The sequence below is a fragment of the Cervus canadensis genome, chromosome 23, assembly GCF_019320065.1.
Source record: "Cervus canadensis isolate Bull #8, Minnesota chromosome 23, ASM1932006v1, whole genome shotgun sequence".
Lineage (NCBI taxonomy): Eukaryota > Metazoa > Chordata > Mammalia > Artiodactyla > Cervidae > Cervus > Cervus canadensis.
The window spans coordinates 40,560,661-40,704,839 of NC_057408.1; the positions used below are offsets into that span (position 1 = coordinate 40,560,661).

The 144,179-nt window shown below is 42.6% G+C and overlaps 2 protein-coding genes across 2 annotated transcripts; one reads left to right on the plus strand and one right to left on the minus strand.

Annotated features, from left to right (window-relative positions):
* Positions 1 to 33,607: 33,607 nt before the first annotated feature.
* On the plus strand, positions 33,608 to 103,706 carry B4GALT6 (beta-1,4-galactosyltransferase 6). The gene is made up of 9 exons (XM_043444344.1): positions 33,608 to 34,028; positions 55,265 to 55,381; positions 63,588 to 63,701; positions 81,545 to 81,669; positions 87,130 to 87,246; positions 95,759 to 95,946; positions 98,657 to 98,779; positions 99,061 to 99,162; positions 100,023 to 103,706. Exons 1-9 carry the CDS (start codon positions 33,914 to 33,916, stop codon positions 100,168 to 100,170), a joined length of 1,149 nt encoding a protein of 382 aa, XP_043300279.1. The 5' UTR covers positions 33,608 to 33,913; the 3' UTR covers positions 100,171 to 103,706.
* A 13,426-nt stretch (positions 103,707 to 117,132) lies between these two features.
* TTR (transthyretin) lies at positions 117,133 to 125,901 on the minus strand. Its single transcript, XM_043444373.1, has 4 exons — positions 125,659 to 125,901; positions 124,225 to 124,355; positions 120,817 to 120,952; positions 117,133 to 117,383 (listed from the first exon to the last, which is right to left on the minus strand). Exons 1-4 carry the CDS (start codon positions 125,725 to 125,727, stop codon positions 117,276 to 117,278), a joined length of 444 nt encoding a protein of 147 aa, XP_043300308.1. The 5' UTR covers positions 125,728 to 125,901; the 3' UTR covers positions 117,133 to 117,275.
* Between the last annotated feature and the right edge of the window lie 18,278 nt (positions 125,902 to 144,179).

Consider the following 144,179-nt stretch of genomic DNA (forward strand, 5'->3'; position numbering starts at 1 on the left):
AGTGGTTGTTTTGCTTTTGATTTATTTTACATCCCACCTGCTTTCCTCATTTATTTTATCTGCCTGGCTGCCATGGGCATTGATTTGGGGATCCCTGTTTGAGAAGCAGTATTTTGGTTTCACCTTTATGAAGACAAATGAATTAAAGACTAACTTTGAGGTGCTTTATACAAATATCAATTAGAAGCTGCCTGTCTCACACTGACTAAGAAAGGGGGCCCGGGTACAGGAAAGGAGTAGCTTCAGGCTCTGTCAGAGCAGGATAGCAAGCTGGATGACTCATGTCCCATGAGGACAACTTTGGAACAATCCTTTGACCTCTCAGAAACTCTGTTTTTCCACCTACAACATGAAGCCAATAATGGTAGCTACCTCTTGGTGTTATTACGAGGTTGTTCTACAGTGAAGTATATAAAGAACTTTATATCCATGCTCAATAATAAGCTTAAAATTTAGAAAGTAACATTTTCATTTAAGTCATTGTTTTTATATTTAGATAACATCAATTTTGAAAGAAACTGGTGAGAACTAAGTGCCTGGGAAAAACTTTCTTCATTAATAAAGGAAGAAATAAAGTGCTGCAACCACATGGAGGGTTTCTTTCTGTATGTTTCCTGGATTAAACTAACTGTCATAATCTAATATATCCCAGAAAAAATAACTGCATTTTGAGCCTGTCAAGATGAAATTAGCTCATGAACACACTTTTCCTTGCTTAGTGGCATTGCTAATTTTGGGATTTGAAAGAAACCAAAAGTAGAAAAAGAAATAAAATTCAGATGGAATTCAATATCACCAAAAGCCCTTAAACATGGGGCAATAAATATAAATGTGAGCACAACAAAGCAATTATAAAGGAAGAAATAAAAACAGTCTTCCTAAAAGATACTATGTGAGGAAAGCAAAATGAAAGACTATGTTTCAATAGAGGAGCAAAAAACAGTGGCAACCACAAACTGTTGCAGAAACCCAATGGTAAATAAGAAAAGGACTTTATGTTATAGACTGTCTACATCACCAGAAGGGATGACAGGCAAAACTTGTCAAGCTTGAAAAATGGCAAGAGTCTAAACTTGAGTGACTATAATCCTTTTAGGATATTTGGTAATTAAAGAATGTTTAGGAAACAAACAAACATTTGAGCATAAACTAAATGCAGGGAAATGGGAGCAACCAGTCAAGGCTCTGCTCTCAAAGAATTATCATCAAGCTGAGAGAGGTAGGGGTGAATAGAGGATAATATGTAAAAGATAGATGATGACTGGTGAATTCAGATAGGCATTGCATAATCTTCACTTTTTAATCATCCCATTTCTTTCATTTATAAATGGAGTTTGAAAGATGAATAAGTAAGTAAGAATTTACCAGGTGGACAAGGGGAGAAAGTGATTCCAAGCATAGGCCAGCATGTTCAAAGGCTCAGAGATGTAAAATAGTGAATACAAGATGGAGAATATTTTATCCTCCAGAGTATGGTACACAGAGAAGATTGGTGGGATGGCTTATAGTAGGAGCAGAAATGTGTGTAAGAATTTGGGGATTTTGGGAAGGAAAGGGTAACATGAGGGGAAAATTGAGCACAATGTTGAAATTGTACGGTATGTGATATATTTTTCCTCTATGCTACCCTCCCCCCAACTGGGTAATTCTGGTAGTCTCAAGAGATGCTTGATGTTTGGTAATTATTTGTGGGTACCAGTCTTGGGAAAGAGCCAAGATCATGAGACCAGGGGCAAGAGGACAGACGTAAAGAACCACCAAGACCACAGCTGACGTTATGTCATTTTTGTACAAATGTTACAAAGAAACCTCTTTGGGACTGGGTGGTGGTTTTGTGCCAAAAAGAGGCATCTGCAGCCCCACAGCAGGGGCACAGCTTTGAGGGCAAAGTGCTAATTTATTGCAGCTCCCACTTACCCCCATGGCCGCACACTCTTCTGCAGCGCACAGTCCGAGCAACCCGATGTGGCAAACCCTCAGTGGTGAGGAAGTATGCACGGAGGAGGGTTTGTGACTGTGCGAGGTCATGGAAGTGACGTTTAGGCCAGCATCACTTACCCCTAAAGGATTCAGAGATTATATCTCATGAGCCTGTGTGCAGTGTGTTCAGGGAACTCTGAGCAGATCAGTGTCTTTGGAAACTATATTTCTAAAGGAGTGTGTTTGTTTCCTAGGGCTGCTGTGACATATCACCACAGCCTGGATGGTTTAAAAGAACAAAAATGAATTCTGTCGCTGTTATGGAGGCCAGAAATCCAGAAGTCTGAAACCAAGGTTATCAGCAGGGTTGGTTCCTCCTGTGGCTCTAGACAGGGTTTTCATCCTGCGTCTCTCTCCTGGCTCTGGTGGCTGTGGGCAATCCTTGGCTTATAGACACCATCGAATCTCTGCCTCTGTCTTTCCATCATCTCTTCCTCTTTTATGAGCACACTTATCACTGGATTTAGGGTGGCTCAGTGGTAAAGAATCTGCCTGCATTGCAGGAGATATGGGGTCCATCCCTGGGTTTGGTAAGATCCCCTGGAGAAGGAAATGGCAACCCACTCCAGTATTCTCACCTGGAAAGTCCCATGGACAGAGGAGCCTGGTGGGCTACACTCCATGGGGTCGCAAAGAGTTGGACACGACTGAATGACTGAGCACATATTACATTTGGAAAGACCTTGTAGCAAATTGGGTCACAACCACAAGTCCTGGGTGGACGTATCTTTTGGGGGCCACCATTCAGTCCACTACAAGAGGAGTCATGGTATCCACTGGGCCAGCAAGCAAGCAGGAACCTCCCATCTGATACTGTGCGATCAACATATGGTATTGGCTTCTGGTTCACTGATGCTGAACTATTTGTCACTTACTTGGTGTTTATGTCAGCCTAAGCAGTCTTTCTTCATTTTATACTGTGTGGTTTGGTCTTATCTTAACAAGGCAATTGCTTTAATCAGAAAAACGCAGTTTTGGGCTTTCCTAGCAGCTCAGTGGTAAAGAATCCATTTGCCAATGAAGGAGAAATGGGTTTGATCCCTGATCCAGAAAGATCCCGCATGCTATGGAGCAACCACGCCCATGTGCCACAACTGTTGAGCCTGTGCTCTGGAGCCCAGGAGCTGCAACTGCTGGGTCCATGGGCCACAGCTCCTCAAGTCTGAACACCAGAGAGCCCGTGCTCTGCCACAAGTGAAGCCACCCCAGGGGGAAGCCCTCACCCCACAACCTGAGAGTAGCCCCAGCTTGCTGCAACTAGGGAGAAGCCCATGGCAGCAATGAAGACCCAGCACAGCCAAAAATAAATACATAAAATTAGTATTTTAAGAAAGAAAAGCACAGTTTTCATTGACGCATTTCTTATCGCTGAAAGATGAGAAGTCCCTGAGTTGTCACTTGGTAATCTTCGAGTTTGAGCCTAAATTTTCCATTTGCCTAGAATTTGTTTACAATTGTTCCTATCCTAGAGACATCATTTCCCCAGTTGTAACTCATTGATTGATTTCCATTGAACCATTAAAACCTTCCCCCAGTCGAGGAGCTCTCTTTGGGCCTCTGGGTTGCAGAATAACATATGGTATCCCATGCACCTTGAATGAGAAAGGTTACAGAAGGATGGACATTGATAGCTGCAGAATGTTCATAGTCACATACCCCAAGTCCCATGGGTTTTAAAATTAGAAAAAAGAAAAGGAAAAGGCTCTTTTTCTTTCTTTTCTTAACCGGAGGAAAAGTGCTTTACAATGTATTGGTTTCTGCCTGTACAACAAGGCAAATCTGTCATAATTATACATATCTCACCTCCCTCTTGAGTCTCCCTCCCCTCCCTTCATCCCATCTCCATCTCCTCTAGGTCATCACAGAGGACCAGGCTGGCCTCCTGTGCTATACATTAACTTCTCACCTGCTACCTGTTGTACACACGGGAGTGTATATATGTCAGGGCTGCTTTCTTCCTTCATCCCACTGTGTCAAGTCTGTTCTCTATATCTGCATCTCTATTAAGAAAAGGTTATTTTTTCTGAAACAGGGTTAATTGCAAAATAAAATAAATTGCTGTCTCATAGAATTAAAGAATATTGGTGGCAAATGATGCTTTTAGATTAACTTAGCTCACAAATTTGACAGAGAAACTGATGCAAGAGAGATGAGCTTGCTGAACATTACACAGCTAGCAAGTGAAAGAGAACTCATTTGCTTTTACTGCTTACATTTGCAACAGTTGTGAAAATTAAATGCATGAGGTAGATATACTGATGAAATGAAAACTGGCTGAAAGATGCATTTCTATATCACAAAGATACATCTAAAATAACCCACCTGCCCTCATGTTTCTTCAGTCACTTAATTCCAAAACCTGAAGATAGCCTCTCTCACACATTACATCACCATTTTGCATCTTTCTAATTAAATGCATCAGTTAAATTAATGAATGCTTTGCTTTTTGACTGTATTTTCTTCCCTTCTGCCAGTATCTCCCACTATTATCTGTTGAACTCCTTTTTTGGTCCAAGCTTCCTTCAGCACTTTGTTTTCTCCTAAATCTATCTAATCGTTTACTATGGAAAAAATGGGAAAATCAGAGACAAGGAGTAGGGCAGAAACAAGGAAAGCTGGAAAGGAATAAAGGGAGGGAGAGAGAAACTAGATTCTTCTTAACTTTCTACTTCACAGCGTGTTAAAAAGCAGAGACATTACTTTGCCAACAAAGGTCCGTCTAGTCAAAGCTGTGGCTTTTCCAGTAGTCATGTATGAATATCAGAGTTGGACTGTAAAGAAGGCTGAGCACCAAAAAACTGATGCTTTAGAATTGTGGTATTGGAGAAGACTCCTGAGAGTCCCTTGGACTGCAAGGAGATCAAACCAGTCAATCCTAAAGGAAATCAATCCTGAATATTCATTGGAAGGACTGATGCTGAAACTGAAGCTCCAATATTTTGGCTACCTTGATGCAAAGAGCTAACTCATTGGAAAAGACCCTGATGCTGGGAAAGATTGAGGGAAGGAGAAGGGGGCAACAGAGGATGAGATGGTTGGATGGCATCATTGACTCAATAGACATGCGTTTGAGCAAGCTCTGGGATACGGTAAAGGACAGGGAAGCCTGGTGTGCTGCAATGCATGGGGTTACAAAGAGTTGGACACGATTGAGCGATTGAACAACAATTTTCTGCTTCTGTTTTCAGATGTCAATATTCTTACAGTATTATAAATAAAAAAATAGAAATTAAATATCCACCAACTTTCTGGTTGGTGGATATAACAACTTTCTTTCTTGTTAACTAAGTTGTTGACTAAGTGGTTCACAAATTTTGGCCTGTATTAGGATCTCTTCTGAACACTCTTAAAAATATGGATATTTGAGCCAAACACTAGACCTTCTGAATCTAAATATGTATAAGTTTGGACACGGGAAGCAGGACAGTCACCAAACCTCATAGGTGATCCTAATGTAAATTGCAATTTGTTAATTAATACATTGAATTACTTCATGATACAGCCATACAAATGAATATTATGCAGCCACCAAAAAGGGCACTGTAGGTCCATATGAATTGACACTAATAAATGTCTATAATGTGTGAGTGAAAAGGTCAGATTAAAGAACAATAGATTTAAATTATTTAATTTATTTTTATAATATATATCATAGGTATAATCAGTTCAGTTCAGTTAAGTTCAGTCGCTCAGTCATGTCCGACTCTTTGTGACCCCATGAATTGCAGCACACCAGGCCTCCCTGTCTATCACCAACTCCTGGAGCTTACTCAAACCCATGTCCATCGAGTCGGTGATGCTATCCAACCATCTCATCCTCTGTCATCCCCTTCTCCTCCTGCCCCCAATCCCTCCCAGCATCAGCGTCTTTTCAAATGAGTCAGCTCTTCGCATGAGGTGGCCAAAGTACTGGAGTTTCAGCTTCAGCGTCAGTCCTTCCAATGAACACCCAGGACTGATCTCCTTTAGGATGGACTAGTTGGATCTCCTTGCAGTCCAAGGGACTCTCAAGAGTCTTCTCCAACACCACAGTTCAAAGCATCAATTCTTCGGCACTCAGCTTTCTTCATAGTTCACCTCTCACATCCATACATGACCACTGGAAAAACCATAGCCTTGACTAGATGGACCTTTGTTGGCAAAGTAATGTCTCTGCTTTACAATATGCTGTCTAGGTTGGTCATAACTTTTCCTTCCAAGGAGTAAGCGTCTTTTAATTTCATGGCTGCAGTCACCATCTGCAGTGATTTTGGAGCCCCAAAAAATAAAGTCTGGCACTGTTTCCACTGTCTTCCCATCTATTTCCCGTGAAGTGATGGGACCAGATGCCATGATCTTAGTTTTCTGAATGTTGAGCTTTAAGCCAACTTTTTCACTCTCCTCTTTCATTTTCATCAGGAGTCTCTTTAGTTCTTCACTTTCTGCCATAAGTGTGGTGTCATCTGCATATCTGAGGTTATTGATATTTCTCCCGGCAATCTTGATTCCAGCTTGTGCTTCTTCCAGCCCAGCGTTTCTCAGGATGTACTCTGCATATAAGTTAAATAAGCAGGGTGACAATATACAGCCTTGATGTACTCCTTTTCCTATTTGGAACCAGTCTGTTGTTCCATGTCCAGTTCTAATTATTGCTTCCTGACCCACACACAGGTTTCTCAAGAGGCAGGTCAGGTGGTCTGGTATTGCCATCTCTTTCAGAATTTTCCACAGTTATTGTGATCCACACAGTCGAAGGCTTTGGCGTAGTCAATAAAGCAGAAATAGATGTTTTTCTGGAACTCTCTTGCTTTTTCAGTGATCCAGTGGATGTTGGCAATTTGATCTCTGGTTCCTCTGCCTTTTCTAAAACCAGCTTGAACATCTGGAAGCTCACAGTTCATGTATTGCTGAAGCCTGGCTTGGAGAATTTTTAGCATTACTTTAATACATGCAATATATAGTATATTAGATGATACTGTGGTGGTTCATTGGTAAAGAATCTGCCTGCAGTGCAGGAGATGCGGGTTCAATCCCTGGGCTGGGAAGATCCCTTGGCGAAGGCAATGGCAACCCACTCCAGTATTCTTGCCTGGGAAATCGCATGGACAGAGAGCCTGGCAGGCTACTAGTCCAGGGGGTCACAAAAGAGTCAGTCACGACTTAGTGATTAAAACAACAACAAGAAGCATAATATTAAAAAAAAAAATACAGATGGTGTTCTACAGTGGTATTAAGAGACTTTTGCTCTTTGTTCAATATATCTCTGTTTTCATGTTTTTATAATGAATCTATTATGAACCATGTATAACTGGGGGAAAGTATTAAAATAATAACTCTCTAGAAGCCCTTGTCCTTAAACGACAATGCCAGGGAAGGTACTTCAGAGGATTAAGTTAGTTAATACATTTAAATAATTTACTACTGTGAAAAATGTTTTATTCATCTCTTTTCTGAGCTTACTCTTTACAAATGTTCTCAATTACAGATAACACATGTTTAACTTGTCCTATAAATTAACCTTTTCAACTAGAACAGGGAAGAATACAAAATTTCCCTCTCACCTTATTCATTGTAGTGAAAGTGAAAACTCTTAATGACGTCAGTTGATCAGCTTCTATGAGTGAAGAAGCAATAAAATGATCATCTTTCAAGGCAGACACATTGGGTCACAGGCACTACTGAAATATTTTACCATGTACTAAGTCCATGGGGTTGCAAAGAGTCAGACAGGACTGAGCGACTGAACTGACCTGAACACTATAGTATCTTGGAATATAAGTGACTATTTAAAAAAATTTTTTTTTAATTGGAGGATAATTGTTTTACAAGATTGGGTTGGTTTCTGCCAGGTGACTGTTTTATTGATGGGGGAGAAACAGATTCTGTTTTCCTCTTGTTGAGTTGTTTAATCACCAAGCTATGTCTGACTCTTTGCTACTCCAGGGACCCCCTCCAGGCTCCCCTGTCCACGGAATCTCCCAGGCAAGAATACCGCAGTGGGTTGCCATTTCCTTCTCCAGGGGATCTTCGTGACCCAGGAATGGAACCCATGTTTCCTGACTTGCAGGCGGATTCTTTACCTCTGAGCCACTAGGGAAGCTCCTCTGTTTTCCTAGGTGAAATTAAATGTCTAAAAAACTTAAAAAAATAAATCAATTGTTTCTCATAGTTAGAGGTATAGTTAACCATTTTGGGTCCCTCCCTGAGTAAAAAGTTTTAGGACAAGTCTTCCTTCATATTTTTATTTGCAAGGCATTGTGTTGGCCGAAATGTTCATTCTGTCATAAGATGCTATGGGGACCCAAATGAACTTTTTGGCCAACCCAAAAATAGTTTCTCAGACACTCTGTAGTCACTTTTACCAAGAGAGAAGTACAGACAATACTGCTTATTTATCTTTTTCTGTGCTGTTTCTTCCTGCCTTTTATCTACCTCCCCTACACATACCTTGGCCACATGAGTAAGTGTCTGTTCAAGATGGATGTTCATAAATGAGTGACTCTTGTGATTTAGGCATGTCACGTGGTTAGTATTTCTCAAGAAGTCTGTAAGTGCCTCATATTGAATTAGTACAGTTCTGAGAGTTAACTTTATGGTACTGCTATTCTTTCTGCTTTGATCTGTTTAAGTACTTTCAGCTTAGAGATATAATGCCAAAATCAGACTTGAGTGTATCGGTATTGGTTATTAATATTAATATTTTCTGTAAAATATTGAAGTCAATTATATGAATATGGAAATATGGAGGTTTCCTAAAAGTTATCTAAGATTCCTGTAGTAAATGTTTTATGTATATGATACCTATAACAGTATAATAGATATAGTATATATGTACATATACATATTAAACAGATTTATACACCATATGTATATATATTTATTCCCTCTGTGAATAGTGTTACATCTTTTATAGAGCATGAAACTTAATAAAATCTAATACTGATTGAACATTTACTATGTTCTAGGTATGTTATCTTATTTAACCATCATAACTACCTGTCTAAATAAAAGTTTTAAGAAACTAAAAACATGATTATCATTTCAAAATAGTATGAACACATGCTAAAGTGTTTATTAACTCATTAGTGAGAGAATCAGCAGGATAAAAAAGCTGTTCAAGAAGTAGGTTTTTATAGGCATTTAAGAGGACATGCCTTAGTGACTAAATATCAATAAGAGAGAAATGTTAATATAAGATTGATCAGCAGGGCAATTAAAAAAATTACTTTTGCGGCTATCTTTTCTACCCAACAGAAATTACTTGTGGTTCCACTGTAGCTACCTTCAAGTTAGCACTTATCTCCAAAGAGTCTAAAATCTTAATTCATGTACTCATACCAAAATTTCTGTACAAATGTCAAACAAAGGAAAGTTATACTAGATAATAACATAATCCATGAGTGGGCTGATTAAACAGTGTACCCATATGACACTGAAAACACATGCTGGGACTTCTGCAGTGGCAACACGGGAGACATGGGTTCGATCCCTGGTCTGGGAACTAAGATCCCACATGCTGAGGGACAACTAAACCCATGTTCCTTTGTCACCTTATAGTCAAGTTTTAGATCACGTCTTTTAACACACCCTGTCGTGTAAGTGGGGGCCTCCCTGGTGTGACCCAGTGGTAAAGAATCCACCTGCTAATGCAGAAGATGTGGGTTCAATCCCTGAGTCAGGAAGACCTGGAGAAGGAAATGGCAGCCTACTCCAGTATTCTTGGAAAGGACATCCCAGGGACAGAGGAATCTGGCTGGCTATAGTCCATGGGGTTGCAAAAGAGCTGGACATGACTTAGCAACTAAATCAACAACAAAAGTGTGTAAGTAATTTTATTATTCTCATTAATTTGGTAGAGATAAATCAGATTCAAATAAGCAAAATCACATATATTTTATAAGGCAATGAAACGATCTGAGTAGGAGCAGATCTATTCTACTCTATATTCCCATCTATAAATAGAAAATAGCTATTATTACCATCTATAAATAGAGAATAACCAAATCCACAGAGTTTCATATTTATTACCTAGCTTTCATCTTATTTGACTGATTTGGCATTGTTGTAACTGTGATTTTTAAATGACAGGCTATGCCATATTCTTTTGATGGATAAACAGAATATTAATATAGAGTTTTATCTATAAAGATTTAACTTTGTATGCCTATTGTAAATTAATTACTAATCACATGACTCTTTCCTCTTTGCCAAAACCCTGAGCCACTTAGCCCAATTGATTATTGTATGTATTGTCTACAAATGAGGTCAATATGGGTTGCTTGACTCTAATATAAAAAACTCTTCAATAACCATTGTCTGCATTCATAAACTAATTGGTTAATTCACAAATATGTATAAGTGGTGAGGAGAGAGCAAAAACCTACATATTATGTCTTCTAAAGATGCAATCCATCATCACTCTTAGAAAATTAAGTCCAAATACTTGATTTTATCCAATTTTATATATTTGGGAAAAGGCATGTAAAAAACTTCAGTAAGGAAGGATGCAGGCCTTTTTTGATATGAAAAAGCTCTTTTATGCCCCTTTATAAGATATCTTGATTTTGCTCACCCAGTTCTATTTTTTCTATGTATCTTAAAGTCCTCTTAAGTTCTACAGATTATTAATTAATTATAAAATTATTATTAATGTTTTGTATTTGTATTTGATGTTCTGATTTATCATTTACTGCAAAACTTGTAGGGCTAGTTTTTCACATTCAGTTTTTGTTGTTGTCATTAACATCATCATTTTGGTGGAAAATAGAGATAACAGAGGATTAAAGTCCTAGGGCCTGGGTACATGATTTATTATGACAGAAAAGTTTTGGTAGTTAGTTATCTTGAGTCATGAGGCACTGACTCTCAACTCCCAGAATAATATTTAAACCTCTTAACCCCACTGCTACGCAAAAAAAAAAAAGTGTGTTAGTCACTCGGTTGTGTCTGACTCTTTGTGACCCCATGGACTGTAGCCCAGCAGGCTCCACTGTCTGTGGAATTCTCTAGGCAAGAATACTGGAGTGGGGTGGCCATTCCCTTCTCCAGGGGACTCTTCCCAACCCAGGGATCAAACTCAGGTCTCCTGCATTGCAAGTGGATTCTTTACAGTCTGAGCCACCAGGGAAGCCCGATATGAAAAAGAGCCAGTGCAAATTAGCTGCTCAGAGCTTTACATATTTCTCCATATGGATTCTTAGACATTTACGGAATATACCCGAGTCAGGTCTGTCCTTGAATACACTTATTTGGCTCTCATCTGATTCTATTTATATCATACAGCTTCCCCAGGTGTTCTCAGAGCTCCAGCTATGGCTCCCTCTTTTCTCAATACTGGTGTGATCTCTGACCTTAAATGTGATACTGATGAAAACTTTATAGGGGCTTATGCTTTTCAAAGTCTCGCCCTATATCTGGTTTAGGATGAAATTTGTTTTTAATGTCTGGCCATCTGTAACTCTTTTTCACTCTTATCCTAAAGCAGCTGGAACAACAAACAGAATTACCATTCCTTTACCCTCCCATCTACCCTATCCACATAGCATAAACACAAGGTTTTTCTGAAGGATTGGGGTAACACAAAATGGCGTGTACAGATCCCGTTCTTCAATTCTGGTTCATCCTGGTCTTCCTTCTCCTCGGGCTCAGCCACCCAGCATTTTCTGGACCCCTGTATTTCTCCTCGATTTTTTCACTTCTCCCTATTGTCTACCTATTCTTGGATTCCCTTGCCCTCTCCAAATGATTCTTATTTTGTTATGCAAATAATTTTTCTTTTATTTTTAGTTCTTTGTCTTTCTTTTTTGCTTTCCTGATACCCTTTTCTTCAACCAGGATAACCTACACATTTATATTATCAAGGGTGAAACAGATCACCATACATGTACACATGTATGTGTATATATACACATATGTATATATGTGTATACACATGTGTACATTTACGTATACATGTATACATGTTCTCTAGTTGTGGAGCGAGGATTTCTCATTGCAGTGGCTTCTCTTGTTTCGGAGAACAGGTTCTAGGATGTGCAGGCTTAGTTGCTCCTTGGCATGTGGGATCTTCCCTGACCAGGGATCAAACCTGTTCTCCTGCATTGGCAGGTGCATTCTTAACCACTGGACCTCCAAGGAAGTCCAAAGACTCTTATTTTTACATGATTCTCTTTCTCAAAGGCCCCTCATGCCAGATTTTTGGGTGCTTAAGTATGTGTATAACTCTGCTTTCCATAAAACAGAGCTCTGTGTATCTCCCATTTCCCCCTCCAGATCTACTCTGTACTTTTCATGCCCTCATTAGAGCTCCGTGATGGATTCATCCTCAGACTTCCTCACCTCTGGCTTCAGGCTGAAAGATCTAAGTGGGAGAAGAGAGAGATGGGGCTTTGGCCTGGCTTCCTAAGGTCCCCTGGTGGCTCTCTCCAACCACTCTCTCCTTCCAGTTCCCATAACTGGGTCTTTCCTTCCCTCTTCAGGCCTATTTTGTGGTTATACTGTGCCTTGTAGTACTATCTCTAGGGATTTCTAGAGAAACCCCCATCCAGAATGTATAAGCAGTTTCCTTTGAAAACTCCTTAGATATTGAGTGTTGCCTGCTAGAATCCTAAAGTTGTAAATGGGAGCGCCAAATGCATGAGTTTTAGGAGCTTTGATGTCAGGCTGTACTGACTCATACAAAATTGATCTTAGGCCTTTACAAGGATGATTTTCAATTGCATTGATATAATTTGTCCACCCTATCTGTTATTGATGGCAGTTAGGTTATTTCCAGTCTTCCTGTGCTTATAACATAGCTGCAAACATATATTCTTTGCACGTAGGTACAAGTAGGATTGGAGAATACTTTTTAAAATTAATAGTTGCTGTACCAAAAACTATATGCATTTCAGACATTAATATAATGCTGACATTTGCCCCTGCAGAGGTTCGTACTAGTTTATACTGCCACTTGCTAATACGGTTGATTCTTTCTCAAACCAGTAAGTGGAATATGATATCTCATTGCCATTTTAATTTGCATTTTTAAAATTTTGAGTAGAAGACAACAACTTTCTGGTTATTTAAAACTTTTTTTTCCCGTGAGAACTTCCTTTCCTTATATCTCTTATTGATATGTAAGTGATTTTTTTAACATACTAATTAATACTTTGTCTCTTTTATGTGTTTCAAATATTTATTTTCAGATTGTCCTTGATTTTTAAAAATTCTTTATTTCATTTATTTCTTTTTGGCTGTGCCAGGTCTTCGTTATTACTGTGAGCAAGGGCTACTCTCTAGTTGCGGTGTGCGGGCTTCTCCTTGCAGGGGCTTCTCTTGTTGCAGAGCACAGGCTCTGGGGCTCGTGGGCTTCAATAGTTGCGGCACATGAGCTCAGTCATTGCAGCTCCAGGGCTCCACAGCACACAGGCTCAATAGTTGTGGTACACAGGCTCAGTTGCTCTGAGGCATGTGGGATCTTCTCAGATTGGGGATCAAACCCATGTCTCCTGAATTGGCAGGTGAGTTCTTTACCACTGAGCCACCAGGAAAGCCCTGTCCTTGATTTTTATCTTTGCTTAAGGGACATTTGAAATTTTGTTGAGTAACATTTCTTAATCATTTCTTTTAATGTCTTAGAAAGACCTTGCTCATTCTATAACAAAAGATTCACCTTTCTTTCTTCCAGTATTTTTTACCATTTCACTTTTTATATTTTTGTGTTTAAAACTTTAAACTCTCTGGGTATAAAATTAGTGCATGGTATTTTCTTTCCCTGGTGACTTCTGAAAATTATTGAAGAAGTCAGTGTCCCTGTGGAGAAGCCTGGAGTCATTCTTTGAGCCCTTATATCTTTCTCTATTTATATTCCAGATGTGTGTATGAACATGCTTTTTAATTTAAAAAAAATCTATACTGATCTCATTCATCGTATAATCTTTGATGATATAATCTTTCACACTCCTGTTTTTTTTTCCCCTCCTGTTTTTCTTGTGTTTTCTGCTGGCCACTTCTTGATCAATCCTCTTTTGTCTGGAGTTACTCCCAGTCTGCGGAAAGCATGGCAACGCATTCTAGTAGTCTTTCCTGGAGAGTCCCATGGACAGAGGAGCCTGGTGGGTTACAGTCCATAGGGCTGCAGAGAGCAGGACATGACTGAAGTGACTTAACAGGCACACACGCACTCCCAGCCTAGTGGGGGTGAGGGTCAAGGAGTGCACTTGATGAGGATCTACGTGACCAGGTGTTCCCTACAAAAACTTTCATGAGGCATTTTGCCCTATGGCATGATTATAACCCAGATTAGGAGATGTTGCACTGCTTTTTCATGAATTTCCATATAATCTAAGTTCCCAGTATGCTAATGTGTGGCTTAGCTTTCACCACTCTTCAGATTGCCTTTGACTTTGACTGTGTGGATCACAAAAAACTGTGGAAAATTCTTCAAGAAATGAGAATACCAGACCACCTTACCTGCCTCCTGAGAAATCTGTATGCAGGTCAAGAAGCAACAGATAGAACTGGATATGGAACAACAGACTGGTTCCAAATCGGGAAAGGAGTATGTCAAGGTTGTATATTGTCACTCTGCTTATTTAACTTACATGTAGACTGTATCATGTGAAATGCTGGGCTGGATGAAGCACAAGCTGGAATCAAGATTGCCAGGAGAAATATCAATAACCTCAGATATGCAGATGACACCACCCTAATGGCAGAAAGTGAAGAAGAACTAAAGAGCCTCTTGATGAAAGTGAAAGAGGAGAGTGAAAAAGTTGGCTTAAAACTCAGCATTCAGAAAATGAAGATCATGGCATCTGGTCCCATCACTTCATGGCAAATAGATGGGGAAACAATGGAAACAGTGACAGATTTTATTTTTTTGGGCTCCAAAATCACTGCAGATGGTGACTGCAGCCATGAAATTAAAAGAGGCTTGCGCCTTGGAAGAAAAGCTATGACCAACCTAGACAGCATATTAAAAAGCAGAGACATTACTTTGCCAACAAATGTCCATCTAGTCAAAGCTATGGTTTTTCCAGTAGTCATGTATGGATGTAAGAGTTGAGCTATAAAGAAAGCTGAACGCCGAAGAATTGATGCTTTTGAACTGTGGTGTTGGAGAAGACTCTTGAGAGTCCCGTGGACTGCAAGGTGATCAAACCAGTGAATCCTAAAGGAAATCAGTCCTGAATATTCATTGGAAGGACTGATGCTGAAGCTGAAGCTCCAATACTTTGGCCACCTGATGTGAAGAACTGACTCATTAGAAAAGACCCTGATGCTGGGAAAGATTGAAGGCAGGAAGAGAAGGGAATGACAGAGGATGAGATGGTTGGATGGTATCACCGATTTGATGGACATGAGTTTGAGTAGGCTCTGGGAGTTGGTGATGGACAGGGAAGCCTGGCGTGCTGCAGTCCATGGGGTCACAAAGAGTCGGACACGACTGAGCGACTGAACTGAACTGAACTCTTCAGGTTATAAAATATTGGCAGCTTAGGACGACGAGTCATCCAAGGTTTTGTCTCGGCAAAACATACCGACAGCCTGCTTCTTAGAGAAATGGTGTGGCTGTACTTTGCTGTTGAATGCTTCCCCTGCCATGTTGTAAGAGGAGGTCAGAGAGGCTGTCTCTGCATCCTGGCACCACTTTGCCCTCCACGGACGCAGTGTTGGTTTTGCCTCTCAGGGCTCCAAGCCTCAGAGAACTTGGAGCTCTGACACCTCTATCTCAAATGTTCCGAGCAGGAAGCCTTTGCCAGCATTCTCTCTGATGGGGGATCGTCTTCCCAGACTTTCTTCCTATAGGCTTGTTCAGAGTTTTAGGTGTTTTCCAGCATCATTGAAGATTTTTCTTGTACTCCTTGTTATTTTTGGTTGATTTCAGGCAGGAGAGGTGGCAGACTGTTTTCATTTTATTGGTTTACACTGGAAACTTCTTTCTGCCAGCCTGGCCTTTAATAACAAGCTTTCTTTCGGCTACATGTATAATATTTTTATTGCTTCAGCCCCTTTTCTCTGTGGCAGTGGAGGAGAGTTGACCAGAATTTTTTCTTAAAGATAGGAAAAAAGTCAAGGCCATCTCATTTTAATGAAATTTAAATTTCATGGTATTACTATTCCCCCTCCATATATTGCACGGTTCTTGAGACTTGCCATACATGATAAAGGCTCCTAGGGGATTTTAATGTTATTTTAAATAGGATTGAGTCAGGAATTCAATGAGAGTGTTTAAATTAAATGTCTATTTATTAGCGGCCATGAAATTCATATTGATAAAATTCTTCTACCATTTACAATTTAAAGATACATGAGGTGTGGGGATGCCTGGGTGTGAAATGTGGACAGGTACATTTCAGTTGTTTCATGTCATACTATCAGTTTCACAGTTCTGCATATTATTGTGGTAATGTGGGATTTGGGGTTAAGCCAAAAGAGGGAGTTTTTCTTTCCACTGAAATAAGTTATTCTAAAAAAAAGTTGTATCAGGACCAGAACCTAAATCAACAATAACTCAGTAATAATGGCCGGTTGTTGTGAATATCCATGTGAACAAAAACCCTACAGATGGTGACTTCCCTGGCAGTCCAACGGTTAAGACTTTGCCTTCCAATGCAGGGGGTGCAGGTTTGATCCCTGGTCAGGGAACTAAGATCCCACATGCCTCATGGCTGAAAAAACAAAACATAAAACAGAAGCTACATGGCAACAAATTCAATAAAGACTTTAAAAATGGGTCCACATCAAAAATATCTTAAAAAAAAAAACAAACAAAAAACCAACCCTATGGATGCTTATCACTTGACTAGGGAAGATCTTACAGTAAAGAACTCTGAACTCACTTAGGTTCACTCCTTGGTACTTTGTCTCTTTTAACCCACTGGAAATGAGAAATCATTCTCTATCCTCTAGCCTCCTGAAGAGGTCGATGTGTTTTAAAGATGTCTAGTCTTACTGGGGATGTATCTGTGCTCTGGGTAATGAGCAAAGGGGTATTATGTTTAGTGTAAGCAATAATGCTTCCACCTAGGAAGGCAAAGTGTTTACAAGTGCTGACCTTCTCCATCTCAGACACCTAAGTTGATTAACTGGGAAGTGCTTCCTCTTCACCTTACATCTTCCTGAAGGAGTGACTCCACTTATTTAGAGATATATCAATTATCTTTCTCACCCTCACAATAACCATATCTTTCCTGTCTTGTCAGATGAACAATACAAGAAACATAATTGGTAGTGATTATGAATATTGTTGGGCTTCCCGGGTGGCGCTAGTGGTAAAAAACCCACCTACCAATGTAGGAGACAGAAGAGATGTGGGTTCAATCCCTGGGTCAGGAAGATCCCATGGAGGAGGGCATAGCAACCCACTCCAGTATTCTTGCCTGAAGAATCCTATGGACAGAGGATTCTGGTGGGCTGCAGTCCATGGGATTGCAAATAGTCGGACATGACTGAAGCAGTTTAGCACACACGCATGCATGCATGAATACTGTTACATTACATCTTGAGAGTTGTCTCTTGATTTGGAGGCCTGCTTATTTCTGTGTGTCCTGTTTTAAAGCATCTATTTTGGGAGAAGTGACTGTAACTCTCTAACCTGGTCATTCTCTAACATTCATCATTGCATTTAAGGAGAATCCATATCTTTATCATATTGAATTTCCCACCCTTTCCTTTTTCAAGCCTTCTATTTGATCTTCATTTGGGGGTAAGTGGCAACCCACTCCAGTATTCTTGCCTGGAAAATCCCATGGACAGAGGAGTCCGGTAGACTACAGTCCATGGGGTCGCAAAGAGTTGGACACGACTGAGTGACTTCACTTCAAATTAACTTTTAAAAAAACCTGATTTTCAACATGAATTAAATTTATTTTTACTTCTTTGGCTGTGTCGCTTTTTAGCTGTAGCACGTGGGATCTTTGACCTTCGTTGCAGCATGTGGGATCTAGTTCCCTGATCAGGGATCCCCTACATTAGAAGTTCAAAGTCTCAGCCACGGGACCACCAGGGAAGTCCCTAAACTGATTTTTAAATTGGTCCTTTATTTTAAGAGATTGGCTTTTTAAAAATTGTTTTTTAAGTGCAGATTCAGGATTGCAGACAAATTGAGAGGAAGATACAGAGATTTCTCCATGTACTCTCAGCTTTCACTTATTCATATCCCCCAAACCCCTCCCATCATCAACATCCTTCACCAGAAGTGGTGCATTTGCTACAATCAATGAACCTCTAATGACACATCATTATCACCCAAAGTCCATCGTTTATATTAGGGTTTACTCTTGGTGTTGTATAGTCTACTGGTTTGAACAAATGTATAATGACATGTGGGCTTCCCAGATGGCGCTAGTAGTAAAGAACCCACTTGCCAATGCAGCAGACATAAAGAGACCTGGGTTCAATTCCTGGGTTGGGAAGATCCCCTGGAGAAGGGCATGGCAACCCACTCCAGTATCTTGCCTGAAGAATCCCATGGATGGAGGAGACTGGTGGGCTACAGTCCTTAGGGTTGCAAAGAGTGGGACACGACTGAAGTAACTTAGCATGCACGTGTAGTAACATGTAATCATAGTTACTGGAGAAGGAAATGGCAACCCAGTCCAGTATTCTTGTCTGGGAAATCCCATGGACAGAGGATTTGAGTGGGCTGCAGTCCACAGGGTTCCAAGGAGTTGGGCATGACTGAGCGAGCATGCGCACACACATGCATCACTGCAGTATAATAGAGTATTTTTCACTGCCCTAAAAACCGTCAGTGCTCTGCCTATTCATTCTTTCATCTCTCTTCAACCCTGGCAAGCACTGGGCTTTTCACTGTCTTCACAGTTTTGGAATTATACAGTATGTAGCTTTTTCAGATTGACTTCTTTCATCTAGTAATATGCACTTAAGCTTCTACCATGCCTTTTCATGGTCTGATAACTCACTTCCTTTTAGCCTAGAATAATATTCTATTTTCTGGATGGATCACAGCTTATGTATCCATTCACCTACCGAAGGATATCTTGGTTGCCTCTAAGTTTTGACAGTTACAAATATAAAGCTGCTGTAAATAGCTGTGTGCTCATTTTTGTGTTGACATAAGTTTTCAGCTTTGGGTAAATATTGAGGAGTATGATTGCTAGGTCATATGGTTAAAGTGTGTTTAGTTTTGCAAGAAACTGCCCAACTGTCTTCCAAAGTGGCTGTACCATTTTGCATTCTCGCCAACAGTGAATTTGAGTTCTGGTTGCTCCATATCTTCATCAGCTTTTGGCATTGTCAGTGTTTGGAAATTCTTATAGGTTTGTAGTAGTATCTCGTTACTTTTTTTTTTTCAATTTGCATTTCCTAATGATACATGACGTGAAGCATCTTTGCATATCCTTATTTACTATCTATAATCTTTGGAAAGATGTCCATTAAGTTCTTTGCCCTATTTTTAATTGAGTTGTTTGTTTTCTTAATATTGAGTTTTAAGAGGCCCTTGTATATTCTGTTTTGTTTTCTTGGCTGCACTGTGTCTTTGTTGCCCTGAGGCATGTGGGATCTTAGTTCCCTGACTAGGGATCAAACCTGTGTCCTCTGCATTGGAAATTGGATTCTCAGTCAATGGACCACCAGGTAAGCGCCAAGTGTTCCTTGCATATTTTGTATAACAGTCATTATACATCTGATAGATGTATTTTTGCCAAATATTTCCTCACAGACTGTGGCTTGTTTCCTCATCTTCTTAACATTATCTTTTGCAGAGAAGATTTTTTTTTTAAGTCTAGCTTATTATATCTCTTATGGATCATACTTTTGTTGTTGTATCTAAAAAGTCATCACCAAATTCAAGGGATTCTAGTTTTTCTCATATGTTATCTTCTATGAGTTTCATAGTTTTGCATATTACATTTAGGTCTCTGGTCCATTTTGAGTTAATTTTTGTGAAGAGTATAAGCTTAATTTTTTTTTTCATGTGGATGTCTAGTTATCCCAGAATCATTTGTTGAAAAGACTATCTTTGCTTTATTTTATTGCTTTGCTCCTTTGTCAAATATCAGTTGATTAACTTTATGTGAGCCTACTTGTCTGTTCTTTGGCAATTTCAAACTAGCTTGATTATGACAGCTTTATAATAAGTCTTGAAGTTGGGAAGTATCAGTTCTCCAACTTTGTTCTTCTCCTTCCATATTGTGTTGGCGATTCTGGGTCTTTTGCCTTTTCATTGAAGTCAGTTTGTTGATATCTACAAAAAAACTTGCTGGGATTTTAGTTGGTGTTACATTGAGTCTGTATGTCAATTTGGGAATAGCTGACATCTTAACGATATTGAGTTTTCCAATCCATGAAGAAGAAATATCACTCCATTTAGCTTTTATATTTCATTCATCAGTGTTTTGTAGTTTTCCTCATATAGACCTTGTACATTGTTTGTTAAATTTTATACCTAAATATTTAAATTTTTGAGATTCTAATGTAAATGGTATTAGGTATGTAATTGCAAATCGCACTTGTTCATTGTTGATAAACAGGAAAGTAATTGATTTTTAAAAAGAATTTATTTTTATTTTTGGTTGTGTGAGTCTGTTGCTGTGCATGGACTTTCTCTAGTTGCGGTGAGTGAGGGTTATTCTTCGCTGTGGTGCATGGGCTTTTCATTGTGGTGGCTTCTCTTGTAGCAGAGCACAGGCCCTTGGCACACGGGCTCAGTAGTTGTGGCTCACAGGTTTTAGTTGCTCCATGGCAAGTGGAATCTTCCTGGAGCAGGGATCTAACCTGTGTCCTTCATTGGCAGGCAGATTTACCACCAGGGAAGTCCAGTAATTGGCTTTTTTATATGAACCCTGTATCCCACAAACGTGTTATAATTACTGATTAGTTTCAAATTTTTGTTTTGTTTGCTTTTTGTAGATTCATTTGGAATTTTTTCCATTGATCATGTCATCTGTAAAAGACTGTTGTATTTCTTCCTTCCCAATCTGTATACCATTTAAATCCCACCCCCCCTTTTTTTTTGCCTTGTTGCATTAGTTAGAACTTCCAGGATGATGTTGAAAATGGGTGGTAAGAGGGAACACCTTTGCCTTGTTCCTGATCTTAGTGGGAAAGCTTTGAGTTTCTCACCATTAAATGTGATGATGAATGTAGGGTTTTTTGGGTTTTTTTTTTTTTCATAGCTAGCCTTTATCAAGTTGAGGAAGTTTTCCTCTATTCTTAGTTTACTGAGAAGTTTTTCTTTTTTTTTTTATAATTTTTATCATTAGTGGGTTTTAGTGTTGGATTTTGTCAAATGTTTTTCTGTATCTATTGGTATAATCTGTAATTTTTATTTTTTAGCCTGTTGATGTGATGGATTACATTAGTTTTAAATATTGAACTAGTTTTGCATACCTGGGATAAATCCATCTTGGTCATAGCACATGTTTCTTTTTAGACATTGTTAGATTTGATTTGGTAATACTTTGTTGAGGATTTTTGCATCTATGGACATGAAAGATATTGGTCTGTAATATTCTTGTCTTGTAATGTCTTTGGTTTTTGTGTTAGTAAAATGCTGGCCACATTGTATGGATTAAGAAGTATTTCCTCTGCTTCTACCTCTTGGAAGAAAATGTATAAAATTGGAGCAATTTCTCCCTTGAAAGTTTGGTATAATTCACCAGTGAACCTATCTGGGCCTCATACTTTTTGTTTTGGAAGGTTATTAATTATTGATTTAATTAGATATAAGCTTATTCAGATGCTCTATTTCTTCTTGTGTGCATTTTGGTAGCTAGTATCTTTCCAGAAATACATCACTCCGCTCTCTTCTTGATTTCTGAGCAGAAATCAAACATGATTCTTATCTTTGTTCATCTATAGGTAAGGTATTTTTTCCCTCTGGCTTTTTAAAGAATTTTTTTCTTTGATTTTCTGCAGTTTGAAAATGATATCTCTAGGTGTAGTTTCCTTTGGCGTTTATCTTGCTTGGTGTTCTCGGAGCTTCCTGGATCTGTGGTTTGATGTCTGGCATTAATTTGGGAGAAATTCTCAGGCATTATTGTTTCAAATATTTCTTCTTCTTTTCCTGGTTTTCTCCTTATGTGTATGCTGCCCCACAGTCCTTGGATATTCTGTTTTTGTTTTGTTTTTTTCTCAGTCTTAGTTTTCTTCACTTTTCAGTTTGGGGGGAAGGGTTTCTATTGATATATTTTCAAGACTATAGATTCTTTCCTCAGCTGTGTCCATTGTAGCAAAAAGCCCATGAGAGACTTTCTTCATTTTTCTCAAAGTATTTTTTGTCACTAGCATTTCCTTTTGCTTACTTCTTAGGATTTGCATTTCCTGTTTGTTCATGCATGTTGTCTACTTTATTAATTAGAGCCCTTAGCATATTAATTATAGTTATTTTAAATTCCCTCTCTGATTATTCCAATATCCTGCCATGTCTGGTTGTGATGCTTGTTCTCTCTCTTCAAGTTACATTTTTTACCTTTTAATATGCCTAGTGATTTTTTCTTGATAGTTAGACATGATATATTACATAAAAGGAACTACGATAAACAGGTCTGTAATAATGCAGTGGTGTGGGGGAAGGGAAAGTGTTCTGTAGCCCTATGGTTAGGTCTCCGTCTTTTAGGGAGTCTACGCCTCTGGGCTGTGAACTTCACAAGTGTTTCTCAGCGTTTTTCCTCCCCCTTAGGTGGGACCAGATGACTAGAGCTGATTGGAGTTGGACAGTTCCCTTCCCCAGGACAGTTAGGCTCTGATAATGCCTCAATCAGTCAGACTCTGGTTAGCTAGTTTCTCCTAGGGGCATACTTTGTTAAGAACATAATGCTCTCCTGGAATCGTGAGGAGATTTTTTTGCCGATATCTATTATGGGAACATGTTTGAGCCCCTGGAGACAACAGTCACAAAAGTGTGGGGTCCTCCATGACTGGGTCCCCTAGAGGTTTTAACCCTCAGGTTTGTTCACACTGAGCCTGTGTTTCTGTGTGTGTGTGAGCTAGTTGCTCAGTCCTGTCTGACTCTTTGCGACCCCATGGATTGTAGCCCATTGTCAGGCTCCTCTGTCCATGGAATTCTCCAGGCAAGAATCCTGGAGTTAGTAGCCTTTCCCTTCTCCAGAGGATCTTCCTGACCCAGGGATTGAACCCAGGTCTCCTGCATTGCAGGCAGATTCTTTACCATCTGAGCCACCAGGCAAGCCCACAGAGCTGCTTGCAATTTGTTATTAATAGTTACTGGTCAGGTTTTCTACACCAGCACTGATTCCCTAGGTGGTTTCTGCTTATCACTTTCTGCCCCCGGAAGTCCTAACTCCCTGTATTTGCTTGTTTCTCCCAACTTGTGGATAGCAGCTTGGCGTGTATCCTCATCTCTCTTAAGAATCCAAGAAAAGTTGTTGATTTTTTTTCAGTGTGTTCAGTGTTTTGCTCGTTGATGGGACAGAATAGTGATTTCCAAGCTCCTTAAGTCTAGGCTCCATTTTTTTTTCCCTTCATGTTACTTTTATGCATTTCCTTTCCAGTTTATTCATAAGTATTGTGTGTGTATGTGTGTTAGTTGCTCAGTCATGTCTGACTCTTTGCAACCCCATGGACTGTAGCCCGCCAGGCTCCTCTGTCCATGGAATTCTCCAGGCAAGAGTACTGGAGTGGGTTGCCAGTTCCTTCTTCAGGGGATCTTCCTGACCCAGGGGTCAAACCCAGGTCTCCTGCATTACAGGTGGATTCTTTACCACCTGAGCCACCAGGGAAGTCCATTTATAAATATTACTTACATGTATTTGCTGCTGTTCATGAGTTCTTTTTGTTGTGGTGTGTTTATTATATAATTTCAAAGGTTAATGTTTGTGCCAGGTAATTTGATTCAATTTTATCTAGTTTTGTAATATAATCAGGTACTTTATAGCTTCCATTTGCTATTCATCTTTAAAAGCATGTTATACATATGCTATATATATATACATAAACAATGCATTTAGATATAGAATAATCTATCATATCATCCTGTTACTAAGGCTTTCTCTATGCTCTGAGTGCCATCATATGTTAGCCCTATGAGGTACCAGTGGAATACACTGCTCCTAAACAGAAACAGTGAGGAATGTCCTAGCCATCTTGAGATGAATAATTCTATCATATATGTTGTTTTCTCTGCTCTGTCTTCCTCCAGGGATTTATTTTGAGTTCTGGTAAATAATTCTGACACAGATTGACTTCCAAAGTTATGGGACCACAGTACTCTACCTACTAAAAAGGAAAAGGGTGAAGGACTAGGCACCAGGTTAGAAACATAAATTTTGTGGCAACTTGTGATGATTTAAGGAAATGCTACAGGAAGCAGAGGATAAAGAGAATTAGGAGATTGGTAGAAATCTTTTGACATTTTGAAGGACATCCTAAACAAGCAAAGCTGAGGTGACTGGGCAATTGCTTAAATATAATGCTTAAAATACTTCTCCATAGGAACTACGGGACTCTGTATAATCAAGCCCAGTTAGAGCTCTAATTGTTAGGGATGTATCCCCATGCTGAACTATGTGTGTGTGTATATATATATTTGAGTCGCTGTTTATTTTTTCCACTGTATTTATTTTTTTTTAATTTTTAAAGTTTATCTTTAAACGGAGGATAATTGTTTTACAATATTGTGTGGGTTTCTGTTGCACAACAGTGGGAATCAGCCATAGGTATACACATATATCCTCTCCCTCTTGAGCCCCCTCCTACCCCGCCGTGTCGCCCCCTAAGCCACCACGAAGCGCCAAGCTGGGCTCCGTGTTATATGGCAGCTTCCCCCTAGCTCCCTGTTTCACACATGGCAGTATATATGTCAGTCCTACTCTCCCCATTTGTCCCACCCTCTCCCTCCCCTGCCATGTCCAAAGTCTGTTCTCTATGTCTGTATCTCTATTCTAGCCCTGCAAGTGGGTTTATCAGTACCATTTTTCTAGATTCCATACATATGCATTAATATATGATATTTGTTTTTCTCCTTCTGACTTACTTCTTGAGTGGCTCTTTAATCTCTAATAGATCTAATATATTTTCTAGTTAATGCTTTTTATGGTAATCATAAACCTATAAATAATTTTTCTTATCACATCCTATTTTTAGCACTTAATTTTATTATCCAAGCGTACTGGCTAATTCTTTCCAATCCAAATCTTTTTGTGACTTGAATGAGTATGAGTCTACATTAATCATACTGATGCAATTGGTTTGCAATTGCTCTTTACAAAATAGAACATACCTTCATCCTTATTTTATGAAGAGTTTCAACATCAGAAATTGTTTCATTGTATCAAATGCTTTTCAAGCCTCAGGAGACACTGTACGTCAATAAATTTATGAAAAATTGTTCAATCCCACTAACCCTCAGGAAAAGTGCAAATTAAAACCAAAATGAGACACTCATCACATTCTACCTGAAATGCTAATGTTAGTAGGGTTGACTATACTAAGTGTTGATGAGGTGAGAAACTTGAACTCAAATGCTGCTGATGAGATTGTGAACTGGTGTAATCATCTTGGGAAACTGTCTGCCATTGTCTCTGAAATCTGATCATTCACATATCGAAAAATCTATAATTTTGACTACTAGGTATATAACCAAAATGAAATGCATAGTATGTGTATATGTTAATATATTTTTATTCATAATTGAGTCAAACTGAAAAGCCACGTCCTTTAACAAGTAATAGCTTTCCCTGGTAGCTCAGATGGTAAAGAATCTGCAATGCAGGAAACCCAGGTTTTATCCCTGGGTCAGAAAGATCCCCTGGAGAAGGAAATGGCAACCCACTCCAGTATTCTTGCCTGGAGAATTCCATGGACAGAAGAGACTGGCAGGCTACAGTCCACGGGGTCACAAAGAGTTAGACACAACTAAGTGACTAACACACAGAGGTAGGTAAATAAATTGTGCTATATTTATACATTCACCTATTGAAAAAAGACACTGTATTTTTTTTCCTCTAACCTGTCAATAATTTGCTTAATGTTGCCAGGTTGTTGCGTTTCGGACACTTTCCTTATTGGTCATGGTAAGTAGGTATTATTCATACTTTTTAGGATGAATATATTTTGGTTTCTTTCTTTTAGTTAGCTCTGGTGTATCTGAAGTTCTTAATTTTTTACATGTCTTGTTACAATAACTTACATCAAGCTTGTGAATATGAACTCAGGGATTTCAGCATGCCAGGACCTCAGTTTTCCAAAATTCCCTTTCCAGACACAGGCATTGAAACCCTTTATTGAATTTACCTGAGACCTATTTCTCACTTCAACATTTACCCAGTTAAGCTCTGAAACCAGTATTTTTCCCAGAATGATTTAGTCACAGACTGAGAAAATCCTGTGAGGCATATGTTAAACATGAAAATAAATGGATAGAAAGTGGCCTATCACTGTCCTTCATTAAAAGCTATTCTGTATCATAATTTCATTTCTTAAAAAGCTTTTGTCTCCCACAGCTATTAAGATTCTTGATGTGATAGAACACTTTCATACCATGCATCTTTCACCTATTTTATCCTCTACTTTTCTGAGTCATTCACCTATAAAGATGGCTCTTTTGATAAAAAACCTCTGGAAGAGACAAGGTGAACTAACTTGTATTCCTTGTTATAACTGAAAAGAATATACATAACTGTGTAAAAGTTAAGACTGTGTTAATTAATTCATTCACTAATTATCTACTGCCTTGCTTTTGTACTGAGTCCTGGGAAATAACTATAAATCATCAAAATAGAATCGTGTTCAGGAAATGACTTCTTAAAAAAATCAAGTGACTGAGAGTAGGCTCTTTTGACTCTAAGGAGCAGATTCTTTTAACTGCATCAAGCAATGGGCACTGTTTTTTCCTTCTTTATATTATGAAGTGAAGTGAAAGTCACACAGCTGTGTCCGACTCTTTGCGACCCCATGGACTATACAGTCCATGGAATTCTCCAGGCCAGAATACTGGAGTGGGCAGCTGTTCCCTTCTCCAAGGGATCTTCCCAGCCCAGGGACTGAACCCAGGTCTCCTGCATTGCAGGCAGATTTTTTTTGTTTGTTTGTTTTCATTTATTTTTATTAGTTGGAGGCTAATTACTTTACAATATTGTAGTGGTTTTTGCCATACATTGACATGAATCAGCCATGGATTTACATGTGTTCCCCATCCCGATCCCCCCTCCCGCTCCATCCCATCCCTTTGGGTCTTCCCAGCGCACCAGCCCTGAGCACTTGTCTCATGCATCCAACCTGGGCTGGTGATCTGTTTTGCAGGCAGATTCTTTACCAGCTGAGCCACCAGGGAAGCCTTTATATTATGGATATGTATATTCACAAGAAAGGTCTTTCTCAGAGTTACCCGGGACTAAGTGCTGCCTCTTGAGAAACCTGCATGCAGGTCAGGAAGCAACAGTTAGAACTGGACATGGAACAACAGGCTGGTTCCAAATAGGAAAAGGAGTACGTCAAGGCTGTATATTGTCACCCTGCTTATTTAACTTATATGCAGAGTACATCATGAGAAACGTTGGGCTGGAAGAAGCATAAGCTGGAATCAAGATTGCGGGAGAAATATCAATAACCTCAGATATGCAGATAACACCACCCTTATGGCAGAGAGTGAAGAGGAACTAAAAAGCCTCTTGATGAAAGTGAAAGAGGAGAGTGAAAAAGTTGGCTTAAAGCTCAACATTCAGAAAACTAAGATCATGGTATCTGGTCCCATCACCTCCCATCCACTCAGTGGAAACAGTGTCAGACTTTATTTTTGGGGGCTCCAAAATCACTGCAGATGGTGACTGCAGCCATGAAATTAAAAGATGCTTACTCCTTGGAAGGAAAGTTATGACCAACCTAGATAGCATATTAAAAAGCAGAGACATTACTTTGCCAACAAAGGTCCGTCTGGTCAAGGCTATGGTTTTTCCACTGGTCACGTATGGATGTGAGAGTTGGACTGTGAAGAAAGCTGAGCACCAAAGAATTGATGCTTTTGAACTGTGGTGTTGGAGAAGACTCTTGAGAGTCCCTTGGACTGCAAGGAGATCCAACCAGTCCATTCTAAAGGAGATCAGTCCTGGGTGTTCATTGGAAGGACTGATGCTGAGGCTGAAACTCCAATACTTTGGCTATCTCATGCGAAGAGCTGACTCATTGGAAAAGACCGTGATGCTGGGAGGGATTGGGGGCAGGAGGAGAAGGGGACACAGGATGAGATGGTTGGATGGCATCACCGACTCGATGGGCATGAATTTGAGCAAACTCCGGGAGTTTGTGATGGACAGGGAGGCCTGGTGTGCTGCGATTCATGGGGTTGCAAAGAGTCGGACACGACTGAGCGACTGAACTGAAGTGCTGTTCAGAATTCTAGGCTGCCCAAGGAATGTGTATATTTGTTTGTCTGTTTGGTAGCCAAGTTTATGGGTCTTCTCTCTAGGGCTGAGTTGCCCAGCTGGTGTACACAGCACTGGAGGTGCCTGTGTATCTGGGTTACACATATGCTAGGACTCTGATTTTCCTCAGCTTTCAGAGGAAGCCTCAAGCAGGTCCGGAGACAGCCTCTGTGTTTACCCTGGAAGAAGCCAGAATAGTGCCCTCTCCACGTAAGGCACAGGGCACTACCTGGTATGTGACTTGCCTACTTTTTCAATCTCCTATCTTTGCTTTTTGTTGTCTGTAGTCTGTCTCTATCCTCCAAGTTTTCCAAACAGATTCTAATTCCATCGCCATTGGTAGGCTTCTTTTTCAGGGGCAAATAAGTGGCTGCTCAGATTCCCTTTGAGGCAAAACAAGCCATCTGTGGACTAAACCTAGCATTAAACTAAGAAGAAGAATGGATGGAGCAAACATGATCAATTCATTTTCCCATTCTGACTTAATAACTGATGATAGGCAAGAACTAAACAATTGGGCCCTAACTTTATGCACCATTCTGTTGTGCTCAGACGCTCAGCTGTGTCTGACTCTTTGAGACCCCATGGACAGTAGCCCCCCAGACTGCTCTGTCCATGGATTCTCTTGGCAAGAATACTACAGTGGGTTCCAATCCAACGAATGCTGCTGCTGCGTCGCTTCAGTTGTGTCTGACTCTGTGGGACCCCATAGATGGCAGCCCACAGACTCCCCCGTCCCTGGGATTCTCCAGGCAAGAGTACTGGAGTGGGTTGCCATTGCCTTCTCCGAAAATCCAATGAATATAGTTCCTGAAACAGATGTCTGAGACAAAATTGGTAGAGAAAGTTTGAAAAAAATGGATTGCATATATTCATTTCTAGAAGAATTGAAAATATACACCAAATCAAACATTTGCCCAGATAGGCAAAGAAATATGTGTGAAAATAAAAGCTAGTGTAGTTTGTGGAAAGGGCACTGAATGAAGCTGTTAACATTCTGGCTCTCTCCTCAGTTCGGTTACTACTGATCACCATGTGACCCAAGGCCAGACATTGTACCTCACTGAGCTTTAGTTTTTGCACGCCCAAATGACATACTAACAGTACCCCAAAGGGATGTTATGAAAATGATAGGAAAGTGATTTGATACTTGAAAATGCTACAGGGCATTTTTATGATGTGGAAGAATGATCTTGGATTCAGGATGAAAAGATTAAGGCAATGTAAGATGAGTATGAAATTTGGGTCAACTGCTGAATTAGGGATTGTTACCACCATGGTGGTTTTCTTTTTCAAATTTAAGTATAATATAGTAATATAATTATATATACAACTTTAAAATTTTGGCTTTAAGGGGATTATGTTTGATCTCAGATGTAAGATAACTTAAAGGTAGGGACTAATTTTTTTTTTTTTCTCAGCAGAACTCTGACTATATTTATAATGGAAATCAGTGGGAAGATGGACTTTATTTAAGGGAAGTTTCTGTAATAATATTTTGGACCATGTACTCCATTTTATAAATCAAGCCAATATCTAACTCATACAATCTACATTCCAATTATGTAAGTAAAAAAATTCAACTATCTAAGCACAATTTATCAACCTAACAATTTTCTTGAACTGAATCTCAGATGCTGAGACCATGTACTTAAACATATAAAATTACTATATTTAATCAGTGATTGTAATATGGAGGTCTAAACCGTAAGCAATCATAGAAGTGAGATTCTATGTGCTCTTTCATTCTCTTTTTCCCCCCAATTCACAAGGAAAAAAACTTACTGATTTTTATTTAACCAAGGTTATGAGCAAGGCCAAAACACTCAATGGGTATTATTAATCCTAGCACAAACCAAGTGAAATGTCATCCATCTCATTAAACAAGTACATTTTTCCTTTTTTCATGGTAATTACAATCTCAATAATATAGTTTTGATTAATATAAATAGAAAACCATTAGTTGTAACTTAATTAAGTTGGTTCTCCTCAGCTCCATGGCTCAGCTGGTAAAGAATCTGCCTGCAATGCAGGAGACCCCAGTTCAATTTCTGGGTCAGGAAGATCTGCTGGAGAAGGGACAGGCTACGCACTCCAATATTCTTGGGCTTCCCTGGTGGCTCAGCTGGTAAAGAAGCCGCCTGCAATGCAGGAGACCTGGGTTTGATCCCTGGGTTGGGAAGATCTACTGGAGAAGGGAACAGCTACCCACTCCAGAATTCTGGCCTGGAGAATTTCAAGGACTGTATAGTCCATGGGGTTGCAAAGAGTCAGACATGACTGAGTGACTTGCACTTCACTTCAGCTCAAAACAGCTAACATGAAATGTACTGGGTCTTGCTACTATGTCTTACCACCTTAAGTTTAAGGTCTTTTTGGTATCATAAAATGAACCTGAGTAGGTCACCCTTCTGCTGTGGGCCTTACCGGGCTCCTGAGAAAGGATCAGGTGATAATCTGGGCTGAAAATATTTGGTTCCGAGTATTTCATTGCGTTTTGCTTTATATATAAGCTGAGACCTTGAGGCATACTTCAGACTATTAGACTGAGACTTCAAGGCTGACTCAGTAGGTGTTTTTAAACAGGAATAGACCAGCACAACTTGTTACTGTTGGCAGAGAGTGATCTAAAGGAAAGATTTTAAAACAATTTTTAAAACAAATATTCAAATAGTGCTTACTAGGTACCAGGTTCTCCCAAGCTTTTTAAAGCACTGACTCACTCAATTTAATCCTCACGATGATCCTAACAGGTACTATGGTTATTTTCTTTAGCTGATGAGAAAGTGGAAGCACAGGGAGTTTTAATTAACCTTTGAGGTCATTTGACCAGAATGCCTGAGATTCAACCCCAGGCTGCTTGGCAAGAGGCATGGTTACCTCTCTGTGTGGCTGGTGACCAATGGTGCTAAAGAGCACACCGACTAAACTGGTTTTTTAGTACTTGCTCAAATCCGGGGAAGAACTAATCAGTTCTAACAAGTACTGTGGTGAACCTGGGAGAGAGAGCAATGACAGTCGTCTATGCCAGCCAAGCCCATCTATACAGAGACTTCAGAGTTCTTAAAATAAGATTAATCATTAATTTCTAAGATGTTAATCTTCTCATTCAGTTTTATGGTAAACTTTCCTTTCAAAAACCCAGTCTTCCCTGAGAGTTATCCATTACCAAGCCAGCAATGGTATTAGTGGTATTAAGCACTGTAAACAATAGTTGATCTGGTGAAAATAAAGACAGATAAAAGTCAGCAGGGTGAGAGAAGGAAATAAGACAATTTTGCTTTCTCACCATTCATGGATTTCTTCACTTGTATAGGTTATTTTTTTTTACAAGAGATTTTTTATCTCTTATTTTATATATTGCTCAATTTTGTATTTCAGATGTTACAAAATGTTACAAAACTGTCACAAAACTGTCATTTACTTTTACACTAAATATCAAATTAGCCAAAGAGGTCGAGTAACTTGTAACTACTCCAAAAAGCAAAATGAAGATGAATTTGCTGATTCTACCCAGTCGACCCTCTAAAGAGATGTAAGGAAACCCCTTAGGTGCCAGAACTCATGTTTAGCTTTTTGCACAGTTATCAGGTTTAATCCCATATCCTGCAAGGTATCACACCCACCATTTGAAGACTGAGAAGAGAGGCTTGGAGAGGGTAGTGGCTTGGCATAAGTTTCACAGTTAATAAAAGGCCTTGGCAGAATTATAAACTCAGGTGTTTCGGGCTCCACAGAGCATAGTGCTATATCAGAGTCGATGGAAGGCATGGGTCTCTTGCTAAGAAGGTACTAAATCTGCCGGCAATCAAGTGGTAATTCAATACCACTGCATCTAGAAATACTGAGCAAGCAATGGCAGCGGGGGGGCATCCAGCCACCTCCTACGTGACTAGTTGCAAAAGAAACACCCACAAACACACTTTGGAAAAATGTGATATAGCTAAGGACGAGCTAGGAGGAAAAAAGTAGCTTTTGAACAAAGGGTAGACCACGACCTTGGAGGTGCAGTAAAGCAATTTGCCCATTGAAACCGGCTGGTGCTGCAGCATTTAAGGGCCCATTGGTTGCACTGAAGTCTTTTCTGTGCCGCCTGTACGGATACAGCTAAAGCCGGGTTACCCAGGGCTCACCTTCAGAGCTGAAGGCAAGTTCTATTATGAGATATACGTAGATTGTTATCACATCCCGCGGGAAATATTTCTATAGTTAGTGCGGGATGGGAGGTTTCATTAATCCAGGATCAGAAAACACCTTGTTTCCGGAGAGTATATTTCGGGAGGAACGCACATCACTGAAGCCTCCTCGTTGAGATACAAGCACAGCATCGTTCATTATCGATCCCCAGGGTGGAACGTATCCGAAGCTCAAGAGCGGTCCCTCAGCCCCCCGGAGCGCAGCGAGCGCCGGGGTCCCCGCGCGGGCGGGGGCCGCGGTGACGCAGGACGCGGTCGGGGCGCGGGTCCTCGCGCGGGGAGCGGGGGTGGCGGCGCGGGCCAATCAGGAGGCGCGGTGTTTCGGGCGAGGGGAGGGGAAGGGTGGGCGGGGGCCGCCAGGTTTCCTCGCGGCCGGCGCAGCGCCGCCTGCAGTTCCGAGCGAGCGCGCGGAGCCCTCGGGGGTCTCCGGCCGCGTCGCCGGCCCGTGTTCTTCCGCGGCTCCCCCCGCCCTCTGGAGTTCGCCTCTTCAGCGACCCGGACGCGGCTCCGACGGCTCCGGGCCACCCCCTCTTTGGGCTCCTCGGCCCTGCCCGCAGCGCTAGGCGCCCCGCGGCTCTCCGCCTGGTGTCCGCGGGCCGTGCGGGGGCGGCGCCGGCGGGGGCGCTTCACCCCGGGCCGGCGGCGGTAATGCTGCTGCGGTTGCCGCCCTTGCGGCCGGGCGGACAGCGGGCGGAGGCAGGAGCCGGAGCCGGAGCGCGCTCGCCGCTGGCCGGGACGCCGCCCTCGCCTGCGTTCGGCTCCCGCGGCCGCCGGGGGACGCCGGGGCCCCGCGCGGCATGAGGAGGAGGCTGTGCGCCGGCGAGCGCCCAGCTCCTCGGCCCCCAGGGCCCCTGCGGGCCCCCGCGCCTCGCGCGCGCCGGCTGCGGCCCCGGCGCCCACGCTAGCCCCGCGCAGGCACGAGACGCCGCGGCCCCGAGGAGGAGGAGGAGGCGGCGCAGGCCTGCCTGGCGCTGGCGGCCCGGACCCCGAGCGCGGGGGTTTCGCGACCTGGACCCCGGCGGGCTTGGGCAGCCGGAGCCGCGCGTGCTGCAGTCGGCCGCCCTCTCCGCAGGGGCGCCGCGGCGCGCAGCCGGCGCCTCTCCCCACCTGCAGCCCCTCCTCCCGCCGCCACCGGGCGCGTCGAACGCCGCTCCTCGCCCTTCCACGGCCTCCTCGAGTCCTTTGGTCCTCGGACCCGGGCCCCGCGTCCGCTCTCCCCGCCCCGCATCCTCCCGGCCTCTCATTCATTCCGTCCGCTCCTTCCTCTCTCCTCCTTCCCGCTTCCCCAGAGCCTCCCCGCGCGGCCCCGCTGCAGTCTCGGGGTGGTGGTGTTTTTTTTTTAGCACATTCATGGAAGTTTAGGGCCTGGACGGTGCCCCCAAGTCCGGCCTGAGAGCGCAGCCCGAGCTGCCGGCCGGGAAGAGGAAGATGTCTGTGCTTAAGCGGATGATGCGGGTCTCCAATCGCTCGCTCCTCGCCTTCATCTTCTTCTTCTCCCTGTCCTCGTCTTGCCTCTACTTCATCTATGTGGCTCCGGGCATCGGTAAGCACCGAGGCACACCCTCCCTTCCCACCGTAGCGTGAAGGAAGTGTAGCATGTTACTTAGGGGATTGGGAAGCTGCATGGTTTGTACCGGGGCCCGGCAGAAAGCATTTTATTTCAAATGAGACGCGTCACATAACCCGCTTCGGGGCATGGTTTTGGCACGTGAGTTTTGTTAATGAACGTTTAACTTAAAAGACTGCGTTAAATGGACAGAGCAAAATGTATGATGGACCTGAGATACCCCTGGACACTTTCATGAGTATTCCTGAAACTTTTATCCATTTAATATTAAGTTTTTAAGCTTAAACTTAGTGCTTAATTGTAATTTTATTCAAATACCCTCAGCTGTGTTAACTGGTTGTAAAAAATATGATGAAGAAACCCACAGTAAGGAATGTGATTGAGTTCAAGAATGTACTAGTGTAGTGTTCCAGGTCACTTTTTTAGAATGGGGTCAATTAACATTTGTGCCTCACTTCAGGAATTTTTAGGCGATGAGTTGTCTTTTAAAAACAATGGTCCTAAACAACAACAACAACAACAACAATGCTCCTTTATTTCGTCTGCTTGGGTTGTTTTTCAAGCGTAGGTAACTTCTGCTACCTGTCAGGATGAATTCTGAAATACAGTAATAAAAGAACAATTATGCAAAATAGCTTAAAATGTTAACTATTTAGTTTTTTGTTTTTGTTTGTTTCTGGTCGAAAACACACTTTCGTATAATCTGCTTGAATTAGCCTCTTTATTAAATATCCTAGTTTCTCAGCACCTTTGATTGAAAAGGTACCAGTGTGGCATTCTCATGATGGAAAAACTGGAACTTCATAGGGATGTTAGGAAGTTGTTTTTACAGAACACGTTGTTGTTACAGAACTTCTCTGAGTTTTTCCTGGTTAGTATGTATTTAATGTTAAATTAGTAACATTGTGCATCGCCTATCATTTCTTTTTAGACACTAGTAATATTTTGAGGCAGTACCATTTCTCCCCTGAGTGAGCTAAAAATGTTCACTCTTACAGAGTGAAAACACCTGCAGAATTTTAAGGTGGAATTATTACCAGGACATTGTCTCACACGGTAATAGATTATTGTAATGAATTGCAGGGGGAAAGGAAGAAACAGAAACAGGTCATCACCAGACCTCATCAGGACTGTTGAATTTCCTAAAAATCTCTGTGACATTTCTTGATTAAATTTTCAGGTTCAAGTAAGATGTATAGGCTCAGAATGACACTTGAGAAGGCATAAATTGTTGAAACCTTGATAACCCAAAGCAGAAGTTTGAGGTTAAAACTTTGGGGAAAAAAATGTGAATATTTTAACACAGTATTTTCTTCTAATGCATTTTTTTTTTTCTTTAGGCTAAATCAGACACCTCCTGAAGCCTGTAGCAGAAATGACAGTGGTAGCTCAGTGGATTCCAGAGTTGTTAGCCAAAATACTCAGCAGGCTTTTTCTTAAGACCCTCTGCCATTTTGGAAATCTTATCAGTTAACTACTCATATTCTACAGCAGTTTTTTACTTGTAGCTCTTTAAAGATTGGACATCATTGGGGGATGTTAGTTTATCTGGTACTTCAACTTTGAGAGATTTTGGAGAAAAAGGCTTTTTTTGCACTGAGCTAACAGTTTGGTTACTTTCTTGGTATTTTGAGTAACATTACAATTACGTTACTCAGAAAGCTAACCAAAGGAACTCAGAATTCCATTTTTCACTTTATAATCAGCCTGTTCTTGTTATTGTATTACTGTACTGTGTATATATTCTTAAAGTTCTGTTGGTGTGAAATACTTAGACATTTTCCTTATTTACATACTTAATGTTTACCATAGAACAGCCACTGATATGTCATAAAAATTTTGGCAGTTGTCTTCTACTAGGCAACTAGATTGCCATGAGTAAAATTATTCTTGTGGGTCTTCTAATTTATACTTAGAAAAATTGATTGAAACCAGTAAGAAGAATGAAAACCAAAACTTAGTGTTAAGGATTTGTTAAACTGAATCTGTTTCCCAAACCAGTATTAATTACTTAGCAGCAAAAAAAAAAAAAGCCTGCTTATCTTTTAATTAATTGAGAAGCAGTTTTCCAAAATTCAAATTTTTGTTTGAAAGCTCGGGTTTTGTCATTGGTAACACATACTGTCAGTTTTTCTGACAGAATGTCAAGCTCATTTTGCTTGCTTTTTGGGAAAGTGTAGGTCAAATACAGAAATCTAAATAACCATAGTTTTGCAGTTGTACCTTTTTTTTTTTTTTAAGTAATGTCACGTTAAATTTTTAAAAAAGATTTATTTTTGGATGTGTTGGATCTTCATTGCTCTTCTGGCTTTTCTCTATTTTTGAGGTGATTGGAGGCTGCTTTTCACTGTGATGCATGAGCTTCTCTTTGCGGTGGCTTCTCTTGTTTTGGAACATGGCTTCTAGGGTGTGTGGGTTTCGGTAATTGCGGTTCCTGGGCTCTAGAACACAGGTTCAATGGTTGTGACCCATGGGCTTAGTTGCTCCAAGACATGTGGGATCTTACTGAATGAGGGATCAAGCCCATGTCTCCTGCATTGAGAAGTGGATTCTTTACCACTGAGCCATCAGGGAAACTCTTCAGTTGTACCTTTAAGTAAAAATGATGTTCCATGAGAAAAATGTGGCTAGTTCAGCTCACAGTGCAGTGATCTATTACACGGTTTGATTTTCAAGATAACCATGGTCCTTTGGTATGCTGCTGAAATGCCTTACGCATGCCTCCCATTTCATCACAGATTTCTTTGTTTTTAATTAATTTTTATTAGAGTATAGTTGATTTACAATGTTGTGTTTCTGCTGTCCAGCAAAGTGCGTCAGTTACACGTATACATATATCCACTCTTTCTTAGATTCTTTTCCCATACAGATCATTACAGAGTATTGAGTTGAGTTCGCTGTGCTTCACAGTAGGTCCTTATTAGTTACCTATTTGATACTGGGTTGGCCAAAAAGTTCGTTCGGGAAAACCTGAAGGCAGTTTTTGGCCAATCCAACATATAGTCGTGTCTGTGTGTCAATCCCGATCTCCCAGTGTATCCCTCCCCCTTCGCTCTTGATAACCATAAGTTTGATTTCCTGCTTCTGCATCACAGATACCTTATTAATGAGATACACCCTAAACTAAGTAGTTTCTTATAGTTCGTTTACATTAGATGTCCATAAACTCTTTTGGAAATAATTCATATTTTAGCCTGGATTAACATCTTGGAGCAGAGTTTTCTTACCGCTAAAATACATGTTGTATAAGAGAGCATTTTCTAATTGGTCTCAAATGTTTCAAATCTCCTTTGTTAAAAAAAAAAAAATCTGTATGAGCCCTATCCACATCACCCTATTTAGTAGCCATCAGTTGTATTTTCCTAACTTGTCTGCCCAGAGACCTATTTTTGTTGTGTGTCTTCCCCCAGACAGTCCTGTCAGTTTAGTGACTTGTTAGTCTCCATCCCCCGTGTTCCTCCCTCCCTCTCTAGTACCAGATAGTAGTACATGTGTGCTCATTTGCTCAGTCCTGTCCGACCCTTTGTGACTCCATGGACTGGAGCCCACCAGGCTACATAGTTCTGTCCATAGGATTTCCCAGGCAAAAATACTGGAGTGGGTTGCCATTTCCTTCTCCAGGGGATCTTCCTGTTCCAGGGATCTAACCCGCATCTGCTGTGTTGACAGCGGATTCTTGACCACTGAGCCGCCTGGAAAGCGCCTTCTTCCTTTGTGATTGTGAAATGATGAGCACAGTTTCCCTCTAAGGTCTTGCCTTGGCTGAATTGAAACTGGAATTCCGTTTAGCATGGAACTGTTTCCAATATAACATAGTATTGTCATTTTTTTGCCGTCATATCAGAGGAGTAGGTGAAATGACTTACATTCATTCACCTAACACGAATAGAGCACCTTGGATGGGCTAGACTTTGTCTGAGGAAGACAGGTGACTAAGACAGGCCTCCTTCCCTCTCGTGATGGGGTGAGCACCATGCAAGGGCTGCAGCCAGTCCTCGGAAAGCACGCAGTGGAGCGTGCGGGCTGGTGAAGGATTTCCCGAGGAGGTAACGGATGGGATGTATCTGGACTGAGCAGAGAGATTCTAGTCGGAGGGAACAGCAGGAACAAAGGTAGGTTCCAGAAAGTAGGAGTATTTACGTCTGGTACCACTTAGGGTGTGGGGTGGTGGATGGGCCAGACTGGGAAGATGCGTGGGTCTCCCCTGCCCAGCCTGGTGTTCTGGCTCTTAGGTCCCTAAACTTCCTGGCTGAGAGTGACTGGCCTTGGTTCACACAGCTCTATGAAAGTGGTCTGTGATAAACAAAGAAGTTGATGTGCCTTGACTCAGTGGAGCAGTATCGTGGGGAAGATCGTGCAGCTGCCCTGGGAGTGGGGATTTCGCTGCCCATTTGACTCATCAGCCATCCTGACCTTTGCTTGACTTGCTGATAGGCTCTTTCATTCTCTGAGCAGAGGAAGAATCTGGTTGGATCACTTTGGTGTGAATTCCTCTGGGCCCTTCTAGGAATTACCGGGCTGTGTGCCTCACTTTTTGGGTCTCAAGTGGGTGGATGCCTGGCTGGGACAGGTGGCGTTGCTGATGGGTGGGCCGGGCATGGAGGGGGTGTTGTGGGAGGGTGTGGCTTAGTAGGGCCTTGCTCATAGCCTCCTTGACATTTCTGACTGGTTCCTGTCACTTTGCTCAGAGAGTAGCTTGTTTGTTGCCCTGTAGCTTTCTCATCACAGCCTTTCACCCTTCTAGGGGTGAGCCTGATGGTGTTTTTTTTTTTTTTTTCTTTTTGAGCTGTTAAACTTTGCTTTGTATTTCAAAGTTCCTCTTAGTTATTTTCCTCGCCAAGTTCTGTGGTCACCGTGACCCCTTTTGAGGGTTCTTTTGGTTGGGCCACGTGTTGGGCATTTCTTTTTTGTGGACCTCTCTTAACAGTCAGGCTTCCCAGGCTAATGTTTTGGTCCTGTCAGTAGCAGGAGACATCAGACATTCTGAAACTAGGAATGCTGGAATCCTTTTGTTTTAGAGCAGTTCTTCTAGCCTGGAGTACAGGTTATACAGTACAGAGGTACCAGGTGGGAAGTTATTTCAGTGGCTCAGGCAATAGAAGATTTGAACCTGATCAAGGCAGACTTGAAGAATGTGGACAGCAGAACTGAAGGAAAGGGAGATGCTTTAAGACAATGCTTGTATTCTGGCCAAGCACTTGTATTCTAGTGGGAAAGGGGCTATAGAACAGCAACTGCCTTGAGGGGGCCATTTTGCTTTTAGAGAAATTGAGTTGGGATGCTTGTAGGATAGTGAGGAAGAACTTGTCAGCAGATGGACCTATGGAAAAAAAGGGCTTAGAGCCCACAGCAGAGGTCTAACAGGAGAGAGATGTCATCAACATACAAGTGAATGATATGTACCTGTTTTCCCCCTACACACCTGAGTTAATAAAACTAACTCACGCAAGTGACTCACTAAGTTAGTTACTCGTGAGTATGGAATGATAGGTGTTAAATGGGAGTATGATGGAGGCCCAAGTGTAGTTTGAGGGCTTCTCTGGTGGCTCAGCAGTAAAGAATCTGCCTGCGAAGCAGGAGACACAGGTCATCTGGAGGAGGAAGTGTCAACCACTCTAGTAGTCTTTCCTGGAAACTTACCTGGATAGAGGAGCCTGGCAGGCTACAGTCCATGGGGTCTTGAAAGAGTCGGACACAACTGAGTGATTAAACAAGTGTAGTTAGGGGGATTTCCCATGAGGCTTTGTTACCTTTTTCACTCCCCAGCCCCAAAAGGGGGCGGTGTGATCGACCCTGGAGAAGTTCAGGCGGCCACCCAAGGAGAGCTTGTGGAGGCTGAAGACAAGGTAGCCCCGGATGACATCCATCAGCCTAGGGCGAGTGAAGAAATAGAAACAGGAAAATGAAGGGAGAGAGGTACCATGAACGTGAAGAGAGTTGGAGGCCTTTGCAAAAATGAATCTGTCAGTAAGTAAAAATGATGATCAGCAAGACAGGCATTGCAGTGGGCTATAGTTCAGTAGGGTAAAGTCTGGAAGGAGAATCATGGATTTGGTAAGTAGGAACTCTGTGGTGGCTGCTAGGGGACCTGTTTCTGTGGTGTTAGAGGGCACCAGTAAGACTGCCTGAGGTTGGATAGTATTAATAAAGTCAGATGAAAATGGCTGATTTCCAGGAAAGTAGGATCAAAGGGATCTTAGAAGATGGGAAGACCTGAGCTTATGTGGATGTTCAGGGAGTGAGGACATGCTTTGAAGAAGGGAACAAATTATGACGTGATCTTGTTCAGTCGCTCAGTTGTGTCTGACTCTTTGCTACCCCATGGACTGCAGCACACCAGAATTTCCTGTCTTTCAGTATCTCCTGGAGTTTGCTCAAAGTAATGGCCAGTAAGTTGGTGATACCATCCAATCCTCTCATTCTCTGTCATTGCCTTCTCCTGCCTTAAATCTTTCCCAGCCTCAGAGTCTTTTTTTCAGTGAGTTGGCTCTTTGCATCAGGTGGCTGAAGTATTGGAACTTCTGCTTCAGCATCAGTCCTTGGAGTGAATAGTCAGGGTTGGTTTCCTTTAGCATTGACTGATTTGATCTCCTTGCTGTCCAAGGGACTCTCAAGAGACTTCTCCAGCACCACAGTTTGAAGGCATCAATTTACTCTTCCATACATGTTTGTCTGGTTCTGCATTGAACAGGATCCACATGGTCCCTATTTTCATAGAGCTGAAGCATGCATGCTAAGTCGCTTCAGTCGTATCTGACTCTTTGCGACCCCATGGACTGTAGCCCGCCAAGCTCCTCTGTCCTTGGGATTCTCCAGGCAGGAGTACTGGAGTGGGTTGCCGTGCCTTTCTCCAGGGGATCTTCCCGACCCAAAAATCTAACCCGAGGCTCTTATGTCTCCTGCATTGGCAGGCAGTTCTTTACCATTAGTGCCACCTGGAAAGCCCCTCATAGAGCTCAAGGCCAGTGGGAAATTCACACAGTTGACAGAGTAACTATTCTAGGTGATCGTGTGAGTTTGCTGTGGAGGCACTGGTTGGGTGGATGAGTAGGGCACTAAACTAGTCTAGGCATCAGGGAGAACCTAAGGCCAGAAGCTTAGGTTAGGTAATTAAAGACTGGGGAAAAGTGCTTCAGGTAGGAATAGAATAGTTGAAGGTTAAGAGGTGGGAGAGAAATGAAAAGTTAAAAAAAATAACCAAAAAAGTAGAGGCTAAGGCATAAAAATTGGAGGGGAGCGTGGGCCAAAGCCAGAGACATAAATACAGATGCCTGTAAGCTCGATTTGAGAACTTGGGCTTTAGCCTGAGAACAATGTCAAACCATCGAGTTTAGATTTTCAGTAGGAGAGTGACATGATCAGGTTTGCATTTTATAGGAATACTAGTGCTTTATTGGTGTGGATGGATTAAGACAGCAGTTCTGGAATGAGGGAGGCCAGGTAGAGGGAGTAGGGTCAAGTGTATAAGGGGATTAATTTTAGAGGTGGGGAGTAGATAAAGATGCTTTTGATAATAAAAATTGGATGCATATGGAGAGGGAGGTTGAGGACATTCATATCTGATAAGGTGGGTGTCTGAGCTGCTTAGAGGGGCTCTGTTCTTGTGAACAGATCTTAGTATAGAGTAACGTGTTTGCTTGACCAGCTTCAGAGATTTGGTTTCTGCCTTGGCACATACTAGAGGCTTAGTGAAGAGCTGTTGAGTGACTGAGTCTTTCCAATTAATCACTTCTCCTGGTGTGGCTGCTCTAGTTCCTTCTCTCCCCAGCCCACCTATCAGTATCATCCTGGTGTTGGATATTAGACCCCTCGGGAGAATATGGAGGGGCTGGCAGGAGATGAGAAACAGTGAAGATGCCAGGGTCCTTCAGTGTGTTGTCTGTTGTCTGGCCGCTGTAAGTCATGTCTGACTCTTCTGTGACTCTGTGGAGGCTCATCTGTCCATGGGATTCTCCAGGAAAGAATACTGGAGTGAGTTTCCATTTCCTTCTCCAGGAGATCTTCCCAACCCAGGGACTGAACCCACATCTCCTGAATTGGCAGGCGGATTCTTTACCACTGAGCCACCAGGGAATTACCTCCAAATTTAGGGGCTTAAAATAACAAACACGTGTTATCTCCTAGTTTCTGTGGCCAGGAATCTGGACATGATTTGGCTGGATGGCTCTGGTTCAAGGTCTCTTACTTGGCTACAGAGTGTAGGACAAGGCTGTGGTTGGAGGCTCCACTGGGGAAGAGTCCACTTCCAAGTTCAGCTGTGTGCATTCGGGCAGGATTCTGCCCCCTGAGGATTGTTGCACTGAGGACCTCAGTTCTTTGCAGGTAGCTGCTGGAGGCCTCACTCAGTTCCTTGCCCCAGAGCCTCTCCACTGGGTAGTTTACAACCCCATCACTTTCGCCATATTGTCTTTGTCAGAAAAGAGTCATCTTGGGCCAGTGCACAGTCATCGGCTAGGGAGCCATCTCAGAAATTGCTTACCTCCATCAGGTTGCCATTCTTTTATTTGTATTATTTTATTTTTACTTTATTTTCTGGCCAGCATTCTTGAGCCTATATGTTAATTCAGCTGTATTGTTCCAGCAGAAGTGAACCTCAATTCTATGACCTTGTGAGGAATCAGGTAGTTTTAAAGGGAAAATGAATTCATTGAAGTCTGACATGTTACTGTTTTATGAGTAAATTTCCTTTTGTAACTGGCGGATAATTGCTTTACAGTGTTGTGTTGGTTTCTGCCCTACAGCAGTGTGAATCAGCCATACGTGTACATACGGCCCCTCCGTCCTGAACCTCCCTCCCACCCCATCCCACCCCTCTTGGTTGTCACAGAGCCCCAGGCTGAGCTCCCGGTGTTACATAGCAGCTTTCCACTGCTGTCTGTTTCACATGTGGCAATGTGTTTGTTTCAGTGCTTCTCTTTCAATTCATCTCCTTCTTCTCTCCTTCCCCTGCTGTGTCCTTTTCTGAGAGATTATTCTAGAACTTGAATGTCGTAGGTCCTGTTTGGGCATTCCTGGCCAATGGAGAGCCCCGCAGACCTTGTCTATTTCCAGTGTTCTCCTTCTGGTCTGTTTTCCTCGCCACCTGAGACGAAACTGAGTGTCGTCGCCACTGCTTGGGCTGCACCTGACCAGTTTCATCAGAGCAGCCTGCCCCCAGCTCTTTCTCCCTCTTCTTTTTCTTCTGAATCATTTTTTCCTTAATTCCCGAAAGACCGAGTGATTGAGTTTATAAAAGATCTTTCTGTTTCTGCCTTTTGTCAGGGTAATAACAGAGAGGATAATATATGGGTAATATTGTGATTAGAGTTGAAGATTGGGTCAGTTGAAGGTTAAAAGTAGGTTTTCTGAGAATACCTACAAGGCCATTAACGTGCCACTGGGGAATCAAGAGTTTTACTTCAGTTATTATTAGGTATTTTTTCCTCATGTCTTGGACCCATTGGAGAATTTCAGGTAGCATTCTAATTTTATTTTTCTCCAGCATGTATATCCTACATTGGGCTGACTTGATTTGTTGTATCATGGGCATACTTGTTTTTGGTTGTAGCAAAACTTGATGGTGTTTGGTTTAAGCCACAGCAAAAACCCTCCTCCGTTAAAGTAGGCAAGAAAGGACGTTTATCCTTGTTTGTTGGTTTGAAAGTATGCTTTGGCTGTGGAAATCTTTGAAATTCATTTTCCGTGCTGTGTCCCCTTCTCTCCTTGTTTTAGAGTCATTCTCCTCTCATGAATAAGTAAGTTGAAATTATGAGATGTTTTATTTTTGGCTGTGTAGCATGGCAAAATGTTTAGGAAAACATAACTTAGTGCTTTTAAATCTTGAAATTGTAATTCATTTTTTTTTCTCCAGAGGGGTAATAGATGTGACTTTTTGCTTGCATCTTGGTTTTCATGATTAAATAGTCAAGTTAGTAAAAGTCTTTGGCTCTTAACCCAGTCTTTATGTTGTATGTTCTTTAAGGATGAAACAGATTCTTCATTGTCTCAATGAATTGTGCATAAATTAGAAAGCTGTATAAAAGAGGATGTATTTATACAAGTTAAACTGTGAAAGGAGACTTCTATTTTTTTGCCTGTTACAAATGTTAGTGATGTTTAGAGAATTACTACAAGCAGTGGTTTTCAAACATGAAGGTGCTCAAGCCTTATTTAAGGCAACCCAGGTCTTATCATTAGAGAATCTAATTAGGATCCTGATTGATTTTTTAAAAAATTATTTATTTATTTATTTGACTGCATTAGGTCTTAATTGTGTGCAGTATCTTTTTTTTTTGCATTAAAATTTTATTTTTAATTGGAGGATAATTACTTCACAATATTGTGTTGGTTTCTGCCATACATCAACATGAATCAGCCATAGGTATACGCATGTCCCTCCCTCCCTCCCACCTGAGTTTGATCCCTGGTCCAGGAACTAGGTCCCACATGCCATAACTAAGAGTTCACATGTGGCAAGTAAACAATCCTGCATGCTGGGAATAAAACTACCATGCAGAATCTTTAGTTATGGCATGTGCACTCTTAGTTATGGCGTGTGAGATCTAGTTCCTGGATCAGGGATCAAACCCTGGCCCACCCCCCACCCCTGCCTCTGTATAGGGAATATGGAGTGTTGGTCACTGGACCACCAGGGAAGTCCCTGATTGATTTTTTAATTAATCCTTCACTCTGGGAACTTTATTTCTGACACACACCCCAAACAGTTGGGAAATCCTTTAGTGTGAAATAGTTTTACATTTGAAATTGGTTATCTGATTTGATCTTTCATCTAACTAATCTTACCTGTTAAAAACCAGATTAATTTGTTTATAGCATTGTGTTTTACTGGAGAAAGAGCTTTCATGGTGAAGAATTTCTTTCCTCCAGAATAACAATGGCAGGATGTACAGATAACTTAAGGCAACCAGGATCATGTGTTTCTTTATGAACCCACTATGTGATTGAGTTATGGATTGATCCTGAATTTGTTATTTAATGTTTTTCATTATTAGATACATTGTAATTCACTTAATAGGATCAATATAAATAGTACATCATGAGAAACACTGGGCTGGATAAAGCACAAGCTGGAATAAAGATTGCTGGGAGAAATATCAATAACCTCAGATATGCAGATGACACCACCCTTATGGCAGAAAGTGAAGAAGAACTAAAGAGCCTCTTGATGAAAGTGAAAGAGGAGAGTGAAAAAGTTGGCTTAAAACTCAGCATTCAGAAAACTAAGATCATGGCATCTGGTCCCATCACTTCATGGCAAGTAGATGGGGAAACAGTGGAAACAGTGTCAGACTTTATTTTTGGGGGCTCCAAAATCACTTGCAGATGGTGGCTGCAGCCATGAAATTAAGACACTTGCTCCTTGGAAGAAAAGCTATGACCAACCTAGACAGCATATTAAAAAGCAGAGACAGTACTTTGCCAACAAATGTCCGTCTAGTCAAGGCTATGGTTTTTCCACTAGTCATGTATGAATGTGAGAGTTGGACTGTAAAGAAAGCTGAGTGCTGAAGAATTGATGCTTTTGAACTGTGGTGTTGGAGAAGACTCTTGGGGATCCCTTGGACTCATTGGAAAAGACCCTGATGCTGGGAAAGATTGAAGGTGGTAGGAGAAGGGGATGACAGGGTGAGATGGTTGGATGGCATCACCAACTCAATGGACATGAGTTTGAGTAGACTCCGTGAGTTGGTGATGGACGGGGAAGCCTGGCCTACTGCAGTCCATGGGGGTCACAAAGAGTTGGACACAACTGAGTGACTGAACTGAACTGATGGCCCTACATGTTAGCTAGCAGAAATAATTTCAAAACAAAAGACTTCTAAAAATCTCTTTATAACATGTTCATAGTTAAGCAGCTCTGTGAAGCTTGTTATTGTACCATCACACCTTGATTGAAATATTATCTCTTTTTTTAAGTATTTGAGGCTTGCTAGTGTTAATAATTCTTAACTGAAATCATGTTTTATGTATTGCCTTCTTGGTAATTAAGTTAATGGCTCAGATATTATGACTTCTAATCATAGTGCAGTGTCCAGCTTGACTTGGAGGAAGAGAATTCTGACTCCATTTTCATTTGACTCAAGAGGACCAGTGGTAGAGAATTAAAAGATGTCTTGTTTTTTGATTTGAAAGTATACTCTGGCTTTGGAAATCATTGAAATTCATTTTCTATGCTGTGTCCCCTCTCTCCTGCTTGTTTTAGAGTCATTCTCCTTTCATGAATAAGTAAGTTGAAATTATGAATGGTATTTTAATTGTGAAAACACAGGGAAATCGGGGATAATTATAAAGCATATAGTTCACATAGGTCTCCCTTTTATGTCCTCTTATCATGGATAGCATTCTCAAGTGGGTAGAGGTTCATTTCATTCACTTGAAGTGCATTCTGAAGTCATTTATTTTCAGCAGATTTACAGTGTTTCCTGAGTGTGTTTATTTATGACTTCATCCTTTATAATTTCATTAGGAAAGTTTCCTTACTGATTAGATTAAAAATGTAATTGCCTGCATTTTTCCTTTCCTGGTTCCCTCATTTCCTCCTGATTCTACTTTTCTCCAGTGTGGTTTATAACTCTTGACTCTTTAGGCTCCTGTCACGCTTTAAAGAAGCCGTATGTTTAAGTGAGTAACCATGAATTAACAAAGGACAGTGCTGCAAGCTGTCATGTGTTAGATCATGTGTTCAGAGTCTAGTTTTTAAATTTTCAGCTAAGTTTAAACCAGGCTGAGCTGGTCATCTGGTGGTTGTAGAAGTGATTCCAATGTTTCAGGCAGTTTACCCTTTCTTAGAATTCTGGTTTTTGCAGAGGAGACCCCCATGGCTCCTTAGTCGCTGATAACTGCTTGGCGGTTGGTGGTTATTTAACACATATTTATTGTGAATAAACACATGTCTCCACCTTGAACATCTTTAATAAGACTGTTAGAAAAGTCGTCCTCAAATAACTTAAAGCTGTTAAACTGCAGAGTGAAAGTGGTAAAAAACACCTGTCAGAAAGAATTTCTAGTTAATTTTTGGTGCCTACATCAGCAAAGCTTGAGATGTTGGCTAAGATCTGAAATAGATTTGTGCTGTATGTGATCAGTGTATTCATAATTGCTTGATAAAATGGGATTCTGAGCACAGAATTCTTTCATTCTACTTATTAGTCAGTCTGTGATTTACTGGAAGGATGGGGAGGAGGATATTATAGGCTAGCAATCACTTGCTCTGCAGATTTTCTTGAGCCCATACTTGACTTTGAATTATCATCACCATGGTAAAATAGTCTATTTAAATAGTGTTTTGACATAAAGGGAATCATTTGTTTTGTAGCCTGGCACAGCCTAGAAGTCTGTTATGTTTTGTTTTTAACTTAAGCAATGCTTTGGTTCTAGGCAGAGTATGAACTCTTTTTCATATGTCATATGGCCGCATCCTGGGGTTTATGGCATTATTATTAGAGATGATACATTTAGCTCTTACAGAATCAGATGAGTAATTTCTGGGAACTTGTTGAACAAGGGGCTAGATGTGGAAAGAAGAAAACTTACAGCCATGTGAAATAGATGTTTAAAAGGTTATTGTGAGTTCTTAGAAGTTCATAAAATACGTGATTCAAGTGTCTGTGGTTACTATCAAGGGATGTGTATATGCAGCTGGGCTCTAAAGGCTGAGCGCCAGAGAATTGATGCTTTCAAATTGTGGTGCTGGAGAAGACTCTTGAGAGTCTCTTGGACAACAAGGAGATCAAACCAATCAATCCTAAGGGAAATCAACCCTGAATATTCATTGGAAGGACTGATGCTTAAGTTCCAATGCTTTGGCTACTTGATGTGAAGAGTCGACTCACCAGAAGAAACCTTGATGCTGGGAAAGATCGAAGGCAAAAGGAGAGGAGGGTAGTAGAGGATGAGATGGTTAGACAGCATCTTCGACTCAACAGACATGAATTTGAGCAAACATGGGGAGATAGTGAAGAATGGGGAGTGTGGTGGGCTGCAGTCCATGGGTTCCCCAAGAGTTGAACACCACTTAGCGACTGAACAACAGCAAAGATATGAAGTGGTTTGCTTTTTTCCATGTTGTTTATTTCATTACATGTTCTGTAGATTATATGGGAAAGCATTTTCTCTCCTGTGACTTTGAAGTACTACTTCTGATATCCTCCTCTCATTGGCTGCAATCTGTTAATCCCCTCTGTTGTCACTTCCCTCATAACTTTTTGCATTGAAGAGTTTTCTTTTTCTTAGTCTCTCTCTCCTGTAGGACTTCCAGTCATTGCTTATCCCAGATTGCTGCCTCTCAGAGTCATTTAGAGCAGTCCTTGAATCTTGAGTTTTTAAAATTCTACCTGTGTAACTTCTGAGTTTGTTTTTTGATCTCAATATTTATTTGCTTGCATCAGGTCTTAGTTCAATATGTGGGATCTTTGCATCATGTGAGATCTTTCATTGCAGCGCACCAATTCTCTGATTGTGCTGAAAGTGAAGTCGCTTAGTCCTCTCCAACTCTCTGCGACCCCGTGGACTGTAGCCCACCAGGTTCCTCCGTCCATGGAATTTTCCAGGCAAGAGTACTGGAGTGGGTTGCCATTTCCTTCTCCAGGTATCTTCCCAGCCCAGGGATCGAGCCCGGGTCTCCCACATTGCAGGCAGACGCTTTACTGTCTGAGCCGCTTGTGGTGCAATTCAGTAGTCGCGGGATGCGGGCTCAGTGGTCCTGGTGCCCGGGCTTAGTTACTCTGAGGCATGTGGGATCTTCCCAGACCAGGGATTGAACCCATGTCCCTGCATTGAAAGGTGAATTCTTAACCACTTGACCACCAGGGAAGTCAGTTTTCTGGTCTTACAATGAGGAAAGTTGTGCCTGTATCCTGAGATGGTATATTTGTTTCCTAGGGCTGCTATACAAATTACCGCAGTCTGAGAGGCTTAAAGCAGGAACGCATTCCTTCACAGTTGCATTGGCCAGAAGTTCAAAATCAAGGACTCGGCAGTGCTGTGAAGCCTCTGAAGGCTCTGAAAGACCCTCCCTTGTCTCTAGCTTTGGGTCCCTGCTGGCATTCCTTGGCTTCCTAGGCTGGTGACCAGTCACTCTAATCTGCCTTCATCCTCACTGTACTTTTTGTGCGTGCGTGTGTGTGTATGGAAGTCTCACTCTGCTTTTCTCTTGTCTGTGCACTTTCATTGGATTTAGGGCCAACACAGATAATCCAGGATGATCTCCTCATCTCGAGATCCTTAACTTAATTACATCTACAAAGACTCCTTTTTCAAATAAGATAACATTTGCAGGTTCTGGGAATTAGAATGTGCACACATCTTTTGGGTGGTCTCCGTTCAACCTGCTCCAGAAGAATTAAATGAAATGTAACACGTGGCATTTAGCTCATTGCCTGATGAATGGAGGTACTCAATTCATGTTAATTCATTTCCCTTCTCTTTAGAAACCCACGCCCTCCAACATTCCACATCCTGGGATGATTTCTGAGTTATGCTCAATTCAGAGCCTTCCTGCTGCACCCTGTCCCCCTTCTCTCCAGACCATAATCTTCCTAACCGTCTACATCTGGCACTTTTCTCACCTTCATTAATGTTACTACTACTACTTGTTTTAATGTTGAGAATGACCTAGTTAACTGGTCATAGGGAAGTACTTTAAAAACATTATTTTAGTTGTTGCATGTGAACTCTTGGTTGTGGCATGTAGGAATTAGTTCCCTGACCGGGGATCGAACCCAGGTCCTCTGCGTTGGAAATGTAGTCTTAGCCACTGGCCCACCAGGGAAGTCCCCATTAATGTTACTTATCATCTTCACAGTGGCCCCCAAGTCCTCTCCTCGCCTTTCTGTTTCTTGACACCATTTACCTACTGGGACTGTTAGAACTTACTGTCCATTGCTGCCGGTGCTCCTCAGGTTGGATGGCTCCTCCCCGAGTGTCCTCCGCAGCTATGCCGTCCCATTGGTGGAGATGTTCTTCTCCCTCTTTCCTCCTACTCACTTAGAGCCTTCACTTGAGACTTCTTTCCTTGCTCTCCTCAGGTCATGCTGAGGTCCCTCCTGCCCAAGAACACTTCCCTTGACCTGGCTCTCACTTACCTGTTCCGACACCAGACTGCTTTCACTTGTCCACTCAACTCTCTACTAATTTCTTTTTTCCCCCATTATTTGGGTGAAACTGCTCTCTTGAAGGTTGACCGGGATCTAATAGCACTTTTATTTATTTGTTATAAAAAAAATATTTGTTTATTTGGCTGCATCAGGTCTTAGTTGTGGCATTTGGGATCTTCGATCTTTGTTGTAGCCTGTAGGAGCTAGTTCCTTAACCAGGGATTGAATACAGGTGCCCCTGCATTGGGAGAGCAGAATCTTAGTACTGGACCACCAGGGAAGTCCCTCTAATATTATTTTAAAAGGCTGATTGGGATGGTGATGAAGAGTTGGGTTGCTGAAGCTGACTGCTGGGGGTGAATCGTAGCTCCACCACTTGCTAATAAATTACTGTGTGGCCTTGAGCAAATCACTTAATTCCACTTTCCTTATCTGTAAAATGGGAATGTTCGTACCTACCTTATAGAGTTGTCGATTAGTTTATATAAAGAACTTCTAAGGATGCCCAGTAGAGTAAGTGCTAGGTATTAGCTTTTCATTTTTTAAGCTTTTTTCTTTTTTCCTTATTGTCTGTCCGTCTTCTCCTCTGTATTGACATTTGTCATGGTTGACCATTTTCTCTTTCTTCTGTCCAATGGTGGCTTCACCATGTTTCAGCTCAGATTAATTCATCTTGAGGTCTTTTAGTTTTATATCTTCTATTTGCGGTCTGAACTCCACCTTCTTATCTCCTTTCTAGATAATTTTTCCTGTGGTAATTCATCACCATGGTTTCCACTTTTACTTTTGTATGAATGTTTCTCCCAATTGTATTTGTACCCCACTCTTCTTAGCTCCACCACTGTGTTTATAATTGCATGTGAGAATGTCTAACAACACCGTCTCCCCCTCAGAATCAGCTGTGCAGTTGACTTCTGGTTTGTTAAAGGACCTGGAGATTGTGGCAGTCAGGAACAAGGATGTTGAGATCAGAGGGATGTTGTGTTTGAAAGTCCTTCAAAGCCTAGGAAGCCTTTGCCAGATCACTGCAGACTACAGAGCTCCTTGACTTGAATCTTTTCTGTGCTTTGAAGGAGCAAAGCTGCGTATGCAAAGGGGTGTGGAGACACAGCTTTACAGCAAACACATTCTCTAGTTTTCTCAAGTGGAGAATGAAGCACGTTCATAAATCTCTTTCCTCATAAACCTAGGGTAACATGCCTACGAGCTATTGTAAACTGTTGATATTTGAAGTTTTTTCCCCTTAGGTTATAGTTTCCCCCCCAACCCCTGGAAAACAGACTAGGTAAATAAGTGAAATTTATGTCTCACAATGCAGAGGCAAATTGCAAATGAACTAAATTAGAGAACGTAGCATCATCTTAATGAAGCAGTGCTGGTTTTTAGTGTTCTTCTGAGTCGTCTTGAGACCAGTGGGAAAGATTTCCCTATTTTCTGAAATGTAGTCACTTGTAAGAAGGAATAGAAATCTCTCTCTCTTTTTTTTTTTAACTATTTTTTGCAGCATTTGGGCTTCTTAATTCCCCTACTGGGGATCCAACCCATAGTTCCCTGAAGTGGAAGCATGGAGTCTTCACTACTGGACCACCAGGGTAGTCCCTGGAATAGAAATTTTAGACAAGGATTTCTTGGCTTGCTAATAAAACATTCTATTTTACAATAATGATGATTAGCAGGCATGTAGAATTACCTGAGTGTGGGTTACTGTAGTTTTATGATGTTTGGTGGTCAGTCTGGATTATTCCATGCTGGTTTCTTATGCCTTGGAAACACTTTGACACATGGCCTTTCTTCTGTTAACAGTGCCTCTATTTAAATACAGCTTCATTCCTTAATGGGTTTTGATCTTTAGGGATTAAACCCATGAGGACCATTAACCTAAGGAATGTAACTCAATTAGCTGTGAATGATTTAAAATAAACTAATAGATTTTCCGTTTGGAGAGCTTGGCATCTCACCTTTTTCTCCATCTGTCTAATGCATAGTAAATACTTGCTTTTGGTAAATAATTCACCCTTGTCACAGGTGCCATCAGTAATCATTTTTTTTCTTAACAGTTTGGTTACCTTCTATTTTGAAAGTTTTTAGGAAAATTTGACTTTGTCCTTTTCTATGCTGGTTATTGTCCTTGTTTCTTAAATTTGACTTGGTTTCAAGATTTGGATTTGATTCCTGGGTGGGGAAGATCCCCTGGAGGAAGGCATGGCAACCCACTCCAGTATTCTTGCCTGGAGAATCCCATGGACAGAGGAGCCTGGTGGGCTACAGTCCATGGGGTTGCAAAGAGTTGGACACAAATGAGCGACTAAGCACACAAGATTCAAGCAGTTTTCTCTATTAGAGTAGGTATGTTAATTAAAAGAAAAAGCTGTGTAGTTTGTGAAAATTCTGTTTCCAGGACACACGTGTTCTTACCTTGTATGTCCTTGTTTGGGGCAGTATTGTTTCTCCCAGTACTGGTCTTGGCCTAATAACTCTTGACTCAGTCCTCCTTCTCCAGGTCTTCCCCCCCTCCCCAGCTTGGTGCATAACAAATATAGGCTATTTACACCACTGATGACAAATTTCATATATAATTTTAGGATTAAATGATCCAAGATAATTTTAAATCAGTAGGTACTCGTAATCCACTTCATTTTTTTTCTCTGCGTCATTTCAGTTGAAATCTTGGTTTAGGTAGAATTGCTAATGTTACTTTGGCTTTTCTTGAACATTTTCCCACATTTTTGGTTGGCTGTTGTCTTTACTTTCATTTTTCACTTTGTCTCACCTGTCTTTGAAAGTCCACTGAAGAAACAAAAATGTACTAAAAACATGTGGGGTTTGTAAGCCTGGCTTAATAAATTCAAGCCTAAACAAGTTAGATCTAATTATAGGACTGATTTCCAGAGAGGATGTGGTGAGTGCGTGCTAAGTTGCTCAGTCATGTCCGACTCTTTGCAACCCTATGAACTGTCTGTCCATGGGATTCTCCAGGCAAGAAAACTGCAGTGGGTTGCCATGACCTTCTCCATGAGATCTTCCTGACCCAGGGATTGAACCCATGTCTCTTACATTTCCTGCATTGGCAGGTGGGTTCCGGACAGGTGCCTAAAAATGATTGAGCTGGAGCTTATGTAAAACCTGCGTTTCTCTTTTATGAGTTAAAGGTGAAAAAAAAAAAGTGTTATTTTACTCCACTTCTCTGTTCTATTTATTCTGTCCTCACTGGTACTTCGAGCAAGTTCAGATTTCAGTAAAAGGAGAAAGGAGGTGGCAAACATTTTGCTCACCTCCCTGTACCATCTCAAAGAAGCAGAACTGGGCCCAGAAAATGAGTTGGCATTTTTGATCTTTTCATTCAGCATTCATTTTTCAAGAGTGCCATTAGTGTGTTGAGAGACAGCTTATCTTAAAATTGAGTCATTAACCAGGCCTTGCAGTTTCTTGGTTTTTCTGTGAAAATGAGCCTCCTCCTCTTGTCTGAATGGAGCTTATGATTTTTAGCTTTATGCCTGGAGCATTTAGCGTAGAAGGGGCTTCCGAGAAACCTGGTGTAGTACTGCTATTTTTAGGCGAGAGAACTGAGATCTGGTGAGCTGTCCAAAGTTATGCCCAGCACTAGCAGAATCAGGACCAAGAAAGAAAGGGTCTTCTTTCGACTTCTGTGCTTTTCTGAGGAGGCTTGGCATCTCAAAAGGCAATGACTTTTGTAATCTTTGTCCAATTACCAGTTTCTCCCAGAGGAAAAAAATACAAATTATTCTTGAAGCACTTACCTTGGAGATTGAAATTAACAACTTGAAAATGCCACGTTGATTTTTTTAAATTCAAATGAGACCACTAATGATGTATTTACAAAAATTTTTTTTCTATTGAAAGACAGTTGCTTTAGTGTTGTGGAGGTCTCTGCTGTACGTGACTGTGAATCAGTCATGATTATGTATGTATCATCCCACCCCTCTCCGTCATCACAGAGCACCAGGCTTTTTATCTGTTTTACACATGATGATGTATACATGTCAATGCTACTTTCTCCATTTGTCTCACCTCTCCTTCTCCCACTGTGTCCACAGTCCATTCTCTACGTCTGTGTCTCCATTTTTTCTCTGTAAATAGGTTCATCAGTACTATTTCTAGATTCCATGCTGATGTGCTCAATCATGGCCAGCTCTTTGTGACCCCATGGATTGTAGCCCTCCAGGTTCCTCTGTCCATGGAATTTTCCAGACAAGAATACTGGAGTGGGTTGCCATTTCCTTCTCCACTAGAGTCCATATGTATGCTTTAATAGATGATATTATAGATGATAATAGATGATTTGTTTCTCTGACTTCACTGTGTAGTGAGGTTCATCCACCTCACTACAGCTGACTCACATTTGTTCCTTTTGATGGTTGAGTTATTGTATACAGGTACCATATCTGCTTTACCATTCCTCTGTCATCGGACATCTAGGTTGCTTCCGTGTTCTGGCTATTGCAAGTAGTGATGCCATGTCGATTTTGATTTTGTCTGCTTTTACAATCCTGGCAGGTAGACTTGTGATTGAGAGTGTAAAATTTCAAGTAATCAAGAGAAATTGCCAAGAGATTGTGATTCTAGATCATCCTACGTGTGCCCCCCCCAACACTGAGAATATGAAAGATCTGTATCCAGATTAGACATGGTGATTTGTGACATATGTTTGATTCATGAGGGAATTCTTACCTCTGTGGAGTCCTTGGTTTGAGGGAATTAATATAGAATTAGAGAAAGTGAATTTTAGGATTATGTGGTTGAATGTGGTAAAGAATTATGTGGTAAAGAATGCCTTCCTGAAATTCCTGAGTATATTTTATAGTAGAAAATCATATGTGGATAAAGGAATTATGATTTTTGGATAGTTCATTTAGTCTCATTCTAGTTGATGGATGGATATTACTACTATAATTTTTCATTTTATTGTTTTTTAAAAGGAGTTTGTTTTTGTGAGTTTTCGATAATGGGAAATAGTAATTTTATATTTGTTTTCCCATTTGATGTACTAATTGAATCAGTTCTGGTCTATTGAGCAGTTCCTCAATTCTGAATATTATTTTTTAATGTAAAAAACCTAATTGAGTCATGTCATTCTCTCTTTTTTTTTTTCTTTTATAGCCAACACATATCTCTTTATGGTTCAAGCTCGAGGAATAATGTTAAGAGAAAATGTGAAAACAATAGGACACATGATCAGGCTGTACACAAATAAAAACACTACTCTCAACGGCACAGGTAAGACAGCTTCCTGTTTTAATTTTGCTTTACTTCTGCTTCTTAGCCTTGTCATCATAAGTTAGTAAAGCAGATCTCTTCATCTTTGTCCTGCCTGCAAGTAACTTCCTGTTAAAGAGGAAGGTCTACTAAGTGCACCGGGAGGGTCTTTCACTGTCAGGACTGTCATGTATTCTAGGACGTAAAAGGTGTGATCACCGAGGTGATGGGGTTTTGTATAAAGATACTTAGCTTAATTCTTGAAAGCATAAGCAAAATATGAAAAATAACTTGTATTTTTCAATTTGCCTTCCATATTAAAGACAAATTAACCACAAAGAGTCATTTATGCATCTTAGCTGTGCTGCCATCTTTCTTCATGCCCATTTTAATTTCAAGATGATTTGCCAACTTTGTCTAGAAAATACTTGTTTCAGTTACAGAGGAGTGTTAATAATTGTATGGCCTTTTTAGGAGAGAAAGGAAGAAATCATGTAACATTGGAAATCAGTAGCTGCTCTTACCTTCTTAAAATATAACTTAGAAGAAGAATCTCCATCAGAATCACAGGAAGTTAAAGCCTAAGTAATAGGCCCAACTCATGATTTAATGATGGTAGAGCTAGTGTGAGTAGATTCAACTGTTGTGGAAGAATGCATGTGTTCCTTTGTAGCAGTGTTTTCCACATTGTCTCTGGAAGCTGTATTAGATGTTATTTTAAGGGTTCAGCGGCTGATTGTCAGTTGTTGCATCCACTGTATTCTTATTTTAAGCCTTAAATTTGAAGATTTAACTTACATCACCAGTTCTTCATACATTGTGTCACTATAAATCACACATATACACACCCAACTTGCTAATAGGAAGTTCCTGTCCCCCCCCAGTCATAGGTGCATTTTCTTAAAATGTATGTTAAGGTGGGTAATAGTTTTAGACCCTTCTCCCATCTCAAGACTTTTGCATATTGATTCTTAATTTCAGTGTCACACATGCTTCTACAAAATCTGTTCTAGTCATTTGCCTAATTTGTGTTATGATGCCACCAATCAATGTTTTTTAATCACTCATAATTTTCTTCTTCCTTTTAACTTTAAAGAAATTTCCTCCAGAAGGATGGTCTCATCTGAGTTGGTATTTTAATAGTACAGTAAAAGTCTCATGAACTGGTCTTCTGCCTGAATTAGTCTTCTGAATAATAGGTCAATTTGAGAGAAGTTGAAACATTTTAAAAGCTTCACTGGGACTTGTCCTGGTTGAATAGGTTGGTTGTGAAAGTGTTCATTAAAAGTTCATTCAACTGAACAGAAGTATTAAGCATCTTCAGGTTACTGTATTTGTGTAAGTGAGTGCTTATAAAATCTGTGTATAATCAGGTTCTTTTCCCAGGGTGTGAATAAGTTATATGTGTGAATATTGTGCTTTACTAGGAGAATTAGTTATTTGGGCAAGATCAACCCCACCTCCAACCCCAACCGGAGTACTTCACAACTGAAAAGAAATTCCCTCCTCCCCTCACTAAGTCACAGTTTCAGTGAAGACCAAACAACCAATGCATCCTTTGATTAGTTTGCTTTTTATGAACCTTTGGAAGCCTTTCAGTTGGTTCCTTTACTGATGGTGCAGCTCTTCTCAGGAGATTGTCGTTGTCAGTTAGGAACTGGGTTTGGTTGTAAGAGAAAGCTGACTGCAGTGGCTTAAACACATGAGGCTTATGTTCTTGTATAAATGAAGTCTGGAGGTTGGATAACTTCCTTTTGTTGAGAAACTCTTCACACACTTTCCCGCTTCTGCTCTGTCTTGTAGTTTCACAGGCTAAGACACTGTGGGTCTCCAGGCTTCCTGTTTGCTCTTGGGTCATTAGAAGGAGCAGTGGAAGAAAGGGAAAAGAACCAGAGTTCCCCCTTTGTAAAGGTCCTTCCCAGAAGTCCCGCATGGTAATTCCTCGTCTCGTTGTTGTTGTTCAGTTGCTAAGTTGTGTCTGACTCTTTCTGACCCCATGGACTGCAGCATGCCAGGCTTCCCTGTCCTCCACCGTCTCCTGGAATTTGCTCAGATTCATGTCCATTGAGTCAGTGATGCTATCTAACCGTATCATCCTCTGCCTCCCTCTTCTCCTCTTGCCTTCAGTCTTTCCCAGCATTAGAGTCTTTTCCAGTGAATTGGCTCTTCGAATCAGGTAGCCTAAGTATTAGAGCACCGGCATCAGTCCTTCCAGTGAATATTCAGGGTTGATTTCCTTTAGGATTGACTGGTCTGATCTTCTTGCAGTCCAAGCAAGAGACTCTCAAGAATCTTCTCCAACACCACAATTCAAAAGCATCGAGTCTTCAGCGCCAGCCTTCTTGATGGTCCAGCTCTCACATCCGTACCTGACTACTGGAATAAACCATAGTTTTGACTATACAGACCTTTGTCAGCAAAGTGACATACTTAATTGTGTGGGCAACCAGGAATGATAGTCTTTGAGCTGGGCTCCTGGTGCTCTGAATGAAATTGGGATTCTGTCCCTCATGGCTCAGACGGTAAAGAATCTACCTGCAATGCAGGAGACGTGGGTTGGGAAGATCCCTTGGAGAAGGGAATGGCAACCCAGTCTAGTATACTTACCTGGAGAATTCCATGGACAGAGGAGCCTGGCGGTCTACAGTCCATGGAATTACAAAGATTCAGACATAACTAAGTAACTAACCCTTTCACTTTACCTAGGAAGAAAGGGAAAATGGAGTTTGTATAGGTAACTATGAAGCACTGCCGTGTTCATTTATATTGAGCAGCTAGTATAGTTAATACTCAGCTAGATATTAGAGATACAACATGAAGAAAAACATCCTCTCAAAACTGTTTTCCAATAGCATGGTCTTTCTCCCACATTGCCACAGTACCTTTTTTAGGGAAAATAATCTTGAAACTTTAGAGCCATAAGGATCATTAGCGATTACTTTATTCAATCCCATTATTATTCATCTGGGACAACGGGCCCCAGACAAAGTGACTGACCCAGGGATGCACAGCTTGTAACAGGTCAACCAGGGCGAGAGCTTGTCTTCCCGATTGCTGATGTTCTCTGCTTTAAGGATCAAAAGATTCTGGATCTGGTACTTGTTCTTATACCAACTAGCTGGTGAATATTTAAAAGATTGTCCAAGTTTTTTGTGCCCAGCTTTTTCATTTACCTTGTTTCATAGAATTATTAGAATAAAATGAAAATTTGGCAGGTAGCATTCATTGTAAAAGGCAGATATTATTGTAAGTCACGTCCAACTCTTTTGCAACCCTGTGGACTGTAGCCTGCTAGGTTCCTCTGTCCTTGGGATCCTGGGCAAGATTCATGGATTGGGTTGCCGTTTCCTTCTCCCAGGGGTCTTCCTGACTCAGAGATTGAATCCAGATCTTTCTGAATTGGCATGGGGATTCTTTACCACTGAGCCACCAGGAAAGCCCAAAAGGCAGATAGCACAATTCAAAAATAAAGGATTCCTACCTCCTCCCACCCCCAAAAAAGAATAAAAGATCTTCCCTTTATGGAAGATCTCTAGGCTTTTGGGAGAGATGGAACCTGTAAATAGCTACTTATAATACAGTGATTTATTTCTGAACAGATGTGTACAGATAAAGTCTGCCCAAAAGGAGACAGTGGTCAGTAAGGTGTACAAAGGACTAATTGGGCTCCAGGGAAGAGTTGAGAAATATGTATTGACTCATTGAAAATTTATCACTTAGATCTTTAAAATTCTCATCACAAGAAAGAAATATGTAACCATGTGATGGATGTTAATTAATTAGCCTGGTGGTAATCATTTCACAATATATCCAAGTATCAAATCATTATGTGATACACCTTAAACTAATACAGTGTCATATGCCAATAAAACTAGTTAGTAAAAAGCAAAATTTTTAACACCTAGTGGCAAATTGTGATATTTCTAAGTACATTTCATTCCAAATAAGATTTTTTAACCACGTATCTGACATTCTGAAGCATCCAGTGTAAAGAGATTTATATAAAATTTTTGTAAAGAAATCATATACTTTTATAATCATATGGTACCTTGCCTTGTAGCCCATGGAGTCAGTCAAATTAAGAAAACAAAATGTATTCAGTGGGCAGTTATCAAAACCGATGACAAAGGTCACGTGCTGTTAGAGCCAGTCGGCTTGTTAGAAATAACCCAGCACACTTCCTCATTCGGTGGGTGCGTGGTTGGAGGCCCTCGGACTTGGCCAGCCTGACACGGCAAGTGGTAAATAGACCAGAACACTGCCTGGGTTTCTGTTACCTGCTTTCAGCTGCAGGGGAGACAAAGCCCTGGAGAGGATTCATTTGGCCTGGTCTCCTCAGGTCCAGTGAGAGCCAAAGAGGGGCTTGTCTAGCAGTTTCCATTCTGGGTTCCTTTTTTTTTCTGGTGTAGCTTTGAAAGAGAGGAAGAAGGCAGGGGCCCAGGTCTCACTGTGTTTTCATCCTTTCATTAGATGAAATAATGTCTACATTTTACAGTGGTTGTGGTAGATCGGCCTCTGGAGCATCTGTCATGCATCACCTTTTAAAGCTCCTGGGTTTTGAAGCTGGGGTTATGCTACATGGGCCTCAGCACTTTGGTAGGAATAACAATTTTGTGGGTTTATTACATCATAGTCTCCCAAAGTTTGAATCATTGTTGGCCGCATTATCAGTTGTGAAGTATTCACTTGTAGTAAGTGTCTTCTGTGTCGTAGGTGCTGTATTAGATGCTAGAAATCAAAGGCAATTTGATTTCAATTAAAAGAGATTTACAGACATATGAGCAAGGGGGTACATAGTTCTTATATACACAATACACTGGGATGATGTAACTACCTCTGGATGCATTACTGAAGGGTACAGACATTTTTAGTAGTCTGACAATGAGTTGAGATCTTGTGATCATTTATAAGGATGTTGTCAAGAGTCACATGTTTTAGCTAAAAAACTTTGTATTTAAAGGATAAAATGTAATGATACTGCATGTCTCTGAGGGTTTTTTTAAATTGATTCTTTATAAACTGATAAAAGTGATCCGTGGTTTCTTTCATGACAAAGTGAGTCATTTTAGCATGAAAATAAAAAGTGAAAACAGTCTTCCAGCCCTCCTGTTGACACGAGACTCCCCAAAGGGAGCCCAGTTAACAGTCTGTTTTGCAGAGATGTCTGGAGAGCTTTACACCTCTGTGACTTGGATGTGGATTTTAGAGTCAGAGTCTGCGGCTAAGAGAAGGGGCCGGGGCTTTAATGACAAGAATTAATAAATTATGTATAGTAAGAAAATGCTCTTATTTAAATTTATATGGCATTAAGAAATTACTTTGGGATTGTGTGTTAATATTTATCTTCTTCGGGATTATAAGAAAATGGGCCTTTGGAACACAGAAAGGCAGTGGACTCCCAGGGACAAGCTTATTTATCTTCTATTTTCAGCTCCTACAAATGCACAGTATAGAGTAGATGCTTGGCAGGCGTAGTTTGAGTCCCCATAAAAGGAGAAAAGTTTTTTTTTTTTTTTAACTAGAAATTTGATACATATATCTAGATATATAGTTTTTAAAGGATTTTTAAAAAAAGAGCCTTATTGGACTTCCTGACACTTATTTCAGAACTTCCCAGGTGATGCTAGTGGTAGAGAACCCACCTGCCATTGCAGGAGATGAGGATTTGTTTGGGTTGGGAAGATCTACTGGAGAAGGAAATGGCAATCCACTCTTGTATTCTTGCCTGGAGAATCCCATGAACAGAGGGGGCTGGTAGGCTACAGTCCATGGGGTCACAAAAAGACACAGGATTGAAGTGCCTTGGCACGCACACTTATGTCATGTTTAGTATCTTTAAATCTTTCGGTATCTATGGATGAGATACAAGTGTGGCCTCCTAGAGGGGTTTGTTTCTGTGGTTTTTGTCTGTCCTTGCATGTATTGGCATAAAACTGCTAATGTCTGCTGAACCCCTCTGCCCTCTGTCTTGGAGGGCCTTCCTTACCAAACACACTACAGGCTTCCCTGGAGAAAGGCATGAGCTTGGGAGGACTTTGTTACTGGGACTTTCTCATTTTCCGATGGAAAAGGTCTTAGCCATTGTACCACCACTGGGCCCCATTTGTCATGTTGAGGTTTTCTGGTAATACACTTACCTTCAAACCTGACTGACAACTTGCCAAATTCATGAGGAGTTTCCACTTATTTATAAGGGGTTCTGGTCTGCAGGGCCCTTCCAGCAGGTAGGCCTGAAGGTGGGGTGTGTGTCTTTGCTCCAGAGTGTCTTCCTGGCTGCATTTCCATCTACTGTGTTTGTGTGTTTTTTAATGTCTTCAGTTTACTTTGTTATTTATTTATTGGTCACACCTGTGGCTTGCAGGATCTTTGTTCCCTTACCAGGGATTGAACCTGGGCCCCTGGCAGTGAAAGCAAGAAATCTTAACCACTGATCACCAGGTCATTCCCTTCATCTGTTGTATTTTGATGATGCATGAATGTTTATGTTAGGTCATGATATGGACCAGAGATGTTTGGGTTTCTTTGATTCTTCTCATGTGCTTCATATTTAATTTCCAGGAGTCTGCGGTGAGAAGGTTTAACTTTTGCAGTTCAGTAAGCCTGTGATTTTGACCCTCAGTCTTGTGCTTGCTGGTTACTGGCAGACAGACCTCCCTTTTAAGTCATACGTCCATTTTCCCCTTTCCTAACTCTCTTCTTGCTGGCCAGTTCTTATAGGAATGCCTTTTTCATTAGAGCAGATTACTGAGGACTGAAATAAAGTCTTCACATTTTCCAAAGTGGCTGCTGGAACTTCATTTCCTGTGGGTACAGAGTTTGTGATCCAGAAGATAGACAGTGGTGTAATCAGCCGTTTCCATTTCTCGTCTCTTACTCACTGCTTGCTGGTCTCATCCTCTTAGACCAGCTTCCTCTTGCATAGCAGGAAGCTAGCAGGTCATGGTTCCCAGATTTGCTTCTCAGAACTTCTCAGAACTTTGTTCCAGAAAGGGACTGAGATGTCATCTCCTTGGTTCTAAGTTAAAAAATTCCTAAGGCTCTTGATTGTTCCAGGTTGAGGGGCTCATTTCTAAAGCAGTCACTCATAGCTGAAGTTCCTGGATATGCATATGGACTTGGGGTTGTTCTGAGCACTTTGTACGCTTATGTTTCTGAAATCTGAAAATGACAACACGAGGCAGGTGCAGAAGAGAAGCTTTTCTTCTCTTGCTTTGTACCACCAAGCTAGTGCTTGTTGGCGCAGGATTTGAACTCAGTACTTGATTTTGGCACTCTAAACCAGTACCTCTGTGTTCCATAATTTGCTGACTCTAAAAATAATAGACCTAATGCAATAATAGTTCCAGGGTGCTCCAGAAACTGCAGCCCACGGGTTGGGTATGACTAATTTAAGGCTTTTAATTGGGCTGTATTGCAGAAGTCAGTTGAGTGGGTAAATCTCAGTTTCTTAAGTGTGAGGCGGTGAGAAAACATTACTCCCACCGTCTGCTCCCTGTGGCTGCACATGCAGCGTGCTGTGGCCATGTGGGTGTCCAGAGCACCCTGGGCTGCCTGAGAGAGGAGATGATCCTCCTGCAGCACTTTCTTTATATATATATTACTGTATTTTATTTTTGGCCGTGCTGGGTCTTCATTGCTGCACGTGGGCTTTCTCTAGTTGTGGCAAGCAGGGGCTGCTCTTCGTGGCGGTGCACGGGCTTCTCATTGTGGTGGCTCCTTTGGCCAGGGGGTTAAGAGTCTCCCTGCCAGTGCAGGGGACACCGGTTCGATGCCTGGTCGGGGAAGATCCCACATGCCGCAGGGCAGTAAGCCCATGCGCCACAACTGCTGAGCCCACGCTCTCAGACCCCTGCTATACTTTCACTCCCCCTTTGCATCTAGCTCGGCTGGGGGAGGGATGGGAGCAGGTGTTTTCTGCTGGTCGCAGATGAGTCTGCTGTGTGTGTGTGTACACGCACGGATCCGGCCGCTCCTCTCCCAGACGCGTCCCAGGGTCCCTGGGGAAATCATGCTGAGAGGTCCCTTCTGGCAGCCGTGAAGGGTGAACGGGAGAGCAGTCCCGGCAGGTGTACTTTGCTTTTCCATCGTTCTTTCTAGATAATCACCTCTTAAGTGCTGCTGCGGATCGCAGAGTGTAGTCTTTACACAGTGACGGCGACATATTTCATACTAGGAGCAAAGCAAAAGGCAATTTTTTGGTCGTAACTTTTTTCTCTCTCTCTCTAAGATTATCCTGAAGGCAATAATTCAAGTGATTATCTCGTTCAAACAACAACATATCTTCCGGAAAACTTCACATATTCACCATACCTCCCCTGCCCAGAAAAACTGCCTTACATGCGTAAGTTTCATCTCGTTTTCACTTCAACTGTGTGCTTGTATTATAATAACATAACAGAATTCACATGGTTTGAGCACACCACACTCAGGTCATTATCAGGGTGCTCATGTTCATATCGTGTAGCATGTCATTATATTTGACTTTTGGGGGGTGCAGAGCAATTTTTTTGTAGGGGGGAGGAAGATTGAAAAACTGAAGAAAAGCTTTTCACTTGCGCAGAAATAACCTCTGTTGTGAGTTTCATGTGTATTCTTAAAATTACTCTTAGAGTGATTTTAATATCTTTTATATAGATAGAAAATGAGAGTATTTCAGAGGCTTTAAGAATTTATATAAATGGCTTTAAAATTGCATTTTTTTCCTCTAACTTGCTTTCTTAGTTATTTTTTGAGAACTGTCCATGTTGATACATAGAGATCTATTCATTGTCATTAACTATTGTACAGTATAAAAAAGTGAACTGTGTGTGTGTGTGTGCTCAGTCGTGTCCGACCGTTTGGACTGTAGCCTTTCAGGCTCCTCTGTCCATGGGATCTTTCAGGCAAGAGTACTGCAGTGGGTGGCCATGTCCTCCTCCAGTGGATCTTCCCGACCCCGGGATCAAACCTGCATCTCCTTGTGTCTTCTGCATTGCAGGTGGATTATTTACCACCGAGCCATTGGGGAAGCCCACGATATAGTTTATTTTTGAATAAATGTATGATATTTCATTTACCTTTCTCTCTGATAAAAATTTAGTTTGTTTCTAATATTTTGCTATCACAAAGCAGTGCTGTAAGGACATCAGGCATTTCTTTGTGCCTAGAAGCGTAATTGCTGGGCTGACTGGCGAGGTTGCACTCCACAGCAGCGATACCCGTTAATATCCCCAGGAGCAAACCACGAATGCATCACTCTGATACTGATGGACTTTTAAGATTTTTGCCTTTCTTTTTTTTTTTGAAATAATTATACGTTTATTATATGATTACAATGAATATAGTTACATAAATTCCCTATGGGGTCCTATTGAATTACATAGAATTTTTTTAACCAAAGCACTAAAAACATTAGAAGAGAATGATGGCTGTTTTATACACATAAATTCTGCTGAAGAAAACACTTTTTTTTTTTTTTTTAGATTTTAAGATTTTTGCCTTTTTTTTTTAAAGTTTTTTTTTTTTAATTTTTTTATTTTTGCCTTTCTTATGGATGAAACACTTTTTGCTATTATGGTAAATTTAAAAAGGTATCTTGTCTGAATTACTTTTCTTTATTACTAGTGGCCTTGAGTGACTCTTCCTGTGTTTGTGAATAGTTTTGAATTTTCTCTCCTGTGACTCAGTCACTGCTTTATTGGTTGCTTATTGTTTAGTTAGGTTTTTGTATGGATCAGTGGGAGTTCTTTATGTATATTCTAGCAGTGTCCTACTGTCTGCTATTTGTATTGTAATTGGCTCATCTTTTCATTTTGTTTATGGAGTCATTTTATTTTAAAATTCTGTTTCTAAGTGTATCAATCACATTAAGGCTTTCACTTTTCTTGGTCTCAAGAAAGCTTTCCTTGTTACCCAAAAGCCATACAAATACTCTTATTTACTTCTAATAATTTTGTTTTATATTTTTGTGTATAATATGAGATAACGTCAAGATACTGTATTTTAAATATGTCTTTTTTTCAAAATTATGAAGATAATACATTATCAATTAGGAAAAAAAAAAGGCTCTATAATCACTCAGAAGCCACAGAGCTGTTAGTTGCAATTTTTCATTGTTTGTGTCTGCACGCCCCGCCCCGATTTTAAGCATACTTCATACATATAAGTTAGTATCGTGATCTCTATATAGTTAAAATTTAAATAAACATTATTTTGAACAATATAAATAATCATTATTTTGAATTGCTTATTTTTAATGTCCTAAGTAAGTGTGTTTTTTATCTTTATATAACTTTTCTTTATTGAGGAAGTTGGCCTGTCTTCAGTGTATTTTTAATAGATACTACATAACTATAAAAGTAAGATTCACCTTTTATTATCATCTAAGGCCATGGTTCTCACACTTTAGGGTGCATTAGAGTCTCTGGACTGTCTTGTAAACTGCATATTTCTGTGCCCAACCCTCAGTGTTTTGGTCTGTAGATGTGGAGTGGGGTCTGAGAAGTTTCATTTCTAGCAAGCTCCCAGGTCACATTGATGTTGATGATCCTTGGGCCACAGACCCACTGATCTGTAGCCTGGGGAGCTTTTATAATTCTTGGGCCCAACCCCTGAGTTTCTGATTTTTATTAATTGGCTATGGGGCCTCCGTTTTTTTTTATTAACTTATTTATCTTTGGCTGTGCTGGGTTTTTGTCGCTGTGAGGGCTTTTCTCTGGTTGTGGTGAGCGGGGGCTGTCCTTGCTGCAGTGCTTGGGCTTCTCATTGCAGCGGCTTCTCTCACTGCAGAGCACAGACAGGCCCTGGGGTGCTGCGTGTGCGCTCAGTCACTGGGGCTCCTGGGCTCCAGAGCGCAGGTTCTGGGGTGCTGCATGTGCACTCAGTCGTTGGGGCCCCTGGGCTCCAGAGCACAGGCTCTGGGGTGCTGCGTGTGCACTCAGTCGTTGGGGCCCCTGGGCTCCAGAGCACAGGCTCTGGGGTGCTGCGTGTGCACTCAGTCGTTGGGGCCCCTGGGCTCCAGAGCACAGGCTCTGGGGTGCTGCGTGTGCACTCAGTCGTTGGGGCCCCTGGGCTCCAGAGCACAGGCTCTGGGGTGCTGCGTGTGCACTCAGTCGTTGGGGCCCCTGGGCTCCAGAGCACAGGCTCTGGGGTGCTGCGTGTGCACTCAGTCGTTGGGGCCCCTGGGCTCCAGAGCACAGGCTCTGGGGTGCTGCGTGTGCACTCAGTCGTTGGGGCCCCTGGGCTCCAGAGCACAGGCTCTGGGGTGCTGCGTGTGCACTCAGTCGTTGGGGCCCCTGGGCTCCAGAGCACAGGCTCTGGGGTGCTGCGTGTGCACTCAGTCGTTGGGGCCCCTGGGCTCCAGAGCACAGGCTCTGGGGTGCTGCGTGTGCACTCAGTCGTTGGGGCCCCTGGGCTCCAGAGCGCAGGCTCTGGGGTGCTGCGTGTGCGCTCAGTCGTTGGGGCCCCTGGGCTCCAGAGCGCAGGCTCTGGGGTGCTGCGTGTGCACTCAGTCGTTGGGGCCCCGGGCTCCAGAGCACAGGCTCTGGGGTGCTGCATGTGCACTCAGTCACTGGGGCTCCTGGGCTCCAGAGCGCAGGTTCTGGGGTGCTGCGTGTGCACTCAGTCATTGGGGCCCCTGGGCTCCAGAGCACAGGCTCTGGGGTGCTGCGTGTGTGCTCAGTCGTTGGGGCTCCTCTCACTGCAGAGCACAGACAGGCCCTGGGGTGCTGTGTGTGCACTCAGTCACTGGGGCTCCTGGGCTCCAGAGCGCAGGCCCTGGGGTGCTGTGTGTGCACTCAGTCACTGGGGCTCCTGGGCTCCAGAGCGCAGGCCCTGGGGTGCTGCGTGTGCACTCAGTCGTTGGGGCCCCTGGGCTCCAGAGCACAGGCTCTGGGGTGCTGTGTGTGCACTCAGTCGTTGGGGCCCCTGGGCTCCAGAGCACAGGCTCTGGGGTCTGCGTGTATGCTCAGTCGTTGGGGCTCCTCTCACTGCAGAGCACAGACAGGCTCTGGGGTGCTGCGTGTGCACTCAGTCGTTGGGGCCCCTGGGCTCCAGAGCACAGGCTCTGGGGTCTGCGTGTATGCTCAGTCGTTGGGGCTCCTCTCACTGCAGAGCACAGACAGGCCCTGGGGTGCTGTGTGTGCACTCAGTCACTGGGGCTCCTGGGCTCCAGAGCGCAGGCCCTGGGGTGCTGTGTGTGCACTCAGTCACTGGGGCTCCTGGGCTCCAGAGCGCAGGCCCTGGGGTGCTGCGTGTGCACTCAGTCGTTGGGGCCCCTGGGCTCCAGAGCACAGGCTCTGGGGTGCTGTGTGTGCACTCAGTCGTTGGGGCCCCTGGGCTCCAGAGCACAGGCTCTGGGGTCTGCGTGTATGCTCAGTCGTTGGGGCTCCTCTCACTGCAGAGCACAGACAGGCTCTGGGGTGCTGCGTGTGCACTCAGTCGTTGGGGCCCCTGGGCTCCAGAGCACAGGCTCTGGGGTGCTGCGTGTGCACTCAGTCGTTGGGGCCCCTGGGCTCCAGAGCACAGGCTCTGGGGTGCTGCGTGTGCACTCAGTCGTTGGGGCCCCTGGGCTCCAGAGCACAGGCTCTGGGGTCTGCGTGTATGCTCAGTCGTTGGGGCTCCTCTCACTGCAGAGCACAGACAGGCTCTGGGGTGCTGTGTGTGCACTCAGTCACTGGGGCTCCTGGGCTCCAGAGCGCAGGCCCTGGGGTGCTGTGTGTGCGCTCAGTCACTGGGGCTCCTGGGCTCCAGAGCGCAGGCCCTGGGGTGCTGCGTGTGCGCTCAGTCACTGGGGCTCCTGGGCTCCAGAGCACAGGCTCTGGGGTGCTGCGTGTGCACTCAGTCGCTGGGGCTCCTGGGCTCCAGAGCACAGGTTCTGGGGTGCTGCGTGTGCACTCAGTCGTTGGGGCCCCTGGGCTCCAGAGCGCAGGCTCTGGGGTGCTGCGTGTGCGCTCAGTCGCTGGGGCTCCTGGGCTCCAGAGCACAGGCTCTGGGGTGCTGCGTGTGCGCTCAGTCGCTGGGGCTCCTCTCACTGCAGAGTACAGACAGGCTCTGGGGTGCTGCATGTGCACTCAGTCATTGGGGCTCCTCTCACTGCAGAGCACAGACAGGCTCTGGGGTGCTCCGTGTGCACTCAGTAGCTGGGGCTCCTGGGCTCCAGAGCGCAGGCTCAGTCGTTGCGGCACACGGGCTTAGTTGCCTTCGACATGCAGGGTCTTCCTGGACCAGGGATCGAACTGGTGTCTCGTGCACTGGCAAGTGGATTCTTTACTGCCGAGCCATCAGGGAAGCCTGGGGCCTCAGTGTTGGTTTTTTTCCTTAAATCTCAGTTGATTCTAGTATTGTAACCTCCTTTACTGTCCCATAATAGGGACTGAAGCTGTGGGTTTTGTCCCTGTATATTGTTCACTTTGTCATTGCAGTTTAGGCCTTCTAAAAATGAATGTTTCTGTCTGTGCAGTGCTGAAACTACTGGGTGATACTCTGTTGAAATATTGATTACAATAATTTCATTTTCATAATTTGCATATTCAGGACTTGACAGTTTGAGGAAGTCTTTCTGTTCTTGGTTTAGCTGCCACTTTCTTAATTAGTGCTTTGTGGGTGCTAATTCAAGTCCCATTTTGGAGTGCCTGCCGGCAAGGCCGTCCTGTCCCCCGTCCTCTCCCCTCCCCGTCCCCCAGCCCCGTAACTCGTGAACGCTCCTGTCACTGGCTTGAAAGATGGTGTCACGGCTGCACCTCCCTGCCTTTCGCGGAATGTCTTGGTGCACCTGCTCATTCCCTCTGCTTCCATCAGTCTTGCATTCTTTTGCAGAGGAGGATTCACATCAATTTATCCAGCCACCTTTTCACAGAAGAACTCCTCAGGGCTCTGCTGGCTTTGGGTCCAGCTCCAATCCCTTGTCCAGTTAGCTGTGGCCAGCATGATGGGACGTTTAATAGAAGATCTGGTCACATGCAGAAACTCTTGGGGAGGGGGCCATGGGCACAGCCACCACACATTGAGGCTTCTGCCAAGAGGGCTGGCGTGAGCCGCCCCGGAGACCCCCTTACGAGCCATGTGACCACTGCACAGCGGAGCCTCAGTTTGCCTGTCTGTAAAATCTGGAATCATATGTCAACTTCGTGAGGATAAAGAGAAGCACAGCACCTGAAGCTTGGCTATTGTAATTTGCTATTCCCTCTCCTTTTCCTCATTTCTTTGAATGATGGAGCCAGATTTTACAGTGATCAGGGGAGTAAGAAATGTGTAGAGAGAAATGTAGGAGAAATGTGTAGGAGAAATGTGTAGAGTGAAGGCATTTATTTTTACTTACCTATGCATCCTTAAATTTTTTTTTTAATTAGCAGAATTTTTTCCCATCAATGACAGAGAAAAGCATAATAAAATACCTAATTATAAATATCTTGTCATAATGTCACACAAAGTGATTGAATCCCATACCTCCCCAAATAATAGTTAAGGCAAGGCTATGTAAAAAGATGAGCTACTTAGATGAAAACCATTCAGGTAGGAATGATACTGAATTTCCCTGTAATCACTGAAAATAAGGTTAGAGCTTAAAATTGGAGTTTGATTATCTGGCTGTCTTGATTTTTACTGGCACTTGATTACCATAAAGATAAAGAGTGAACTTCTCCAGTTGGAATTCACGTACAGTTGACTGCATGGGTTTCAGCATTTATTTCACATTCAGTCAATTACATTATAAAATCTATTTTAGATGTTATTTATACAATATGAGTGAATACTTCTTTATTGTTAGGGTTTATAGATTCTCCAGAGGGCAAATCCACTTCCAGCTTTATTAAATTTGCGGGAGACTCTCCATACTAACCTGGAGAGGGAAATGGCAACACACTCCAGTGTTCTTGCCTGGAGAATTCAATGGAAAGGAGGGAGCCTGGCAGGCTCTAGTCCATGGGGTCGCATAGAGTCAGACACGACTGAGCGCCTGAGCAAGCACTCCGTACTAATAATATTCACTTTATCTGGAGCTGTAAAATAATGCTTAGTATGGATGTTTTGATTTTTCTGTGTGAGGTTAGTGATGGAAAATGTCAGCTGTGCACTCTGCATTAAAATGCAGACAGACTTACCTGTAGATTTCCTGTCATTCAATTTCTATTCAAGGAGAGTGCCTCTGTAGTGACCCCTTAATGCATTTTGTCCGTAGCATTTGTGGGATAGTTGCCTTTGTGGTTTAACGTTGATAGTTTCTATGGTTGCTAGCCTTAGGACCACAACAAAAGCCACAAGCACTTTTTGAGATGAGTTTAAATAGTTCAAATGAAAAATCAGCAGAGAGGGAAAAGATAAGCGAATAAACTTCAGACAAGCTCGAGTAATGCTTACGGTAACAAACTGTCGTGCCTGTGTTTATCGTGGACAGAAGCCCTGGGAGCCGCTGCAGTCGTGAGCCGCCTGCAGCAGGGCCTCTGTTGTTGAGCGGGGCTGGTGGGAGAAACACGGCTGAGTGCGCGCCTGCCAGCGGAGCAGGCGGCACCCAGAGAAGGGCTTCTGTAAGGAAAGAGACTTCAGAGAGAGGGGGCACGCTGCAAGTGGGGCTCGCAGGGTGGTTTAGCAGGTAGCTGAGGGGGCAGTTTGCGGGCACAGGAGGCTGTGTGTGCTGAGAGCGGGGAGTGGTCGGCTGTGACTGGGGTGGGTGTGTAGTGGGGCGTGTGAGAGGCGAGGCTGCCCGGCAAGGTGTAGTGGTCTCAGTAGTGTCAGGCGCTCAGCCGTGTCTGACTGCGACCCCATGGACTGTGGCCCTCCAGGCTTCTCTGTCCATGGAATTCTCCAGGCAAGAATACTGGAGTGGGTTGCCATTCCCTTCTCCAGGGGATCTTCCCAACCCAGGGTCTTCTGCATTGCAGGCAGATTCTTTACCGTCTGAGCCACTGTGTAGAGGACTCACCAGTCCGAGGGCTGCCTGGGTCCCGTGAATCACGGGGCATCCACGAGGTGGGCGTCGGGGAAGCAGAGCCCTGAGCGTGTGTGCAGAGGGTTGACTTCCAGCCAGGAGTGCATCTCTAAGCGTGTGGGGTTTTCCAAGAGTCCAGGGACAGAAAAGGGTAAAACAAAGCAGAAAACAGTTCTTTTGGAAATGTAATCTTTACCTGCTTTCAGTCGATACATGGTGGGACTAGGACGGGACTTCGGAAAGATGCTTCTGATGAGCAGTTGAGAATGAATAAAGAGTGGGGAGGTGGCAGGGTCTGGAAGAGCCGCACGGAGCTCCCCGCATGGCCTGGAGGAGCGCCTGGGGTACGTGCTGGGTGGTGGTGCTGAAGAAAAGAGAGATACTTTTGGTCCGATACGGTGACCAGCTGAGGGATCAGGGTCGATTTCCAGGTTTTGGCTCAGTGGTGGTTAACTGAAAGGCGAATTGCAGGAGAAACCGCACACTTGGAGAACGGGGAAGTGAATGAGTTCGGTGTTGGGCTTGTTCTGTTGAAAGCTCAGGAGACTTTGTTTGGGCTCTGAGTTTTTTCAGAGATATCTGGGCTGGAGGTGGTAGCAAGTGAGCCTGGAAGAAGGCTCCATATGAGTGGGCCCTTGGAGAACATCAGAGTCCGAGGGTCAGCAAAGAAGGAAAAGAAGCCAGGGGCGGTGGCGGTGGGAGGGGGGCGGTCAGGGGACATGTCCCAAAGGACAAGGAGAGGGCTCCGCCTTGTCCCATACCTCGGAGCAGTAGAGGGGGGGTCTGTGAGAGGCTGGGCACATCTCACACTCACAGGACCACAGTCAGCATGATTTCAGTGGGGTGGTGACGTGAGAAGCCAGGTATCCTGTCCTGAGAAGGCCAGGTATCCTGACCCAGAAGTGTGTAAAAACTAGTTGGTTTAAAACAAGTTCAGGACTTCCCTGGCGGTCCAGTAGTTAGGACTCAGTGCTTCCATGCAGCGGGGTGCAAGTTCAACCCTTGGTCAGGGAACTAAGATCCTTACACGCCTCCGGTCACGACCAAAAAGAGCGAAGCAAACAAAGCAAAGCAGTTTTGTGGGAAGGGGAAGGAGACTCGGGGGAAGGAGTCTGTGGATGAGGTGGTGTTAAGGGAAGAAGGATTTAGGAAGAGATGGACTTAAGTGAGTTTTAAGCGCCGTGGGGGAGGACACTGTGGACAGACAGAGATGCGGAGTGCAGGGAGGAGAAGGGAGGTGTCCAGGGAGCCCGGATCCTGGAGAAAGTGACAGGAGACAGAGTGTGCTCCTGTGGAAGGACAGGGAGGGAGGTAGCAGGGACACCGCCTCCTGCAAGCAGGAGTGAGACCCACTTGGAGATGAGGGGAGAAATGTGGAGGGGGCTCAGCCCTGTTGCTTCTATGTTCCCAGCAGAGCAGAGACCGCATGCATATTGGGCGGGGGGGGGGGGGGGGGGGCACGAAGGACAGGCAGCTTGAACCGTGAGAAGTAAATATTTAAAAAGTAGTTGTAGGGAATGCAAAGTGCAGTCAATAAATCATACATTAAAAGATGCTGAACTTACCTGTTAACCAAGAGAGCCCTCCCCCCACAGGGGTGGTCAGAAGCTACAGATAATGTGACTCTTGTTTCTCTTGGAAGCTTATTCTGTTTAAGGCCGTCTGTTGGATACTGTCACCTCAATGATGAGTTTAATCTGTGTGCTTACTTGATTTTCTAGGGGGAAGAATTTGAGCATGGAAAATTGTTGATCAGGTGTGGCAGGTCAGGAAGGGAGGGAAAATAACAGTATCTGTGAGTGTCTGGGTGTGTCTTAGTCTGTTCGGGCTGCTAAAACCAAAATACCATAGACTGGGTGGCTTAAACAACAGATATTATTTCTCAAAGTTTTGGTGGGTGGACATCTGAGTTCAGGGTGTCAGCAGGTTTGATATCTGGTGAGAGCCTGATTGCGGGTTCATCGATGGCTGTCTTCTTGCTTGTTATCATGTGGTGGAAGGGCTGAGGGGTCTCTCTGGGGTCTGTTCTATAAGGGCACTAATCCCATTCATGAGGACCTCATCCTCATGATGTAATCACTCCCCAAAGGCCCCGCCTCCTAGTACCATCACATTTGGGGTTAGGATTTTGCCATGTGAATTTGAGGACAGGGGGACCACAAACATTCAGCCCATTTCTCTCAGGTGTGCCATGATCGGGTGAAACTCATGGAGCTGTGTTGCTCCGAGTGTGGTCCAGAGATGATCAGTGTGTGCCAGAAGCAGTGAGGAGGAGGGTTAAAAATGCAGGCCTCTAAGCCAGCAGTCCCCAACCTTTTTGGCACCAGGGGCCAGTTTTATGGAAGACAGTTTTTCCATGGAATGGTGGGGGGATGGTTTCAGCATGATTCAGGCACGTTACATTTATTGTGCACTTATTTCCATTATTACGTCTGCTCCACCTCAGATCATCAGGCATCAGATCCCAGAGGTTGGGGACCCCTGCTCTAAGCCAAAGCCCAGAGCCATAAAGAAAGGTTTCTGGGTTGCCAACCACAGGATGTAACTTGATTTGGTTTAAGAGGAAAGGGAATCCATAAAGAGGTATCAGGCAGCCCCGGAAAACCTGGGTGGCTGTGGAGTTCGGTTCAGAGGCTGAGCATCCAGAGCAAGGCCCAGGCCACTCTGGGAAGCATCTTCTACCGCCACTTAGCCGGGATCACAGTTCCTACCAGCCCTGCACAGGTCTGGGGACCAGAGGTACCACTCCTGGGGCCGTTGACACCAGAAGCTTCTGCCGTCACTGTGATGTCTGCTTCAGCATCACCATCAGGTACATCTCATCACTTGACTGCTTCTCTCTGCTGAGAGGTTGGGAGAGAGGTTCTAGCTTCTAATGGGAGGCGAGACTCAACAGTGGGCAGTTGTGCAAGCCCTGGAATGTGTGGAGGTGAAGCTGGATGCCCACAAACGTGGTCCACTTACTGACACAGGAGCTCTGAGGATGGGCCTGAGACCTTCATTCTCAACAGGCAGGCCTGGTGATCTTTAGCCACTCCACCAAAATTAGCAACTGCTTTTCTAGGAGACTGGGGAGACAGAAGAAATGGGGAGACAGCAGAGAGAACTTAAAGCCAGGACTGGCTGCCTTTCAGCTCTGACGCTGCCAGTCATTCTAGGTGACAGTGGGGCTCAGGGTGTGAATTCAGAGCTGGGTATTACCAGGAGGATGTCCAGGGAAGGAAGTGAATGTCAGTGAATGTGGCTGCATTTTGGAAGGTAGTTTGGCTAAAAGCCAGAAACTTCAAAGGAGGTAAATTTATGAAAAAAAGAAAGTAATGATTTTTTTATGAAGTGTAGGTATAAATCTGCGGTGTACCTTCTTATTTGCCTCACCCCAACCTTGTGGATCTCAGACAGTAAGCAATGAGCACGGTTTGAGAAGAATAGTGTTTCACTTAAGATGAAGAGTAGGGGTGATGTTCTCAAAAAGACATTGAAGTACAGTATATGGGAAACTTCTCGGCCAGTGTAGGAAATGTGGGTTTAATCCCTGGGTCGGGAAGATCCCCTGGAGGAAGAAATGGCTCCCCACTCCAGTGTTCTTGCCTGGGAAAGCCCATGGACAGAGGAGCCTGGGGGACTGCCGTCCATGGGGTCTCAGAGTGGGACATGACTGAGGGGCTGACACCTCCGCTATGCTGTTCTCCGTAGTGATTATACCAGTTTACCTTCCCGCCAGTAGTGTTGGAGGGTGGAACACTCCTTGAGTGAAACCTGGAGGGGACACCTAGTAGGTAAGGAGATAAGAGTAGCCTTGGTGGGTGCCGAGGGAGGAAGGACGTGGGGTCCCGACCACAGCCTCCCCTCTCAGGTTCTTTCCCCCGAGGGTGGTTTGGAAACCCTGTCACCACTCGCTCACCTGCGCTGTGCTTCTTCCTGGCCACTCTCTCTGATATGTCCCTTTTCCTTTATTTTCTATGCACAGAAATAAGTATCTTTCTGATAGCACGTGTTGAGTAGGTGGGGCTGGTGTATGAAGTTAATAAGAGGCAGGTTATGACCTGTTTGAATAAAGGGTGGTTGGCAGGGAGCTCCCTCAGCATCTGAGCTTCTGCTCTGGGGAAGTGGCACCCACACGACTGTTGTGATTCAGGGTGCCGTTTCAGTACACCTCACATGGGCAGAAGAGTCACGGGGTTTATTACTCATGGATGCCAGAAACTGGCAGGGGCACGGAGAGCTGGTAGAAGGGCGGTCTGCCGTCCCAGGAGGGTAGAGAGCAGGTACCAGGGATCTGTTGCTTAAAAGGTGGTTGGGGCAGAGGTCACTGAGTCTTCTTGGCCTTAGTTCTAAGTGGTTGTTATTAAAGGGGCCTCTGGAAAAGCAAAGTGGGAGCTTTTTGGCAGGAATCCCAAACTCAACCCCTTATCTGAACGTCCAGACTCAGGATGTGAGCAGGGTTATCACACTGTGAAATGCTGAGGCAGCAGCTCGGGAAAACAAAGGTTGTTTTTCTCATCACAGTTGATCCCGTGATGCCTCAGCATTATTAATCTTCAGGGCAGATCACAGACACTGTGTGGACGGTGGAGATGTTAAAGGCCATTGGCAGGGTGTTGGTCACCCAGCACACGAAACATTTGAGCAAAGCAGAAATGCCATCGGCAGTATCAATAGACAGATGCCAATTTGCAGTCCCATCTGTAGCCACCCACTCCATTATTTGGGGTCCAGCCAAAAAAATAAAGCCCTTGGATAACGTTAGGGTAGGTATTTGATTTAAAAACTCAGGCGAGACTGTGGAATACTAGTACCTGTTGGGCCATCTTTTGAACATTTGTCTGAAGTTTGTGTGGAATTATTGACATACACACAGAGGGGGTGCCCCTTGCAGCACGCACACACCTTCTTCCCGGGCCAGTGAGGACGCCGTTGGTGCTGAAGACTCTCGCCGCTGCCGCTGCCACCTGAAGGCTGGGCTTTGTGCCGTGTGCTCGGCCGGGGCGGCTCCCAGGTTGGGTTTTGCTGTAATGACGTGTTGCTTTGTGCCCAGAGCGGTGGCTCCTTGAGCCCCACTGAGGGAGGTAGCTGACCTACTCCCAGTGTATGGCATGAATGTCTCAGGCTTTGAGGTGAGGGGGCAGAAAAGGAATTGGGGGTTTCTGTTCAGTGATGTGGGTGTTCCCAGGGAGACTGAAGGGCCCTGGTGTGAAAACGGGTGCAGGGAAGTGGAGGGAAGGAGGAGAAGTCAGGGGTCCTCCCCAGATGGCTGTACTGTGAGACCCAAGATGGCGGGGATTATACTCCTTGGGACCAGGTCTCGGTCCTAGGACTCCATGAGTGTGGTCAGGGCATCCATACCTGTGCCAGGAAAGGGCCACCACCAGGAGGTTGTTAAGAAGGATGGTTTCAGTAGTGACCTCTGTTGTCCTACTTGTTATGCCTCATAACAGGGAGCCGTTCACTTCTGTTTGGAGCGGTTCCAGGGAAGCAAAGCAATTTGGCCTCCAGTGTCAATGAGAACACCCCCCTGGATAATTAGAGAAAGGGTGATTGTCCCCCAGAGGAAGGGACAAGTTCAGGGACCTGCAGGGTCCCTAGGGCAGGGTCTTGGCGGCTGTCACTCTCAGAGATCAGGCGTGGGATCCTGGGTTCTGCTTCTGGGGGGTAGCACCGCAAGAGGTGACGGCAGCATTCTCTGGGATGGGACCAGCATCTCCTGAAGAGCACCTGGACAGAGGCATCTAACTTGTGTTCAGCTGTCCCGAGGTTAAGTCACCAGGGACCCCGACCTCCGGAGCTGTAGTACGGAGCCTGTCGCTCATCTCATGAGGGAGGCTGAGCTTCTTGCTTCTGTCTCTATTGGCTTGGAAGGGTCTCTTTCTCTGTAAGTAGAGCTCAGAATCAGTTCCGAAGACTTCTGAGAGCCAATAGGTGCCCTTCTCCCTCTCCCTTTGAATAAATTTTCCTTAAAAAAAAAACAAAAACAAAAAAAAACTCTTGCATTTCTATCATGATATAGCTTCTATCATGATATAGGTAGGTGTCTCCGTTCCTCGCTCACACTGGCCATTGCTGGACATTTTGGTATATGCTGCATGGTAGCAAGGAACGCCTGGGGCAGAGGTCGCCTCTTCCCCAACTTCTGTGCTGCCGCCTCCCATTCCAGGGGGTCCCAATCGACCACCAAGGGGTCGGGGCCCACCTCCACCAGTGCAGCATTAATAGACACATTTGGGAAAGCTCCAGGCACTGAGAATGTAGCCTTCACAACTTGGTATGTGCATACGCCACCAGTAATGCCCAGACCATGAGGATTTTACATGCTTCCAGTAGTTTTTTCTTTTCTTTTTTTTTTTTTTAATATTTATTTATTTGACTGTGCCAGGTGTTAGTTGCAGCATGTGGGATCTAGTTCCCTGACCAGGGATTGAACCCAGATCCTCTACATTGGGAGTGTGGAGTCTTAGCCTCTTGACCACCAGGGAAGTCCCTCTAGTGGTTTTTTCACCTCCTCTGGGGGCTTGGGAGGAGCTGGTACCCAGGGCTTGGGGCCCCACTTTCAGCAACACATGCCATTAAGGCCCTGGTAGAACTGCCCCCCTCAAGGGTTAGAGCAGCTCTCCAAGCTCAGCATCCAGTCCTGACCCAGCACCGGGGGCCCCGTAGCTGGCCTCCCGCTCTGGCTCCAGGGCGCTCTCCTTGGCTCCTAGAGCCTCAGAGCCCATGCCTCCGCCCCTGCCCAGGAGAGAGAGAGAGGCAGAGGCCTACATCCAGCGCCCAGACCTCCACAGGTGGTTGTAGCCGATCACCTCCACACCCGACGCCAGGTGGGGTCTCGTTCAGAGAGTAGGGGGATGAAGAGGTGCTTCAGCCTGGGGGCTGCTGGCCGGCTCTGCGGGGGAATCGGACCCGGCACGGCACCAGCGGTTCGGCAGGGGTGGGGGGCCTTCTCTGCCAAGCCTGGCAGCAGCGACACACGGCGACCCAGAGCTCCGGAGCCGACCTCCGGCCAGCAGTGGTTCCTTCCCCGAGAGGCTGAGCAACCTGGAGGAGGAAGTTAGCCGTTTGCAGCTCCTAGGCATCTAGGAGTATGGGGCCCCAACCGTACCCACCATCCCATCCTCCTTTTCAGGTGTATTGAGCAGCTGGAGCTGGTGTATTAAGAACATGCAGATGATGACCTGCTGAATGAGGGGGCACCTGCCACCCATACTGGTTGGCAGGTGGCTCCCTTAGCATCCAAGCTCCCACTTGGGGGAAGTGGAGCCCGGGGGTCATTTTGATGGAAGGTGCAGTTTCAGTATACCACAAGAAGGAAGTAGTCTCTCAAGATTTACTCACGGTTTCCAGAGGGGGCCAGGGCCCAGGGAACCGGGAGGGGGTCGGGGAGGACCACCCTTCATCCCAGGTCACCAGCCAGCAGATGGAGAGCAGGACAATACGCACCTCAGGAAGCTTCCCCAGGAAAAGCAGAGTAGGCACTTGAGTGATGGACATCCTGCACTCAAGTTCTTACCTCAATGTCCAGACTCCGGGTGTGAGCGGGGTTATCACACTGTGAAACGCATAGGCAGCAACTCAAAGAAATGGTTGTGTTTTCAGAGAAACAGAAGTTGGTTTTTCTCGTCAACCCACCCCACCGCCACCTCCACTAATGAGTGTTCATTTTTCCTTCTCTTTCTGATCACACTCTTGCTGTTCCCAGTGGTGAGGTGTCTGTCCTGGAGCCTGTCCCCCACCCCTTCATACCCACCCCCCAGTAGTGAGGTTGCTATTACTCCTGGCATGACAGCCTCATGCCACTGGGTCATGTTTAGCCTTCAGCCAATAAGATATTAAGATTCCAGAGCAAAGAGCAATATGCACATAGAAAAGATGCAGAGGGTCTCTGAGGAACTGTGAATGGGGGGCTGCTGTGGGGGGAGAGGAAGGTGAACTTCGGGTGCCTCAGGCATCAGAGACTAAGTGATGGGCACTGCAGCCCCCTCCTCCACTGGGGAGAGAGATATAAGGCCCAACTCTTAATTTGCTGGCACATGCGTGTTCAAAATGAAAATTAAACTACAAATGATGCTGGAGCAAACTGCTGACAATAATGATGATTGCAGCTGTTGAAGCTATAAAGCTGGGCAAAAGGCAAAAAAATTGGTTTAACAGTGCATAAAGAATACCAACTTTGGTTCCTTATATGAACTGCTTATTTAGTCTAATTACTGTCATTTGGGGAATCATGCATACCAAGAAATGCATCAGATTCACTTGTGTGAATTTTATCTGATTACAGTTATAGATTCTGTCAGCTGAGTCATGATATTCTGTGCTCATATCGACTGATGGATCTTACGTTTGATCTGTCCTTTCTCTGCAAGTTCATAGGTTAGGTAAACCTGACCTTTCTAAGATTAGCTACTTTGCATATCTTGTCACAGTTAAGGGTGGGTAGTTGGTTATAAAAGACAGCACACGTTAGAGGAATAGACACGAGAAGATTTTTTCCTAGCTTACTCTATGTAGGAAAGTCATTTGCATTTTGAAATACTTCTCTCTAGCATGCCTGCCAATGCAGGAGATGCAAGAGATGCTGGTTCAGTCCTTGGGTGGGGAAGATCCCCTGGAGTAGGAAATAGCAACCCACTCCCGTATCTTGCCTGGAAAATCCCGTGGACAGAGGAGCCTGGCGGACTATAGTCCACGGGGTCGCATAGAGTCAGACATGACTGAGAATGCACACAACAAATGAGACAAGTAATGCCTAAGTGCTTAATGGTAGTGACTCTGTTCCTGCCTAGTTAGGTTGAGGAGGGAGATGGGAAGATGGGCGGCTGTGAAATCTTATAGAATAGAAAGTAGCAGGAGGAAAGGAACGGGGCTCTCTTGAAGAGCTACTGAGTGTTTTTCAGTTGTCCCTCGGTATCTGAGGAGCATTGGATCAAGGGTCAAAATATGAGGATGCTCAAGTACTTCCCTTACTCTGTCGGCCCTCCATATGTAGGCTCTGCATTCACAGATTTCAGCCAACCTCATGGATACAGAGGGCTGGCGGACTGCATGTGTGGAGTCATGGCCACTGAGCTCGGACACCTTGAAATAGGAAGCCTCGATATCTGTGTTTTTTGAGATGAGGCGGTGAAAGAAGTTAGTCGTTAGTCCTTAGTTCTTGTTTGTTTGGTTTTTTAAGTTTATTTTTTGTAACGTTTTGTTTTGTATTGGGGTATAGCTGATTAACAGTGTCGTGATAATTTCAGGCGAACAGCAAAGGGACTCAGCCATTCATGCATGGTTGCCAGGGGAAGGATGGAGGGAAAGGACAGTTAGGGAGTTTGGGATGGACATGTGCACACTGCTGTACTTAAAATGGATAACCAGCAAGGACCTACCGTATAGCACAGGCAACTCTGTTCAGTATTATGTGGCAGCTTGGATGGGAGGGAAGTTTGGGGAAGAATAGATACATGTATACGTCCTTAGTTCTCGGTTGGTTTTGATTGAGTTAATGGAAATGGTTTTCCATGCAAGAGTCATTCCTGTTTCCATAATATATGTTAGAAAAACTGTTAGTAAAAACAGCTCCAAGAATATCATATGTTTGTTCATTTGGAGAGAGAGTGCCTAGTAGACTAGGAACATCTTAGAAGTTTATAGTGTTTACTTTGCGTGTCAAGGTGATACATGGTAGGTGCTCAGAATAAATTTGTTGACTTGTGTTTGCAGATTCTCTCTTAAGAAATGTCAGTAAACTGGATAACAGTAGTAACAGCTACATTTCCTGATTGTACCTTTGTGCCCAGCATCTAATGGATGTGACCACAGTGGGAGGCAGATCTCTTCTTAGAAATAAGGAAACTGAGGCACAGAGAAGTTAGGTAATTTTCCTAAGACACAGAAGTTAGGATTCAGCTCCCAAACTGTGTAATTAACTTATATACAGGGCATTCATGTCTTCTGTGTTGATTATGTTGAAACTAAAAATGGTTTTTTAATAGTTGATTAAATTGAAATGATAAGCTACACTGTCATGACTGCAAACATTTACTAAAGAATATTATAATATTCATCATATTACTCAAAAGTAAAAAGCTTAGGTGCTTTGCTTTTCTTTGACTCATGTGCCAAAGATAGTAGGGTAACCATATAATTTATCATCCAAAGTAACACTGAAAGGTGGTATTAGCAATTATATGGTAAAAACAAGACCAAATGGTACTACGGCAGCAAATACGTTATGCCAACACGCTAGTGATTGTTGTTTGCCTGACTTCATACTAAAGCAGTTCTTCACATTTTTGACCTTCTAGGGGGATTCCTCAATGTCAATGTAAGTGAAGTCAGTTTTGATGAAATTCATCAGCTCTTCTCCAAGGATTTAGATATTGAGCCAGGAGGTCACTGGAGGCCTAAAGACTGTAAACCCAGGTGGAAGGTAAGGTCCATTTTTCATAAATCATGTGACTGTTACTATGTATTCGAGAAAAGTGTTTTCAATTCAGAATATGTAGTGAAATCCCTTTGTCTTGATAAATTAAGACAATTTTGTGTTTAATGTGTAAGTATTCACAGGTCACGTGTGGGTTAATTGTGTCACCTGTGAAGATGCCTGTGCTTACACACATGCCAGGCTGCTGGGTTCGGTCTCTCAGAGCCTGGTGATTCGTTCCTCACTTGAGACTGGCCTGGGAAACAAATGTCTTTTCTGTTCTGTTTGGAAGAGAGGCCGTGATTTCTCTGCCTCCTCCTGCTGCTCCTGATGGTTACTGACACCTGCAGGCATATCCCCACCGAGGCCTGGAGCCACTGGTTTCCAGTTGGGTCTAGCATTGGGGTTCCTAAGTCCCAGGATTCTAAAGAGGCTGCTAGGCGGTCACTGCAGGACACACAAAACTACTTTGGGCCCTTTTTCACCTCTGTTTCAGAAAGCTGAGTGTAAGCTTTTCATCTTTTTGATATGTCAGAATCCTGCTTTTAATGTTTTGTTTGAAAAACTGTAAGGGAGTCGGCATGCCCCTGCTGCTTAAAAAAAAAAAAAAAAAAGAAAATCGTGGTTTAAGTCAGAGTTGCTCTCAACACTGTGAAACTGGTTAATAAGTGCATGCCCATGTAATGTTATGTTTGAATAGGAAGTAGCATTTATGCAATTCAAGTGAAAACTGCATATGATTAAATCAAATGTATGATTAAATCGGATGTTATATCCTGAAGGGCTGTGATGTATGTAGCCTTAATCTGGGAACATTTTTCAGTTCTTCTTTTAAATATTAGTATTTTGTTAAAATATTTCTCCTTTGGTGCCAAAAAGCAATAATCACTCCTGGGAAGGAGAATTGTATGCTGTTAAGCTTTTGATGAAAGCTGTCTGACTTAACTGGCCTTGAATCCTTTGTGTTTGGGGGTGTTGGGGATCTGTATTATTTATGTTGGCATCTCTAATGTAGACGCCAGTCTCTTGTGGAAGGTAAGCACTAAGCCAGCTTTGCTGAGTTGAGTTTATGAGACAGATAAATGCCTTGTTATAATTTATTAAATCATTTTTTTTCCCTCAAAAAACGTTGTAAAACTGCTGAAATGGATTCCAGTACAAATGTTGGCAATACATTCTGTTTTACAGTTGCCTTATGCTGTTTTGCAGATCAGATTCAGATAATAAATTAATTTCATGATTGATTTTATCATGTTTGTGTATAAAATATGGCCCAATTTACATAATAACTACTTTTTAAAATGTCCTGAGCAAAATAAATTGTTTTTCTTATTTGGGTGATGAGTATGTATGTTGAATGCTAATGGAAAAAGTGTCCTCAATCACAGAGGCTGTGGGAAAGCGTGGAGGTTGATCCTCGGATGTGTTAATACATGTAATATATACCCCTCAGGTGTGCGTTGTGTGGTATCACAGGATGACCTGGGGTCAGAATAATTGAGTATTTTGTCCTTTCTCTAGTGGTCTATGTCAGATGTTGCATTTTAAAGTGCTTTAGGGTTTGTTTTCTTCTCATTCTCCGGGAGAGAGGTATGTACCCCACACAGGTAGCTCCTGCTTACAGATTTTAGTAGACTGTTAACTCCAGTGGATGGGTAAGTGACACTGTTGAAAGTGGAGTTTCAGGAGCCAGCTAATTCAGGGTTCTAAAAATCAGCTTATTTTTATTCAAGAACTGTATGGTACTGTTGCTCTTATTAGAGTTATATCTGGTCTCAGCTTCTGAGCTATGCAGCTCAAGGTATGGGAGGGGATTTAGAGATAGCTCAGAGATGACTTGTACTTGCTACGTTTAATCAGATAATCTTCCTCCTGACCCAACCCCCTGTTGACATTCTGATAGTGTCCCATTTTAATCTTGGAACTGAGGTGAGAGAGAAGACTCAACTAGATTCATGTGAAACATCTGCTGCCAAATTGATTCTTAATATTTGAAGATTTTTTTTTTTTAAGAAAACTAAGTTGTCTTTAAAAAAAAACAAAACAACTCAGTTTGTTGATGGCCAGTTAATTGGAACTGAGATCTGCTAAAACTAGTGATTTCAGCAATTCCTAGGTATTCTGAACACCACAGGTCCCCATTGAAGGTTTAGCACAGGACAGATGCCTTATAGAGGCAAGGTGGTTTCTAAAAGGGAGGTTGAAAGAGGAGGAAGGTAATGCTTTTCAGATCATTAAAGTGCTTACCTATGATGTTACCTGTGTTCCATTCAGGGTCCAGGTGGAGACCCGAACCACTCTGGTCTAAAACCTGAAGGCTTTAAAGAAGCAGGCAGCTGCTTGTTGGGCTTATCTGGTCAGAGGCCTAGAATTGTGTTTCTAGTCCGAGGTTCCTTGAAGATGGGTCTTGACCCACCTGTTCCAGAGCTCTCTGGGGTGTTTGGTCGAGATGAAAATCGTTGAGCTCCTTCCTCAGACATTCTGAGTGAAGGCTTCTCAGCTTCTGCTCTGTTCTGTCTTAGTTGGTCGCAGACAGCTGGTGCTCCCTTCAGATAGGCAAATCGGAAGCCAAGTCATTTAGGGACCCTGTAGCGGGAGGTGTGCTTAAAGTCTGAAAGCAGAACAAAATCTTGGTGGGGACAATGTATGTAGTCAACATTTTTCTTACTAATCTCTTCATGGTGAATGTAAGAGAAAATGAGCAGGGAAGAAAAATAGGTGCATAAATTCAGTAATAAGTTTAGTGATTTTAAAGAGGTGTGGAGAGATTCATGAAGATGACTTTATTTTTCCGAAGATAATGATCAGATGTTCTCCATCTCCAGTGGAGATGCGTCAACAGAAAAATGGCTCCAGCAGCAAATTAGGGCACATGTAAGGAAGAAACTTCTGAAACAAAGGCTATCAAACCTTGAAATAAATTACCGCCACATACTGAGAGCTTCTTTTTCTAGAAAGTAAGCTGTAAACTATTAAGAGTCATTCCAAGCCACAGGAAGGGACATACCAAATGAATCTTTAGATGCTGTTTAGCTTTGTTTTAATAAAAACTTCAGGCATATTCAAAATCTTTAACATCTGCCTCATTAAAATGTGGGCATGTATTTGTTATTAAAATGTCAGTCTAACTTTGAACTTGCCATGACAGTGGGGCATTTTTTTCTCTTATAAACTCTCAGTTTCCACATAATATTAAGAAAGGAAAAAACTCAGTATTTTAAATGTTCTGTTGGAGAAATTACTGTGTTAGGGGCCATGACTACCTTTGTCTATTCTTATGTTCAATTGATAACTCGGCCTGATTGTACTTAATTAATACGAGCTGTCTTTAATTTGACTCTACACTTTTTTAATAATTTCTTTCCTTAAATGTAGGACTTCCCTATATCTCAGATGGTGAAGAATTTGCCTGCAACACAGGAGACCCAGGTTCGATCCTGGGTTTGAAAGGTCCTCAGGAGAAGGGAATGGCAGCCCACTCCAGTATTCTTGCCTGGAGAATTCCTCCTCCTGGACAGAGGAGCCTGGCGGGCTATAGTCTGTGGGGTCACAGAGTCAGACACGACTGAGTGACTAACACCACTACTACTGCCTTAATTATCTGTTCAGTTCAGTTGTTCAGTTGTGTCTGACTCTGCGACCTCATGGACTGCAGCCATATCTGTAATTTACCTTAACTGCTTTTATAGCCCATTTATATCATAGGCTGCCAACTTGTGCCAAAATCAAAGCCAAGAAGGGCAAGCTCAAGCCTAATTTGCTAGAATTGGGTCTCCTGCATTGCAGGCAGATTCTTTACCATCTGAGCCACCAGGGAAGCCCGAAGAAGTTACCCCACTGATACATATCAGATAAGGTCAGTGGTAGAGGTCAGTACTCAACCATCCACTTCCTTTTTCTCCTTTTACCTTTCATAACAGTTTCCTGTCCTGAGACTAAACTTAGGGGCTCCTGAACTGCTCTGTGAGTTGTGTAGATTTGGGAATTCTGTAAATATGTTAGCAGTTGATCCTGAGGCCCATCAGCAAGTCCTCGGTCAGTACGGAGCACCCCGCACCAGCAGTGACCATTGTGTGTGGAACGAAGGGACCCCCTAGCTCTGGGTTCTGAGTTGCTCTGACAGCCTTGTGGTCCTTAGGCTGATAAGCCAAGAGGGAGCAAACCAAAGGAGAATGGGGCCCAAAGTGCAGCTGGCAGATACGCCAGAACCTCTTTAGTTCCTGCCACGTACCAAGCCTGGCACAGTGTGGACATGAAAATGTCAGCCTCCAGCAGACATAGGTCTCTTTGTTTTTCCACTGTCTTTGTCATCATTAAGGAAAAATTAGTGGTGGAGTTTTTAGTTCAGATGTCTTCAATTTTCTGAAACCATCTTTTGTTCTCTTTTAAAATAAAACTATTTTAATAATCTGAAATTTTCTCTCATGTATGATCCTGGTAATGTAAAATACACAGGTAAACATTACTGTTCTCTATGACTCTAATGTTATGTCCTGATTCTGCAAGTAAGATTAGATCCTAAACCTTTGCTCTGTCAATTATTTGCATCTGTTCATTCATTAGTAAAATGTGTTTGGTATAGTTGAAGTTTTAATAAATCCCAGATTTTCTCTTTAACCAGTTTATTAGGCTTTATTAAAAACCCAGAATATAGAATGACACATAAGCATTGTTATTAGGCATATTTTGACTCATACTCTTTGAAAATCTCATGATTTTGGAATTTATTATTTGTTTAGCATCCTTTTATTGAACTCTAGTTGATTTGCAATATCTTGTGCCTTTTTATTAAATGAAAAATATTAATATAATTATCAGACTTCATTTATTTCCATGCTATGTCTGTTAGTAATATCTCTAGGCCAGATAAGCCATATTAGATACTAGATGTTCAAGTGGAATCTCTTCTAAATTCAACTTGAAATCCATAAAGTTACTATTTATGATCTAATTAAAAACCTAGAATTAGTCTCGACACATCCGTCTCACTCACTCCTTACATATCCAATCCATGAACAAATCCTGGTACTTTGCCTCTTAAATGTTTAAAAAATCCATGTGCTACTATCCTGCTTGTCCTTCTCAAGCTACCGTTACCTCTTGTCTTGACTTTGCATTTATTTTCTAACCAGCTCCCTGAGTCCGCTTTTGGTTTTCTCCAGTCTGCTCTCTCCAGTAGTGCTTGCTGTCACCAAAGGTGGTTATATCTCTCCTTTCAAATCTTCCCATGACTTCTGTGGTTTTCATGGGATAAAGACCACTGTCCTTAGGACGGCCCGTTTATACCACCGCAGGTTCACAGGAGCGTAAGTGGTGCAAAAGCAGAGGCCATGTTTGTTTCTGTTCACTGTTGGATCGCTGGTGAGAAAATGCATAAGTAAGAGGATTTCAAGGGTCAGTTTTTATCTTTTACCTCTAGGGCTTGCTGCTGTATATATTTATATATGTGACTATTTTGTTTTAAAGGTGGCAGTCCTCATTCCTTTCCGCAATCGCCATGAACATCTTCCAATTTTTTTCTTGCATCTGATCCCGATGCTCCAAAAACAGCGGCTGGAATTTGCCTTTTATGTCATTGAACAGGTGAGACTAGTTTTCAAAATGGTAACTAGGTATACTAGAACTTAATAAACTCTTAGATATTGTGTGATTAGAGGTGTTTAGTATCTTGGTTTTATATTTGGGTACAGTTCCATTTTGGATTGAGCCTGTTAATTGCGTATACCACGTTTGGTTAATCCATTATATCAGTTGATATGCTCCTGTCATTTTTAATAATCTAATGTTTTACCTATTAAAGTGAAATATACATGTAATTATTCTTCATGCTACCAGCTCGTTTTTTTCTCTGTAAATATTTTTGTCTTGGGATTCAATGTATACAGTTTCTTTTGGTCTTAAACCTTTTGGAAATATTCTCTATACGTCTGTGTTTTTCTTCTTCTGTCATCACCTAGTTTTGTACTTAAGGTGTCATCTTGGATTTCTTCCTTGGTCTTTCCCTCTTCTCACTTCCCAAACACTAGAGTCCTTGGTGAATTTTATCACTGATTTCTATATACTGTTTCTAAAACGGTGCGTTTTGTTCATGTTTTGAATACATTGTAATTTGGATACTTTCAGTTTTAACATTGTTGACCTTGTTTTATCCTGATTGTTCCTTCTTTTTACTAAATCTGACTAAAAGCATATTTCCTATTCATCAGTAGACAGAAAGTGACCTAGTTTATATTAGATGCTTCTGATTTTTTTGTTTTTGAAATATTAGAAAATATCCAAATTCTCTTCCTAAGATTGTTCCATTTAGTGTTTTTTTCCCCAGCTCCTTTATGGTTGATTCTCCATCTTTTTTTATTTTATTTTTTCACTCTTAGCTTTTTTGCCTACATTTCCCACCCTGGAAATACTTGGTATTTAATATAACTTAAACTTGGTCTGTATGTAAATCACCCTTTTAAGGTCTGTTTCCTGTTCATGTGATAATGTATTAACATATAGTGCATATGTGCTTTTTAATGCAACTATCTATATTATGAAAATTAACTTTTTAAACCTGATAGTAAATTAAAAATTTTAGCCACTTTCATGGTACCCAAGGGACTTCCCAGGTGGCACAGTGGTAAAGAATCTGCCTACCAATGCAGAACATGTAGGAGACACAGGTTCAGTTCTTGGGTCAGAAAGATCCCCTGGAGAAAGAAATGGCAACCTACTCTAGTATTCTTGCATGGAAAATCCCATGGACAGAGGAGCCTGGTGGCTGCAATCCATGGGGTTGCAAAGAGTTTGACACAACTGAGCACACGTACATAGTAGCCAAACTTCTAGATCTGTTTTACCAACTGCTAGTTTCCTTTTTTGAATCAGTCTTCATAATGTGGACGATGAGATACCTATACCTACCTGTGTCTTTAAAGGCTTTTCGTCTGGGAGTCTGACACAATTGAATCACTTTGTGTATGTGATGAAAAAATCTGCAAAGCAGCTAAGATCCTTATTTTCTAAACCTCTTAAGTCTGAATATCAGCCTTGATCAATATTAATTCAGGCTTGTAGATTTGATAGGGTGGGGCTTTGAGCTAGTAACATCTTTACCACGCAGGAAATGTGAAGAGTTATTTTCCTGCTGGACCGGTGCCTAGAAGAGCCAATCCATTGACAAGCAGCTCGGAACCCCCAGTTATATATGAAGGATAGTACACATATTTCTGTCTCTTCCTTCTTTGGCTATTGAATCAGATGTACATTTTGAGTGATGGAGAATGGTCAACCAGGATGCAATGTTTTTGTCTTGAACAAGGGTGTTGCCATCTTCTGAGCTGTGGGCACACAGAATAGCAGTGAGGAGAAATGGGGCTTCTGCTTTTGTTTCAGTTTGGTTTAGGGATTTGCTCAAGCATATGCGTGTGTGTGTGTGTGTCTGTGTGTGTGAGTGTGAGCGCTGTGCCACAATCTCATGTACCTATGTGGAGGTTCCCCTCAGCTCTTTAGTGCCTTCCTCTCAACCACGATGGATAGCCAGGCCATCCCACAAGAGGAGACAAAGTCAATCTAACAAAAAGGATTATAGAAAATAGACACAGGGGCAGGAACAGTGAACATTTTTGAAAAAAAGAAATTAATAGTAATACAAATTCATAATCACTATCCACAGAGGGTAAAGATAATGAACCTGTGAAATGAAAACAGGACTTCATTTAAAAAAAAAAAAATCAGAAAAAGTTAGAAAAGGAAATGGGATAAGTGAAACAAAGCTTTCAGTAGGCAAACTTAAGATAACTCTTGAACTAGAATCACAGCAGGAGAAGTTAAGAGTTAATCAGAAAGTACCAGTACAGCTCAGAGGTGACCATCTCCAAGATGGTCCCCGAGGATCCCTGCCTGCTCGTACGGCCTCCTGCCCCAGTGAATATGGGAAGCACTCTGAGGAGTGACTGTGTGATTTTTGAAGCGGGGTCATAAAGGACATTGCTGCTTCTGCTTTGGTCTCTTGGATCTCTTGCTCTTGAGGAAGCCACCTGCCATGTCATGAAGACATTCAGGCAACCCCATGGAGAAAATTGACTTGCTAGCATATCTTGCTGACCATGTGACTTAGCTATTTTGGAAGTGGATCTGCCAGCTGAAGTCCAGACATCACAGAGCAGTGATCAGGGATCTTTGTCAGAATATCCTATCACAGTGCTTTGAGCATCGTAAATGCTATGGTGTGATTAACCACCAGTTTTGCTGTGATTTGTTACACATCAGTTGATGAAGAATGTGTTTCCTAATCAGAGTTCTGGAAAAATATAGCAAAAAAAAAAGAAAATGGGGATGGGGAGGGGTAAAACAACCAAAGGAATAATGTAAGACTGTTTCCCAGAAGCAAAGACATGAGTCTTTAGATTAAAAGGGTCCACATGTACCCATGAATAAAATACAGATCTATAAAGCGTATTACTTTGAAAATTTTTAATACAAATTAAAAAGAAAAGATAACAAAAACATTCTGTAGGAACAGTTGCTCATGATTATGTGTCAGAATCACATGAACCTTCTCAGCAGTGCTGAAACCTAGTTGATTGTGGAGCCACATGCCTTTAAAATTCTAGGGGAAAGTAATTTTTACCTAGAATTGCTTTACGCAGTCAGTATATAAGCCAAGTGTGCAAGTAGACTGATGGCGTTTTCATTCATTCATTAGCTAAATACACACACACACACACACACACACACACACACACACATACACACACACACATACATACATACATACATATGTATGTGTGTGCTCAGTCACTTAGTCCTGTCTGACTCTTTACAACCCAGTGGACTGTAGCCTGCCCATGGCTCCTCTGTCCATGGGATTTCCCAGGCAAGAACACTAGAGTGGGTTGCATTTCCTTCTCCAGGATATCTTCCTAACCCAGGGATGGAATCACCATCTCTTGCATTTGCAGGTGGATTCCTTACCACTGAGCCACCTGGGAAACCCTCTCTCTCTCTCTCTCTCTCTCTCTCTCTCTCTCTCTCTCTCTCTCTCTCGTGTGTGTGTGTGTGTGTGTGTGTGTGTGTGTGTGTGTGCGCGCGCGTGCTGCTGCTAAGTCGCTTCAGTCATGTGCGAATCTGTGCGACCCCATAGACAGCAGCCCTCAGGCTCCTCTGTCCATGGGATTCTCCAGGCAAGAATACTGGAGTGGGTTGTCCTGCCCCCTCCAGGGAATCAAACCCCTGTGTTTTAGTCTTTTATGCCTCCTGCATTGGCAGGTGGGTTCTTTACCTCTAGAGCTACTTCAGAAACCTATATATATGTATGTATGTATATGTGTATATATATGCTATATAAATACATATATGTATATATTAATTTTCCCCCATGGATCCTGACATAGGAAGCTGCTGAAGGAAGATCCTCAACAAATTGACCTAGCCAGGAGAAGGGCACAGCTGATGTAGGGGGAGCAGGAGGCGGCCCAGGATGATGGCCACAGCCGCTCAGACTAGGCCAGACAGGAGCAAGATGTGAGGGCGGTGGGAGCTAGAGCCGAGCTTGGAGGGTGGAGGAGTAAGTGAATGATGGTTTGAGGTATTTGAATGATTGCATCAGTTATTAATAAATACAGCATACCTCTTGGGGCTTTTGTACAAAATAATAACAGTTGTATATTAAACTAAGAAAACTGAAGACAGTTATTAATCCCAGTTTGAGGAAGAAAACAGAATCGTAATTTATTCAACACAAATATTTACATAGTTGTAGTAATGCAAACATCATTGATTTAACAAAAAATTGTGACATAACTCTGTTGGGAGAGTGGCTGGAAGGGCAGTGAGTGTAGAGGTGTAAATCCTCAGTAACCATGGTAAGAAATCAATAGTGTCTAAAAAGTGAATGAGGCAAGGGGATATCGGAACTTTCATTACCTTGAAATATAGAGGTGAGTCTAGAATAAACTTCTAGAGGTTTATAAATGTATTGCTTTTGGAAGATGAAGGGGGGTTAGATATAGAGCTTATTTTTATTATAAGCCATTAAGTATTAGGTCCACATTTAATAAAAACAATTTTTTATAATCCTAAAGGAAAGTCATTTGTTCAAACCGATGATGTACCAGTAACAACATTATAATTTAACTGCCTTTTGTTTTTATCTTCTCCATCTCACTGGTGAGGAAAAGCTTTAAAAAATAAAGTGATTTCTGTTATCTCAAGTTAGTGCAGGACTCAGGACTAAAACTTAGTAATTTTGCACTCTTGAGGGAGCACTCTGGTGATGACTACATTGTGTATCTCATTTGCTTCTGTCATAATCCTTTTTTTGTTTTAAGTTTTGGAAATGATTTTGAGAAATATTGCTAAGGCATAAAGTGATTTCACTCTGATTTTCTTTAGCTGTAGAATGAAAGTTTTTATTGCTAGTGTACCTTTATATAATTTCCCTCATAAGTAAAAGGAAGTAGTAATAATATAGGAAGTTGGATTCTGTGTAGTAAGTTCCCACTTTGTCTCTTAAAATGTTCTTGTCCAAAGAAGACATACAGATGGCTAACAAACACGTGAAAAGATGCTCAACATCACATATTATCAGAGAAATGCAAATCAAAACCACAATGAGGTACCATTACACGCCAGTCAGGATGGCTGCTATCCAAAAGTCTACAAGCAATAAATGCTGGTGAGGGTGTGGAGAAAAGGGAACCCTCTTACACTGTTGGTGGGAATGCAAACTAGTACAGCCGCTATGGAGAACAGTGTGGAGGTTTCTTAAAAAACTGGAAATAGAACTGCCATGTGACCCAGCAATCTCACTGCTGGGCATACACACTGAGGAAACCAGATCTGAAAGAGACACGTGCACCCCAATGTTCATCGCAGCACTGTTAATAATAGCCAGGACATGGAAGCAACCTAGATGCCCATCAGCAGATGAATGGATAAGGAAGCTGTGGTACATACACACCATGGAATATTACTCAGCCATTAAAAAGAATTCATTTGAATCAGTTCTAATGAGATGGATGAAACTGGAGCCCATTATACAAAGTGAAGTAAGCCAGAAAGATAAAGACCAATACAGTATACTAACATATATATAAAATTTAGAAAGATGGTAGCGATAACCCTATATGCAAAACAGAAAAAGAGACACAGATGTACAGAACAGACTTTTGGACTCTGTGGGAGAAGGCGAGGGTGGGATGTTTAGAGAGAACAGCATCGAAATATGTATATTATCTATGGTGAAACAGATCACCAGCCCAGGTTGGATGCATGAGACAAGTGCTTGGGGCTGGTGCACTGGAAAGACCCAGAGGGATCGGGTGGAGAGGGAGGTGGGAGGGGGGATCGGGATGGGGAATACATGTAAATCCATGGCTGATTCATGTCAATGTATGGCAAAAACCACTACAATATTGTAAAGTAATTAGCCTCCAACTAATAAAAATAAATGGAAAAAAAATGTTCTTGGTCTGTATCATAAACAAGAATAATAAAAATAGAAACTCTTACCTGGGTCCTATACAGTGGAAGTGACAAATTCACGGGATTAGATCTGATAGAGTGCCTGAAAACTATGGACAGAGGATTGTGACATTGTAAAGGAGGCAGTGATCAAAATCATCCCCAAGAAAAAGAAATGCAAAAAGGCAAAATGGTTATCTGAGGAGGCCTTACAAATAGCTGTGAAAAGAAGAGAAGCAAAAGGCAAAGGAGAAAAGGAAAGATATATCCATCTGAATGCAGAGTTCCAAAGAATAGCAAGGAGAGATAAGAAAGCCTTCTTAAGTGATCAGTGCAAAGAAATAGAGGAAAACAATAGAATGGGAAAGACTAGAGATCTCTTCAAGAAAATTAGAAATACCAAAGGAATATTTCATTCAAGGATGAGTACAATAAAGGACAGAAGTGATACAAACCTAACAGAAGCAGAAGCTATTAAGAAGAGGTGGCAACAATACACAGAAGAACTATACAAAAAAGATCTTCATGACCCAGATAACCACAGTGGTGTGATCACTCACCTAGAGCCAGACATCCTGGAATGCAAAGTTAAGTGGGCCCTAGGAAGCATTACTATCAACAAAGCTAGTGGAGGTGATGGAATTCCAGTTGAGCTATTTCAAATCCTAGAAGATGATGCTGTGAAAGTGCTGTATTCAGTATGCCAGCAAATTTGGAAAACTCAACAATGGCCACAGGACTGGAAAGGTCAGTTTGCATTCAAATCCCAAGGAAGGGCAATGCCAAAGAATGCTCAAACTACCGCACAATTGAACTCATCTCACATGCTAGCAAAGTAATGCTCAAAATTTTCCAAGCTAGGCTTCAACAGTATGTGAACTGTGAACTTCCAGATGTTCAAGCTGAATTTAGAAAAGGCAGAGGAACCAGATCAAATTGCCAACATCCACTGGATCATCGAAAAAGCATGAAAGTTCCAGAAGAACATCAACTTCTGCTTTGTTGACTACACTAAAGCCTTTGACTGTGTGGATCATGACAAACTGTGGAAAATTCTTCAAGAGATGGGAATACCAGACCACCTTCACTGCTTCCTGAGAAATCTGTATGCAGGTCAAGCAGCAACAATTAGAACTGGACATGGAACAACAGACTGGCTCCAGATTGGGAAAGGAGTACTTCAAGGCTGTATATTGTCAGCCTGCTTATTTAACTTATCTATTCAGAGTACATCATGCGAAATGCTGGGCTGGATGAAGCTCAAGCTGGAATCAGGATTGCCAGGAGAAGTATCAATAACCTCAGATACGCAGATGACACCACCCTTATGGTAGAAAGTGAAGAGAAACTAAAGAGCCTTTTGATGAAAGTGAAAGAGGAGAGTGAAAAAGCTGGCTTAAAACTCAACATTAAAAAAACTAAGATCATGGTATCCAGTCCCATCACTTCATGGCAAATAGATGGGGAAACAGTGGAAACAATGATAGACTTTATTTTCTTGGGCTCCAAAATCACTGCAGATAGTGACTGCAGCCATGAAATTAAAAGATGCTTCTTGAAAGAAAAGCTGTGACCATCCTAGACAGCATATTAAAAAGCAGAGACATTACTTTGCCGACAGAGGTCCATCTAGTCAAAGCTGTGGTTTTTCCAGTAGTCATGTATGGATGTGCCAGTCAGACCATAAGGAAAGCTGAGTGCTGAAGAATTTGATGCCTTTGAACTGTGGTGTTGGAGAAGACTCTTAAGAGTCCCTTGGACTGCAAGGAGATCCAACTAGTCCATCCTAAAGGAAATGAGTCCTGAGCATTCATTGGAAGGACTGAGGTTGAAGCTGAAGCTCCATTAAATACTTTGGTCACCTGATGTGAAGAACTGACTCATTAGAAAAGACCCTGATGCTGGGAAAGAGTGAGGGCAGGAGGAGAAGGGGACGACAGAGGATGAGATGGCTGGATGGCATCACCCATTCAAAAGATATGAGTTTGAGCAAGCTCTGGGAGTTGGTGATGGACAAGGAGGCCTGGCATGCTACAGTTCATGGGGTTGCAAAGAGTTGGACACAACTGAGCAACTGAACTGAAAGGAAAATGGTTGTAAGAAAGGTAGTTGAATTTTATATAATAAGTTCCAATTGTTTTTGTCTCTAAAAATGCCTTTGTGTCTATTATAAGCATTTAGTAATACAAAGTTAGCCCTCTCTGGCCTTATTATATAAGAGAAGGGTCACTGCTTCTTGATTCACTTTATTTCCTGCTTCTTTTAGTGTTGACACCATATGGAGAGCATCACTAAAACATGCAACCTGTATTATTTTCAGTGGCTTTGTTTTTTTTTTTTTCCTGGTCATAAATAACCTATATCCTGATGCATTTGAAGTAAAACAGAAACCTGAATTACATCATTATATAAATGTGATGATCTCCCAATGGACTTGATAATAATAGTGTTTTTGCATGTGTTACCAAAGTATAAAATAAGGTAATAATTCAAACAGTATATTTTATAATCCTAAAGCATGTTTACTATTTTATCTATTTGATTTGGATGTATTTGTTTTTGCTATTTGACCATGATTCAACGAGTTAGAAAGCTACAGAAAAAAGTCATGGCAGAGCCTGAGTGCATTTCTCTTTTGCTTTCTGTGTAGACCGGCACACAGCCTTTTAACCGAGCAATGCTCTTCAACGTGGGCTTTAAAGAGGCCATGAAAGACAGCGTCTGGGACTGTGTCATCTTCCACGATGTGGATCATCTACCTGAAAATGACCGAAACTATTATGGATGTGGAGAGATGCCACGTCACTTTGCAGCCAAGCTGGATAAATACATGTATATGTAAGTGATGGCAGTCTTCCTGATATGGTGCAACATGTTCGCGCTCAGTCACGTCCAGCTCTGTGCAGCCCCATGGGCTGTAGCCCGCCAGGCTCTTCTGTCCATGAAATTCTCCAGGCAAGAATACTGGAGTGGGTTGCCAGGCCCTCCTCCAGGGGATCTTCCTGACCCAGGGGCTGAACCTGCCGTCTCCTGCCTTCACAGGCAGCTTCTTTACCATCTGAGCTACCTGGGAAGCCAGATATGGTGCAACATACCTGCAGAGTTATATCATTAAAATGGAAGCAGCATTATGTGCCTGGATCTGAGGGGGCCCAAGAGCCTAGAAAATACCTGTCACTCCAGCCCACCTTCACAGGGAGCTGCTCCATAGAGTCACTTGTTATCCCGGTGCTTCCTCACACACAGGTTTCAGTGTGGGGTGGTAGGAAAGAAAGCCTGGTTTCTACGGTCAAGGAAATGTGGGCCCAGGTTCTGGCTTTTACGTTTAGCAGTTAGAGGGCTTGGTTGTCCCAGGACGTGCATTTCTGAAGGCTGGTTTCCTTGTTCAGGAAGCTCTGCGCGTTCCCAGGCTCTGGGCTGCCCCAGGTAAGAGAGGGCACCGCTTGGCTCCTCTGTGTTCCCCTCCTCCGGGGATGTTCCAGTGCAGGGAAGGCCCTCTCCTGCAACCCATTTTCTCTTCTTCCGAAGCTGTGTTTTCTTGACCAGCCTTTAATATTAAGAAACATTTTTTTCATTTTGTGATGGGAGATATGTTGAAATGATACCATCATTGGAGCTGTGACAGTAAACTTGACATTAAAGCAAGCAGGCCTGCTCTGGGAAAGAGATCTCAGTTTTTATTGACTAACAAGTGGAGAGGAGAGAAAATAGCTTGAAGCAGGGAGATGTTGGCTCCGTCACCCTTTCTCCTGCGGCCTGACCTGCAGTCGAGCAGGGTGGTGCTGGCTCCGTCACTGTTTGACCTGCTGCCCAACCTGCAGAGCTCGAGAAGCAGGAAGTCTCTGTGATAGGACCTGGCGAATCAGCTCAGAAATGAGAAAAGAGTGCTTTTTGTTTTTAAAACTGGTCATTGTCATCATTAGAAAATATCCTTTTTACCGTGGTATCAGAAATCCAAGTCTGGCATTACCTTGGGAAGATCACCCTGATTCAGGATTTGATTCTTTGTACTTCTAGAAACTAAATTTTGGTCAATCTGCTAGAGTCACATTAAATTCAGGGGAATTGATTTTTACTAGGGCTTTCCTGATAGTTCAGTTGGTAAAGAATCCTCCTGCAATGCAGGAGACCCTGGTTCAATTCCTGGGTCAGGAAGATCCACTGGAGAAGGGATAGGCTACCCACTACAGTATTCTTGGGCTTCCTTTGTGGCTTAGCTGGTAAAAAATCCGTTTTGTTTTCTTTTTTTTTTTTTTTAACTAAATTTTACTAAAGATTTTTATTTAATCTTATAAATTAAAATTTAATAAATTTTAATAAAGATTTTTGCTAAAAGATAATCATGAGTGTCATAGAAATGAAGAGTTCTCAATTTTTGTTTGAAAATATTAATTTCTAATGAATAAAGTCATCTCATCTACCTAGACTAATCCTAGAACTTCCCAGGTGGTGCTAGTGGATGAAAACAATGACCCTATATATATGCGAGACAGCAAAAGAGAAACAGATAAAAGAACAGACTTTTGGACTCTGTGGGAGAAGCTTAGGGTGGGATGATTTGAGAGAATAGCATTGAAACATGTATATTACCATATGTAAAGTAGATCGCCAGGCCAGGTTCAATGCATGAGACAGGGCACGCAAAGCTGGTGCACTGGGGTGACCCTGAGGGACGGGGTGGGGAGGGAGGGAGGTGGGAGGGGGGCTCAGGATGGGGGACACATGTACACCCATGGCTGATTCATGTCAGTGTATGGCAGAAACCACTACAATAGTGCAATGTAATTAGCCTCCAATTAAAATAAATAATTAAAAAAAAAAAAAAGCGCCCGCCAGCCAGTGCAGGAGACAGAAGATATGTGGGTTCAATCCCTGGTTGGGGAGATCCCCTGGAGCAGGGCATGGCAGCCGACTCTAGTATTCTTGACTGGAGGGTCCCATGGACAGAGGAGCCTGGTGGGCTACAGTCCATAGGGCTTCAAAGGGTCAGACACAACTGAAGCAACTTAGCATACAGACTAATCCCAGGGTTCATAGGGTATCTTAGAAGGGCATTGCAGGAATAGGCAGCTAGTTTTTTCAAAATTAAATGCTAGACTTGCTTTTTACTAGTTTATATTTATCCTCATCTATCTAATATTGTATTTAATAAATTAAGATCAGTTAATTTAGGAAATTGGCTTGGTAAAATCTAACATTGCATTAGCAGCTATTGATGTATTTGATCAAGTTTACTTTTGGTGTGAAAATAGGCCATTTTTTGAACACTAGGTTTTGAGTCTTACAAAGTAATAATACTAAATAGTGGTTTCAGTTACCACAAGAATTTTATGTAATACAGTGAGGTAAACCTGTTTCACTAGAATATAAAGATGCTTTGTTTCTTGGTATGTTTTATACTTCCAAAAATATAATTTAATCAATATGATTGTTTATATGGAAATAGAGGTATATTTTGCAAAGCACATAAAAGATCTAAAAGTCGACTTCATATAGCAAACTGTCTTGATTTTATTTTTAGAATGCTGTTTTCTGCTTTCTTTTGTAGTCTTCCTTATAAAGAGTTTTTTGGCGGTGTAAGTGGACTAACAGTGGAACAGTTCAGAAAGATCAATGGTTTTCCTAACGCCTTCTGGGGCTGGGGAGGGGAAGACGATGACCTTTGGAATAGGTATGTTGAGGTACAAATTACTTAAAATTGGAATTTCTAGTAATTTCCTTTCTATTAAGTAAACTGCACTTTCTATCCCAGGAAAGGATTCTTTGGGATGGAAAATCTTTGTGGTCCTAAATCCTGTGTTGTGTTTTTCCTTTTTTTTCATTGAATGCCCTTTTGAAATTACTGACAGCACGTGCATTCAAGCATTCTCTTGTATTTTAAATAGAACTCAATCATTCTTATGTCATATTTTATTTCTTAATGTATTTTCATTTCCGTATATTGTATCTTAGGGTTCACTATGCTGGATATAATGTAACAAGACCAGAGGGGGACCTGGGAAAATACAAGTCTATTCCTCATCACCATCGAGGTGAAGTCCAGTTCTTAGGACGGTAAGTTTAATATCACCTTTAGATAGCGAGGTTTCAAAGTTATTTAATATATGAAAGATCTTTTATAAAATGCATCGTGCTCCCCACACAAAAAAAAAGCTTTCGAAGGGAATTTTCTGTCGATACCATTTTTCTTCATAAAAGTAAAGCATTCTTGTGCTTGTTTTTTAAAAATAATTTTTAAAATTTATTATTTTTGGCTGTGCTGAGTCTCTGTTGCTGTGTGGGCTTTTTTCTAGTTGTGGTGAGTGGGGCTCCTCTCTAGTTGCAGTGTGCAGGCCTCTCATTGCAGTGGCTTCTCTTGTTGTGGGGCACGGGCTCTGAGGCCTGCCGGCATCGGTACGTGTGGCAGGTGGCATCAGTAGGTGTGGCATGTGGCCTCATTTGCTCTGCGACAGGTGGCATCTTCCCAAATCAGGGGTCAAACCCATGTCTCCTGCATTGGCAGGGTGGATTCTCCACCACTGAGCTACCAGGGAAGTCCTTGTGCTTGTTTTGAAAAGATACACATGTATGTATACTTAAACACACACACACATACACACACCCTTATATATTAAAGAGCCTGGTTAATTGTTCATATAAAAAATTTTTCCTTAGCATAAAGCCTAATGTATTTCATTTCTTAAGGATATGTAAGTTGTAAGAGTACAAGATAATTATTTTTCAGGTAGCATTTTAAGACTAGTAAAAATGCTGATTTAGAACGTGGTGTAGAAGGGTTTTTAATTATGTGTAAGAACCCAGAATTGTAAAGAGCTTTAAGTGCTTTACTGATGAGAATGACCTTGAGCATATTCTCATGTTTTTCTTTTGAAACCTGTTTCTGTTACTTTTAATTTTTTTCTCTAATGCTGTAGGTATAAATTACTCAGATACTCAAAAGAGCGCCAGTACATCGATGGGTTGAACAATTTAGTATACACGCCAAAAATACTGGTTGATAGGTTGTATACAAATATATCTGTAAACCTCATGCCAGAGTTAGCTCCAATCGAAGACTATTAAAGGAAGTAGCTCACGTGGCAAGACCGCAGTGCTGGATCGGAACCTGGGAGTGCGCCCCTAGTGGAGGTCAGTGAATGGATGCGTCACAGCGCTCTGGGTGGTGAGAAGAGCTGTGTTCTCCGTGTTTATTTGTGGGATTGTACAGTCAGCCTTCTTCCACCCGCCCATCTTCTACCCTGAGACACACCCCCTGGCGAGCACTGCAGAGACCAGATGCAGTTAAGTCCGGCAGTTACAGGAGCTCCCTACGAAGAGAAAATTTTTATACTAAAATCTATAATTTAAGAGAATGCTTTATTTCCATTTAAACATATTTTGTACATATGTGATGTAAATTAATGTGTTCAAATTGTTGAAAAATAAGATGTGTTACAGTTTTGCATGTAACGGGTGATGCCTTTATGGGACTTTTATAAACATTTTTTATTTGCATGGAATAAAACCCTGTAAATTTATGTCACTAAACAAAGGTTAACCTTGTGTGAAATGAAGGAACTGTCAATAATTGACAGCCAACTAATACAGTACACTGTTATACTAGTTTTGAGCTTTAGACCCTCAGCTTTTTGTGTGGAAGAAGTCACAGCTTCTGTACGGTTTTTAAGGGTAAGAAGAAAGGACTTAAATAGCTTTTCTTCCTACCAGAATTACCAATTTTTTTTTTCCTTGCTTGCAATCTCATCAGATTTTGCTAAATCACAACCATATTATTTATGCATATTGCATGAGTATTACTAAGAAAATCTTAAAAGTTGTGATGTGACATGATATAAAGGACCTCTTTGTTAAACGTCTCTCATGTACCTCTGGTGTAAGTGTCAGGGATTTTGTGCCTCAAAAAATGTTCCCAAGGTTGCGTGTGGTTGTACACTGTATTTTTTTAATTCACAGTGAATAGCACTTTTATTATTTCCAGTTCAGAAGAACCAAAAAAAATTTTCATTTAAGAAAAAAGCAAAACAATTTTTTAAAAGATTGAGTTATGGAAAACCCAGTAGTACTTAAAACATACAAATGAATTATACTATTAGATAAAAAATTAAATGTTCTATTTTTATGAAGGTAAATGCTTAGTAGATAAAAGCAGATTTTAAGTTTAATTATCAGACTCACAGAACTTCAAGTTTGGAAGGGACCCTTTCTAATGTTGGCTGGTTTCATTCAAACTGCATGTATTTTTTTCACTTTTAAGATATTACATCGCTGGTGTTAAAATTTCCTCACTAAAACCATAAATTAATAGAATTATATTAAAATACATTACCAATTATTTAAATGCATTGGCTTTATTAAGACACTTCTCTAAAAACAGGTCTCTCTACCTGTTATCAAGTGTATTACTTAATCTTGAATTTGGATGGCATTTTCATAACAAAACCAAACAGTATCCTTACTTGAAAATTATCAGTTACGATTGACCAAAGATTCTTTAAAATGTCTTAAGCTATTTTCACAAATTTAAAAGAAAAAATTACATGTCTATCAAATGAACCTTCAGTATTGAGGAACAAAATAGATTATTCACCTGACATGGATATACTTATTTATCTCTCAGGTTGTAAGTTTAATTTTAAAATCGTCATTTTCTATGGCAAATATTGATAACACAAATGACTGCAAATGAAACCATAAAATAATTGAAATTCTTACACTTTGAGAAAACTGATAGCTCTCTATTATAACAAATTTTCTACATTTGTTTCTTAGAATTCCAAAATATTTGTTTTTCATTTTTTGATGAAAATTCAAACCTTCTGGAAAGCAAGATATTTGTTCTTAAATTGTGTATCTATCTCTCAAAGCCAATGTAGTTTTTTAATTTGATGGAAGAAAGTAGATTGAAAAAGTTAACATTTGTTGATCACTAACAAGATAGTAGGGGCATAGGAGCATAATTAACCCAATAATACTTAAATATTTTAGTCATGGGGGAAATTGGGGCTGTTTCTGAGTCTTAGTAGGAAAACATATTTTTCTCTTTAATATGGAGCTGCCCACATTTTGGAATATTCTCATTTTGATACACATTTTTATAGTTTCAAGAGAATTCCATTCAACTAGTATTTGCCTTATTTTCTTGGATTAGGTCTACTAATAATTTTGTTTTAAGTGAGGGCCGTGACTATTTTGGTTTTTTCAGTTTTGGATGCAGTGTGGCGTCCTGAGAAAGCCATCTCATTAGTTTGCTTTTTGTGTTTTGCTTTTTAAGTGCAGACCTCAAATTGATTTTTGCATATAAGTAGTAACTTTTATGTTTGCGTATATGTGATAGAGCTTTGCCAGTTATCTGTATGAAAAGAGCTCTGTCCCATGATGGTGGTGGTGGTTTAGTACCTAAGTTGTGTCCAACTCTTTGCAGCCCCATGAATTGTAGCCCTTCAGGCTCCTCTGTCCATGGGATTTCCAGGCAGCAATACTGGAATAGATTGGTTGACATTTCCTTCCCCAGGGGTTCTTCCCAACCCAGGGATTGAACCCTCGTCTCTTGCATCTCCTGCCTTACAGACAGTATCTTTACCAACTGAGCCACCAGGGAAACCTGTAACTCTGTCCCATAAAAATTAACAAATACATTACAGATGCAAGCTACCTTTATAAGTTCAGTGGATTTATTAGCATGCGTGTATTGATTACCTACTCGATTAGGTGCAGTGCTAGGTATGTCCACAGAAAACATCTTATTTCAGTTCTAAACAAATCAAGTTAAGCAAGTTAAAACCTTTCTAAAATTATGAAAACGTCTTCTGTTAACTTATGCATTATATTTTTTAGTCTCAAAGGCAAGAAATGTATATAGATAGACATAATTCTGAGCTCCCTATAGCACTACTGGGAAAGTTACACAGTGCCTTTCGACTAGAGAAAGTAGTAATGATTAATGGGCCTGTTTGTAGAAAAGAAAAGGAAAAAGTGTACACATTTGCTGTAACATTATGTCTCATTCACAGTGGGGATTGTCATTTAAGTCTTTGCCAAAACTGGGGTTTAATGAATATTTTTTTAGTCTAAATATAAATTTCTGTTTGTAGTTTGTGAAAAGGTATTCCATTAAAAAAAACCCTTATTTGCAATATTATGTAAATACAAAATTATGTGTTACAACTTGCTTATTCTTCTTTCCTAGCCAAGGTATTGATATCCATTTTAAAACAAAATGGAAAAATATCCAGTTCAATATTCTCCTTCATTTTGGAGGTTCTGTGCAAGTAAAAGCAGATCGTGTGTCGTTTTATTTGGCCTTTGTTTGCCTGCGTCATATTTCTTTGTGTTCTTTTCAGACAAATACTGGTACTCTAGATTTATTATCTTGTATTTGCAAATATGCCAATGAGAGAACTGAAAAGGTCATAGTGTTTATCAGAAAAAGGAAGTGTACTTAAGATTATTTTATTTATTAAGCTCTAAAAGGCTTCTATATAAATGCACTGAAATAAATGCTAGTAATTTCTTGTACTCTCATTTTTTTTTTTTTGCTTCTCATGGAAATGTTTGTACTTTTTTATCATTGTCTTTTATGAAATATAATGTTCTAAAGACCTTGTGTGATGATGTAATTATTTTCTCAGGACCTGTTTTTGGGTTGTCTGGGGTTTTGTTGTGTTTGTGTTCCTGATTTTCAGGTGGATTATTGCTGAGTACTACGGTTGTACTAGGATTTACACTGTAAGCAGGTGATCACATCTGCCTTTGTAGCAGTGTCAGTTAAATACATTTAGACATGACCTCATAGCTTGAACCTCAGAGGACACACAGTGACATTTAAATACTGTTCATCAATACAATTAGTAATCTGCTGTATCAAAATGAATAGTTAAGAAGTCATTTTTGGCGTAACTTTCTTCTCCCTGCACAACTTCAGTAAGCTGGTGTGTTGTAGGCAGGAATCTGAAGATCTTTAAGGCAGTCAAATCTCAGAAATACCTTGAGACTGGATTTGCATTTGGGACTAGATCATGAGATCATGACTTCTCTCAGTTTGAATTATTTGTATGAATTCTCAGTGTTATTAATTTTTATGCATAGTATGACTTACCGGGATATTGTCACTATACATCACAAATAAAGCCAGTCATTAAATCATAATCATTTAGGTATTCACATCCTGCTAAGCCAGAAAATGGAGCTTGCTTAGTCTGCCCCAGGTTCCCGCCTATAGTATTAGTGTGTCCTCTGATGAATAATGCAGCGTAATTCAATGGTTTTATATTTTTTATTGTCTTTATTATTTTTTTCCAAGTTTATTGAGATATAATTGACATACAACACTGTCTGAATAATGGTGTACAGCATAATGAAATAATGACCACAGTAAGTTTAGTTGAACACCCATCATCTCATATAGATGCAAAAGAGAAGGGAAAAAAAAAGGGTTTTCCTTGTATGGATTTAAGGTTGTGGAGATATTCTGGACCAAGTAATTTTTTTTTTTAGAAAAAGTGCTTCTTAAGGAGCATGTACTCTATTGCTCTTGATTTAAGTGACTTCAGAAAAGATAGTCCTGTATCACCAACAGAATATTACAAGAACAAATATGTGGGTTGAAAAGTAATACTTGTGTCTTTCTCAACGCATTTCTAAGATACATTTTGGTGGACCTGAATTCCATATCTAATTTAATCAGACATTAACTACTTTCAAGGAGTGTCCTGTCCTCTATGTAAAACTGGCAGAGTGGGACACTTGAAAACCTGTGTGTGCTCACTCAATGAGTCATGGCTGACTCTTTGCGACCCCATGGACTGTAGCCCGCCAGCTCCTCTGTCCATGTGCTTCTCCAGGCAAGAATACTGGAGTGGGTTGCCATGCCCTCCTCCAGGGGATCTTCCTGTCACGTGAGGTGCTCTATTGCGCCCTCTGCAGACATTAGTTGTATGGTTCGCTCATGCAATATTTGAGAGCCAACGGGGCGGCTTGAAGGAGCAACTGTTTTCCAGGTGCAGAATATTTCTCAGCCAATGAATAACCAACACGGACCTACTGTAGAGCTCAGGGCACTCTCCTTGATGTTATGTGGCAGCCTGGATAGGAAGAGGGCTTGGGGGAGAATGGATACATGCTGCACATATGGCTGAGTCTCTCTACCTTGCACCCGAAACGGTCATGACGTTGTTAATTGGCTATACTTAAATACAAAATAAGTTTTTTTTAAAAAAGCCAAAAATAGAGTATATCTCTGCTGGAAACACTACATGTCAGAAGGATAGTTGAAATAATTGCTTTTCTGCAACTGTGGACCTTGATTTGCAGTTACCTCTTAGTAGAACTTTGTTGAAAGGTGGTAGTTATAAGTGAAGACTCTGGAATAAGACTCGAGTTTGAGTTCACTCATTCACTGTTATTAGCTGTGTGTGCTCAGTCACTAAGTCGTATCTTGACTCTTGTGACCCCATGGATTGTAGCCCGCCAGGCACCTCTGTCCATGGGATTTCCCAGGCAAGAATACTGGAGGGGGTTGTCATTTCCTCCTCCAGGGGATCTTTCCAGCCTAGGGATCCAACTCATGTCTCCCACTTGTCCTGCATTAGCAGGCAGACTCTCTACCACTGAGCCACCTGGGAAATTTTACCAAAATTTTAAACCACTCTGGCCCTCGATTTCTTGGTCTCTCTATGGAGGGTGAGGGAAATACCTGAGCGTCATTCAAATGATTAAAGTAACTAATTCTAATAGAGCACTTAGCACAGTGCTGGACTCCGAGCACAAACTTGGCTTATATTAAGTCAATTTCCAGTTTTAGAGTGAATTTCTTTTCATACAAATTGGCTTGGATCATATTTTAAGAATGATACCACGCTCCTTAATTCTGCAAGGAAATGTAGTCAGTGATTACCCTATTCATGAGAATGTATGTAAACAGTAAACTGATGAAAGTACACAGTTATAACTTGGTGATAATAGTCATGAGAAGAAATGTATGGCAAATGAGAATCTGGCTTTGTTGTTGATCTTAAGTAGATGACGTGGCAAGCACCTGTTACAATACTGAACTCATGGAAAGGATTCTGTAGTTCTCTCTCTCAACAGCTGAAGTTCAGCGTCCCCCCGGGCCTGAACTCCTGCTATTTCTCTCCTACCTTTTGGGTGTGGCGTCTTCACTTATTCTCTTCGCAGTTTCTTGGAAGATCCTTCTTTTTCTGCCTTCCACTCTTCGTCCCCTCTCTTTCCTCTGATCAGTAATTCACTTTCTAGGACACTTCCCAGCACTGTCCAGTAGACTATCCTGTGATGATGGAGGTGTTCTGTGATATTACTGTATGATAGTCACGACCCATGCATGGCGGTTCAGCACTTGAAATGTGGCAGGTAGGAGTAAGGAGCTGGATTTTTAATTTTGTCAGTTGTAAATTAATAGCCACACATACCAGATGATCTCTTGTATTTGCAGAACTGAGCACGTGGTCCCCCAGGTGACTGCAGGAGACTCGCAGGTAGTCTGTGTCCGTTCATTTCTGTACTCCCAGCATCTAGTTCAGTGCTCAGTGAATGAGTGATGCTGTCAGGGGAGACCGTTTAGCATCTAACAGAGCAGAACCCACCACAGCGTTACCAATGACTGCTTCATGAATGCACACCCATCATACCCTCTTACTGAGCCGTGTTAAGTAGGATCGGTGCCTTATTATTAAAGGTCATTGTCAGAATGTGTTTTGTCCCACCTACAGATTTACCTGAATAGAGAGGCTCATCTTTTTATCCAATATATTTGTAAATTAAAATATTTACTAAGTTTTAAAAATTTTAAATGGATTAGTTTATAAAGCAAAAAAACCAGAATAGCAATTCACTGCCAAGATAATTTTTGCTTGCTAAATTAAAAAATCTAACAAGGAAAGTGACAGTCATCCCTACTGTGAAATAAATGTCTCAAGGCACAAATATGGTGATGAAAGAGTTTGAGGGCAGATGCTGTAAACACCTGCTTGATGTATCAAAGAGAAGGTGTTTGTTTATGTCTGGAATATTATTTCCAGTTTACTTAGTTCATTTCCAAGGATTTGCTTCATTTACACAGTCTTTCCTCCCCTTCTTCCCTTCCTTTATCTGCTCTTCTCTCTTTTTCCACCATCACCATCGTTGTTAGAATCAGGAAACATCATGGTGGATGGCGGATGGCGGCTGTTAGTTTCCCTGAAGTCTTAAGGAAATCCCCTGAGTACTTTAGTTCAGGCAGAACAGGGTTGCTATGGTAACCAGACCTCCCCTTAATTCCTGTATCCCTTGACCTTGTATAAATGTCATTTTGCATAGGGTAACTGCAGTCTTTCAGTCTGTAGCAGCTTCTGGCAGCCTAGTCTCTAGTCTCTCAGATCTCAATATTTTAGGCCATTTATTAAGCACCTGCTCTGTCCCAGGCTCTGCTGGTGAATAAGACTTCCTTCCCCCGAGGGGACTACAGCCAAGTAAGGGTGATGCTTGCCAAGGGCTTCTCATAGGGTCCAACCCCTTATCCCTTTATCTTATTTTTTATAGAATTTTATTTATTTTTGGCTGTGCTGGGTCTTTGTTGCTATGCAGGGTTTTTCTCTAGTTGAGGCGAGTGGAGGCCACTCTCTGGTTGTGGCGCATGGGCTTCTCCTTGCGATGGCTTCTGTTTTTGCAGAGCGGGAGTTCTAGGGTGCGTAGACTTGAGTAGCTTCCGTGCAAAGGCTCAGTTGTCGGGCTCCCAGGTTCTAGAGCACAGGCTCAGTAGTTGGAGCACACAGGCTTAGTTGCTTCTTCACATGTGGCATCTTCCTTGGACCGGGGATTGAACCCATGTCTCCTGCATTGGCAGGCGGATTCCTTACCACTGAGCCACCAGGGAAGCCTTGTGCATTTTATAACCTGGAAACCCAACAGAAAAGGGGGCAGAAGTCTTAGGCTGCATAAAGGAGGGGAGTCCCCAGAGTTCCTTCCCACAGGCTCCTCACCACAGAGGGCATGGGGGTGGGTGCTGGTGGGGAGCAGGTTTGGCCACCACTGCTCCCCAGTGGGGGTGGGGACGCCCTGGCTATTCTTGGGGTGCTCTTCTGAAGAATAGACAGTGTGGTTGAATGGTGCCTGCTGGTCTGCAACCTTCTAGGTTCTCAGGCTGAGGACACCAGGCTTTTCTTGTGGGGCTTTTTCTACTTGGGTCAGTTATGTTGCTGACATTTTTAACACCCAGGCTGGAATATCTAATGAAAGGCAAGTGAAGAACTCCCAGAATTCATGGCTGAGGTGTTACTTGAGTCTCTGGGTCCCTGGGGAGCTGGTCTTCCTTACCCCACCTTTCAGAATCTTCCGATAGGCTTTCTTGGTTGTTGTTTGGTCATTGGTGGGAGAAGTGAATGGGATGCATTTACCCCAATTTGTCCAACTCACAAAAAAAAAGGTCTCATAAAAAGGAAGATTGGGAACTCTTATGTAATTGATGGTGTGGATGTCAGTTTGGTGGCTGTGTCATTGCACTAATAATTTTGTACCATGTGAGCCCAGGGAGGAGAGCTGGGTGATGGGTCCAGGAATCTCTCTGTATTATTTCTTAGAACTGCATGAGAGTCTACAATGACGTCAAAATTTTTAAATTATCATGTTTTTTGGCAGAAACCAACAAAATATTGTAAAGCAATTATCCTTCAATTAAAAATTAATTTAATTTTTTTTTAAAATGGCAACCCACTCCAGTATTCTTGCCTGGAGAATTCCATGGACAGAGGAGCCTGGCGGGCTACAGTCCATGGTGTCACAAAGAGTCGGACACAACTGAGCGACTAACACTACCTATATGAAAGATAATCAACTCCACTCACAATAAGAGAGATGCAGATTCAGGCCACATCAAAGTATCAATTCCAACCTATCAGACTGGCAAAAATCCAGAAGTTTCACCAACACTATCAGTGAGACTAGAGAATCAAGGACTCTTACACATAACATACAAAATGTCACAACCTCTGGAGGGGAATTTAGCCATAACCAGCAAAATGATGAAAGAATTTGCCCTTTGTCCCAGAAATACTTCTTTAGGCATCTTGGCTAAAGACACACCTCTACAGATATGAAACAACAGACGTACAAGTTTATTCACAGAGGCATGAGAGTAGCAAAGGCTTGGGAGCACCCGAATGTCTGCAGGGGGACAGCTGGTTGAACGGCACCGGTTACCCACTCCGTGGGCCCCTCTCCAGCCATGTGAGAGGAGGCACAAATTCTACATTCTGATATCTACCGATTTTCAGACTAGTAGTGTCCTTTGGGAAAAAATAAAGCTCACACGCTATCTAAAATGCTACTTTGTATGTATAAAGAAGGAAACAAAAATATATGCATTCTTGTTTGTGTTGTTTTTTTTCCTACAAAACCTAGCAGAAAAAAACAGAAACTAATAAAAATGGCCTGTGGGGAGAGAGTGGCAGGGGGCCGAGGGCACAGGACTGGCAGTGAGATTGAGCCTTTAATACATTTTTAAATAGTTAGGAACTGGAACTGTGTCCGGGTTTTTTATATAATCACAAAATCCAATTTAAAAAGCAAACCCTAAAATAGATCTTAAACAGAAACAAATTTTAAAAATGATTAGAACAAAGCAGAACAAATGTTTCATGAGTTTGTCTTTCCTTAGCTGGTGATCAACCTTAACAAGTAGAAAGATGATGATTCCTATTCGATCACTGTTCTTGCTGCATTATATAAATGTCCCTAATGCATTTTGCAGGGTCTTGTTTTCTTCCTATTTTTTACTGAGCGTTTTTCTTTTTTTGTACAATTTACTTTGTGCTGTTAAGGTTATATAAAAACCTTTCTAGAAATGAATGCCTGACTATAGACGTTTAACTTCAAAGTCCAATCATTTATTAAAGTTAAAAAAACTGAACAGCAAGCATTGCTTGTTTTTCTAAGTCTGCAGTCTGAGTTTTGCTGCTTCTGGGTTACAAAAAAATATGGCATTGCTTTATAGTGTGCTTTTGTAAGGGAAAAAACTAGGCTTATTAGTATATGTTGGAGGAAATAGGAGTAATAAAAATTTTAGTAGCTATTTATCTAAATACTTCTTTTATGAGTCATTTATTGTAAGTAAGTGTTAGTTGCTCAGTCGAGTCCAACTCTTTGCCATCCCGTGGACTGTAGCCGGCCCGGCTCCTCTGCCCATGAAATTCTCCAGGCAAGAATACTGGAGTAGGTTGCCATTTCCTTCTCCGGGACTCCTGTAGGGGAAATTAGAATTTAGTCATTTACTGGGGGTGCAGCAAATACAATTTTTTATTCTAGGCCTAGTAGCTAAAGTATAATTCCCAATCCCTTTGGGAGAACAAATGGAATCATGAAACCACAGAACTTTAAATCAGGAAGGTAACTTTGAAATCACCTAGTTTGTTTATTTTGTTCCCATTTCTTTTATTACATATCAGTTTAAAATATGTATAAATGGAATTTACTGCCATCCCCTGGACAGTTGTGACAGCCTTCAGGCATCCCTGTCAGTCCACCCTAGACTCAATACTGGGATCTCGAAAACCCGGGTCAAATCAGCTCATTTATTTACCTTCACTAACTTCCCTGTTTCCCACAGGACTTCACCTTAGCACAGCCCTTCAGTCTTTTGCTACTTTGATCTGAAATCTCCTAGCCTCTAACTAACTAAACCAAATTGCTTGCCTTTCTTTGCATATTTAATGTACTCTCAAATCTTTGTCCCTCTGCAACTCAGCCTCCTCTCCAGAAATGGCTTTTTCCTACTCAGGTGCCTGCCTCCTACTTGGGAGGACAAGCTTAGTTGTCCTTTCCTCTGTTGAGGCCTCTAGGATCCCAGGAATGAAAACAAGTTTTTCTGCTCTGCTACTATAGCATCTTACTCTTTTTGTGGCAATGCCGACTTCCCTTCCTTGTTTCCTTTCCTGCCTTTTCTCCTCCCTCCCTCCCTCTCTCCCTCTCTCTTTCCCTTTCATGTCTGTCTCCATTGCTAAGGACAGACATGAATTCCTTGCAGGCAAACCCTCTGTCTTAATGCATCCTTGCAGCTCCAGCATCAGGTCTCAATCAGTGTGTGTTGGATGAATCAATACCTGTACGATGTCAGACAGAATAATGGCCACCCGCATGCTAATTCCCAGAACCTGTGCCAGGAACTTTGCAGGTGTGACGCTTTATTTATCTGGCTGCACAGGTCTTAGTTGCAAGACGCCGGGTCTTCCATCTTTGTTGTGGCATGCAGGATCTTTAGTTACAGCATGTGGGATCTAATTCCCCCACCAGGGATTGAACCTGGGCCCCCTGCATTGGGAGCTCAGAGTCTTCACCACTGGACCACCAGGGAAGTCCCTGGATTATTTGAGAGATCGAGTGTAATTGCAAATGTCCTTATAAGGAGGGGTGATGAGTCAAGGAGGCAAATGGCCTCCGGAAATTTTTAAAAGCCAGGAGAACTACTTTTTGAGGCCAGGTATTCAGAGGGAACACACCTCTGCCAACACCTTGATTTTGGACTTCTGACCTCTGGATGTGTAAGAGAATAAATTGGGGTTGTTTTAAGCCACTGAATTTGTGGTATTTGTTAAATCATCAAGAGGAAACTGATGTACATATTCTGTGAATTAGTAAGTCACATACATTTTAGACTGATAGACATACTTGAAAAATGTGTCTAGTAAAGGGAATAAACAATACAGGAAAAATAAATCCAGGAGAAATGTTTATCTTTAGTTATCAAAAAGTAAAGCAATCGTGAGCTATAATTATATATCTATCAAAGTGGCAAAAAACTTTAATAAGAACTAGTAAGTCTTCAGTGTCATAGAATTTATGACATTAATGTGTTCATGTTCTAATATTTTTCCAAATAATAATACTTTTAGTTACAGTTCTTGAGAACTTAATGTATCCAGTGCATATTTTGGGCTTTCCGGGTGGTGCTAGTGGTAAAGAACCTGCCTACCAATGCAGAAGATGTAAGAGACTCGGGTTTGATCCCTGGGTCAGGAAGATCCCCTGGAGGAGGGCATGGCAACCCACTCCAGTATTCTTACCTGGAGAATCCCATGGACAGAGGAACCTGGTGGGCTATAGTCCATGGGGTCGCAAAGAGTTGGACACGATTGAACCGACTTAGCACACACGTGCATTGTTTTAAACCCCTTTATGTGTCTTATGACAATTGGTTTTAAATAACTCTCTGGAGGTGGTGCTATGATTATTCCTATTTTACAAATGAAACCAAGGCAAAGTAAGTTTATGTAATCTGTCCAAAATCAAAGAGCTTGTAATGGTGGAGACAAGACTGTTTTTCAGGCAGCTTGATGTCCAAGGCATCAGCCTGAGTTAAAAACTTTAGAAATGTTACGTCATTCACTTAATTCGACAGAAGCAAAAATCTATATGCTTCCTGGAAATGTTCATTACAGCATTAGCTACAAGTGCAAGAAGTTGAGACTGAGTATATCACATTATGAGCAGGGTGTAATTAAACTGTAATACATAAAATAAATTTTTCAAAAATTATAAGTTATAAAGATCACATAGAAATATTAGTAATTGTTCATGGGAAATTAGAGCATGAAAATTTATTTTAAATTATGGTTGCAACTTTAAATATGTTTATCATGTTCTATTAACATTCTATGGTGGTACATTTTATGGTGGTCTATTCTATTAATAACATTCTATGGTGGTATAACTAGGGGTTACCATAATTTTAGTTTATTGGACATTATTATAGTATCTTTGAGAAAACTGCCAATTTTATTCTTAAATCATAGGATAAATTCTTTCAATTTAATAATATACATGCAAAAGCCTATTTTCAAACCTTTCCTGATTTTTTTTGTACTTTTTTTTTTATCAAGAGGAGATGAATATCAACTGAGATGTTTCGGTCACAAGTAACAAAATAACTAAATTAGTAAATCTAAAGCTGTTCTAAATTACCTTAAAAACTTTTTAAAAAGCATAAAACATTTTAAAAAGTCATGGTTTTAAATAAAGTTGATTTACAGAAACTGAATCAAATGCTCTTGAAAAGAGAGGATATTATCGGTTAACGCCACTGAAAATTTGAGAAATATTCAGTGCTTCAGCTGCTCTGCCTTGTCAAGACTGACTGGCCACCTTTCTGGAACGCTCTCTCCTGAGGATCGCCCCCTTCGTGGTCATAAGATGGCAGCCAGTACCTCCCAGAGCTGTGTTCTTCCAGGGAATGTGTCATTTGATCTCATCAGGAAAGAGAAGCCCTGGGTTTCCTTCTGATTGGGCCATTTTAGACCTCAAGTGCCCCTAAGTTAAACACCAGGACAGAGATTTCACTGGTTGACTTAGATGGAGAAGCTTGCATTCCCCATCTCTGGGAGCTAAGAGTAAGAGCATTTTTTTTGCTACTCAGTGGAAAAGAGATGGATGGAACGGATGCTGGCAATAGAGCCATAGTGTTCATTATAGAATTGAATTGATGCTTTCAAACTGTGGTGCTGGAGAAGACTCTTGAGAGTCCCTTAAACTGCAAGGAGATCAAACCAGTCAATTCTAAAGGAAATCAACCCTGAATATGCATTGGAAGGACTGATGCTGAAACTGATACTCCAATAGTTTGGCCACCTGATGGGAAGAGCTGACTTATTGGAAAAGACCCTATTGCTGGGAAATACTGAAGACAGGAAGAGAAGGGGACAATAGGGGATGAGATGGTTGGATGGCATCATCGACTCAATAGACATAAGTTTCAGCAAACTCCAGGAAATGGTGAAGGACAAGGAAGCTGGGTGTGCTGCAGTCCATGGGATCACAAAGAGTCAGACATGACTGAACGACTGAACAACAAATTCATTATAGAGCATTTGCAAAATTTGCTGGGTATTTGCCTTTACACAGAGTATGCCCAGACAGGCAGGGTCTTGCCTCTGGCAAAGCTGCATCTTCCCTGCAGGGCTCAGGCCCTCTGCAGTGCCCCAGGCAGGCCCCCCATCCAGTCTTGCTTCTCTATGGGGAGACCTGGAATGGCAGAGGGTCTCTGCCTTTCAAGACAATGAGGAAAAACCCACTCAGTGGGCTTTAGTTGTGGTTTTGAATGTGGTTCCTTTTTCTTTTGGTCCTGGGCCTAGGCAATGGAACATTTTAGAGTCTCATACTGTATTGACTGAGCTAGCCGGGCACCCAATGGGACATTTTAAATCAACTGATTTTACAGTAGACATTCTCAGTGACTTACATTCTTGAAGTCAGTCCAAGGATGTGGAACTTGGCACTGAGTACTTGAGATTACTCCCAGGAGCTGATAGCCTTTTAATGTTTCCCAACAAACTGGTCCATTTCATGGCGCTGTTTCTCACACGTCTGTGTGAGAGGGGAACATGCCCTGGTAAAACCCAAGGGACTTGTAAAGGCTCAGAGGAGAACTATTTGCCTACCTGGAGCCAACTTTCTGTTCATTCCTTCAGCAGATAATCATTGAGCCCTGACTGTGTACCCGGAACTGTCTTCCGTGTGCTTGGAAATGCACTCCCGTGTATTTTCCAAATACACTTTCCCGAGGAAGGCAGTTGAGGCGTGTGCTTTCAGCTCAGTCGGGTCTTCATCTGGGCAGCTGCCAGGACTTACACAACAGCCCAGTGCCCTCTCCCAAGCCCACCGCTGCATTCCCGCCTTACACCAGTCTCCCAGCCCTCAGCCTCCCCAGGCGCGACGTCAGTGACAGCTGCAGAAAGTGGGTGACTGCCGAGCCCCCGAAGAAGCTCCACATCTCAGGGCTTATTTAAGCAGCTACGTGTAACTCCGCTCTCCCCGCTGACGACAGTGGTTCCGGAACAGACCTCAGCGTTTGCCTTGATTGCCAGAGATGAATTACCATCTGCCTCGGCTTTAAATTAACTGGGGCAGTTCTAACCCACAGAGAATGGGGCGCGAGGAAAATGGAATTGATTCTGAGCTCATTTCCATTTTGAAAGGCAGGAAGAAGTAGTCATGGGGTTAAGAGGGGGCGGAGTGTTCTGTGAACCGAGACATAAAGGAATGGTTATAATACTGAGGGTTTGGGTGAGAAATAAAAGTTCTTAGAAGGGTCACCTTTGTGAACAAAATACAGGTTATAAAGCATAAGTATCCTGAATTTCCTTGTTCAGCAGGGGCTATCCAAATGTTTCAGGAGGTATTTTAATACTAGTGAGTTTTGTTTTCTGGCTGTATGTGTGTACCCAGTTCTGATTTCCAAGGTGTGAGACTGAAAACTGGCTTGATCACTTCAAGCTCGGTGTGGCTAAAATTGAGCTCACCATTGCTGACTACAAATCTGCCCTTTGCCCGTGTTTCCAAGCTCACTTACGGGCTGGTCCATTCAATCCGCGGGCCAGCACTGATGCCTAAGTTTTCATGTGTACATGCATGCTCAGTGGCTTTGGTCGTGTCCAGCTCTTTACAACCTCACTGACTGTAGGCCACCAGGCTCCTCTATCCAGGGGATTCTCCAGGCAAGAAACTAGAGTGGGTTGCCATGCTCTCCTCCAGGGGATCTTCCCAACCCAATGATCAAACCCGCATTTCTTAAGTCTTCTGCATTGACAGGTGGGTTCTCTACCACTGGCACCAAGACTTAATGGATTTTTCTAATTCTCTCCCCCTTTCACAACAAAGCTATCTCAGCTATTTGCTGATATTTTGCAGATCAGCAGCTCTATAGACATTGAGGAAGAGGGTGGGGAGGCAGCTCCTGACTTCTGGGAACTGGCCTCAAGGTTATTACAAGCTGGTTGGGGCTGTTGGTGCTCTGTTGGGTGTGACAATCTCACCAAACATCAGACAGTGTCGGTCTAAGACCATGATAAAGCCAGAAAAAAAAAAAAAAAAATCACTGTGGAACTCACAAGATCTCAAACCTCCCTTCTCACTAAAAGAAGTAACTGTGTCTGCTTTTCCAAGTACAGCTTTGTATCTGCACTGGTCTGTCTGCCCTGCAGATAAACAGAGACAGTCGCAGAATTGCCCCCACTTCCTGATGACATCCAATCTAGAGTGAAGTTCCACTTTCTTAGACTCCCCTGAGTCACCCAGCCAAAGCATAAAATCCTTCTGTAGGATCTAATACTTTCTTAGTGAGACTATTGTCTGTTCTCTCTTGCTGAGATGAGTAGTAAGTCCAGCGGGTTCAACCACACAGATGTGTTCCTCTCCGTGGATTTGGGCTGGAGAGAATGGATACACTGTCTTCTCTCCATTTTTGAATCTTGTTATCATCCTGCATGTGTGCTAAGTGGCTTCAGTTGTGTCCAGCTCTTCGCGATGCTGTGGACTATAGGCTGCCGAACTCCTCTGTCCATGGGATTCTCCAGGCAAGAATACTGGAGTGGGCTGCCATTTCCTTCTCCAGGGGAATCTTTCCGACCCAGAGATTGAACACAGGTCTGTTCCACTGGCTGGTGGATTCTTTACTGAGCCATCGGGGAAGCCTGCCTTGGACCATAGCCCTTGTCAAATCATGTTGACACAGTTATCTTCTTAAAAGGCTGTGAGCTCTTCATTTGCAGGCACTCTGTCTTTCCTTAGGTTCACAGCATCTAAAGTAATGCTTGGCATACAGCAGCCTTTCACTACCTGAAGGTTGGGTTAATCTAGGTGAATTAAGGGTGCGAGGGTCCACTGATCACATCTAGTCTGAGTTGGATTACAGGGCTCGAGTCACTGTAAGTCTGTCCCACTGGAGCTGGGCTACTCTTGAGATCAGTAAAGCCCTTAAAGGAAATGCACAGAATAAAGAAGAGGGCTTTAGGATTTGCCTTTTGCTATTCACCAAAGGTGAGAGGCAAAGATAGCTTTCTCATTTTCAGAATGTGTGTTTTGAATAGCCACCAACCAGAATGAATATGTGCTTAGCTTGAAAAACAGTGGAAATTTGGAGTTCCCCAGAGTGCGTCCGGAGACGTTTCTTTTAGTTCTTTTGCATCTCTGTCAAGTTTAGATTCTTTTTTTTTTTTTTGAGAGGATGACAAGGGAATCAAAAAAAGCAAGTACAAATGAAATGGGAAGTGCTTTAATAGGCATGTTTTATTATTTCTGCCCAGTTTCTAACATAGCTTATAAAGTGAAAACACTGCTTTAATAAAAATGGAATACTCTTGGTGACACAAAATCCTGTCCTTCGTCCTTCAAGTCCACCGAGGCAGGCGCCCTCACTCCTTGGGACTGCTGACCAGGGCGGTGGTGGAGTATGAGTAGGGGCTGAGCAGGGCGGCGATGGTGTAGTGGCGGAGGCCAGAGTCGTTGGCTGTGAACACCACCTGCAGGGAACACAGACAGGATCGCTTTGCAGCAGAGCACCCAACCGTGAATCATTCAGAGACCACAGGAAGGACAGTGCCAAAGACATTGTTTTTATTTTCTTGTTTTCTGGAACAGTGGGTGCAAAAGGCAAAATTCCAAATATACTGGCCAGCTAAGCTGTCGGAACCTTGCACAGCCCTTTCAGTAAGATTCTTCACTCCCCACCACCCACCCATATAGTCAGATCTCTCTTTGAGGGGGCAAAATTCACACTGATAAGCAGGGTGGTTCTAACCTGACTGAGGGAAATCACAGAGCTCCTAATTGCTTGTGTCTCATGTTCTTGGTTTTGGAAAAAGGAAGAGAAAATGTAGAAGCTGGCATTAGTGACCCAAAAGTCTGAGAATGATGGTTGCCAAGCCCACCGCAGACTTAGAGACCCTAGAATTTTGATGCCGGAAGGGAGCATTCTTCCCATTTCACAGACAAGTGAACCAGACCTCTGAGTTAGGGTGTTTGGCCCATGTTCATGAAGTGACAGAGCCAGGCTAGGAATTAAGCCACCTGTCTCCAAACTCGAGACACTTTTTTCCCCCCATTCCTTTGCATCTCCCAACATGCAGAAGAATTAGTGTATTTTGTGTATATAACATGCAATGCAATATGGAGTCAAAGCATTGGAGGGTTCTATTTACAGTGCAAGCAGAGTATGGAAGATAATGTTGGAATTCTGCAATGCACACATTTTGGGGCTCTTTTAAGCTTTGGAACTGGGCAAATTGTCTATGAGAGCATGGTTCCCTTTAGTTATATACTTCAGGCAAATTTCATAGAGCTGAGACTCCAAGTGCTGGAATAGTCTAGGAGCCCAGAGTGAGGCAAGTTGAGATAACTTGGTTCAGAAGGGAGATGGAAGGCAGCAAGCAGGTATGTAGTTTTACTTATTTTATACAGAGGTCCTGGGTTGAAATTTGAATACACCCTGTATAAACACCTTTTATTTTAAATATGGACAAAGGAAACCTTGATGACTTGGGGATGGGAGAAAAAAAGATCCAATTAAACTGTACTGAAAACAAAAATATCATCAGAGCAGGAGGAGGTGAGAATCACTTAAGAGTCTCTGCAAGAAGGAGAAATATTGTATGACATCCCTTAAATGTGGAATCTAAAAAGAAATGATACAAATGAACTGACGTACAAAACAGAAAGGGACCCACAGAATTAGAAAACAAACTTGGTTGCCGGGGTGGGAGGAATAGTTGGGGAGTTTGGGAAGGTCATGTACACACTGCTATATTGAAAATGGGTAACCAACAAGGACCTATTGTATAGCACACGGAACTCTATTCAATGTCATGTGCCAGCCTGGATGGGAAAGGGGTTGGGGGAGAATGGATACATGTATATGTGTGGCTGAGTCCCTTCTCTGTTACCTGAAACTATCACAACATTGTTAATTGGCTATACCCCAATACAAAATAGAAAGTTTAAAATCTGAAACAAAAAAAAAGGATCTATCTGCAGGAGAAAGAGCATTCCTTAAAGGCCAAGTCTCTGGAAGCAGGTCAGGAGAATTTCTCATCTCTTGTAATAACATTGGCCTCCAGACTCATTTGATTCTTCCTAAAAATTGTAAATGGCATGATCTGCATTCAGAAATCCATGAGGTCGAGAGGACTAATAGTTCCTCTCGGAACAAAGGAAATTTCTTGTTTTGTTAAGTCTAATATGGCTGCCTGGGTCATTGGCCAAGGCGGAGGTGACTAGTGCTGAAGGATGGCAGTGTTCTGGAAGGTCCTCCTCAGAAGCTGACAGAAGAGGAACCTATAGTTGAACCCACCATGCATCGCAGTTATCCAAGTGGGGCACCGGGACTTAGGTATGACTCCTCACGCTCTCCCTCCTTCCCCGTACCCCTTCAGGCTCCAAGTTGGGCTCATGGTCCTGCCTACAGTGTCTTACATCAGTCACTTTCCCTCCATCCCAAGGGCAGGGATGTGTTTTCACTTCTGAATCTCTAGCTTCTAGCAGACTTCTCAACAATAGCAGGTTTTCATTTTTCAAATGTTTGTTGAATGAAAACTGAAAGTGAAGAGCAGGCTAAGAAGCTAGCATCTGCTAGACAGGAATAGCACATTATGGGCAGGACAGCATGAAGTCGTCTCAGATGGTCTCATCAGGCTGAGACCAGGGGGGATAAGGATTACAAGGGGTTGGTCTGGTGCTCCAGGGTGGGGCCTACAACTCTAGGGGCAAATGTCTTGTGCTGGGCAACATCTAAACCCTGAAACCCACCCAAGACAGGAGCTCTGCATCTTGTTGCCTGGCTGAGAAGTAGCCAGAGACATGTGTCTGGGTACATAGGGCTCCCTCGGTGACCTGTGGGCCCCAGGAATCAAACAACCCTAAAGTTTCCCTGGCAACGCTGTCTACTAAAAGAACCGTTTTATGTCAACGAAAAGTCTCATCCATGACTAAGCCAGAGAGAATGGTTCCCTTTCATGCCGAGCTATTTTTGATGCAATTAGTTGATCTTTAACTCTGACCAGCATGTCTGGATTCTATTTCCATGGCAGCCATCTGTTTTACATGACTTGAGGAATTACAGACAAGGAAGACATAGGGATAACTTTGAGGTTCCCACTGCCTCATCGGCAGAGGAATAGAATATGAACCAGGGGTTTCGATTGTGTCTTTATTATTATTGTTATTAGCTCAACTTCTCACAGGAAGAAAGCTGAAGCACACCCGAGGCTAAACTCAGCCTGGCCCTGGTGGCAAATATTATTGTTCCTCCTGTTACTGGCCCCGTGACCTCGACAAGTTACTTAACTTCCCTGTGCCTCACTTTCTTCACCTGTAAAATGGGGATAATAATAGGACTGCAAGGGGTTGTTTACAAAGATCAAATAGGTTAAATATAGAAAATGGTAGTAGTCTATGCTTGATAAGTTTCGTCTGTTGTGTTGCTATTATTATTTTGAATTTACTGTTTCCGTATATACTGTCCAAATTCAATTATCTAAACCTCTGGAAGCCAGATGAGTTCTGGAATGAAAAAGTTGTCAGATTTTAGAGAAGTAAAATGATGCATCTAATTTTTGTTGTGAACACCCTAAATTGGGGTCTGGAGCATTGCCTAATAATCCAATCTATTACTATTTTTTCAGCAGACAAATAATCACATTCAGGGGAAGGAATGAAATCTCTCAGGAACATCTCGTAAGTTCAGGTCCTGTTATTGAATGAATTATCGTCAAACAGAGAAGAAGTTTGCTTTTCAGAGTTTTGTGGATTTCTGATTGGAGAAATGGGAAAAGCGCTGTACTAATCTGATATTTTCTTTCTAACTTTTCTGTGGTATGCAAAGCTCAAGCGGCGCATTTCCTGGGATTGCAAACAAACAGAAAAAAAATAAAAAAACAATGTTAGCATCCTTACACTCACCTCTGCATATTCATGGAATGGGGTAATGCCAAGTGACTTCCAGTAGGATTTGGTGTCTAATTCCACTTTGTATAGTCCTTCTACAAATTTGTCCTCTGTGGTGAGCCTGTGGAGCTCTCCAGATTCACTGGTTTTCCTAAAAGGTGCAAAAGTCCAGGTTAAGTTAGGCATTGAGGGAATAAATGCCATGGCAAGGTGACACCACACACAGACACACAAACACAGACAAACATGCACACACACTCACATATACAGTTTGTGTATGGGCGTCTGTGTGTTAGTCACTTAGCTGTGTCTGAGTCTTTGTGACCCCATGGATTGTAGCCCACGTAGGCTCCTCTGTTCATGCAATTCTCCAGGCCAGAATACTGGAGTGTGTAACCATTTCCTTCTCCAGGGGATCTTCCTGACCTAGGGATTGATCCTGCGTCTCCTGCCTTATAGGCAGATTCTTGACCATCTGAGCCACCAGGGAAGTCCAAGAATACGGCAGAGGGTAACCATTCCCTTCTCCAGGGGATCTTACCAACCCATGTGAAGATATATATATATATATTTTTTTTTTTTCCCCCCTCAATTAGGTCAGGATAGGGGAAATTCTAGTGACTGTCCAAAATTAACTAACAGAAAACTTGTTGGGAATGTTTCCAAAAGCTCATTGTAGATTTTTTTTTCTCTTATGAGCTTTCACTTCAAAAAGAGACTTTGCAACTAACCGTTGGTGTCTGGGTGAAGTTTCGTGAGTGCCCTGGAAGTGGCCGTGAGCTGCTCTGACTGCGGTGCCTTCGACCCCAGGGCCTCGCTTCTCTCCCCTGTGGTGTGAGAGTGTCTTCCAGAGGTGGTATCACCTGTGCGCACAGTGGGAACCCCAGAGTACAAGGAGAAACCTGCATCTGACTCTTTCGTTGTTTACATAATTAAGCTCCTTGGCAGCTCTGAGCCATCAACAAATACTAGGCAATTCATTTTTCTTTTTAAACTAAGCAACTTCTATTTCCGTGTAAGTACTCACTTGATAGGCTTCCCTGATGGCTCAGTGGTAAAGAATCCACCTGCCAATGCAGGAGGCGTGGGTTCTACCCCTGGGTTGGAAAGATCCCCTGGAGAAGAAAATACTCCAGTATTCTTGCCTCGGAAATCCCGTGGACAGAAGAGCCTGGTGGGCTACACAGTCCAGGGGGTCGCGAAGAGTCAGACCCGACCTAGCAACTAAAATGACAACCTGCTTGATGGCTGGTGTTAGAAATCATTCTCAGTTAGACAGCAAGAACTAAGACAGACTAAAACAGAATGGCTTGGTTCATTACTCTCCCACCTTTTTTCTTTGCCAGGAAGAAAACATTGATTTTCCCTTTTTTGTCATCAGAAAAAAAAAATTCCCACAAACGTCTGAATGCTTATGGCATCCATTTTATCTCATGCTTAGAATATTCTCCTAACTACTTTCCATGGTGTGCTTGGCATTTTATAGAAACATAAATGAATTAACAAATAGAAACTCAGTTGAAACCACACCAAAGAAAATGGTCTTTCCAGTGATGGATGAAGAGTCATCATGTGATTCTTGGGGTTCAATTTAAAACCCACAGAAAATCTCTTCCTGGGAAACATAAACACTTAGAAGTATTGCTTGGTGCTGAGGATTTCTTGGTTGTTCATTCTTTTAGTTAGTTGGTGGAAAAGAATCAGCCTGCCAATACAGAAGACATAAGAGACATACGTTCGATCCCTGGGTTGGAAGATCCCCTGGAGGAGGGCATGGCAACCCACTCCAGTATTCTTGCCTGGAGAATCCCATGAACTGAGAAGCCTGGTGGGCTATGGTCCATAGGGTCATGAAGAGTCAGACACGACTGAAGTGACTTAGCATGCAGTGATGGATGAAGCGTCATTGTGTGATTCTTGGGATTCAATTAGAATCCACAGACACTCTCTTACTGGGAGACATAAACACTTAGCAGTATCGCTTGGTACTGAGGGTTTCTTAATTGTTCATTCTTTTAGTTAGTTGGTTTAGATTTACTAATATGTATTTTCTTTGAAACTGTTACTAGTAGAGGTGGAGAAACGCTATGAAAGTTCTAAAGCAGCCAGCGAAGGGGAGAAATCATTTGGGCTCCTGGTGGGGCGGATGCCAGGCTGGTCTGGGTCTGTACTTGATGTCATGTACTTTTCTCTTCTGTGTCCTTTCTTATGGAGATTGACAATCCCAGCCTCACAGAGCAGATGCTCCACTAGGCTTTGCTGGACCACAGCCCTGGACTCGGGATGATCCAGATAAACTACGGACAGCTGCCTAGTCCATGCTATCCCTCAATTTCTTTTCTTTCATTAATATATGAACATAAATTCTACATCTTTCCTAATAGCACAAATCAAGGACTCTCAGCTTGAGTGATATGTGAAGGCATCTAGGAACCTGGAGCTCCTGAAATTAAATACACATTTTTGTAGGTGTGTGTATATGTGCATTTTTCTTGGCATGAAATTCACAGTTTTCATCACCCTTTTCGAGTGGTTTGTGACCTCAGAAGGTGGTGAACTGGAGTGGGGGGATGGGAAGCTGTTCAGGGTTCTGGTCCCTCCCAGCTGGGCCAGGCAAGAGGGCATCCTTCTCAGGGCCCACGTTCCCTTTGCCCACATTTTCAATCTACTTGCTGGTCCCCTTAGTGAATGATGTTATGAGAGACACTTTGGCTGAACCCACCTGCATTGGCCTGGGCACAGTAATAACTGCTTGCCTGAGTCGTCTCACAACAAGAGGTCCTGATAAGTAACCCGGAGCTGCTGCCAAAAACTAACCAGGAGAATTCAGGAGGGGTCAAAAGGAGGGAGGAGAAGCCAGACCATGTGTCCTGTCAACCTCCCAGAAACCCTTGGGCTGGAATCCATCTTGGCTGAGAGGTGTGCTTGCCACCAGGTGGGACCCTGAGTCAGACCAAATATGGGCACAAGCAAAATGATTGGCCAGAGACAACCGAGAAAGCCCAGCCCACCTTCATAAACCCTGAGGCTGCAAGCCAGGAGTAAGAGCGGTCCTTCTGGGCTCTTCCCTCTGCCGCTCTCCACTCGGGTGTCCCTTCCCAATAAAGTCTTTTGCTTTGTCAGCACATGTTATCTCCTCTGACAATTCATTTCCAAGGGTTAGACAGGAGCCCACTCTCGGGCCCTAGATGGGGTCCCCCTTTAGGTAACAGTGTGATCCAGATAAACTACAGCCATCTGCCTAGTCTGTGCTGCCCCTCAATTCCTTTCCTTCCATTAATATATTAACACAAATTCTACATGTTTCCTAACATCGCAAGACAAGGACTCAGCTTGAGTGGTTATGTGAAGGCATATCAACAAGTGATGGGGGAACGGAAAGATATAACCAAGCCCCACGTCTGGGAGCCCCAGGCAGCTCACCCCGAGGCAAATGGCTCCCAGGTCTCGTCAGCAGCCTTCTTGAACACCTTCACACCCACATCCGCAGCAGGACTGCCCCGGACGGCATCCAGGACCTTGACCATCAGAGGACACTTGGGTTCACCAGCGCCCTGGGTGGAGAGAAGACAAGTGGCAAGTCAACAAAGTTGGTCAGAGCCACAGGCTGCATCTTTGTGGTGTGAGACCAGGAACAAGGCAGGAAGGATGAAGAACCCCATTTTCAGCAACAGATGGATGGACGGTTAATTAACTTCCCTTACTCAGTGTAACACAGACACAATTGTCTCCAAAGAAAGAATAGTTTCTGCCTCCGGACACGCTGTGCTCCAGTGGGGGTGTGTATTATGAACTTGAAGGGAGATAATGGTCCCTCTGAGAAGAGTGGCTTTATTAAGCCTCCTCATCTGAGTGGAGTTACTGCAAAGATATAATATGCCACAGAACCAAATAGGGGCTTCCCTGGTGGCTCAGATGGTAAAGAATCTAGCTGCAGTGCAGGAGACCTGGGTTCAATCCCTGAGTTGGGAAGATCCCCTGGAGGAGGGCATGGCAACCCACTCCAGTATTCTTGCCTGGAGAATCCCATGGACAGAGGAGTCTGGTGGGCTATGGTCCGTGGGGTCACACAGAATCAGACAAGACTGAGTGACTAAGTATAGCACAGGACCAAATAGCTTTTCCTAAGAACATTTTACTCAGCTGTTGGTGTAGCATTTCCTTCTTACTAGTTGCTGTAAAATAAATGATTTTTTGATCAGATGATTTTATGATCCTTTTAATAGTTTTATTCTTCTAAGCCAAGCACCCCCAACTTCTGGGATCTAATGCCTGATGATCTGAGGTGGAGCTGATGTCATAATGATAGAAATAAAGTGCACGATAAATATAATACTCTGAAATCATCCCCCAACCACCCCCCACCCCCCACCTTCCAGTCTGTAGAAAAATTGTTTTCCATGAAACCAGTCCCTGGTGCCAAAAATGTTGGGGACCACTATGCTAGGGGATTTAAGAATTAGATATTGGACTAGAAGTTTGTGCACCAAGCCTTTGAAGAATTAATTGGTACATACTTTTTGATTAGCTAAAGGAAAATCAGCTTTATCAAAGGTCAAGCTTCTGAAAACTCAGTAGTCACAGCTTCTAGAATATCAGATCTTTATTTCTACCATTTATGTGAGGGAACCGAGGCACCACTGCAAAGTCATAGAGGAGGGCGCCCAGGATCCGAGCCCCAGTTTAGTAAGCTCTGCAGAACTTCATTCTTTTTGAAGTTTGGATCAATGACATTTAAAAATAGATGCCGTCTGCCCTGGCCCCAGTAACAAAAGCTGGTTTGCAAAGCAGGAAGAAGTCACTTGTACTTCATCCATAGGAGACAGATGAAAGAACATCAGAGAGTCAGACACTCACCGGAGGGCCAGCCTCAGACACAAACACCAGTCCAGAGAGGCAAAGGAGGAACAGACGGAAGGAAGCCATCCTGCCAAAAACTGCTGGGTCCCTGAGCAGACTGCCCCCAGCTCCAGGCTTTTATACTCACTTCACCCCAGCCAAGCTGCTGATCCCTGCCAACCGGACTCCAAACCTGCTGATTCTGATTATTGACTTAGTCAACAAAGGGAGAATAAGTAACCCACACAAATATGAACCTTGCCTAGAGAGATTAGAGCATCAGAACATTAGCTCTATGAAATATTCCTTTAAAAAAAAAAAAAAAGCCTTTATGGAAATATTCTTAACAGGTCATTTGACCAGCTAAATCACCAAAACAAAACCATCAAAACAAAACAAAAATATTCTTCTCTGTGCTCGGCTGGATGCAGTAACATTCTTGGAATGTTTTTTCTCCCATAATATTTCTATGCATGTTTTTCCACTTTCTACACATTTTATCATTTATTTTAAATGATCAATGCAAGTTGTGATAATTTATTTCACATGGAATGACATTTGGCTGTGCTCAGTTGTGTCTGACTCCTTGTGACCCCATGGACTGTAGCCCACCAGCCTCCTCTGTCCATGGAATTTTCCAGGCAAGAATACTGGAGCAGGTTGCCATTTCCTCCTCCAGGGGATCTTTCCCACCCAGGAATCGAACCTGCGCCTCCTGCATTGGCAGGCGGATTCTTTACCACTGAGCCACCTAGGAAGCCCAATGACATTTGGCTGCACAGACTTAAATACAGTGCACCAGAAAACATCATTACACTTGATCTATGTCTATGAGTCAACAAGGAGAAACCTTTGGCAGTGCTTACATTTTAAAAACCCATGTTTCAGCCGAACTGAAAGTCATTTGGAACTTTGGCTTAGTCAGCAATTTCTCCACAATTTTTGTATTCTTTTGAGAAAAGATTCTCGACCCAAGGAATAATGACACATTTAAAACTGTCATCCAAGAGCCTGAAATACAGAGAGCCAGAGATTTTTTTTATGGCCTCTCCTGTACTGTATGTGCGGAAACAAGTTTCCCCACCTGACTTTTGTCAGAATCAAAATTTCTGGATGGAAATAGAAATGACCATGAGAGATAGAAACCATCATTGACAACAGAATTTCTTTCTCTTGACTGACTTCCAAGTCCAGCATTTATACTCATTTGATGATTCATTGATCAAGTACTGGCTCTTGTGTGCATGTGTGTGCACCTATATGGATGTGGCTTTGTTCATGGATTGAGACAGGTTTTGTCCTGATAGAGACATATATGGATAAGATGCAGAGAAGATGGACAACCATTTTGGACAACCACATGTCAAGGGCTACTTCAGTTTCAAGCTTGAGAGCTGGGGGAGGATTCCCCTAGTTGACAGCTTGGAAGAAACTACACAAAAGATCATGAAGAGCTTTTAGAAAGTGGTAGAGGTACAGGAAGGCATTCCAGGAATATGGAAATGTGCGGGGGAGTTGGTTGACCCCAGGAAAGCAACAAGCAAATCCAGTTTAGAGCATAGCTAGAAATGGAATCTCACGGGCTTAGAGTCTGAATCTGAAATAGCAAAGGAGTTTGAATTTGAAGAGTTTTGAATTTGAAGTTCAATGACCTGAGTCCTAAATCTCAGTCCAGTTTCTAGGATTACCCTCTCTGAATTATTTAATATCTCAGATACTCAGATACTTACGCATTTGTAAAACAGAAATACCTACTTTTTTTTGGCCACTCCTCACAACTTGTGGAATCTTAGTTCCCTGTTCAGTTCAGTTCAGTCATTCAGTCATGTCCAACTCTTTGGAGATGAGATGGTTGGATGGCATCATCGACTTGATGGACATGGGTTTGGGTAGACTCCAGGAGTTGGTGATGGACAGAGAGGCCTGGTGTGCTGCGGTTCATGGGGTCACAAAGAGTCAGATACGACGTCCACAACAACAACTACTGTGAATGATGCATCCCCATCCTAACACTACTCATTTTGACCGCTTGGTCACAATGGTCTAAAATCACCATGTATCATCCATCATCTGTGCTTTTGTTATTTATGAATCTTATTTGGTTTTTACCTTTATTGCGGTGTAATGGACAAATCAAGTTGGAAGATATTTAAAGTGTATGTTGTGGTGATTTAGTCTATGGGTACATTGTGAAAGGATTCCCACCATCACCTCACGTATTTATGTATTTTTTGTTTTTTAGTGAGAGCATTTATGTACTACTCTCTTAGCAAATTTCAATTATATAATACAGTGCTATCAACTTGGCCCTGTGTGCTCAGTACTCAGTCCTGTCTGACTTTGTGACCCCATGGACTGTAGCCGGCCAGGCTTCTCTGTCTATGGAATTTTCCAGGCAAGAATACTGGAGCGGTTTGCCATTCCCTATTCCAAGGGGTCTTCCCAGCCCAGGGATCAAACCCCGGTCTGCTGCATCTCTTGAATTGGTGGGCAGATTCTTTACTGCTAGTGCCACCTGGGAAGCTCATTATAAACTTTAGTCACTGTGTTTTACATTAGGTCTTCAGACCTTATTTATCTTATAGCTGGAAGCTTGTACCCTTTTACCAAACACTTTCTATTTCCTCCACCCCTCCAGCTCCTGGCAATCACTTTTCTACTCTCTGTTTCTGAGTTCAACTTTTTTATACTCTACACGTGGGTCAGATCAGACAATGTTTGTCTTTCTCTGTTTGGCTTATCTCAGTTAACATAATGCCCTCAAGGTCTACTATGCATGTTGTCGTAAATGGCATTTTTTCCCTTCCTTCTCATGGCTGGATTACATGTCATTGTATATACACATACCACACCTTATTTATCCATCCATTCATAGACAGATATCAAGTTGTTTCCATATCTTGGCTGTTGTGAATAATGCTGAAATGAACACGGGAGTATACATACCTCAAGATCCATTTTTTCATGTCCTTTGGATATATACTGAGAAGTGAGGTTTCTGGATTGTATGCTAGTTCTATTTTTAGTTTTTTGAGGAACCTCCATGCTGTTTTCAACAGTTGCTGTACCAATTTACATTCCATCAGCGGCACCCAGAGTTATCCTTTTCTTTACATCCTGGCCAGCTATTTATCTCCTGTCTTCCTTATGCGGCTTCTCAGGTGGCTCAGGGGTAAAGAATCCACCTGCCAGTGCAAGTGATGCAGGAGACATGGGTTTGATTCCTGGGAAGATCCCCTGGAGGAGGAAATGACAACACACTCCAGTATTTTCATTTAAAAATTCCATGGACAGAAGAGCCTGACAGGCTACAGTCCATGGGGTCTCAAAGAGTCAAACATCACTGAATGACTGAGCACGCACCCACATCTTCTTTATGATAGCCATTCTATCAGGTATGAGGCAATATCTTACTGTGGTTACCATTGATGAATTTTAACCTAAATACAGGAACCTATATTCATGTCTGATCTATCTCCTCGTGTTAGTTCCACCCCCCACAGCATCCATTTACATCACCTGCTAGTTGATTCTATAATTTGTTGCAGCAGCACACCCTCCAAGTCTCATGCTCTTGGCTGCTTTGACTTGCTTGCCTTCTAAACTACTGTTGAAACCATTAATAAATTTTGAATTTGAGCAACACAAGGAGGTAGAGGGAACTGAAACCACAGGGAGCATCTTGAATCTGCTTGTAGAATCACCCATAAATGTACAGAGATGAAGATGATTTTTAACACAAAAAGAGGAGAAAATTCTGGCAGAGACCTAAAGAGCAAATGTACATAATGTGAATTAAAAGTAACAGAGTCCCGGGAGAAGAAGCTAACAGCATTTTGGTGAGAGAAGAGCAAGGCTGAGGAGGAAGGAGGAAAGGAAGTGAGTGGAAGTGCGTTCTTGCTCGAGTTTGTACGGAGCAAATGGTGATGCCAAATAAAAGAGAACTCCAGCGTTTCTTGCCTAAGAGGCAATTTGTGATGAAAGAGGGTTATAAGGATAAACACAAACTCCCAAAGATAAGAGGGCCTGCCTTTCCGTGTTTATTTGAGTTTGTGAAAGCTCTTTTAGAAAGATAGTTACGTGGGGTCCATCAGGAGAGAAGAATTAAGGTCAAGGGTCACCATGTTCCTGGAGTCCTAAGTGGTTGCTGTAGCAACTGTGCTTTCTAGAGGGAATATTAGCAGCCGTAGGAGCCAGTGCCAGAAAACAAAAGTGCATTAGTAAAACACTTCCACCATAAATGTATGTCTTGTGTTAGCCATGTACTGTTTTTCTTCACATTCTGAGCATGGGGCTGATGCCTAGATGTTTGTTGTTCAGTCACTAAATCATGTCCAACCCTTCACGACCCCATGGACTGCAGCATACCAGGCTTACCTGTCCTTTCCTATCTCCTGGAGTTTGCTCAAACTCATGTCCATTGAGTCAGTGATGCCATCTAACCATCTCATCTTCTGTTGCTTCCTTCTCCTCTTGCCCCCAACTTTCCCAGCATCAGGGTCTTTTCCAATGAGTCAGCTCTTCACCTAGATGTTTAGTTGAGGTAGAAAAGACCAATTTGATGACCCTATTCCTGCTTTTACTACAGACATATGTGATAGTTAATGAACAACTCGGGACTGCTCTCTGTTTACGATTCTTCTGTCCTCTCCCTTCTAATGGACAAGCTTATTTATTAATTTTTTAAAAATCACAAATTCTTTCTTCTTCATTTATTTTCTGAGGGTGCCTAGCAACTGCATTTCAGTGATCTGTGGACCGGAAATGGTCACTAATATTCTTGTGAGTAAGCTGTTTAGCTCGAGTAGAGAGTTGGTTGGCCAGGTATTTGGACTAGGTCTCACAGGGGAAGGGAGCTAGAAGGGAATGACATGAGGCCCTGGATCACTGCAGGCTAAAGAATTCAATTTTGTCAGCTCCCCTTGAGGTGACTAAACCCTGAGGATTTTGTTAATGGTAAGAAAATCATAAAAGACTCATTTTAAAACCATAATACCAATTTAATTAATAGTCAGATGGTTACTGAGTAAACAAGGAATTTGAGCAAAGGGACTTGACTAATTTTTTTGAGACTGTTTCATCCAGCTAATGGGAGAGCCTAGAAATTTCCTTACTTCAGGACAGAGTACACTTTTCTTGTGCTTGGAATGCTTCTGTCCTGTCTACTGTGTCTTTCCTCTGGAAATTTCTGAATAAACAAAGAAAAAGTCTTTTCCTTTGTCTTTTCTTTTGCCATTGCCCATAAAGGCAACCATATAAATGGGATCATACAGTATGTAGCCTTTTGATTCTGGCTTATTTCTATTAATAAAATTCTTTGGATATTCACCCTTGTTGTTGCATGTTTCATTAATTTTCCTGTTAATTTATAAGTAGTAGTCATTTGAATGGATATACCACAATGTGTTTGTCCATTCAACTCTTGTTGGATACTTCAGTTTCCAGTTTTTGATGATGATCTTGTACTTTTTACATGTAAAAAGCAATGTTCTTAAACAGATGGAGAACATATCTGTGGGTAGTATATATAGACTGAAATGAATCACCTGAAAAACTCAGAACTTGAGATATGAGAAATGTGTTATAAAATCAGCCTGTAATGGAAAAAAGCAGAGCCATGCTAAGTCATCTTAATAGAGATTCTTAACCTGGGGTCTGCAAACTGTTAGTGTCTGTGGGTAAAATTCGGAAAACCTGTGATGCATGCATGCTATGTCACTTCAATCATGTCCAACTCTTTGCAACCCTATGGACTGTAGACCGCCAGGCTCCTCTGTCCATGGGATTCTCCAGGCAAGAATACTGGAGTGGGTTGCCATGCCCTTCTCCAGGGGATCTTCCCAACCCAGGGACTGAACCCAGGTTTCTTGCATTGCAGGTGGATTCTTTACCATCTGAGCCACTAGGGAAGCCTTATAAATGTCGACAACAAACCAAAATAGTTATTAGCAGTATCTATGACTTTGTCCCAAATAAAAACCACAGATATTTTCATAATCATCTAGTAGGTGGATATATTTTAAAATGGTCTTTATGCTCATTACTTTGCCAACAAAGGTCCATCTAGTCAAGGCTATGATTTTTCCAGTAGTCATGTATGGATGTGAGAGTTGGACCATAAAGAAAGGTGAGCACGGAACAACTGATGCTTTTGAACTGTGGTGTTGGAGAAGACTCTTGAGAGTCCCTTGGACTGCAAGGAAATCCAACCAGTCCATCCTGAAGGAAATCAGTCCTGAATATTCATTGGAATATTGGAATATTTATTGGAATATTCATTGGAAGGACTGATGCTGAAGCTGAAACTCCAATACTTTGGCCACCTGATGCGAAGAACTGACTCATTTGATGTTTTGGTTTTTTGGCCGTGAGACATGTGGGGTCTTAGATCCCTGACCAGGAATTGAACCTGCGCCCTCTGCGCTGGAAGGTGAAGTCTTAACCCCTGGACCACCAGGAAAATCCCAAGAAACTGACTCATTTTAAAAGACCCTGATGCTGGGAAAGATTGAAGGTGGGAGGAGAAGGGGATGACAGAGGATGAGATGGTTGGATGGCATAACCAACTCGATGGACATGAGTTTGAGTAAACTCCAGGAGATAGGGAAGGACAGGGAAGCCTGGTATGCTGCAGTCCATGGGGTCGCAAAGAGTCGGACACAACTGAGTGACTGAATTGACTGACTGATGCTCATAACTACTTTGAAGTTATTGTAGTTGTTAGACCTAATGCTAGATTTTGTAGTTAATAAAGATACACATGTATCACAATTTGAAAAATATTTTAAAGTGTCATTTCAATGTCATTGATTTCCTTTGTAATCCTCTATATTTAACTTTATGAACAATGAGATTAAGAATCTGGGGGAAGAGATAGGATGGACCCGAGGCCAGCATGGCATGACTGTACTCTAATGGACTCTACTGGCATATGTAAAGTAAGAAAATGGGAGTTATCCTTAAGACTGGTTAGCAGTGGAAGGAAATAAAGAGGAAGTTGGATGTTGGTTGTTGGACTGAAGATTTACAGTTTTATGAACAGGATTTGCCCTGGATTAGGAAAGGGTGTCATAAAGAATTCCCCGAAAGGTAGAGAAATTATCTGTCATTACGGCCTGTGTGGTGCTAAGTTTCTCATGGGATGTCACTACATCGAATTCTTATTGATACTTCAGTATTTGTGAGCGTGGTTGTGAGAGTCCATCTCTGAGATTGCAGATGAAACAGTGGTTCTGAGACTGCACAGTTGACTTTGAACGTTGATCAGCCCATGTAAATTGGCAAATTCACCCAGGAAATGCCCCCTAGGGAGAGGCCAGCTGGGCTCCACCAGGAGACACTCACTGATCTCAGCAAAAGCCCCTCTTACAAAGTCAATAACAGTAGGTGAGCTGGTGTGGTTTCACTGGTTTTGAAGGAAGGAGTGGATGCAACAGATAGTGCTAGCAGATGGAGGCCAGAGGAACAGAGTGTTGAAAGTGGAGTGGGAGATGATTCTCCACTATTTAGAACCTGAGATGAAAGATGGGCTCTCTAACGGAAAGACAGAAGGCAGTGAATCAGAACAACAGCCAAGTAAGCTGAAGTTCTCATTTATGGAAAGGGCAGTCATCTGAATATTTAAAGGCAGAGGCCAGGGAGACCTTGCAAGTTCAATGTCCCCAAAACAACCATGCTTTCCCAAAACATGATCCGTAGACTTCCTTGATGATCCAGTGGTTAAGACCCTACCCTTCCACTCCAGGGGGCACGGGTTCAATCTCTGGTCCAGGAACTAAGATCCTGCATGCATCGGTGGGGCATGGCCAAAAAAACTCCAAAAAACACAAGGTTCTTAGTGTGCTAGAGGAGAACATTCTGACCACTGGACCAAGAGAATGTAACAGTGCAGGGATTCTTAGGTCGATCTACATCATCACTTAAAGATGCAAAAGTATGATTGATTTTTCCAGTTGACATGACCTTGAGACCTGCTGTGGGAAAGAAAAGGGGGTTAACCTACAAACCAGCTTGTTCTTCTATGTCCCTATGGGCGCAGACTCCCTCTTCTCTCCCTTTTCCGTTTTTCTGTTCACTTGTGCTCACTGCCACTTACATCACTCCCCTGCCCATTCCTTCCCCTAAGTTCCAGAAGACTTCGGTCCTCCTGTGCCCAGACTGCCCTGTTTCCTTAGCTGGTGTCCCCAGCGCTCTGTCTACCTCTTCATTGTAACTGAAATCTGGTTTCTCCCCAAAACTGCATTTCTTTTGAGCTTTTGAGCTTTCTTTCATGGTACCAACTTTCCCATCTGACCAAGAAACCCTGAGTCCTCATTACTCTGGTTAGGGATGTGCCTGCCCGTGTCCCACCGTCAGACTTCAGTGTCTCTCACCAGGCACCCTATATGCCTCTTATCCTCAATCTTCTGTCATTTCCCCATCCAGGTGTCCCCCCACCATCTGACTGGAGGAAGATGGCAATGAACTAAGCTTGCTTCAGGAAAAGTGACAGAATTACCTTGATCATGCCCTCAAAAAATTCATTTTAATTCTTGTGTAACCCTCATTTTAGCTTGCTTATTCTTATATCCGTACCTATGCCTCATTGATTCCTTGTTGCCCTTCCTATATATTCTTAGATTTGGGTTAAACACTCAACCTTCGTTTCTTTTGTGAACTATTCTGTGACCCTTCTGCTTCCATTTCCCCATTCAGAAGAGAGTTCATTATTTTTTTTTAATTACCCTCCTAGTTTTCACCTTTCTAGACTGATGTTCCCACTTTGACCTTGATCTTGATTTGTCTTCTTTTAAGATCATCCATGACCTACTCTTCATTGTATTTCACCCATTCTCCCCACCTCTTTCCTTCCTTTGTGCCTGAAAACTAACTCATGTCAGCCAAGGTGACACCTCCCTCCCATCCTTCCGTTCCCACCACCACTACGGGGTAGTCACTTCTCCCTTCTCGTCATGCGTGGTGGTGATGACAGTCTAGTTTCCCTGCCACTTCCCTCTTCCAAGACCGCCTTTATTACTGCAAGGGTTCTTGTCGTTACAAAACCCAGAGGTACCCTATCAGCTGTGTCTACCTTTATCCTTTACTCCACACCTGCTCTATCACCTCTTTGTAGAAACATCCAACTTGGTTCTTTCTGGCCTGTCTCATTGGTCCCCTAATTGCTTGTCTATCTGGGCATCCCAATCATGTTTCCAACAAAATGTCTAAATGTGAACTTCGCAATCCCCATTGCCTCCCACCTTCTTCCTGCCCCCATTACTCTTTGTCCAAGTGACATTACTATGTTCTCTGTTGGTCAGGATTAAACCTCTGGAGTTACATTTGAATTCTTCTCCTCCTTGGCACCAAAATTTAAAAGTAACAGCACTTCTGTGTCCAAAATATTTCCTCCACTTCTCACTTTCTGTTTCCACAGCTGCCAACTGAATTTCAACCTTCATTGCTAATCACATAGCCTTTTCTAAGTATGTCTAATTGGTCTCCTTCCTGCTAATCTATTTTCCATATAATCTTTTCTATAAGCTACTGCCAAGTTAATCTTCTTAATGCATACCTCTGATTACATCACATCTCTCTTCAAAAGCTTGCTCTCACTCCCCATGGTCAACTAAATAAAGTCAAATGTCCTTTGCCTGACATTCAGGAATGGCCAAGATTTGGTTCTATTCCATTGACTCCATTGACTGTGATGGTCCTCCAGCACTAGCTGGACTTTGGACAGGTCCCGTGACATGCTGCCCCTGGGTCCTCACCCCTTCCTCATCCTGGTGACTGCCCAAAGGAGCAAACAGTGTTGCACAGAGGCTTTTAGCATTTGAAAGGCAACCCACTAGGGATGGGTGAGACTTGAGGCCAAGGTCTCAGAGAGGAGGTGGTTTCAGTAAGCCAGAGAAGTGATGATGAAGGCAACAATAACAGAGAGAAAAGGCCAGGTAAGACGCAGTGTGTGTGTGCGTGCTCAGTCATGTCCTCCTCTTTGCGACTGCATGGACTGTAGCCTGCCCAGCTCCTCTGTCCATGGAATTTTCCAGGAGTGGATTGTCGTTTCCTTCTCTAGGACATCTTCCTGACCCAGAGATCTAACCCCCGTTTCCTGCTTGTCAGACCGATTCTTTACCACTGTGCCACCTGTGAAGCCTTGAGACACAATGATGGACGTAGAAATAAGAGATCCTGGTGACATCAGGAACAGAAAATGAGTGAGAGGGAAGAACCAAGCTCCAATTGAGTGTTTTAGCTTGGAAGCTAAAATTAGATGTTTAGATGATAAAATCATTGGCTTATACAGTTAGAAATAGGAAAGAAAGTGAACCTAGCTTTGGACATGAAGAGTTGACATCCAGGCGCCCAAGCTCAGATAACAGTTGGAAATGATAGCCTGGGAGACGGAGCTTGGGAGAAATCATACTGGAGATGGAGATTTAGGGTCATGAGCCTGTAGGATGGATCCAGCATTTGGAAGTCACCAATAGACATTAGCAGTAAGAAGTGTAAAGATAGAACCCTGGGGTAAAGTAACATTTAGTCAATGATAAGACCAAGGGAAGCCTGAAACCTAGGTTTTTCCTAGGCAGAAGTTACTTCTGTCCTTTAATATGTTTTATACATCCCTTAAGGGCTTCACAGGTGGTGCTAGTGGTAAAGAACCCACCTGCCAATGCAGGAAACATGAGAGACATGGGTTCTATCCCTGGGTTGGGAAGATCCCCTAGAGGAGGGCATGGCAACCCGCTCCAGTATTCTCGCCTGGAGAATCCCATAGATAGAGGCGCCTGGTGGGCTATAAGTCCATGGGGTCACAGAGTCCGACACTACTTGAAGCAACTTAGCATATAGCATACATCCCTTAAACATTTATGCTGTTCATCAGAGCTGTGTTTACTCACAGTTTGTTTTTCCTTGAGTGTACATGCCTTGAGAACAGAGACAACGCCTTCTGATATTTTGGGTCCTAGTCTCTAGTTAGTGCAGGGCCTGGCACACAGGAAACACCCCCAAAATGCTGACCAAATAATTCAATAAATGAAACTGCACCTCCAGTTGCAGCTAGGTTTCACTTACTCTCTCAATGAACCAACAATTGCATTGCCCTCCACACCCAATTTTTGGCATTTCTGATGGCAGATCAACAATCTAACTGACATTTTCCTATGTTCTCTTTTTAAAAAGTGTTTGTATTGAAGTATACTTGCTTTATAATATTATATAAGTTACAGGTATATAGTATAGTGGTTCACAACTCTTAAAGGTTAGACTATGTTTATAATTATTGTAAAATACTGACTATATCCCCCATATTGTATAATATATCCTTATAGCTTATTTTATACCTGGTAGTTTGTACCTCTTAACCCCATTCCCCTGTATTGCTCCTTCCCCTTCCCTCTCTCACTGGTAACCACTCGTCTGTTCTCTATATCTGTGAGTTTGCTTCTTTTTTGTTATATTCTCTAGTTTGTTGTATTTTTTTGAGTCCACATATAAGTGATGTCATACAGTTATTGTCTTTCTCTGTCTTATTTCACTTAGCATAATATCCTCCAAGTCCATCCATGTTGCTACACAGAATAAAATGTCATTCTTTCCTAAGGCTGAGTAGTACTCCATCGTATATGTGTATCACATCTTCTTTTATCTGTCCATCTGTTGATGGATGCTTAGATTGCTCCCATGTCTTTGCAACTGTAAATAACGCTGCTGTGAACATTGGGGTGCGTGTATATTTTTGAGTGTTATTTTTTTAATAAGTATGCAGGAGTCTAATTGCATGGTCATATGGTAGTTCTTCTTTCAATTTTTTGAGAAACCTCCATACTGTTCTCCACAGTGGCTGAGCCAGCATCGTTCTATGCTTTTGATTGCACGTGCCAGCAGGGCCAGACTGAGCATGAGTGCCAAAGTTCCTCGTTTCAGCCCTTGACCAGTACCTCTGTTTTCCTGCTCACTCACCTGCTGTTCATCTGCTGTCTTCACCCTGGTTAATCTTCTATGCACCTCTGTCTGGCTTCTGCATTTGTCTGAGGTTTCGTTTCTTCATTCATTGATTTCAGACTCAATTTCAAAACTCCTTTCCTGTGGTTCAGCAGGAGGGGTAGAAGACTTTTCCTCTGACATTTCATTGCCTCCAAAATGTGCATTCTAGATGACAATTTCACCTAACTTACTTAGCCCGGAACAGATTTAGAAACTGGAACAAACTGCTTTATTCTGAGCTTGGGGATAAATCTATTGCGTCTTTGGATCCAAAGAGCAATTTCTCCTTCCTTATCGTACATCCTAGATCAGTGGTTCTTCAAGTGTTGGCTCCTGACGAACAGTATCATCATTCCCCAGGAACTTACCAAGAAGTGTAAATTCTAGAATCCCACTCTGGAAATGTGGAATCTGAAACTCTGGGAGTGGGGCCCCACAGTCTGCATTTTAACAAGGCCTCCAGTCTGAAAACCATTGTCTCAGATGCAACACAGATTCAGGAGTGAGGTTGGGCAGTGGGGTCCAGAGTCTGGTTTCTTTAACAGCTCTGCCACCTTCTAGCTAGGTCACCTTGGCCAAGTTATTTACTTACCTTGTTATTTATCAAGCTACTTACCAAGTTACTTATCTTACCTCTGGATCTTAGTTTTCTTTTTAATAAGATTCACATTTCTGAGTCAGTGATTACAAATTTGAGTCAGAATTCTTGGGCTCTGTGAACACCTATGAAGACAATATAAATCCCCACGGGTTCAAGTAATCCGAGCTTCAGAGCTGGCCAGACACATTAAAGGGTCTCGGCTGGTGGTGGCCAGGTATATGGCTATCTTTAGAGCCCCTCAGTCTTGCTCAGGAGCAAATCCATTTGGCCAGGTGTCTATGAGGCAAATTAGAACCTCCTGGCCTCTGTGTCAAAGTCCTGTGTTGAGAGCAGCTAAGTAGAGGATTGATGTCAAGTGGTTGTTATTGAATCAGTGTCTTTAACCTGTAAAGAAAGAACTATTTGCCGATATTAGTAGCTTAGGAGGGCTGATGCATGACCAATGATCAACCCAGATTTCAACAGGCAAAAGCTGTTGAAAAAAAGCTGTTGAAAAGCCTAGAAATTGGCTCAGGGCTGCTGGGTGTTTGTTACTTATGAATTCAGCCGAAGAGCTTGTTCATTGTATTCTCCATTTCAAGAGTTTAAACTACAAGGTCACTCTGAAAATGAGCGCTGATTCTTCTTGAGAAGTAAACCATGTCATTAGCTGCCTATAGAGTCAATACAACTCACTTGGAAGACACTCAATTTCTATTCTTTTAATGCATATTCATGCCAACACTGTAATTCTTCAGTTGGGACAAATGTTCGCATAAAAGACAAAATCAATTTATCCACAGCTTTATTTGAGTCATGTTTAACCCCACTTGGCCTTCTCCCAACTGCTTAGTTCTGAGAACTGCTCCACAGTCATCATGAAGACAAGGGCTATTGCTGACTGACTTGGACAGAACTGTGTTTCTAGCAGCATAGTGGCAGTCAGCTCACAGCGTTCACAATCTCTTATCTCCATCCTTGAGGGTGCTGGGGGGTTCAAGACAGCTCCTGAAGCAGGTAAGCTGCCCCATCTTTCACCGTGCCCATCCCCTGGGTCCTCAGACTTGGTTTCCATCTAGAGACCTCAAGGGCTTTTGAAACGCTACTCACACTTATAACCCCAAATCGGTGACTCGGTGTCCGTTTTTTAAAGAAGGTCACACATGTGAATAAGTGGGACGTGTCTGCTTATATTTGGTTGTTGTTCAGTCGCTAAGTGTGTCCAACCCTTGGCAACCCCATGGACTAGCACGCCAGGCTTCCCTGTCCTTCACTGTCTCCTGGAGTTTGCTCATGTTTGCTTATGTATTTATTTATTTGGCTGCATCAGGTCTTAGCTGTGGCACATGGGATCTTTGTTGTGACACACAGACTCTCCAGTGGTGGTGCTTGGGCTCAGTAGTTGAAGTACTTGGGCTGAGTTGCTCCACAGCATGTGGGATCTTAGTTCCCTGACCAGGGATCAAACACGTGTCGCCTGCATTGGAAGGCAGATTCTTAACCACTGGACCACCAGGGAAGTCGCTCATATTTGGTTTTTGAAATCTCTTGTTAGCAGGGCTAGTTGAGGGCATATTGATAATGTACTTAACTAAACAGGGGTAAGAATAGCATCCTCTACCTGTTGGGGAGGATTGAACGCAATAATGAATAAGAAGCTTGGCAGGTGATTGGGCACATAGTAATTCATAAATGGGCTTCCCAGGTGGCTCAGTGGTAAAGAATCCACCTGCCAATGCAGGAGACATGGGTTCTATTCCTGGGTCAGGAAGATCCCCTGGAGGAGCAAATGGCAACCCACCCCAGCATTCTTGCCTGGGAACTCCCATGGATGGAGGAGCCAAGAGGGCTGCAGTTCATGGGGTAGCAAGGAGTTGGACACAACTGGGTGACTGAGCACATATGCAATTCATAAATGCTGGTCTAGTTGGTAGAGGTGGGAGCGGGGAGGGGGGTTGGCTGGTCCTCCTTGACTTACTTAAGCTATTTATTTATTTTTAATTTTTATTGGAATATAATTGCTTTACAGTTTTATGTTAGTTTCTACTGTACAGCAAATTGAAAGCAGCGATTTGTATACACATATCCCCTCTCTTTTGAATTTCCTTCCCATTTAAGTCACCACAGAGAACTGAGTTGTTTAAGCAATGTAAACTTTGGCTCGGTTTGTTGTGGACACCCTATAGAGAAAGTTGCAAGCCTCTCGCTTCTCGTTTCTAGGTCCCAGCTTTCGGGATAGGAATCACTATCTCATATCTCAGTCGAACAGTCATTGCATTTTTGCCCAAATGCAAAGGTTGATATCATAAAATATGGGAGCCCTGTCAGAATTAGGGTATCTGTTAGTTAACTTGGCAGTTGCTTCTTGGATTATGAAGCATGTAGAAATGAAGTGGAAGTAATAATCATAACATTAGAGTGATGTCTGTTTATTTCAGTGAAATTCACTACGTCCAGGGGTCCCCAACCTCCAGGATCTAATGCCTGATAATCAGAGGTGGAGCTGAGGTAGAACTGATGTTATAATAATATTAGTAATAAAGTGCACAATAAATGTGATGTCCTTGAATTATCCCTTCCACGCCCCTGGTCCATTAAAAATTGTCAGTCCCTGGTGCCTAAAAGGTTGGGGACCACTGCCCTATTTGGTATGGCTGTCACACCAGTTTGTGAAAATAAAGGTAGTACATTAGGTCAAGGAGCGGGAGGACCTCTGCTGTCTCCATTACTGCTGGGAAATATGACGAAGTGTTGCAGTCTCTTCCTCCTGGCCATTCAAGGATGGGACTCTGAATAATCTGCCCTGGGGAGGGGGAAGGGTTGGAACTGGACCTTGTTGATTGTCAGCTGAACTAGAACTGCTCCAATCACACTTCTAGATTGCATCTGACTGCAGAGGTCAAGGGTGACGATTGCATCAGTAGTATCTACACTTTGCCCTGGGCTTTGAGCTTCTGTGCATTCAGAACGGCATCTTTGGCAGGTTCCAAAAAATATTCACTCGGAGGCACTGACTCTGCAGCAGGTTGAGGTCCTAAATGCGGACTTAAGGCCCTGGGCTCCGGTGAGCAGCATGTTGCCTACATTTGGTGTGTGGCTCAAGCGTTCCAACCCCTTCTAATATGATGTAGAAATTCTTTTTCTAAGGTGAAAAAATGTCTTGGACCCAAACTTCTAATATCTCCCTGAAAACACTATGACAAAAAGTTAATAAGAGGTAATCAGTGCCTTGAAATGACTCTGTGTTTTATAAATCGAGTGCGTGTGTGTTTGAAAAGCAGTCATCGATTTCTGGATGAAATGCCAACTTCAATCACCTCCCGTGGTTGGGCTGGCAGGCCCTATCTAGTGCCTTCATCTAGGAGGCCCCCCGAACCTGCAATTGGTCCTGTAGGGGGAGCTCTCGAGTGTTCTTCTGCCAATGCCTGGCGGGAGGAAGTGCAAATAGAAAGTCAACACATGCGTTGTGCTGAAGGTCTTAACTGCTATACTAGGTCTTAGCTGCAAGGGACATTTCAAGCATAATCTTGTCCTCAAACAACTGAGACCTCTTGCTAGAAGAGGAACCAGGTTCATACACTTGAAACCAGAGGCATGTCATCAAGCACTTGGCTGGCAGTTCAGACTGAAATTGCCCAACAAGCTTGGGGGAAAGAGAGGTTGCCAGAGTCAGGTGACGGTGAAGAAGACTCAAGGGAGGGGAGTTTTGAAGAGGAGGGCAGGAATAGAGCAAAATATGAGATTCAAAGATCCAGAAAGGAAGGGGGAGAGGGAAGGGAGGTGGGTTTTGCATCCTGACATTTCCACAACTCTTTGCCCATCTTCATTTCCCCAGCTGTCCTGCCTCCCCCGCTCCTCACAGTCCCCTAGTCTCTCATACCCTCCTTTTGTTCATCCTGCTAGCGTGGTGTCTTTGTATTGTGGCCAGCTAGCACCTCTAGGGGCTTCCCTTGTGGCTTAGCTGGTAAAGAATCCGCCTGCAATGTGGGAGACCTGGGTTCAATCCCTGGGTTGGGAAGATCCCCTGGAGAAGGGAAAGGTTACCCACTCCAGTATACTGGTTTATGGACTTCCCTGATAGCTCAGTTGGTAAAGAATCTGCCTGCAGTGCAGGAGACCCTGGTTTGATTCCTGGGTCAGGAAGATCCCCTGGAGAAGGGAATGGCAACCCACTCCAGTATTCTTGCCTGGAGAATTCCATGGACTGTATAGTCCATGGGGTCACAAAGAGTTGGACATGACTAAGCGACTTTCATTCATCATAGCACCTCTAGAGGAGAGTCAGGAGAAGCACAAGGCAGGTAACTCTCCCACGGAAGGCTATATTGAGTCAGTGGTGAGGTACCTCCGGCTTTAACCTGGGCGACCAGGTAAAGATGGCATCCTGGGGAGAGGGTGGCGGTGGACCATCCTGGGACCAAGGTCCCCAGGCTCCCTGCTCAGTGTTAAGGACCCTTGGGCACAATTGCTCTGGAAACCACTCTGGCTTTCTTGTTAGTTATTTCCTGGTTTTGCCCACTGGAGGCTTTTAGAGCCAAATCAGAGTTTAAGATCCCAAACTCAGAGGCAGCCAGCCTGTGCTCTGACCTTGGCTGAGGGCAACAGGCTGCTCTGCACCTGCTTCCTCCAGCCTAGAAGTGGCCTCCTTGCTTCTTCTGAGGCTGTAAGCGCGGATCTGGGACTTTCTGAGAGGAATGGGCTTGAGAGCTGGAAGCTCCTTGGGGCCCTGGTGCCATGTTTGGTTGGATTCTTGGATTAGACTTGACATTCAAAGCCATCAACCCTTCTTTGCTTGTTTTTTCCATTTAGAGCTTGGGCTTTCTGGGAAAGCAGTATTAAAAAAAAACGGCACAAATGAGTTTGGGGGATTATCTGGGGATTTCAACAATGGTTGATTCCCTTTAAGAAGGATAATCTGGACTTGAATGTGTAAGGGCTGCAATTTCAAGTCTCACACAGCCTGTAGGGAGCCAGACTGGGTGAGTGAAAGCCGGTGAATAAGAGGGAAATGATGTCTCCACAAAGGACACATGTCTCGCCACTAGAACACAGGAAAATTGGTCATCTCATCACTGTTTCCTCTTTGCTCTAGGTCTGGAGCCACTGGATCAGCAGGAAATCAGGGCTGAGAGGCACTCAGAAAACACTCCTGTTCTTAAAAGAGACAGGACAGACTCATTCAATGCCGTCTTGCTGGGGCATCACTGTGACTGTGAACCTTCTGAGATATTCATCTCTGTTTCTCGCTGGGATTTCTCTCATTTGTTAGCAGGATTCAGTATGTTCTGTTCTTGCAGAGAAAAATCTCCCTAGGCAATTGCATTGCATTGCTTTTAAACTTAATTTATTTTTTTGTTTATTTTTGGTTGCCCTGGGTCTTCGCTGCTGCGCATGGCTTTTCTCTAGTTGTGGCACATGGGCTTCTCATCACAGTGGCTTCTCTTGTGTGGAACACCGGCTTCAGAGCTCGGGCTCAGTAGTTGTTTTATTTTATTCATTTATTTGTTTTTGGCTGCGCCTTGCCGCAGGTGGGATCTTAGTTCCCTGACCTGGGGTTGAACCCATGCCCCCCTGGCAGTAGAGGGCTGGAGTCTTAACCACTGGACCACCAGGGAAGGCCATACTTTTTAAAAATCTACACTTTCTACAGGCAAATACATCATGACCAATTGGAATTTATCTTTTTTTAAATAATTTTATTTATTTTTGGCTGGTCTGGGTCTTCGTTGCTGCATGGGCTTTCCTCTAGTGGTGAGGAGGGGTTACTCTCTAGTTGCTGTGTGTGGACTTCTTCACTGCATTAGCTTCTCTCGTGGAACACAGGCTCTAGGGCTCCAGGGCTTCAGTAGGCGAGGCTCCTGGGCTCTAGAGCAATAGCTGTGATACATGGGCTTAGTTGCTCTGCAGCATGTGGGGTCTGTCCGGATCAGGGATCGAACCTGTGTCTCCTGTGCTGGCAGGCAGATTCTCTACCTTTGAGCCACCA

Bases quoted from the DNA above. Each gene is read 5' to 3' on its own strand.
- TTR (XM_043444373.1), bottom strand. From the start codon at position 125,727: ATGGCTTCCTTCCGTCTGTTCCTCCTTTGCCTCTCTGGACTGGTGTTT. The intron at 124,356-125,658 runs GTGAGTGTCTGA...CTCTCCACCCAG, and splicing joins TGTCTGAGGCTGGCCCTCCG to GGCGCTGGTGAACCCAAGTG. The intron at 120,953-124,224 runs GTGAGCTGCCTG...TGCACCTTTTAG, and splicing joins TGGGAGCCATTTGCCTCGGG to GAAAACCAGTGAATCTGGAG.
- B4GALT6 (XM_043444344.1), top strand. From the start codon at position 33,914: ATGTCTGTGCTTAAGCGGATGATGCGGGTCTCCAATCGCTCGCTCCTC. The intron at 95,947-98,656 runs GTAAGTGATGGC...TTTCTTTTGTAG, and splicing joins CTGGATAAATACATGTATAT to TCTTCCTTATAAAGAGTTTT. The intron at 98,780-99,060 runs GTATGTTGAGGT...ATTGTATCTTAG, and splicing joins GACGATGACCTTTGGAATAG to GGTTCACTATGCTGGATATA.